Below are 137,740 nucleotides of genomic sequence, written 5' to 3'. Positions count from 1 at the left end.
AAACCTGTCTCAATTCTTAGATCATATATTACAGAAATATGTCACACAAGCTCCTTCCTACTTAAGGGACACCACACACGTGTTGAACTTAATTGAAAAACTCACTTGGGAAGATGACTACATTTGGGTCACATGTGATGTGGTGTCTCTATACACTATCATCGAGCACGAAACAGGTTTAAGAGCGATTAAAATGGCATTGGAACAAGACAGTGAAGTCAGTTCTGCACTAATGGAGTTTGTTCTTAGTGGTATTAGATACATTCTCCAGCATAATTACTTCAGTCATGATGGGGAGTTCTTCCTCCAGACGTGCGGCACCGCAATGGGTACCAGGTTTGCACCGAGCTATGCCAATCTGTTCATGGCCATGTGGGAACATGGGCATATTTGGGGGAATAATCCATTCGGTGCGGGCCTGGTGCTCTGGAAAAGATATATTGACGATGTGCTGTGCGTCTGGCGGGGGACTCAAAAAGAATTAACCGAGTTCCAAAAATATTTAAACGTTAACTCCTGCAATATCAGATTCACTTTTAATACTCACCCTGTGTCCATCAATTTTCTAGACCTTACCTTATATGTAGAGAACAATGTTGTGCACACAAAAACATACTTCAAAGAGGTGGATGCCAACACATATCTCTTGGCGTCCAGTCACCATCACCCAAGATGGGTAGATAATATTCCACAAGGACAAGCCTTGAGAATAAAAAGAAACTGTTCTCAAAAACACATCTATGAGGAACAGGTGGAAGATCTAAAACATAAGTTTATGGCACGAAATTACAACAAACATAAAGTAGAATCAGCTATTGAGAAAGTAAATCAGATAGATAGATCATTATTAGTTGACATAAATCGTAAGAAAACCAAAAAAGTGAAAGAAGGAGAATTCATACCATTTATTACCAAATATAATAGTATGGCCCCGGAAATAGTAAAAACATTAAAAAAACATTGGGGAATCCTTCTGCGAGACCCCATATTACAATCCATTTTACCTCCACAGCCCCAGATCATATATAAAAAAGCTAATGATCTAAAAGCTTCGTTAGCACCAAGTTGTCCAAATGATAGATTGAAGCACAAAACATCCATTTGGCTATCTGATTTTAAAGGTTATTTTGTGTGTGGAAAGTGCACGGCCTGCAGTTTCAGTGAGAAATGTGCCAGTTTCCATTCCACAGTTACGAATAGAACGTACGAAATTGGCACATTTATCAACTGTAAAAGCAGGTTTTGTGTATATCTCCTACAGTGTCCATGTGGACTTCAATATGTGGGAAGAACGGGAAGACCACTGACACGTAGATTAGCAGAACACATCTATAATATCAAAAGAGGTTTGGAGACACAGAGTGTCTCCAATCATTTCAGATTAGTGCATAATCAGAATCCCAAAGGTTTAGTATGTAAAGGAATAGATTGTCCTAAACCTAATTGGAGGGGGGGGATAGGTTAAATAATTTATCCAAGAAGGAAAGTTTTTGGATATACACCTTAAAAACCTTAGCCCCCAAGGGTTTGAACATAGAATTCGACCTGGCTTCATTTCTAAAAGAATAAACAGCTCATATGCCCTTTTTTTATTTGCATCAATGCCCTTAGCTTTAATCACACAGGGTTGGTCCGTTTTAGGAATTGTATAGATTTTATTATGATGTATGTATGTTTAAATGTGTTGTATCACGTTTAGGTGTTAGTCTGCTGAGCATGCTGCTATCTGAATCCCAAGGTGTTAACATCCTTAGATACACATTGGTATATAGCGGACAAGTATACACCAACATGTGATACATATTAATTTATCACTCGAATGGTTAATCACCTTCTAGAGGGTATTTAAAGAGAGATCAGCTGCAACTCCTCATTCCTTTGAGAAAGTGGCGTGCCTACGTCACGAAACGCGTTAGGGTGGGAGGAGTTAGGATCCCGTGAGAGCAGTGCAGTGCAGTCTCTGTGGCTTGAGAGGTGAGGAGTCTGCCAGAACCCTTGGCTACAAACCGGAACGCAGCCAAGTGGGGGAGAGACTCTAATTACACATAACCGGAGAAGATATGCTGTGAGAGAGCCCTTCCTATCCAAGGCAAGCACAGGAGGCACATTACAAGCTGCGGACGGCATCCTTATGACGTTTTGAAACGCATGTATTCATGTGAGTACATGTGAGTAATAATTCACTTGTTTTTAGTGCAGGCTAATCAGCCGGTTTTGTCAGGCTTGTTTAAGCCGTTTTTAAATAAATTTGTGACCCCCCTTTTTTTCAATTGTTCACTTTCCTTATCTGTGGACTCGTGGAGTTCGGGTGATTCTGGGAATCACGAAATCCCAAGAGATAAAGGAAGTACCCAGGGGATTCGTGGTACATAAGAACAAAAAGGGAATAAAGCACAGATTGTCTCCACTGTACCCTGAAAAAGACACTCCTGTAAGTGTATTCAGTCCACACTGGGGAAGTTGATATTAAGGGGTTAATATCAAACATCAGTAGTACTGCGCAATGGTGTACCCTTCTATCAATTTCAGGTGTATTGAAGAGCAGCAGCAGTAAAGAAATACTACAGCCATCCACTTCAAGTTTTGGACTTTGAGACACTCTTTAAAGACTGGATTGTTTCTTATGGACACAGTGACTCTTTAAGCGCCAGGTATCCTTATTTCACCTTCACAGTCTTGTTTGCAAATTGAGGTTATTTGCATTGTGGGAAGCCTACGGCAGCTTTGGCCTCTTGTTAATCACAATTGGTTTGTTTTATCACGTGTATGTTACACTTTAATAGGTTTAGCGCTTGAGTTAGGGTTTCACTTCTTTTTATGAATCTAGTTTACAAACATTTTTTTTTAAAAATTGTTTTATATATTTTTGAAGCATCGTTGATGACAAAATGTACAGGTGACTATAATTGTTATATACTTGATAAAAAAAAAAAAAAGTAGATCAAATGCAGTAATATTTAAAACCCCTTTAATTCGTGTGTGTGTGGGGGGGGGGGGATAGTAGAGAGAGGATTGTGTGTGTGTGTGGAGGGGGGGGGTAGTAGAGAGAGAGGATTGTGTCGGGCAGACCCAATCAACATAGAAGACATTCAGTCAAAAACATTAGGGCGCGCGCGACTGATGGTTTGCCTACAGTGCCAAATACCTTTGTCCTGGCCAACGGAAGTACAGATGTCAACACACTACATTCGGCAAATAAAAATAACTGACAATTCCCATTTTGTATGACTGGAACCTCCTCAATTGTTGTGTTTCACCTTGCCTTACCGCTGCTACCAAATAGAAACAGAATCCCCCCTCTTTTATAAACGGCCCCATGGTTCATCCCCAGGTTGTAATGGGTCAGGATGTCATAGCAATATAATAGATCTGCGAAAGGCCTTCTCTGTTTTCCTGGTTGTCCCGATGGCAGTGATCACCAATGGGTTATGTTCCACCCTCCAGCTGAGATAGGGCAGAAATCTTTACCTGTGGGAGGACCTATGAATAGCCCCTCCTCCCCCACCCCCCACCCCAGGTAGTCTCAGTACAAAAGATGAAATGTATAACTAGAAACATTAATTATCACTCTTGGGAGAGAATGGTTGAGCACTGCCACGGATGGACTTTCCAGGAAAAGAACATTACGGAAAATTAGGTGTAACAATTTTCTATTTTTCTTTTCTATTTTGATGATAAAGCTACCAAATGTATGGAAGACTCAACCCAAGGCAGTTGCTATGAGCCTGCAATATATTGTATAAAGAGTAAGGGGTCTCCTATAATAGGGAATCCGGGACAATGTATTTAAAATGAAGCATAGTGTTGGTAATGTTAAAACAGCAATCCCGTCTGCTCAACATTTTACATTTTTTCTTTATTTTCCCCCCCACATAATTATACTAAAAAATGTTGGTGCCGGTGTTCAGTGGTCCCACTGGGAATTCAATATGGGAGTCATGTCCTGCGGGTTTGGTGGGCCAATATCAAGCAGCATGAAAAAACTGCAGAAGATTGATTGAACAGCAAAACACTCCGAAAAAGCACTAAACAACTCACCGTCTGTAGAAAAAATAAAGAAAATTTATTAAACTACACGATTAAAAACATACTGGAGACAAAACGGGAACTCTCCTCCCACGCGTTTCACGCTTAGAACGCTTTCAATATCAAGCAGCAGCTTTATTGGTCAACACTGGCGGACATGTTGGATTTTACACGAGGGAGGGTCTCTCCGGAGCTGAACCCCATTCATTTCAGCTCCAGGAACCCCCTTCTTCCAGAGATGCCTCCGTAGGGGGTGCTTGTAGCCGCTCCGGTTTGATAGCAGGGTTCATGTAATGGCCGCTTTTCAAAGCTCCCGCTCCCTTCGGGCCAATGGGAAGCTGTGACGTCATCCGGTGCGGCTTCCTATTGGCCCGTGTGATGCAGGAGCTTTAAAAACAGCGATACCGGCACCCCCTTCGGAGGTAAGTATCTCGGGGTGAAATTACTGGGGTTCAACCCTGGAGACCCTCGACTTCAATCCGATGTTAATAAAAATAATCATTTGTTTGTTTGGATTGCTCTTTTACCCAGCTTCGTCTTCTTTCTGCTTGCATTCTCTTCCTAGTTTTGCTTTTCCACAGACCTGTGCAAACCAGACCTGTCCTGGCTAAGCCTGAATGTTTGGTAGTTATAAGCCTTAGTATATTTCTGCCAACAGTAACTAAACCGTACAGAGTCTTCTTAACCTGTATGCGCCTCCCTCCCCAAAAATCTGGCTTTGTTACTTTTGTGACTTAAAAACATTAATATTAGTGTCTGGCTTGCAGGAGACCGTGGCTGTTTGGCAGTGGCAATTATACACGTATGTGTACACACACACACACATACAAATACTGCCGCGTGTGGTACTCGTGAGTTTGCTATATGTGTTTGTGTGTCTCCAATACACCTTTTTTTCCATTCATTCCGGTGCGCTGTGCCTCTTATTTATATGTATACATGTGTGTATATATGAATGTATGTGTGTGTGTGTGTGTGTGTGTGTGTAATAAATATATATGTATATATGTAGCGATATCTTTATCTCGTGTTAGCCGAGCTTTAATAATCAAGAATGAGTAGATGATACCGTTCTGTGGCTAACGAAATGCTGTTATTTGTGCGAGCTTTGGAGATACACTGATCTCTTCTTCCGGCGATGTTACATTGAATAAAGTGTGTGTGTGTGTTTATATATATATATATATATATATATATATATATATATATATATATTCATTGTAACATCGCCGGAAGAAGAGATCAGTGTATCTCGAAAGCTCGCACAAATAACAGCATTTCGTTAGCCACAGAACGGTATCATCTATTTATTTTTTGATTATTGAAGCTCGGCTAACACGGTACTGATACCTCTACATGTGTGTATATATATATATATATATATATATATATATATATATATATATATATATGTATATATATATATATATATATATATATATATATATATATATATATATATATATATATATATATATATATATATATATATAACCCCCCTATGCCTAAGGGAAACCGTGGGCGCTTGCGCGTGCTGCTAGTACCTGGACGCTCACAGGAGGCCTGAGCCTCCGCTTCTGGGAGCCTGGGGTGAGCTCTCTCTCTCTCTAAGAGCAGCGCCTCCACCTATGAGGGATCCCAGCTCTCCCTCCCTTAAGATGCATCTTAACCCTGGCTGTGCTCAAAGCTGTGACCATGCAGCAAGCTTAAGCCTATAGGGAACCATGTTAAAAATGGTTTTGAAGCAAAAGGTGACACTGTGTGTCTATTTGCATGTCATTTCCCAGAATCCCTTGCTGCAGTGGAGGTGATGGGTGATAATGGTGAAAGGTGGGGTTGCAGACCTGTCTAAGACATGTAAATGAGCATACAGTAATATTTCCATTTGCTATATATATATATATATATATATATATTTTTTTTTCCAGAAGCATTTCTATTCTGAGCATTAGTATTTTAGAACCTTGTAAATATTTGAATGATACTTTTCAATAAAACAATTATAGGACGCTGGTGCATTTTAGCCTTTGAAATGCGCAGATACAGAGCGCGTCTCACCTTACGCCTCACATTAGTTAGGTGAAGGGTCATGTAATGGGCCCCTGATCAGAGTACATAAGTCCACCTCTAGTGATCTGCAATGCTCAATGACAGCTGTAGTTGTCGTTAAACCATGAATCATGATGTCAGCACGGTAAGTTGGAATTTTGTCTCCGATACATTTTTAATTCAATGAAAAAGCAAACTTTGTACCTAAATGAAGCCATTTATCATGTACGGCACACCTGTGAGCATGTGACCTGCATACGGACAAGGGTTAATACACAGCTCTCTAGCAGTCCCACTTTTCACCTCCGCATAGGTCCCTCAAATAAACAATATCTCCCCTCAATCCGTCCCCATATACCATCTGTCACGAACAGCAGACAAGTGATCACTTGACTTAGTTATGCAACCAGAGTTAATACATACGGCTACTCTAGCCAACTCACCTTTCTTATGTGCAAGGTAATTTCAATGAGTTAATATTAACCCCTTACTCAATTGCAATCATGTCTATCCACTGCCACCACCCAATAAATATGCAAAATATGTCAAATGTATATATCTGGCAGGGTCTCCAGTCCCTGTTTATTATAGAAAAAACCTATACACTTAACACACAAAAATCTGTTGTAGCAAAATGTGTCCGAAAATGTAAATACTCTCACCAGTTCATTCAGAGCCCCAAAGCATCACTAAATGCTCAAAGAACTAGATTAGACTCAAGTGATGGCCAGGCACAAAGTTCATTTTTCCTGTTTTGCATTCAAACACTTTCTGGAAGAGCTACTCGCCTACCTAAACAAGCTCCTCACCCCTAGCACATGCACCACTTATCATCTGAGATCTGACTCCAAAAGACTTCACGGTCACAAGGTTCACAAAGTTTCCGGCCGCTCCTCTTACCGTGCACCCCACAACTGGAACAATCTACCGGAGACTCTCACAGCCGCCACCAGTCTAAGTTCTTTCAAAATTGAAGCGCTCACATTTTAATGTGGTCTGTAACTGTTACATACGCCTATAACATATGTTATCTTTAACTGTGCATGCAGTGTCTTTATATATAATGTACTAGCTGAGAGACCCGGCGTTGCCCGGGATGTAAATGCGTAATAGGTAGTATTATTTATAAATGGTGGAACAATAGGTGACTATTTGTTGTAAAGGTTGGATAATAATGTTGAAAAGAAAGATGGAAGAAAATGTAATACGATGTTGTATAAAAATGGTTTATTGTAAACACACCACAGTACAATGTATATTTTGGTGACATAAGTGATGTAAAAATGTGAGGCGTGTGTCCTGCTAGGGTGTGAGGCGGCGGGTGTGTGGCGAGTGCGGGTGACAGCTGGTCAGTGATATTGTTGCGTAGGGGCAGGATGAGGCAGGTGTGTGTCAAGTGTGTGGGGTGGGAGAGAGGCGGCGGGTGTGTGTCGAGTGTGGCGGGTGTCTGTTGAGTGCGTGCGGCGGCTGTGTGGCGCAGGGGTGTGAGCGGTGGGCGGGTGAAAGGCAGAAGTGCGGGTGGGCGAAAGGCAGAGGCAGGAGGGCAGACGAAAGGCATTGAAGGAGGGGAGGTGAGGTCGGAGGGGTGGTGAGGGGAGGTGAAGGGGGGTGGAGGGGAGGTGAGGAGGGGGGGTGTTGGGGGATGGTGAGGGGAGGTGAAGGGGGGGCGGAGGGGAGGTGAAAGGGGGGCGGAGGGGAGGTGAAGGGGGGGCGGAGGGGAGGTGAAGGGGGGCGGAGGGGAGGTAAAGGGGGGGCAGAGGGGAGGTGAAGGGGGGCGGAGGGGAGGTGAAGGGGGGGCGGAGGGGAGGTGAAGGGGGGGCGGAGGGGGTAGGTGGGAAGGGTGGAGGTGGGGGGCTGGGGGGGCGGAGGGGAGGTGAAGGGGGGGTGGAGGGGGGGGCGGAGGGGAGGTGAAGGGGGGGCGGAGGGGGTAGGTGGGAAGGGTGGAGGTGGGGGGCTGGCGGGGAGGGGGAGGTGAAGGGGGGGTGAGGGTAGATGAAGGGGGGGTGGAGGGGAGGTGAAGGGGGGGTGGTAAGGGAAGGGGGGGAGGTGGGAAGGGGGGGGTGGGAAGGGGGGGAGGTGGTAGGAAGGTGGGAAGGGGTGGGGAGGTGGGAGGTTGTAAGGGGGGAGTGAAGGTGGGGGTGGAGGGGGCGGTGAAGGTGGGGTGGAGGGGAGGTGAAGCGGGGGTGGAGGGGAGGGGTGGAGGTGAAGGGGGGGGGTGGAGGGGAGGTGAAGGGGGTGGAGGGGAGGTGAAGGGGGGGGTGGAGGGGAGGTGAAGGGGGGGGTGGAGGGGAGGTGAAGGGGGGGGGGTGGAGGGGAGGTGAAGGGGGGGGGGGGGTGGAGGGGAGGTGAAGGGGGGGGTTGGAGGGGAGGTGGAGGGGAGGTGAAGGGGGGGGTGGAGGGGAGGTGAAGGGGGGGGTGAAGTGGGGGGGGTGGAGGGGAGGTGAAGGGGGGGGTGGAGGGGAGGTGAAGGGGGGGGTGGAGGGGAGGTGAAGGGGGGGGGGTTGGAGGGGAGGTGAAGGGGGGGGGGGTTGGAGGGGAGGTGAAGGGGGGGGGGGGTGGAGGGGAGGTGAAGGGGGGGGTGGAGGGGAGGTGAAGGGGGGTGAAGGTGGAGGGGAGGTGAAGGGGGGGTGAAGGGGGGGGGGGGGTGGAGGGGAGGTGAAGGGGGGTGGAGGGGAGGTGAAGGGGGGTGGAGGGGAGGTGAAGGGGGGGTGGAGGGGAGGTGAAGGGGAGGGGTGGAGGGGAGGTGAAGGGGAGGGGTGGAGGGGAGGTGAAGGGGGGGGGTGGAGGGGAGATGAAGGGGGTGGAGGGGAGGTGAAGGGGGGGTGGAGGGGAGGTGAAGGGAGGGGAGGGTGAAGGGGGGGTGGAGGGGAGGTGAAGGGGGGGGTGGAGGGGAGGTGAAGGGGGGGGTGGAGGGGAGGTGAAGGGGGGGGGGGTGGAGGGGAGGTTAAGGGGGGGTGGAGGGGAGGTGAAGTGGAGGTGGGGTAGGGGGGGTGGAGGGGGTGTGGAGGGGGGGGAGGTGGAGGGGAGGTGCAGGGGATGTGGAAGGGAGGGGAAGTGGAGTGAGGGGTGGGTGAGGGGAGGTGAAGGCCGTTCCCTCACCCGTCTGGCAGCTCCCACGTGGATCTGAGGCGGGAGGCAGCGTGTTGTGGCCGCTCCCCCGCTGTGTCCCTGGTGCGCGCTCGCTCACTCCGCTCCCCCACTGACTGTAGCGGCGCCGAGGGGGGGGGGGGTGGAGGGGAAGTGAGTGAGGGAAGGTGAAGGGGGGTGAAGGCCGCTCCCTCACCCGTCCGGCCGCTCCCTCACCCGTCCGGCCGCTCCCTCACCCGTCCGGCAGCTCCCTCACCCGTCCGGCCGCTCCCTCACCCGTCCGGCAGCTCCCTCACCCGTCCGGCAGCTCCCACGTGGAGGGGGGGTGAAAGCGCGGGAAACAGGGAGAGGCGGAGGAAGAGGCGGAGCCTCCGGGACCGGTGGGGAAGAGAGCGGGAGATGTGCTGCTAACACTGTGAGCCCCGTTAATGTATGTAACACCGTGTGTGTGTGGGGGGGGGTTGTGTGTGTTTAGTGATGTGTGTGTTTGTGTTTAGTGATGTGTGTGTGTGTGTTTAGTGATGTGTGTGTGTGTGTGTGTGTGTGTGTGTATGTATAGTGATGTGTGTGTGTGTGTGTGTGTATAGTGATGTGTGTGTGTGTGTGTGTATAGTGATGTGTGTGTGTGTGTATAGTGATGTGTGTGTGTGTGTGTGTGTGTGTATAGTGATGTGTGTGTGTATAGTGGTGTGTGTGTGTGTGTGTGTGTGTGTGTGTGTGTGTGTGTGTGTGTGTGTGTGTGTGTGTGTGTATAGCGGTGTGTGTGTGTGTGTGTGTGTGTGTATAGTGATGTGTGTGTGTGTGTGTGTATGTATAGTGATGTGTGTGTGTGTGTGTGTGTATAGTGATGTGTGTGTGTGTGTGTGTGTGTGTATGTGTGTGTGTATAGTGATGTGTGTGTGTGTGTGTGTGTGTGTGTGTATAGTGATGTGTGTGTGTATAGTGATGTGTGTGTGTGTGTGTGCCCTTCACTCCGCCTCAGGCCAATGAGAGGTGTGCGGGGGTGGGCGGCCCAAGGGAGCAATCTCATTGGCCTGGCCCAAGGTCCAATGAGATTGCCGCTAGGGACACGGGGAGGGGCACAGGGAGACACATACAGACCCGGACACATAGGACACTTTCAGAAATATATAGTAGATAACCCTGCTCACTTAACTATGTAATATTTGTCATTATAACTCTGTGCCCAGGAAATACTTGAAGACGTGAGGTAACTCTCAATGTATTACTTTCTGGTAACACATTTTATAAGTAAATCATTGAGTACTTAAGTTAATAACTGACAATATGGACCAGTAGGTGTCACTCTTATATAAGATATGCTGTAACTTATTTCAGAATGCACAGTACATCTCCAGCACAGTACAACTTTGTATGTTTAATTAAGTAATAATCCCCTCAGAACAGGGCATTACTGGCCAATAATGCCCTGGCTGGAAGAGTTGAAGGCCCGAGGCGAAGCCGGGGGACTTTAACCCAGCCAGGGCATTATTGGCCAGTAATGCCCTGTTCTGAGGGGATTATTACTATTATAGGCTAAATATAGGATTATTTCATAAATAATAGACACTTTTGTATAGTTAAATAGATTTTTTTATTAAAATAAAATGGTAAATACATGAAACCACCTCTATATACTCTTACACTGCAGCTATCTATATCCACACACTGCCGCCTCCTCTGTGTACACACACAGCAGCTCACACACAAACTGCTGATACACACACACACCACACACACCACACAACACAGTGCCTCTACACACATACACACACACTGGAGCTCTAGACACACAACACAGCACCTCCTCTACACTCACTACACAGCACCTCTACACACACAGCAGCAGCTCTACACACACACAAACTCTGCTGCTACACACACATGCTACACCCATAAACACTGCTACTGACACACACACACACACACTAGCTCTATATACACACACACACACACACACACACACACACATCAGCTCTACACTCACACAAACTGCTGCTACACATACAACAGCACAACACACAACCACTGCACACACACTGCAGCCACAATCAAAAATGCAGCCACTTACTAAACTTTGCACTCTCCCCCCAGCTCTACACACAGCACAACACAGCACCTCTATACACACACACACACACACACACACACACACACACACACACACACACACACACACACACACACACACACACACACACACACACACACACACACACTTCTTTGCAGTCTCTCCCCCCCCCCCCCCCAATTCAACTGAATCTGCTCAGAAAATCTCAGTCAGCTCGGGAGGGGAGGAGTCAAACTGTGGCTGATACTTTTTGACCAATCCTCTGCCATGTCTCAGAGCTTTTACTTAATTCAAACCAATCCCCTGCCCTGTCTCAGCTGTTATGAAAGCTGATTGGCTGGAAATAAACAGATTGAAAACCGCATTTTGCAAACTGCTGAAATTCAGGGCATTACTGTGGATAAAGCCCGGAATTTTAACCAATCAGAGAGCAGGGTTTTCAATAATGCGCTGAATTTTACTGCTTTAGCCTATAATGCTAAACAAATACCGTCTTTGTCGCATATGTTGGTGATTCTTAGGAACACTTCATTTTGAAATGTAAAACATCCAATACATAAGTTCCATATTTTAGTTTTGTGTCAGCAGCGCCCCATGTACCAATAGGGAATGGGGGTAATGTTGGCTGTTGAGGAGTAACTTGAGTTAGTAAGGGGTTAATAAATTTGGGCAGGAAAGCTTGGTACATGGAATGTTCTGGAAAGTTGTTGCCATTGGCAGGTTCGGGTAAGTGGGCGGAGCTAAAAGGACAGTTGGGCTAACAGACAGTGTCAGCCATTTTAGGTTAATGACAGGAGACGTGCGTTTCACAGCTTTCCGTCCCATTATAAATAAAAATGTATATCATGTTTTATTGTGTTAATGTCATTTTATATCATTATGCATATAAAAGATGTAAAATGCAATGAATTTGTGTGGTCACAGCGGCGCCATCCCCTTGCTTGTTGCATAAGTTTATAAGCTGATGGTTTTTTTGTTGTCCGTATATGGCCTTGGGCAGGTTAAGTAGCCAGAGGCCTTTAGCTTTTCGCGCGTGACCATATGGCCTCTGACATGGTACAAAATACAGCGCTGAGCCGCACTGACGCTCATGTTCTCCTGCTCAAGCAGGAGCTTTTTTTTGTGTCCAGGCATGAGCGTCCGCGAGTGCGCTTGTGAGGCGGGTGGGAGGCGAGGCGGGTGGGAGGCGAGGCGGGGCTAGCGCGCCACATCACGGCGCCGACGTCACGGAGTGCCATTGGATTTTGCCGGTCACGTGATCCGGCCCTCCGCTTCCCTCAGCGCGAAAAATTAAATTAACTGTCGGCTGCAATTCCACACGCTTCTGCACGCCTGCGGAAGCGTGCGGAAGCACCATCTAAAGCCGTCCTCAGTAGGGATGATGGGGGTAAGTGTTCCGCCACAGCGCGGGTCAGCGCAGTCTTTTTGACCATGGACTTAGCCTTATTTTCAGTTGTGATTGAATTGTGTTTTGAATTTGACCCTTTGTTGAAAGTTTAGATATTATTTATATGATTGTTGTATGTCACTGTCATGGGACTGGCTTTTTGTTCTGTGGTGAGTGGTCCTTCTTGTAACAATAGTGGTAGAGTGGAGCAAAGGTGCACTGCAACTGGAGAGAATCTTGAAGAAATAAGTGTCACGGGCAAACTCCAAAAATAAAAATGAGGATGTTTAATGAATAAACTCACAAGGAGATGAACATGACAAACGCACCAACGCGTTTCATCCCGTAGGACTTTATCAAGGTGTATTATACAACACATACACATATATATATTTAGGCACTGTACCATGTATTGGTGTCTTTGGATGTAGCACTGAGCTCTGTCTGTGTTTCATGTTCTGTCTCTGGTTTTAAATATATAAAGGCAGACAGGTTTATCCTGATACTGATAATTCCCCCCTTTTTCTGGAAAGAATGAGACTGAATGACTTGGATTGTCCGAATATGAAGCATCAGATTCTATATTTTAAACATCATTGGGTGAAGAGGTTACTCCTGGGTCTGCTTGGTGTAAAATAAGCAGATTGATCTTTACTCCCCCTTCTAGGTTGTTGAATTTTTTCCCATGAATAGACTTGTTTTTTATCATACTGCTGCGGCCAAGTTTATTCGAGCATTTGCCCGTTCTTGGCCGCAGCAGTAGCCTGGCGCGCGCCCGAGGGTGACGGGCGCGCGCCGAAGCAGCGGAAGAGCGCCCTCCGATCGGGGCGCTCTCCCTACCGCTGCCGGGTCCGCCGGGTCCCCCGGAACCCCCTGCCGCCGTCCCGCGATCGCGGGACACCAGGGCTCCCTCGGGGAGCCCTAGACGCGCGTGCAGGGGGCGCAGGCTCCCGAAGACGCGTGACCGCGCGTCTATGACGCGCGGCACGCCGAGGGGCGGCCACTAGCAAGCCGGGAAATCTCCCGGCTTGCGGTACCGGCCACACTTTAATAAAGTGTGTCGGTAGTGTAGTCCATTTTGTCACGTGAGAACTTAATCTCTTTCTTTCCCATTATTTCTTTTTCAAGATCAAAAGCTGGTCAAAGCCAGCTTTTTATCACATTCCTTAAATCTTTCTGTAACAGGGGAGTTATCCCTGTTCAGGTAATGTGCCTCTAATCCAGCAGTGTGGTGGTTAACTGCTGGTAGTCAATTAACAAACACCACCTGCCTGATTAGATTGCCTAGAAAAGCCTGTCTTTTGAGACAGGAAGAGAGACTCCTTAGCTCACCCCTGAGCTGAACTTGGAGACAGAGCAGAGTTTGTTCCTAAATCTCACACAATTTGTGAGACTGACATGGGGACAGTTGTCTTGAGCATCTCAGAAGAAACGGCAATGCTGCTTTCAAGACACAGGGGAAACTTCTAAACCTCAACGCTGACACACCCTGAGGAAAAGGGAGCAACCAGGGACAGAGAAGATTTTCCCTCCAAACCACTACAAACAGATAAGACTTTCATTTACAAGACTTTTTATATCTGTTCATTTCATGCTATATGTTTGGGGCTGGGAGACATGCTTATCTAAAGGGAGTAGTGGATTGCATAGTATTTCACTAGAAATACTCCCAAGTGAATAGAAGCTTTGTTTACCCCTTGTTTGGATGGTTTCCTGATATTAAGGAAACAGGCGCAATAAAAGCCTTATTTAATTTCACTATAACCAGTCTCCCTTGCATACCTCTGTGAGCGTCCGCCTACACCTTCCATCTTTGAAAATTGAAACAATTTTACTTGCCAGGTTTTGACTTCCTTGCATATTATCATCTTCTCTTTATTCTTAAGTGCTAAGATTAGATCAATAAGCTTGAATGAACATTCGTTCAGAATATTTTTCCAGACCGTTTCAAATTCAGGGCTGGAAAAAACAAACGTGGGGGACTTTTTCATCCTTAAACCACGAGGTATACGTTCAACCCTTGCACAGTTCTCTAATGAGATAATATCCCACCATAGTCTTGTATCAGTAATCAACAATTTCTCCAATTTAAGAAAATAATCATGCAGGTCAGAGATATCTTCACATTCTACCTCTGCGTCGTCATCAAAAACTCGTTGGACCTTCTTGGCTCTTGCACCCTGATCAAAATAGTTAAAGGCAAAATCTGTAGTTCTAGGTTCCTTTGCAATCTCATCTGCAACATCTTCTACTTCCATTGTGAGTAAGGAAATGTACTTGTAACTTCACGGTATAAAACAGAAATGTAGATCTACGTGCCAGTAGGTAAAGCCTTATAGAAAAATGTATATAAATGTCCCAACACCTCAATATATATGGAGTTGCCCTTCCTTCAAAAGGATAACAAGTCACAGTATAGAGCAGACTTCTGAAGAAGTCTGAAGAGGAATAGTTTTTGGAGTGACGCTCAATATTCGTGTGTACACAATAGCTTCTTGATAGTTGAAGAAGTAGTCCAAAATAGGACCACTATATAATATCTATAGGCTCATATATATAATCATATAAGGGGGCAAAATAGCAGTCAGTCTGCCTGACTACTGCAGAGATGGTCAAAAATGCACAACCCTCTTAAGGTATAAACATCCCCATTTAGGGTCAGACACAGGAGTAATGCTCGGCAAGGAATGAAGTGCAGAGTGTATATTTAAAGGACCTCCCACCAATTGGAGGCATCCAGGATGTGAGGCTGCGGTTCCTGATAGCCTGCTGGATCGTGCAGGTGCGTCCTATTGCACAGCCAATTGAGACCGCATCAGTGTGCGCGCGCAACCCGCTGGTGACCTGGTCGCGTGCCATGCCACCCTCGTCAGTACGGGACGGAGACCAGAGGCGGGACCCGCAGGAACAGAGGAGGAGCGCGGAGCACATCCACGCCGTGTAGTCCTGACGTCAGGGCGGGGGCGAAGGGCGGAGATCGCAGACCGACGGGGAGATTGCACACGCGCTGCGCGTCAACGCCAGAGGAGCGGGAGTGCGCCCTGTGCCCAGAACCAGAAGAGGCAGACGGAACCTGCGCACTGCGCGGAACTGCCATCATTAGGTTGCCTCACTTGAGTGCCACAGGAATCAGGTGAGCGAGTAAGGGTTAAGGGGACAGAAGCACAAGAACGGCGAATCCTCACGGTCTCCTCAAAATCCTGCGGCCCTTGGTCGCACGCACTATGGCCGGCCTGAGATACTGTATTTTGTTCAATCCGTCGCGCGCGCCATGGCCGCAGCCATAGAAACAAAAGGTGACACTGTGTGCTCATTTGCATGTCATCACCCAGAATCCCTGGCTGCAGTGGAAGCATTGTACTGTATGCTGAGATAATGGTGACAAGCGGTGTTGGAGGTCTGAGACAGGAATGTGTAGTGACTTCACTGCAGTGAGTGATGTGCTGTGTTTGTCTGGGCTGCTTTGTTCTGTCACAGCTGCTTTGCTCACAGGACTCCTGCGTCTGTCAGTGAGAGATCTGTCTGCGTTCCTCCCGTTGTAGTGAGCATTTGAGACACTTGTATTTGCTTCCCCCCTTCTAACACGTTATGTACGTATCTAGGATTGTAACCAAAATAGAAATAAAAATCAACATATCTTTCACCTGAGAGGGTTTATGAGGGACAAGTTAAGACTTATAAATCACGTCTGCCATGTTTTAGGAAACCACGTCTGCTTTAAAGAGTCATCTGTGCAGCACTTTAAACAAATATATATTAAAACCAAAAAGATATATATGACGCTTTTGATGACCATTTATTGAAAACTAATTGCCTAAGCTGCCAATCGATTTGTTCTCCCGTGATCGATCAGCAAAGATTCTGCTTTCTAGGGTTCACTAAACGGCTGCCTTTCAGAATCAATCCTTCAGTCAGTGTAACACAGCAGCTACAATGTATCCTTATATATTCTTTTACTAAGGCAACATTATCTATTGTTACAGTTTGCAGCTCAAACTGCTGGGAACATTGGCAACAACTGATCACAAACAGGAAAGTGTTGCAAAGATCTTGAACAGCTTGGGAAGTGTGTTAAATATAGAAATCAAATGATGCTCAGTATATTAAAACTCATTAAAATGGCATTAAGTTGAATTAAATGTTTTTTTTAATTATTTAACAATACAAAATTGATTTATTTAAAAACACACATGTAGAATATTACATGGACTGCCCCATTAAAGAATATGGTATATAACACACACACACACACACACACACACACACACACACACACACACACACACACACACACACACACACACACACACACACACACACACACACACACAAAGGAACAGCGCTAAGAACAGAATTAATGCACAATATAACAACAACAAAATATACAAAATCAGTGTATATAAATGCTAATTGAAAAAATATAGTTACGAGTCCAATCCTGAAATCACAAATGATATGTGATGAGTCCAAACGTAGGGGTTCGAATGAATTGCCGCAATGCAATTGGGAGACTGCTGTGTCTGGGAGAATACACCCCCCAAGGGAAATCTGCAGAAAAGCAACGCAACACCACACAGCCCCAGTGCATTACAAAACAACGCAACATCACACAGCCCCAGTGCATTACAAAACAACGAAACATCACACAGCCCCAGTGCATTACAAAACAACGCAACATCACACAGCCGCCGTGCATTACAAAACAACGCAACATCACACAGCCCCCGTGCATTACAAAACAAAGCAACATCGCACAGCCCCAGTGCATTACAAAACAACGCAACATCACACAGCCCCCGTGCATTACAAAACAACGCAACATCACACAGCCGCCGTGCATTACAAAACAACGCAACATCACACAGCCCCAGTGCATTACAAAACAACGCAACATCACACAGCCGCCGTGCATTACAAAACAACGCAACATCACACAGCCCCCGTGCATTACAAAACAAAGCAACATCACACAGCCCCAGTGCATTACAAAACAACGCAACATCACACAGCCCCCGTGCATTACAAAACAACGCAACATCACACAGCCCCCGTGCATTACAAAACAACGCAACATCGCACAGCTCCAGTGCATTACAAAACAACGCAACATCACACAGCCCAGTGCATTACAAAACAATGCAACATCACACAGCCCCCGTGCATTACAAAAAATAGGGATTTATTGTATGATAAACAAGGGTAATGCCCACTTACAAAAAAGCCAAGGTGTACATTCACATAAAGGTATCTTTTCTCCTGATGACACAAATCACTAATGAGGCTGCCAGACTGCGTGTGGGATAGCGTGGGATAGCGTGGGACCCCTTAACAAGCCTTCTACCTGATGGACGTGGTTGGCGTATGTTGATGACATCCGATAATGGCTCCAAAACCACAGACCACAGACTTTGCACTAAGTGATCCGGTCCTAGATTTGGCATGATATGCAGTGGCGAGAAAAAGTTTGTGAGCCCCTTAGGATTTTCACATATTTAAAACCTAAAATGTTATTCAATTTTAATATTCGCCGATCAATCGGCAACTTAGAGCAGGGGTGCGCAAACTTTTGTTGCGGCGCCCACCTGCCTGCTCTCCTCCATTGTCGCGCCTCCCCTTACCTAGGTGTGGCGTCAAATGACGCCACGGGTTATGTAACGTGACGTCACATGACTCAGCGGCGTCATTTGACGCTGCGTTGCCATGGTGATGCATCCTGAAGCCAGCTGAATCTCGGTAAGTTGAGGTTGCAGAGGCCTTGGGGTAGAGGGTGGGACTTCCAACAACCTGCGCCCCTCCCTCCCCCCCCCCAAAATAAAGCTTGCGCACCCCTGACTTAAATAATTACTTATGATTGTGTGGATTGTATCGATGCACATATTAAAGGGGGGGAAAAGACAAAACGGCAGCTTAGACTGCAGCTTTAATCACAGGGCCTGTCTCGGCAATCTGTCCTTCACATATGCAGCTCACTTTCCCAGACGTTGCTGAGTCACTATTTACACTTAAGGCGTTCCCAAGTGTATGATTAAGTCCCAGGCTAGTATCCCATTCATACTTGTATGACACACCTTCTGCCTTTCACACAGGAGATTTCGGGCTTCACTCTGCGTAATGCAAAGCGGCCTCAGTATTCGTTGGCGATTGCTGATGTGATTTGCATCATGCCATTTTCTACAATATAATTGTAATGAAAGGTGTAGTTCTTCCTGCGTATTTATTATTCTTTAAAGATGTATTCCCGGAAGGTACAGAAAGGTCTGTGCTCACCTCTCAGTATGTTGAAAGTTCTGTTGGAAGAGGCTGAGTCTCGCGTGGCCTCCTGCTCTGCTCCAATAGCATCATCAGACTGAATGGAATGGAGAAAAGGAGAGAAGAGGCTGATCAGTGAGATGCTGCAGGGAGGCACTCCCTGAACCCCCACATCCCGTGTGCCTGTCTGTGCTATATATATATATACACACACACACACACACACAAGTCAGGGGTGCTCAACTCCAGTCCTCAAGCCCCCCTCCCTTCCCAACAGGTTTTCTGGATAACCCTGTATAAGCACATGTGGGTCAATCAGTTCCTGCTTCAGCGCAGGTGGCTCAATCAGTCCTTGCGTCAGCACAGGTGGCTTAGTCAGAGGCTCTGGACTGAGCCTCTGATTGAGCCACCTATGCTGAAGCTTGGACATCCTGAAAACCTGACCTGTTGGAGGAGAGGGGAGGAGGGGGGGGCTGAGCACCCCTGCCTTAACTTACAAGTGAGTTGCAATGGCAAAAACTGTCCTTTGCTGCTGAAGCAACTCGTGTGAAATTAGCAGGACCTTCGCACGACACATTCGGAGAACCCCGATTTCAACCATGACGTTATGGGGTACAGCACAAGGGCCCCTGGTGTGCGGAGTCCTGTGCCAGGTACGTTACAAAGGAAATGAAAAGGATAAGCTCAAATAAAAAAATTATTAGGAAATACAAAAAAAAGATGTTCGGAATCGGCTTTAAAAGGGGATCATAAGGCGTTATATAAATAAAAATATACATACATAATATTGCGCTTAATAAATTATATATAACATGGTACTATATAAATAAAAATATACATACATAATATTGCGCTTAATAAATTATATATAACATGGTACTATATAAATAAAGATATATATACATAACATGGCGCTATGTGAATAAAGATATATGCATAATATTGCGCTATATAAATATATATATATATTTTTTTTTTTGTGGAGCATACAAGTCTGCCTTATTTGGACAATTTGCACTATACAACAATCCAGTTTTGTCACATAGACGCAGTGAAATAACAAAGACTGAACTGTGAAATGATATATGCAGCTTTTCATCCCTCCATTTTTTGCTCCAGAAGGACGAAATGGAGAGGAACAAACAACATTTTGATTAAGCAGCGTCACATGTTGTTATATAAGAATATTTCATTGGATTGATTTCCTGCAGAGACTATGGGAAAAATCCATGTCTTCATTTTATTACCTTAACCAGCCATGAGAGACAACTCTACACGTTAGCATTGTGCTATATCTATTGTATTCCTGTGTCTTTGTTTAATCATTTCCCTATTTCTACCCTTTAAAGTATGCTATTTTGCATTTATTTATATATTCTTTGTACAATAAGGATTTTTAAAAAAATTTTTATTGAATTTTCATAAATTGTATTTTTTTACTTTTGGATAGTTTTGTTTGTGCCCGTGTGTGGATCTCTTTTGCACCTATGTTCTTTTGTGGGTCTTATTAATAGATAAAATTGTGATGCCAGATTCACTTAAGCAGAGCATTTAAAATGCCTTTAAGTTTCTGAGCATGTTCTGTATTCTTTCACATACCGGGGCCCTTGTTACCTTCAGTATCTGTTTGTGTTTGTTCTTATTGGATGTGCCATTCTGTCTATGTTATTTACTGTATGTAACGCCGTTCCCCTGTGGTACTGCGATGTACAATACGATGGCGCTGTGTAAATGATGATAATTATACCATTTCTCCTTTGCTGCTTGTAAGAAATCGGATCCCTCCGCCTCCTGTGAGTGATTTGATTATAAAGGCAGATGCTAAAGAGGTTATTTGTGAGTCAAGAGAAGTGACTAACTGCTAATAGTGACTAAGCTAGATTACAGACACTTGTTGTGGCTACTGTATGTCTGACAAAGGGGGGTGACCGTAACACTTGAAAGTTCCTTATTTGAAGGAAAACTAGTCATACATTATGTCACATACACCAAACATGTTAAGACCATGTTCAGATAAAACTATGTAACACCTCTACCCCCGGGCAACAAAAGGGGATCACAACAGGTGATACTCAGCACTTACCTTATTTCTCAGGGTGGTGGACTACGTGTAGGGCTGGACTGGTGAGCAAATAATGAAGCAGAGGGCGCCAATAACTTTTCTTAACTTTATTAAATAGGCATCTTAGGGCAACAACAGGACTGGTTTTTGGTCATACGATCACATCTTGCTACATTTAGACACACACACACACACTCAGGTTCTTAACCATGAGGCTTGTAGGAAGAGTAGCTCTTTTTCATGCCTTTGCCCTGTTAAAAACAGAGCTGGAACCTTCTCCAACAATTCACTCTCCCAGGTTCTCCTCAATGAACCCCTGTGTGAAGAACCCACTTCCCACTGTGGCAGGCTGCTGGTTCAGAGCCGTGTCTATAGGGCCCTTATACTGGGAGACTCGCCCTAACAGGAAAAACAAGAACACGGTTGCTTACCTCTAATTACAGGTCAAGGAGCCTTGGAGATTCCCTCAACGCGGGTCCACTTAAGATCTCACGAATAAAGATCCAAGGGGGCTATGCACTAAGCTCCGATAAGTCACTTTTAGAGCGCAAAGTGCTCTTCGATTGTGATTTTTGGCTCAACCCAACGGACTAAGCAACGCAAACAGGCACTTTGCGCTCTAAAAGTGATTTTTTTCAGGGATTTTTTCTAAGTCCAACTTTGCTCGATCGCAGCCCTGCTTGCGTGAAATTCTGCCCTTAAGCGGGATGCACTAAGCAACGCAACCTTAGCAAACGCGAAAGTTGCGTTGATTAGAACACGTCAGGTCAGAGTAGACACAAAGAAATCTGGACTTAGAAAAATTCTGGCTTTTAATTTTTGCATGCGCAAAACTCATACAGCAGGCCGGCGGGTGTCCCCGGCTGACCCCGCGGGGGTCCCGACGGAGCCCGGGGGTCACCCGGGGGTCGCGTGGCTGACCCCGCGGGGGTCCGGGGGTCCCCGGCTCACCAAGCGGGGGTCCCCACGGGAGTGCGGGTGTCCCTGCGGGAGTTTGGGGGTCCCCGAGGCTGTCCCAGGGTGCCCGCGGGAGTCCCGGGGTACCCGTGGGCCTGCGGTACCAATGTTGCACCTCCAAAAATAAAAAACAACCATTCTAACTAAATACACCCCCTAACACATACTATACAGTAATGGGCAAAATTACTATTATCAAAATATGGATAATAATGCATCTGGCCATTTTAAATACATAAATCACATGTTTTTCACGGCCCAATCAGGACCGTGTGAAACATTTGACCAAAATGTGACGTCATAGGCCTATAAAAGCCTATGTCGCCTCATTTTTAAGCTAGTCGCCGAGGAGGGAACATCTCCCCTCCTAAGAAGAGAAGAAGGGCGTGGCCTAAGAAGACAGAAGAAGATAGAAGAAGATGGAAGAAGACCCCAAAAGAAGAAAGAAGACACAGACGTGGATTTGTTATGGTTTTTTATTTTATGGCTTACCTGTGGATTGGTTCCTGTGCTTCCGGCTCGCTTGGATTTCGGTGAGTGGACATCTAATGGTGAGTAAACAAAAGAAAAGTTTATTATTTTTACTTTTACAGGTTTTTATGATTTTTCATGCATGTCTTTTATTTTTTCACTCCCATTTAATGCCCGTTAATGTATCTATGTATATAATACATTCACGGACAATGAATGGGTGTATTGTATGTGAATTTTGAATGTAAATGCATTGTATTTTATGTTGTATTATTGCCCCTGTATGTTATGTTTATCTATCTGTATGGCTAGACATACAGGGATAATAATTGATTGTTTGGCTCATGTTTAGGTTCTTTTCATGTATGGATAATGTATTTAGCATCTTTATTTTGTCATTGTTGTGAATAATGTTAGTTGTATTTAGCTAATGGCTTCTTTATGGTAGTAAGATTAGAATTATGGTGGTTACTTTAAATTAGAATTGTTTTGGCAATGGTTTGGCTTTAGCAATTGAATAGGGAATTGTATAATTGATTTGTATTGTATTTTAATTGTTTGAGGAAATGGATTAATTGACTGATGCTAATAGTATTGATGTTGGTTAGTCTCTAATTGATTTTCAGGATGGCATTGGTGATTAGGGGACATTGTACATAGTGTATTTTATTGTTACATATATTTTGCATAGTGTTATATGATGCACTGATTAATTGCATCATGTACACACTCAATACAACTGTGTGACATTTCATAGACATTTGTGTAGCTGCAGTTTGTTTTTTTTTATATTTGCAATGGCTGCTGTATTTATTTTAACATGCAATGTGGTGGTTTTAAGATTAAAAATTCATGTTTTGATTTGTGGATGTTTTATGTGTTTCATAATGGCCAAATAATATATTATCCATATCTGGATAATAGTTATTTGGCACATTATTGTACTGTAGCTGTTGGGGAGGGGGGGTGTATTGGCCCCAAGGGTATGTGGGTAGGCCTCCCTTGTGGTAGTGGGTGAGGGTGGTTAGCCCTCACGGGGTGGGGGGTTAGAGTTGGAGGGTATGTAGGCCTCCCGAGTGGTGGGTAAGGGTGGGTTAAACCCTTAATGACTGTAGCGGTTAATAACCGCTATGGTGATTAAGGGGTTAGGGGACATTACATTGGATATTGTAATTGTTGTGCATGTTTTGCAACACCGTAGGGGCATGGGCAGAATGAAGATGAGGATGAAGACGGCCTTCATCGTGGGTGCCTGTAAAACGTGTTAAATGTTTTGACTGTATTTATTGTAATTTATATGTATTTAAAATGGGCAAATGCATTATTATCCATATGTGAATAATAGTAATTTTGCCCATTACAGTACTGTATGTGTTAGGGAGCAGGGGGGGTGTGTGTTGTTTATTGGGGGCAATTGTCCCCAATAAACATGCTAATGTGCCTTAACCCCTTCATTGCCTTAGCGGCTATCCGCTAAGGTAATGAAGCTGCATTAATGTATTTTTAGTAATAGTGTGCGGGAGCAGGGGGTCCCCTGAGCTGAACCGCATTGATTTCTGCCTCGGAGACCCCCTGCTTCCCGAGTTACAGGCCCCGGTTTGGGGCATCGGTGCCAGTGCGGACGCCACCTTTATAGAGCCCACGTCGCGTCTTGGACGCTATAAAGATGGCGGCAGCACTGGCACCTGATGCCCCAAACCGGGGCCTGTAACTCGGGAAGCAGGGGGTCTCTGAGGCAGAAATCAATGCGGTTCAGCTCAGGGGACCCCCTGCTCCCGCACACTATTATTTAAAATACATTAATGCTACTTCATTACCATAGCGGATAGCCGCTACGGTAATGAATTATTGTTTATTGTTATGTGTGTTTTAATACTAGTGTAGATGTGCAGGGGGTCTCCTGAGCTGAACCGCATTGGTTTCAGGTCCGAGGACCCCCTACTTCAGGAGATATAGGCCCCGTTATGGGGTGCCGGTATCCCCTGCAGAATGTAAATAACCCGGTCACGTGACGCGGGAGCTTTAAACTGCAGGGGATACCGGCACCCCATAACGGGGCCTGTAACTCCTGAAGTAGGGGGTCCTCGGACCTGAAACCAATGCGGTTCAGCTCGGGAGACCCCCTGCTCATGTACACTATTATTAAAATGTATTTATTTATTGTACGATCGCCTGTAACAGTCTTGCATGGAGATGGCAAATCTCTATGCAAATGTTACAGGCGGCTTTTTTTTCTATCAGCTAGCGTACGGAGAGGTTCAGAACGCTAGCAGGGGGGAAAAAAGCATCACGTACGCTGTGGGTGTTCTGAGCTATTTTGAGCAGGTACGTTAAAAAATGGCCTCAAGGACTTAGTGCATCGCGTCCCAGGCTTCACTTTTTAACGAACCTGCTTTTTGGCCAAATCAGAACGCAAAGCCATTGAGCTTAGTGCACAGCCCCCCAAGTCCCTTATATTGATGCATTTCTATTACCCCTGTCAGGTGGAGGCCCCATGTCAGGTGGAGGCCCCGCCAAACTTGTTACCCCAATCTCTCATTCAGCGGAGGCTCAGAATCCGTCCTAATTACAGGTGAGCGCCAGGTACACATTTTCCAGCCACCGTGGAGATACCCGGGAAAGGGGTGCTTCACTTAGAATAGGAAAAGCTGTGTAAGTAGAATTTTCCTGTATAACTTCGCAAAGAAAAGGTGGGTTAGCTAAGGAGGGAACAGGGTAACACCAGGAGAGGAATCTAAAGGGCGTTTCCAGCAGAGAGAAGGGAGAAATGATGGGTTGCCATCATGGAGAGCACATGTAAGAACTTGATTTGTATACTGTATCTTATATCTGTGAAATACTCAAGGAAATAAAAGATTCCTTTTATGCCAAACCAGAATGCAGAAATGTTATCTCTTGGAAGAAGATATGATGGTAATAACATTTCACGCGGCTTCACTGTGCAAATCCCTGCACTAGCTACCTGTATCCTTTAGAAGCGACCCCCTCCCCCCGTGATCTTGTCTTTCCCCCTGACGCGCATACACAGACCACGGCTTGACAAGGTGCACGCGCAGCCAGGCGCTCCGACCAGAGCGGGCGCGCAGTGACCGGGGCCGCACCCTAACTGCTTGTAATCGGTCGGCATTGTGCAGCGGAAAGCATGTCTTGGAGTATCTCAGTTGTGAGGATTAATAAAAGCAATGTGTAGTAATAAAGGCACTGAATCCTACAACGTGTAATCATTGTATTATTATTATTATTAATATTATTATTATTATTTGCTTTAAGAGGGAACCCAGAACATGAGTACCCCATTCTGACCCTGGGACCCCCAATCCATACTGTTTGCCTCCCTTCTCTTGGCATTATGTTATTAAGATATAGAACATTCTTTTATTGATTGGCCATATTACTGTTTCCTTGTCTACATGCTCGTACCAACGCCTTAAATGTAGATGGCAGAGAAGGAGTTAAACATGTCACTAGTTCATTTAATGCCAGGTAAAGGGGATTAGGGACTGCAATTTAAACCTCGAGTCCCACGGACGTCATAAAATGCATTGATTTTAGGTGCAGCCCAGCCTTGCCCCCCTTCTTTTCATGGGTGAGAAGAAGGGGGTCCCTGTATTTGAACCACGTCCACTTCAGCTCGGAGGACCCCTTAGTTCCTGAGATACCAGAAAAGGTAGCGCCAATACTTCTGTACATTGAAACCCCCTCTCGTCATGCGTGTGTCAATAGGGAGTCTCTTTCCCCTAGAAAGGAGGGTAACGTCCCCGGGGGGTATCCTGAGAACCAGCCATGTAAATAAAGGGGGGTGGGGGATATCGAGCAGGGGGGACTGCTCATCCTTTAACTCTACCACTCAAAAGGTTACTTATCACAATACTACAATGTAGTCTCCAATGCTCCAGTTTTACACGGTTGTGTGCACGTTACTTCAGTATGTTACAGGCAAGTCACGCATTACTTTACATTGCAATAGCGTGGCCTGCAGCAATCAGTGACAGAGCAGGCGGAGAATTACCAGTGATACATGTCTAACTTCCTCTCTCAAAAGACTGGCTGATAAGAGCAGAAGAAGCATGCAGGTCTGGCAGACGCGGTCAGTCATTGCCCCGTAAATACCTCTTATCAAAGTGGATTCCTTTATCCGCCGTGCAGCTGTGCTAAGGTCACGTTTCTGTGATGGGAAACTCTTTTATCCAGTGCAGTGTCTTTGATTCATTTAAAAGCCGGTCATAATTTCAGTGCCTTTCAGAATTCCTGAAACACCTCACTCCACCTGCAGGCCTTCTCAATGACGTCTGCACCTATTACTTAAGTCAGTTTAGAGCTCTGATTGAGCCTCCTGTGCTGAAGCAGGGATATCCCTAATATCTGGCCTGTTGGTGGTAGGATAGACCTGCAATGTGTTAGCAGAGAGGTAGGATAGGCCGGCAACATGTTCGAAGAGAGGTAGGATAGGCCTGCAATGTGTTAGAAGAGGTAGGCTAGGCCTGCAATGTGTTAGAAGAGGCCCCGTCTCAAGGAGCATAGAATCTATAGGCAGGGTAAGTAGACATTAGAAACAGGTGATGAGAGGGTTGGTGGGTATTAGAAGCAAAAGAGCAGCTGTAACATTACCAACTGGTGACACCCTTTTGCTGCCCTTCCACTGTCCACCTTTGGGGCGATGCAGATGTAGACTGAAGGGGTTCTGAATGAATTCAGCTGGGCTTTGAAATTCTTTTGTCCAGTCATAAACACTGCAATTGGTGGGGGGCTGACGAAAAACACAAACAGCAAGAAATCACAGATGATAACCCTTAGCATGCTGGTTCTGTGCAGAGGGGAGCAGTACAGCTATATTAGGAGGATGGTAAGAGCAACTATTTTATTTTTATGGACCTTCAGAGCAAGGGCTGGGAGTTGTGAGCCTGGGGAGATAGGGGTGGAGGGGGGGGGGGGAGAGAAAAGGAGAATTGGGCGAGGGATGCATCATGGGTTGGCTTTGCAGAGAATGGGTATGGTGGGTGATATGGGGTGAGGTAATGGGGGTGACTAAAGGGTGTAGACTGGGGAGAAGGAGATTTGAATGAATGTGTCAAACTCTTTATGGCACTCAACCCATTTCTCAGTTCCACGTTCGTCGCGCTAGAAAAAAGGGTGAGCTATACTACCAGCGCCTTCCACACCTGCATTGTTTGTCATTAGTATCAAATTCCCCGTGTAATCATGCCAACCGAGAAACCTCTTATATTGGACCTGACAAGTAATCCAGCATAAGAAGATTGTTTTGTGGGCAGATAAGTTGCATTGTTGAAAAACAGGTCAGACTTGTTTCCACCACCAGTCAACCGAAGAACATGCACCTTATTTATTTTCGCCTTTAGGTTCATAAGTTTATACCGCTGGGAGAAATGCCAATCTTCTCGCTGCGAAAGCCATGTCACTACGGCTCCCCTGAATCAATGACTCAAGGCAATATGCAAAGATAATAAGTAGGCTGCCATGTCATACCATGTCATATGTAAAGCTCTCGTTACAGATGCACTCATGTAATAAATAGCACTTAACTCTTTTAAGAGCCACCATTATCATTTTATGGCCTATGTTTTACCAAGAGTAAATTGAAGTTGCAAGAAGATATATTCTTACTGTAACTCCTCCAGAGGGGGACATATCTGGAATTTGGACTATGCACACAGTATCATCCTTGTATTCAATGTTTTTTTGTTTGTTTTACAGTGACTCCGATTTTCTTTTTGGGGAGTGGTCATATGGATGAATAGTCAGATTTAGGGAAATGTTATATGACACATATATCAAGTCTATATAATAATATAAGCTTCTCTGCCTCAGGTATGTGACGAACTTTTATTAAAGAAAAATAAAGTTGCTTAAATGCTTTGGATTTTTTTTACGTGTATTGATACAATGTTGCAGCTGGAAATAAAGGCATATATAGATGTACACTCGCAGTGTTTCCACAGAAAATGTGCATATGGACAGATTAAAACTGTAACAGAGTGATGTCGTTTTTCAGTGGTCTCACAACCGTCCAGCTTGGCTTCAGCGTGCCCCATCTCAACCACTGTACCATATCACTCCCGCCATGTTCTAACACAGGGGTGCGCAAACTGAGGGGCGCGAGATGTCTTTGAAGGGGCGTGGCGGTTACAGAGGCCCCGTGCTCTTCAGCGCGAGGCCTCTGTAACTCACCTGAATTCGGGTGACGCCTCGCCATGACAACGTGGCGTCAAATAACGCCCATCGGCATGGCAAGGCGGTGTAGGGGTCGTGACATCACATGACCCCCTCGGCGTCATTTGACACCGGATTAAAGGTAAGGGGGGGGGGGGAGAGGAGCATGACACTGAGGGAGAGCAGGCAGGGGGTCACCGCGCAGAAAGTGTGCGCACCCCTGCTCTAACATACGCCTGCCACATACTTAGAGCTTTGGTGAGGTAAGGTGCTCAAAGTGTGCTATATATAGGAAGGAGGGGGACACTCTGGATATTGATGCATTGATAAGTGTATATACTGGGCATAAAGCAATGGGGCACTAGATACACTGAAGGCTGGGGTAGGTAGTCCAGAGACAGCCTCCCCTACCTCATTAGGTTGGCCCTGAGTACTCACAGTATTCACTAGCAACCAGAGTCTCCCCTCCACCGCGTGCTGCTGAAGAGAGATGAAGTCCAGCAATATAGAAGAGAATGCAGCGCACCACGATCCAAAAGAAGAGCAGGTCTGGCCAAAAAGGTAATCTTTAATGAAGAGTCATAAAAGCAAGGGATGCAGCCCTTGCTTTTATGACTCTTCATTAAAGATTACCTTTTTGGCCAGACCGGCTCTTCTTTTGGATCGTGGTGCGCTGCATTCTCTTCTATATTGCTGGACATACTCAGAGCTACCGACCACCTCCGCAAGGAATCACAGGACTGGGCAAAACTTCCACAGGTGACCCCACCACATCTGCCACGGAGCCACTCTCCGGAAAATATTGAACTGTAAGTGAGAGTGTCCACTATAACATTAACCGCCCCAGGGACATTAATTGCTCAAAAACATATACTAAACTTCAAACACTGCAGTAACAAATATTGCAACACCGGTGCAGTGATGCAGGCAAACTATTCATTCGGTATACTACTTGTACGGAATAATAACCTGCCGATAACCCGGACTCTCACCCCACAAATTCACTGGTGCCGCTGCCACGGAACTCCAGAAAAACGAAATTCCTGACAATTTTCATTTTCCGCCAAGAATGAGGCCGAGTTAGCACAGCACTGGCCACTAAAATGTCACCCATACCCAACTGCTAGTGATGCATTGGTAAGTAAGTCTGATTACCCACTAAATACTGGTTCACCATAACGTTCTACCATTGTAGGCACCCAAAAATTCCAGCCACACTGCCAGATCATCTCTAATCCGGCTGTCACTCTAATAAAGTGATGTGGTCTCACCACCCCCGACAATGCGAACGCCAACCACCTTGAGAAAACCCAGCCCATAGGTGCGACACGACAACTGAAATGAGGATGCCCTGCGTCTGTCGTAATGTAACAGAACTTCCCAACATCTCCCTCAACTCCGCAAGTTTCCTCTCCGGAAGCCGATATACTATGTTAACGGTGTCTCGTGATCCTGGGAAAATTGAGGCTGTTCTGAATTCTATAGCTAAGAATGAGAAACACTCATATATGACTATGTGGGAGAAAGATATAGGGAAATTAATTTCTAGGGAGGATTGGTCAGAGATACGGGAAGCTGCAGCGAGTGTATCTGTCTGTACTATAATAAAGGAAAACAGATACACTGTAAGATTATGATGAGGTGGTATTTAACACCAGATAGGTTAGCACATATACAGAGGAGCAAGTGCTCTGTCTTGGAGAAATTGTGGGTGTAGAGGGACATTGTATCATATTTTCTGGACATGTACAAAGGCTGATTCCTTCTGGAGGAAAATTGAGCGATCACCAGAGCTCTTGAGGTTGATGTGCCACTAGACCCTTTGGTAAGGATTTTGGGAAAACTGATACCAAATGTATCATTTGTCACGAACAAATTAATTGCACATCTTCAAACAGCAGCAAGGTGTACAAAGGCACTTCAATGGAAAAAGATCAATATTCCATCTTATCAGATCTTTCAAGAAAAAGTTAGACGTTCTAGAAATGGGAAAACTCACTGCATTTTCTGAACAATTCTGCGGAGAAATTTGGAGTCTCTGGATAGGAAACAAAGTATCCGGCCGCTCCTCCTCTCACCATGCACCCCAAAACTGGAACAACCTACCAGAGACTCTCACATCCACCACCAGTTTAAATTCTTTCAAAACTAAGGCTGTCTCACACTTTAATCTGGTCTGTAACTGTTTCATACACTCATAATATATATTATCTTTAACTGTGCATGCAATGTCTTGTATATAATGTATACCCTGTTCATTTATGTAGCTGTATTTGTAACCATGTATTATTTGTCATATTAACTATGCCCAGGACATACTTGAAAACGAGAGGTAACTCTCAATGTATTACTTCTTGGTAAAACATTTTATAAATAAATAAGAGCCTTCCCAGAAGATATCACAGCGTTACAGGATTTACGAATACAAACAAATTCAGATAGAAAAATTGTCAAGATTATTGATACTGTTGTCTAGTGACAGCCTGGTCACATGATCTTCCTCACAGAACTTTGGCTGTCAGTGCAGCAGAAGAGGACCCAAGATGCATTTAGTGGACCCCCGAGTCGAATCTTCGTCGATCGAGCACATGAGAACGGATCGATTGGCAACATAGCTAATCACTTGTCAGTGTGTAGATTGTATTTGATGCACATATTGAATTGAATGTATTTAATTATTTTTAAACAACAGCTTGAACTGCCGCTTTAAGTGCAGCAATCATACCCGAAGCAGACGCTGGATTACTGTATTCCTGCGGCATTGCTTGCGTCGCTGCTCCTGCTGCCATTCTCTGTTCCAGCGCTGAAGCATCTGAAGGGGCTAGAACCCGGGTCTCCTGCTGACGCTGGTGAATTCCTTCCCTCTGGTGAATTCCCCCGACTGGGCTTGCGACCGTTGGTATCGAGCTGCCTCCCTGGGCACAAGAGCAGACTCTGGGTAAAAGTCCTGGGACCATGTCCTGCACCTCACTCACGGCCGTCTCTATCCTGTGTCAAAAGGGCCTGAGTAGGACTCGGGTCAAAGGGGTTATGGGTCAAAGAGGCAAAGGTAGGGGCCAAACCAGCGGGCTAGTAGCAAAATGGCCAGAGGTAGGGCCCCAAAAGAAGCCAAAAGGCTAGTGCTCAAATGGGCAGGGGCAAAACAAAGGGGCGAGGGGAAAGTGGCCAAGGGTGTAAGTGTAGGGCTACAACAGGAGCTAAGGGATTTACGGGCCAGAGGAGAGACACTAGGGCCCATAATAGGGGAAAGGGTGTTTTGTGAACGAGAAGGAACTCCCCATGGGGTGCCAGAATCCTGCTCCCCCACCTCCCTGCTACCCCCACAGCCACGGGCCCTTCCCCCCCCCAATACCACTCCCTTGGGAAATTGCCAACCCTTTGTGGCCTGGAGTGCAGATGCCTCCCTCCTCTGCTGCCATATAAGAGGAATTCTATCCCCCAAGGCACCACACTATATGGCCCAGGCCTACCCATCCCCCTACCTTCACTTACCGCTGCCTAAACCACATTGACCAATAGGTAAACAGTGCAGCTGGCGTGCGCTCATGTCGGGCGTCTGGATAAATGAATGAATAAATGAGTCCGTCCGGAGACTGGGGGAAGTGGGGAGGTGCCTTGGAAATGTATCAGAGAGTAACTGGGTATCCTGGAGAAACAACCAGTATAGCGACCGGGCTCCTACTTGACACTGAAGCAGCTCTCACAGTACCAGATATACAGGGACACCCTCAAGGGGCTAGGTAAAGGATCGTAGAGGTAAGGAACATCCTGCTTACCTCCGTATAAGTCCTCCTGGTCCCGCTGGTTTGAATGATATGCAGACCGAATGTCCGCGGTGTATCGAGTGCACCGCCTCCTCCCCCCCCCCCATAGGTGCCTCCGAAGTGAAGGAAGTAGCAGCAAGTGAATGGAGTGTATTCAGAGCACTCAAATGTTAAACGGACAATCCTTAGCCAAAATTGGTAAATAAAAATAAGGTACCCTTGTATGGAAAAATACAAAAAGGCTTTATTGGGGCATAAATGACAAAAATAGACAAAGAAAGTCCTCCCACGCGTTTCACGCTGGTATTAGCGTTTTCTCAAGGACTATTGGTAACCTGGAGAGGAAGCATGGCCGCCTCTCACCCATGGCTAATTGGGCAGAAGGAAGATCAGTTATCCCACTCAGAAGCACCAAGGAGCCGCAGGAGTTAGGGCTTCATTTATTTTCATTCTTTTGTGCACAACCTACTGCTTTATATAGCATTTTATTTGTTTAAGTGTATAGTACTGTCATGCAACTGGTTCAGAGTTGTGAATGTGCTCACAAGTGATATTCTTTATTGGCTATATGTTAACGGTGGAGGTTTTCTGTCGCCTTTTTCACCCACCATAACTTAAAATGTATATATATATTTTTTTTTTTAATATGAATATATACATACACACTCTGTTTTAAACCCACTGATGCCACATATAATTATCTTGATTTAAATAAATGACTTTTTATTGTTGGTGTCGGATTTCCATTTGTTTTTACAGTAATCAGCTTTTTTTTTTTCATTTCTATGCAATGTAAAAAGCTTTCTTTTTTTACAACTTGTTCCCTTTCTAGAATTAGTCAAGATGCAGCTTGTGCGCCCAAATGATTTGTTTTAAAATACAAATTGCCCACATTCTAATTAAATAAATAAATACATTCTCATCACTTGGGTGCATAAATAGCAGCCATATTTTTTTCTATACGAGAAATAATAGAAACACAATTGTATATACTGCAACAGGAAAGCAGTTACTCTTATATATGGCTGCCACGGGTCCAGTATTGAACACTGTCCAGTATTTATTCACTGTCCAGTAAAAAATTAGAGGTAATATTGGACATGTATGTGTTATGCCTCTGGACATAGTGACCTGACTGGCTTGGGGGGGCCGCGGGATTTCCCCTGAGCATGGAGAGAGCAGGGCTGCTGCTTCCTCCATCCTGATTGGCTGCTGCTGGGTAATGCAGCCAATCAGGAGGAGGTGTCAGGTGCCTGGGGGTGGGGTGAAAGGTGAGGAGGAAACAGCATGGAGCGGAGGTGAGACGGGTGTGTTTACGCGTCGAGCACGTTGCATCTTTCACCATTATGTCCATTATTTTTGGATAAGCCACAGGGCAACCTTAAATATAACCTTATAGAAAAGCAAAAAGTTCCGTTAAAAGGTTGCAGCACAGAACATAATTGTGAACTCGAGTACCCCAAGGGGACCTCTGGTTTAAAGCGGCAATCCAAGTGGACGTTTTTTTTAGCAAATTATTTTTTAACATAGGACCCGGGGTCACCCTGCTGCCGGAGATACCTCTGTTAGGCGGTTGCCGGTAGCTGCTCCGCTCGGTTAGCAGGGTTCACGTAATGGCGGCGTTCGAAAGCTCGCGCGCTCTGTTGGCCATTAGGAAGCCGTGACATCATCAGGTTCGCCTTCCTTTTGGCCCACGTCACGTGGCAGCTTTAAACGTTGCTGAGATACCGGCACCCCCAGGTCTGTATCTTGGGGAGCAGGGGGTCCCTGGAGCTGAAATTAATGGGGTTCAGCACCGGAGACCCCCTGCTTCAAACCTACGTTAAAAAAATAATAAAAATAAAAACCCCTGAATTGTTTTTAACATTACATAATAAGTAGCGTACAGTATGTTACTTTATAGACACTTGTGTACCTACCGTATTTCAGTGTTGTAGGGCAGGGGTGCGCAATCTTTCTCCTGCCGACCCTCCCCCCCCTCCTTACCTTGGCTCCGGTGTTCTGATGTCACAACATCATGTGACATGCCATGGCAACGCGGCATCACGTGACTCCGCGGCATCATTTGACGCCGCGTTGCCATGGTGACGCATCGCCAGAAGCCGTCTGAGCCAAGGTAAGGGATCTTACAGAGAGGCCTTCGCCGCTCCTGCCCCCTCCCCCTGCATTTAATTTAAATGCCTTCGGGAAGAGCGCGGGGCCTCTGTAAGCGCTGCGCCCCCCAGAAAATCTTGTGCACCCCTGTTGTAGGGTATGCAGCAGCAAGAGAGACCGAAAGACAGGACCAAAGTTACTACTACCCCACGCGACAGACACAGGCACGGCCTGCCACTCACTGGCCTGATGTTCTTCCTGCCATAGAAGGTTCTGTCATTAAAGATGCACAGGGCAAGAGTGCGTAGAATGGGGGTTTCTCTTTAATAGTAAAAGGCGGCGTTATCAAACAAACAAACAAGGGTCAAAGTCAAAGCATGTTACCATAGAATACAGGTCACAGTACAGAGCGTGGAATCTCTAAAAGCCATAGGTAACGGCACTGAAAAAAAATGTATCTAAAACCGATTAAAACCACAAAAAACAAAGAAGCTTATTGTGAAGCGACTAAAGTCTGTTCGTATTAATAGCTGTTCTCTTATTTGCATGACAGTGTCTCAATGTCCAACATCGGGCAATACGTACGCGGGTGAATTCTCACTCCGGGGGAAGGTTCGCTGGTTTTGTAGTGAAGCACATTCATTGTCACCAGCGATGACCTCGTGGGATTCAGGGGGCCGGCATCTTACTCTTTGTCATCGGAAGCGGACCCAGAAATTGTTACGTTTTTGGCTGAAATCACCAAATATCTCATTGAATCCTTTGGAATTTGCCGCGCGGAATAACTAACACAGGAAGATACACTGTTGGTTGTCGTATTTTTGCCACTTTATAGTACTTGATCACAGCAGAAAATAGCTCTGTCATATCAAAGAAACCATAATAGTAACATGGAACTGTGTGTTATCCACAATGTGTCACTGGGACCTGCTTTCTACTGAACCCAACTTCCAGCTCTGTTATTGGGGGGAAGGGGGACTCTGGGCTGCTTTTTACAGGAATTCAATTGTATTCTGTGTTTCAGCAAAAACATTTATTTTACCACATTTCACAAATACGTAGTGTTTCATCTAAGGATTATGTAAAAACTGTAATGATTTTACATGATCAATTCTATTTGGGGGGAAACACCTGCATTCTTGCTTACATGCGTGCAAGTGAACAATATCTTCAGTTTCCAAACTCCTTATGCCTCTGCTCTCTCTCCTCCTCTTATACTTATACTGAGGGCCACAAACTGGAAAGCCCCGCCCTACACCCTACGTTAGTGTCCATAAAGTTACGGGCAAAAAAACACTGTGTGCGAGATGCTTAAACATGTGTGTATGTGTGTGTTTGTGTGTGTGAGATTCTCAAACCTCTGTGTGTTTATGAGAGTGTGTGTGTGTGATACTTAAACCTCTGTGTGTGTGTGTGTGAGTGTGTGTGTGTAAGATGTTTAAACCTGTGTGTGTGTGTGATTAGTGCTTAAACGTGTGTGTGTGTGTGTGGTGCTTAAACATGTGTGTGTGTGGTGCTTAAACGTGTGTGTGTGGTGCTTAAACGTGTGTGTGTGTGTGCGTTTGTGGTCTGTGTGAGTGGTGCTTAAACGTGTGTGCGTGTGTTGCTTAAACTATTGACATTCTGTAAACATTCCTTAACCTTTCTCTTCTCTGCTTTCTGGACTGTAACATGTCTCCATATTGTCTTATTATCACACTAGTGGCGTCCCTTTCAGAAAACGCTTCTGTTTCCACCCATCTTCTCCTGACCTTTAATATCATCACATCATTCTCATTCCTTACTGTTGAGCAAGTGACAGAGCAGCGGTTATTCAGCTAATTACTATAGCATTCAGTGAAAGCAGGGATTCCGCTGAACACATTGATACCCAAAGTATCCTGCAGCCTTGCATGTCAAACTGTTATAAGCAGAGGTTAGGTTATGGCAGAAAATTCAAATGAAATGTACCTTCATTCTGGAACCTGAATATCAGCTTTGTTGATGTTGCACTTATCCTTGCCTGATTGACCATACTTTGATTGTTTAGACCAGTTATTCCCAACAGTTTTTTTTAGGGTTCTCCAAAGGGTTCGTCCCAAAACATAAGTAATGGGGATCCCAGGCAGTATAGTGGGTTTCTGAGCCCGTGTGGGGACAGCGCTCTTAGTAAGGCCCCAAACGGCACCTTAGTACGGGGGGGGGGGTATAGCTGTCATATACAAAAGGAGCTTCTGAAGTCTCTCCACAATGCTTTGCAAAGTCAGCAGCAGGGCATTATGGGATGGGACTTTGGAAGCTCCCACAGTGAGTGACAGCTGTATCCCCATACTGTCTGCACCCACTGTGGTGCAGTTTGGGGCTGTATTAAGCGTGTGTTCCCACCACGAGCGCAGGACACTACACTGCCTGGGATCGGTCACACAGCTGTGTTAGCGATATTCTGCGGAGTCGGCAATAAGATTGAATAATTAGGGGTTAATGGCACAAATATTTTCTAGCAGTGGGTGCACAATGTAAAAAAGATTGGGAACTGCTGATATAGAGGTAAGAAATGTCTGCAAAGACTTCAAGTATGTTCTTATTACAAAATATACTTTTTACTTGAAGGTAGCAAGTATGCAATCCAGGGGTTATTCATTCAGGTCTGTATCATGTTAATAGCACCAGATCTGGCACTCAGTCCCATTCAAGTCAATGGAAGTTAACAGTGGAGTGTGTTATCGTTAATGAATAACCCCCAGAGAATGATTCAAGTTACAAGAGTTCAGATTCATTTAAATGAGTGGGCCACAATCTTCTCCAGCATATTGAATAAGGGCATTGAAATCAATGAGGATTTTCAGCTGCAAACGGCCTATAAGGTCACTTCGGACTATATACAGACTATATAGAATTACTACCGTAGTCCTTTAGCCTGTTAATTACCAAAGTTTTAAATGTTAGAATCTGTTCTGCCATAGTTTCTTCAATAATCATTTTGTGGTAGTGGTCCCACCGGCAGCTTGGATGGTTTAGTGAGTTTCAAGACAAGGAGATTTGGGATTTTGGATCTAAAAGATGTATGTTCTCTATGGTTCATTTCAAAATGGAGCAATCGCTTCCTCTAATATTAGATCTTTATAGGACATCTATAGATGGATCCCATAGTCACTGCCCCAGAACGTACAATCTGAATGTTATTAAAACTCAACTCAGTAAAATATTAGGTAATTATTAGTGTTAAAGGCTTTGCAGAGTTGCCTTTGTTTCATGTATCGTACATAAACAGTCTATGAAACGGTGTACCGCGGTTACAGAGTTACAGAGTAGCGCGGTTACAGAGTTACAGAGTAGCGCGGTTACAGAGTTACAGAGTAGCGCGGTTACAGAGTACCGCGATTACAGAGTACCACAGTTACAGAGTAGCGCGGTTACAGAGTACCGCGATTACAGAGTACCACAGTTACAGATTCCCACGGTTACATAGTTACAGAGTACCGCGGTTACAGAATTACAAAGTACCACGGTTACAGAGTTACAGAGTACCGCGGTTATAGAGTTACAGAGTAGCGCGGTTACAGAGTTACAGAGTAGCGCGGTTACAGAGTTACAGAGTACCGCGGTTACAGAGTTACAGAGTAGCGCGGTTACAGAGTACCGCGGTTACAGAGTACCGCAGTTACAGAGTACCGCAGTTACAGAGTTACAGAGTACCGCGGTTACAGAATTACAAAGTACCACGGTTACAGAGTTACAGAGTGCTGCGGTTACAGAGTTACAGAGTAGCGCGGTTACAGAGTACCACAGTTACAGATTCCCACGGTTACATAGTTACAGAATTACAAAGTACCGCGGTTATAGAGTTACAGAGTAGCGCGGTTACAGAGTTACAGAGTAGCGCGGTTACAGAGTTACAGAGTAGCGCGGTTACAGAGTTACAGAGTAGCGCGGTTACAGAGTAGCGCGGTTACAGAGTTACAGAGTAGCGCGGTTACAGAGTTACAGAGTAGCGCGGTTACAGAGTTACAGAGTAGCGCGGTTACAGAGTTACAGAGTAGCGCGGTTACAGAGTACCGCAGTTACAGAGTACCGCAGTTACAGAGTACCGCAGTTACAGAGTTACAGAGTACCGCGGATACAGAGTTACAGAGTAGCGCGGTTACAGAGTTACAGAGTACCGCGGTTACAGAGTTACAGAGTAGCGCGGTTACAGAGTACCGCAGTTACAGAGTTACAGAGTACCGCGGATACAGAGTTACAGAGTAGCGCGGTTACAGAGTTACAGAGTACCGCGGTTACAGAGTTACAGAGTAGCGCGGTTACAGAGTTACAGAGTACCGCGGTTACAGAGTACCGCAGTTACAGAGTACCGCAGTTACAGAGTACCGCAGTTACAGAGTACCGCAGTTACAGAGTACCGCAGTTACAGAGTACCGCGGTTACAGAATTACAAAGTACCACGGATACAGAGTTACAGAGTAGCGCGGTTACAGAGTTACAGAGTACCGCGGTTACAGAGTTACAGAGTACCGCGGTTACAGAGTTACAGAGTAGCGCGGTTACAGAGTTACAGAGTACCGCAGTTACAGAGTTACAGAGTACCGCGGATACAGAGTTACAGAGTAGCGCGGTTACAGAGTTACAGAGTACCGCGGTTACAGAGTTACAGAGTAGCGCGGTTACAGAGTTACAGAGTACCGCGGTTACAGAGTACCGCAGTTACAGAGTACCGCAGTTACAGAGTACCGCAGTTACAGAGTACCGCAGTTACAGAGTACCGCAGTTACAGAGTACCGCGGTTACAGAATTACAAAGTACCACGGTTACAGAGTTACAGAGTACCGCGGTTACAGAGTTACAGAGTAGCGCGGTTACAGAGTTACAGAGTACCGCGGTTACAGAGTACCGCAGTTACAGAGTACTGCAGTTACAGAGTTACAGAGTACCGCGGTTACAGAATTACAAAGTACCACGGTTACAGAGTTACAGAGTGCTGCGGTTACAGAGTTCAGCACAGAGATATGTAATACGTGGATTAGCTGCAGGAGTATTGCATTTTACCATACAGATGTAGCAGATGTTATTGCACCCGGTAACACGATGTGTTGTGTTAATGCTGGCGTGATATTCATAACACCGCCTCGGAAAACACTGACATCCATTACGCAGGCGTTATTTCTTCTTAACGCTTGCAATAACGTCTCCCACATTCGTACTGTACTTCAAGCCTCCAGAGAAGAGTGGTAAGAGTGTAAATCAAACATCCTAAAGGAACAGCCAACTGTATTCATTGCATTAGGAAGGCAGTGGGTAGGAGATATACTTTGCTTGCAAAACAGTCTGATTCCCTCCAGGGCAGATTGAGAAAGGTGCAGCTGCTAATAACATTTATGTACACATTGTATTGCTATGTCAGGCAAGTTGGGAGTCTTCAGTCTTTGAGTGAGTGGTAGGCTTTTGATGTTCGAATGTTCACGAAATCCGTCTTCTTGAATAGAGCCTGTACGGGAGAAAAATATATCATTCTTGCTGTTTTTTTCATTTCTAATGCTTTAAACTATTCTGCAAACATATACACATATACTAGGGTATCTCAAAACATAACACATATATTTTGGAGAACATCAAAACTATATAAAAATCCTGGTGAAGGTCACGCTGTAAGGGACCGAAACGTTGGTATTATGTTCTTTTTTTCGCCCAATAAACTTTTTTGATACAATAACAATAACTTTATTTATATAGAGCTTTTTTCCCAATGGGACTCAAGGCGCTTCACAGTTACAAAAAGGGAACAAAGAAAACATGGATGGTTATAAAAGAGACCAAACACAAGGAAAGATACAATACAGGATGGGCGGCCAACTCCAGTCTTCAAGGGCCACCAACAGGTCAGATTTTCAGGATATCCCTGCTTCAGCACAGGTGGCTCACATTTTAATAGGTTATATTAGTATAAAATAATTAATATTATGGGATTAATATTAGCAATATAAATATGCTTTATTATTATCTTGCATAATGCATTATAAGCCCATGTCATGTTTTTTTTTTTTTTTTTTTTTCAATTTTATTTAAAGAGAATGACTAAGGAAACTGCTGGGGCCATACTGAACCAAGAGGAATCTTACTCATCCTGAAGCTCTGGGCAACCTCAAACCCTGGAGGTTTCCAGTATTGTTTGTTAACAGGTACTGTACGAGTAAATCTGCCTGAGAAATAACTCTGTCAATGTCATCATTTTTTCAAGGAGAACAACCATCTGATGTCCTTGCGAAATATTTGTTTCAATTAAGCAATGTTCCATAAACAAATCTATTAATCTATGATCAAATAGGGATATGATATCATAGGCATTACTGAAACATGGTGGGATGAAACTCATGACTGGACAGTTTATTTAGAGGGTTATTCCCTTTTTCGGAAGGATTGAACAAATAGAAGGGGAGGTGGTGTATGTTTATATGTTAAACCGGATCTAAAACCTATTATAAGGGATGATGTCTATGAAGGGAATGATGAAAATGTAGAGACTTTGTGGATAGAAATTAGCAGTGGAGGTAAAAGTATAAAGAAAATGTTTGTGGGAATATGCTATAAATCACCAAATATCTGTGAGATTGAGGAAGCTAAAAGACTTTTAAAAATGGAGAAGGCATCAAAACTGGGCCATGTTTGCATAATGGGGGATTTTAATTATCCAGACATAAACTGGGGCAATGAGATTAGCATTACAAAAAAAGGAAACGGGGTTTTGGGGGTGCTTAAAGACAATTATATGACTCAAATTATTGAGGAACCAACCAGGAGAGGGGCAATACTGGATTTGGTCATATCAAACAATGTAGAAGTAATAACAAATATTCAACTCCTGGAACATTTGGGTAACAGTGATCATAACATGGTCTCATTTGAAATAAATTATCAAAAAATAGATTTTTTTTGGGTTCAACAAAGACCTTAAACTTTAGAAAGGCAGATTTTAATAAATGAGGTCTAATCTAGTTGTAATACAATGGGATGATGTTTTTGCAGGGAAAAATGTAGAAGATAAATGGGAAGTCTTTAAAACATTGTTAGAAAAGCATACTTATCAGTGTATACCCTTGGGTAATAAGTATAAAAGAAATAAGTCAAAACCAATGTGGCTAAATGAACAGGTAGGGGAGGAAATGGACAAGACGAGGAAGGTGTTTAGATTCTTTAAGTCAGAAAGGACGGAGACATCGTATCAGAATTATAAGGAATGTAACAAAAATTGCAAAAGGGCAATCAAATTAGCAAAAATGGACAATGAAAAAAGAATTGCAATAGAAAGTAAGGTCAACCCTAAAAAGTTCTTTAAGTACCTTAATAACAAAAAATGAGATGGGCAGGCAGATTATTGGAGATAAGGAGAAAGCAGAGGTATTAAACAAATTCTTTGCCTCTGTGTTTACCAGGGAAGAATCAAGTTCAATAGTAGTGCCGCAGGAGGAAGCCACAACCTCCATATTAATGAACAATTGGTTAACTGAGGAAGTAGTTCATAAGCGACTTGAAAAAATGAAAGTAAATAAGGCACCTGGCCCGATGGCATACATCCAAGAGTTCTCAAGGAGTTAAGCTCAGTAATAGCCAAACCATTATATTTAATATTTATGAGGGATAGATCTTGCCAAACTAACCTTATTTGTTTCTTTGAGGAAGTAAGTAGGAATTTAGACCAGGGTAATGCAGTTGATATGGTCTACTTAGATTTTGCAAAGGCTTTTGATACGGTTTCACACAAGAGGTTGGTGTACAAAATAAAGAAAATTGGACTCAGTAATAATATATGCACCTGGATTGAAAACTGGTTAAAGGACAGACAACAGAGGGTTGTCATAAATGGAACTTTTTCAGGTTGGGCTAAAGTCGTGAGTGGAGTACCTCAGGGGTCGGTACTGGGACCCCTGGTTTTTAACTTGTTTATTAATGACCTTGAGGTTGGGATTGAGAGCAATGTCTCCATCTTTGCTGATGATACTAAATTGTGTAAGGTACTAGAATCAGAGCAGGATGTAATTTCTCTTCATAAGGACTTGGAGAGACTGGAAACGTGGGCAGGTAAATGGCAGATGAGGTTTAATACAGATAAATGTAAGGTTATGCATTTGGGATGCAAGAATAAAAAGGCGATTTACAAATTAAATGGAGATATATTGGGGGAATCCTTGATGGAGAAGGATTTAGGAGTGCTTGTAGACATCAGGCTTAGCAATAGTGCCCAATATCATGCAGTAGCTGCAAAGGCAAACAAGATCTTACCTTGCATTAAACGGGCAATGGATGGAATAGAAGTAAACATAATTATGCCCCTTTACAAAGCATTAGTAAGACCACACCTTAAATATGGAGTACAATTTTGGGCACCAATCCTAAGAAAAGACATTATGGAACTAGAGAGAGTGCAGAGAAGAGCCACCAAATTAATAAAGGGGATGGACAATCTGACTTATGAGGAGAGGCTAGCTAAATTAGATTTATTTACATTAGAAAATAGGCGTCTAAGAGGGGATATGATAACTATATACAAATATATTTGGGGACAATACAAGGAGCTTTCAAAAGAACTATTCATCCCACGGGCAGTACAAAGGACTCGGGGCCATCCCTTAAGGTTGGAGGAAAGGAAATTTCACCAGCAACATAGGAAAGGGTTCTTTACAGTAAGGGCAGTTAAAATGTGGAATTCATTACCCATGGAGACTGTGATGGCAGATACAATAGATTTGTTCAAAAAAAGGTTGGACAACTTTTTAGAAAGGAAAGGTATACAGGGATATACCAAATAAGTATACATGGAAAGGATGTTGATCCAGGGATTAATCCGATTGCCAATTCTTGGAGTCAGGAAGGAATTAATTGTTCCCCTTAATGGGTTTTTTTTGTTTGCCTTCCTCTGGATCAACAAGTAAGTATAGATATAGGATAAAGTATCTGTTGTCTAAATTTAGCATAGGTTGAACTTGATGGACCTACGTCTTTTTTCAACCTCATCTACTATGTAACTATGTAACTATATGGGATATGGAAGGCTGGCTGATGACACAGGGGCCCGTATTTATTTCCAGTTCCTATTCCAGATGATAGCTTCTGGTGACGGAACGTGGTTTCCGCCATTGGAAGGTGTGTTATGGAATAGCACAGAAGATATAGGCCAGTTTGGATTACGTTCGGCCAAACTAGGTGCCTTCTGCGTCTGCTGCTGATATTGTTCTGCAGTTTTTAACCCATCTCAAAGCTCATATTTTCCTCTTTTTGACTTTTATTTTTTTTTAGATATTTAGTATTTTACCCTCCATGTTCTTGCTCTCTCGGTTTCAACCACATTTGTATATTTTATATGTTATTTCTCTGCAAACCCTGATCCTTCTGGCTTAGCCCTCGAAGACAAAACTACTCCTGTCAAATCAGAGAATCACCATTACCCGCGCCCATCCGGTTCACTCAAAGCTTACCTTTTTGTATGTGCTGTGCAGGTCTTGGTGTAACCACATGTTATACAGAACAACGGAGGCTGCCTTGCCTGCTTTGGTGGTCAAATTACTGCAAAGTGAAATAAAAGCTTTATACATGGGGTATCTTAGAGCCCAGGAATGTTATATATTATCATCGTATTGGAACTGGGGTTTGTATGCAGACTTGTTTTCTCTAGAGCAGCGATATGTTTCTATGGGGTCCAAAGCCCCCAAATCAGTTAGTTACTGGAACCGTGTTCATTTTGGCCTAGGGGACACCCGGCTTCCCGAGACACGTATTGGAGAAGGTTCCCCCCGCGGGATGCTGGAAGCGGCAACGGATTACGCTGCAGGTTCCTATCGCTCCGTGTGACGCGGGGGATTTAAACTTCCGCTTTGTTTCCCCTGGAGGGGATGCCGCCGACAGCGCCGGGAAGTCTCTCTGGGAACCAGGGGATCCGCGGAGCTGAAATGAACGCGGTTCAGCTTGGGAGACCCCCTGATTCCCATACATGAAAAAATTAAAAGGATGAGGGGAGACGACAAACCTTCCCTGCACCTCTAAGGGAACATTTGTAGCTCTAAAGTAATACGTGTGTGTGTATATAATTTTATAGACGTGTACATATATATATATACAGTATATATATATATAAAAAAGAGAAATATAGTAGCGCCACTTATAAACCAGTGAACAATATAAAACCTTATACAATTTACTAATATTCAAAAATAAAACAATCCTGTAGTATATAATGACTAACTGAAAACACTCTATTACAAAAATATGCAATGAATAAAAATAATAATAATAATAAAATAAAAATAAATGGCCAATTTGTAATAGTCCAAACCCCAAATAAAGTCCTGATTAGGTTCTGCAGGAACTGATTGCTGGATCCAGGGGTCCCCGGCTGTTCTCACAAGGAAGAACCACTTCCAAGATAATTTCTATAGAGACAAAAACAAAAGAGAGAGCGCACGCCCCATAGTGTGATCCCTATTACATTTGTACAGGATCACACTATGGGGCGTGCGCTCTCTGTTTTGTTTTCGTTTTTTGTCTATATATATATATATATACACACATTCATTGAGCTTTCTTAAGGGAAGGCAGGGATTCCTACCGTGTTATTTTTAGCATTTAAATGGTTTAATCGGGTTATTCTAGCAAAGAATAGACAGTATACTCAGTCACAATCCCCCCATATTCTATTTTTGACAGTTTCCATTGAATGCTGTTACATTTTAATGTCATTGTAACATTTGAATACCTTATCCCAGGGGTGTGCAAACGTTTCCCCCTGCCTGCTCTCCCTGTGCCCGCCCTGGCTCGGCTCCGGCGCGGGGGTCATGTGACGTCACGTTGCCACGGCAACGCAAGGTCACGTGACCCGGCGGCGTCATTTGCCGTCTGGTTGCCATGGCGACGTGTCGACCCAACACCAAGGTAAGGAAATTTACAGAGGCTTCGCGAAGTCCCCCCGGCATATAATTTAAGTGCCTTCGGGGAAGCGCAGGGCCTCTGTAACCGCCGCGTCCCCCCCCAGAACATCTTGCCCCCCACTTTGTGCACCCCTACCTTACCCTATGTTTCTTAGGCATTACCCGTTTCTCTTACCAATCACCAATGCTGAGGTTGCTGAGCTTCTGAACGCCTCCGTTGTTCAGGAGAGTCCGGGCATTCGGAGAGCTGTTCGAAATCAAGTTACTGAGCACGTAGCAGACTGACGCTACCGTCTCGTTACCCATGTTTGAATCTGGTGCTGAATTAGGGAGCTGGCCGGTCAAATCGGACAACAATTCTTTGGCTGGAAAATACAAATAAATATAATTTGTAATACATTCCTTTTGATAAGAACATTTATCTGGAGTTTCATTTACATTTAGTTGTAGTATTGGATAAAGTATGTGATATATATATATATACAAATAATTGTAAATATATATATACATATATAGTGCAGAATAAATTAGTTCTATCACAACTCGACTAACACAGCTATTTTCGTTATATATATATATATATAATCAAAAAAGAATAGACGATACCGTTCTGTGGTTAACTCAATGCTTTTATTCTTGCAAGCTTTCGAGATACACTGATCTCTTTTTCCGGCGATGTTCATCTTAATTTTTAAAATCGCGGGCAGATGCAGGCCGTTTTCGGCGCCGCGGGCGCTTTCAATGTTAAGCGCCATTAGCGCTGTCTCGTCCATGCGGCTGACGCGCGGGAAACTCTGTGACAAACGGAGAACATCCCCGCATTTTTACGGGTAAGTGGGAGGTTGAAAGGGGCCGCGGCTGTATATATAAAAAAGGGGGGGGGGCAGCTGGCACTCCAAAGACAAAAAACACTTGCGGTGCATGTCCTATAAAGATAAATAGAAAAGGCAGTCAACCCTCGCAAGAGCAGACACAAGACAGCACTCAAAGGTAAGTGAAAAAACCTGTATTCAGTGGTAAACAAAAAGTGTTTTTACCACTGAATACAGGTTTTTTTCACTTACCTTTGAATGCTGTCTTGTGTCTGCTCTTGCGAGGGTTGACTGCCTTATACATACATAACCCACCCAAGTTATGGTGGGTAAAAAAAAGTGACAAAAAAACCTGCACAGCAAAGCATATGACAAATGAAAATATTCCTGTATGCTCATTTGCACGTCTTAGACAGGTCAGCAACCCTGTCTTTCACCATTATCGCCCAGCACACAGCCCTTCCACTGTAGCAAGTTATTCTGGGAAATGACATGCAAATGAGCACACAGTGCCACCTTTTGCTTCAAAACCATTCAACATGGTTCCATATAGGCTTAAGCTTGCTGCATGGTCACAGCTTTGAGCATAGCCAGGGTTAAGATGCATAGCCAGTAAACCCACCCACAGACCGACTGCTTTGACCTTAATGGGTCTCTTCAGTGTGGGGTTGGTTATACTGGCTATGCAAAAATGAAGCAAGGATACAGGTTTTACCATACTTAGTTAAGTTATGGTGGGTACATGAAATGAGGAAATTTGTTGGAACAACTTGGAGAAGAGAGGCTTGCAACCGCCGTACCTAAAAGACCACTGGGCCGCAGGGCCTTCTTAACAACAGTAGGCTCCCCCGGGCAGAGCAGTGCACTGGACCCGGCCTACCCTGTCGCTCCCAGCCTCCCACGCGCTCACTGGCAGCAGCAGGCACCGGAAGTGCTGCACTGCTAGGCTGCGAGCGGTTGTGACGCGAGCCGGGGGCGGGCAGAGAGCGAGCGGAGCTAGCTAGACTTAGAATGGAGATTTTTAGCATTGGTGGGCACGCATGGGTAGGGTTGCCAGGTGGCTTGTCCAAAAATACTGGACATCCACGCCCCCCCCCCCCCCCCTCCGAACACATATAAAAAAAATACCCCCACGCCCCCTGAATACATTTAAAAAATACCCTCACCTTCCCCAAATACATTTAAAAAACACCCTCACCTTCCCCAAATACATTTAAAAAATACCCTCACCTCCCCCAAATACATTTAAAAAATACCCTCACCTCCCCCAAATACATTTAAAAAACACCCTCACCTTCCCAAAATACATTTAAAAAATACCCTCACCTCCCCCATAAACATTTAAAAAATAACCTCACCTCCCCCAAATACATTTAAAAAATACCCTCACCTCCCCCAAATACATTTTAAAAATACCCTCACCTCCCCCAAATACATTTTAAAAATACCTTCACCTCCCCCAAATACATTTAAAAAATACCCTCACCTCCCCCAAATGCATTTTAAAAATACCCTCACCTCCCCCAAATACATTTTAAAAATACCCTCACCTCTCCAATACATTTAAAATATACCCCACCTCCCCAATACATTTAAAATATCCCCCATCATCATGATCTCATCTCCTCAGGCTGGCCCCATCACCATCTTATCCCCCTCCCCCCTATCATCTCACCCTGACCCCCATCATCTTCTCACACTGCCCCCCATCCTCTCACCCTGGCCCCCCCATCCTCACCCTGGCCCCCCATCCTCTCACCCTGGCCCCCCATCCTCTCACCCTGGCCCCCCATCCTCTCATCCTGGCCCCCCATCCTTTCACCATCTCACCCTAGCCCCCCCATCCTGTCACCATCTCACCCTGCCCCCATCCTGTCACCATCTCACCCTGCCCCCCATCCTGTCACCATCTCACCCTGCCCCCCCATCCTCTCACCATCTCACCCTGCCCCCCATCCTGTCACCATCTCACCCTGCCCCCCATCCTGTCACCATCTCACCCTGCCCCCCATCCTGTCACCATCTCACCCTGCCCCCCCATCCTCTCACCATCTCACCCTGCCCCCCCATCCTCTCACCATCTCACCCTGCCCCCCCATCCTCTCACCCTGCCCCCCCATCCTCTCACCCTGCCCCCCCATCCTCTCACCCTGCCCCCCCCATCTGTATCCTTACCTTATTCCAGGAAGGACAGTCACACAGACGTCTCTGGGCCGCCGGGGTGTGGGCTCCGCCCCAGCTGTCCTCTGATTGGCTCTCCGCTCTTCCAATCAGGGACAGGCTGCACACAGAGACACACACGCGTGCTCCTGCCCGTTCACCGTCTCAGTAGTACTCTCTGCACTGCCTGACCTCGCGCTTGCGCCGCCCTTGCGCCACCACAAAAATGTATGACCTCCGATTGAAAAAAACGGACACCTGGCAACCCTACGCATGGGTTGGGCGCGTGGGGCCCCCCTATGCTGTGGGGCCCCCGGGCAACTGCCCAGCGTGCCCATATGTTAAGACGGCCCTGCTGGGCAGGCACCTTCATCCGGCAGTGGATTGACAAGGGCTGAAGATGACGACGATGGTAAATATCCACGCACATATTCACACGTAAGGCAATAAACCCGTATTCATGTGACCAGAAAGGCCTGGGCTCTATGGACACCCCTAGTGAGGAGCTGTGGCCGTGTCCTATATAGAGGGCTACTTCCTATCCATCATTTGTACTTACCTATCTCATTCTGCAGAGAGCCATTGCGAGACATGTTCCTGAGAAGGGAGACAGCCGTCTTTTTCACACCGGGATCCTTTGAAAGCAACATGTTTCGGATGTGCGGAAGGCCGTTCTCCTTCTGCACGACCATCTGAGCCAGCGCGAATGGCATCTATGGAGAAGGGTGCGCAGAATGGCTATTACCAAAGGACTTGTTCCCTAGAAGTAACTTGAACTATTAAACACATATCCGTATTAGAAGCAAGCTATGGAAACTTAGCATAATCACACTGATGCACAGGTGCAAATAACAGTTTGTACATCAGTGTTTGGGTGCAAAGCTGCATGTACTAGTGTGTTTAAGCTGTAAGTATCATTGTATTTAAGTGTACATCCATGTGCTAATCTGCATGTGCTGGCTGGATTCGTTATAAAGGATATACCAGTGGTTTCCAACCTTTCTTTGGTTAAGGAACCCTAAGTGAAATACTGAGGAACCTCCAACCACCTCGAATAGCAACTTTGTGATCAAATACATTGTAAATTCTTCTATATGTGATACCATTTTCAGTGACCATAAAATTACAGGGAACCCTCTAGGGATGCCCGGGGAACCCAAAGGGTCCTAGGAACCCTGGTTGAAAAACACTGGGATATACAATATCATGTGTTTGTACTGTCACACATTACCTCCAGAAAAATAGAGGAAATACAGATACCTAGAGAGGGTAAAAGCACAGTCCCCCCTCCCCCCGCGGGGGACAAGGGGTTAATTCTTGCATTCTGCACAGCACTTTCTCAAGGAGAAAACAGAAAATGGCTTATTTTCCCCACAGAAGAATCTCAATTTCTTAACGCATTAAGATAAGTAGTAAAACTGTGAGTGCAGGTTAGTTATATATTATTATATTAAACAGAGGCAACACTGTTTGATTGAATTGTTACAAAAGGTCATTGTGGTAACAACAGAACGTATCCACTTTAATTATTTTACTTTTTTCTGTCTAAAATATACATAAAACAACATTATAATAAGTAAAGGAATAGTGGGGTCCTGTAATACCCCGTTCCATCACACTTCAGCTCTAGTATGAACAAAGGCCAGGGATAATGTCAAGAGGTCCGTCACACAGGGCAAGTGTTTGCTTGAGGGTGACAGGCACTAAAATAAGTGCTAAAATATTAGCCTAAGTGCAAGAGGTGGGGGGCGGGTTATTAATCCAAGTCTCCGGGCTGCAGAACTGAAGGGAAAAGCACAACAGATTTATCAAAGAAAATACACCACACAAAGCCGTGAGAGAGTTTGGGGATGTTTTTACTAGTTTTGTACCTGGAAGATTTTGGTAGATATGCCTAACTCTACATGTAAAGCCCCCCTAAACCAGTGGTTTCCAACCTTTCACCCTAAGTGAAATTCTGAGGAACCCCCAACCCTCTCTAATAGCGCGTCTGAGATCAGATGGATTGTAATGAACCCCAACCCTCTCTAATAGCGCGTCTGATACATTGTAAGGAACCTCAACACTCTCTAACAGCAACTCTGAGATCAGATGCATTGTAAATTCTTCTGTATTTGATACAATTTTAAAAGGACCAGAAAATTGCAGGGAACCCATTAGGGAAGCCCGAGGAACCCAAGGGTTCATAGGAATCCTGTTGAAAAAAACTGCTCAAACCCAGCGGTGCGCAAACTTCTTGAGCTGCGGCACCTTCCCGGGACCCTCAGCGTTCGCGCCCCCCCAATGGCTCGGCGTCAAATGACGTTGCGGGTCAAGTGCTGTCACGTTACCCCATCGCGTCATTTGACGTGTGTTGCCATAGCGACGCTTGATGTCACATGACCCCGCGTGGTCATTTGATGCCGCGTCGCCGAACACCCAACTGGCAGCAGGTAAGTGAATTACAGAGGCCTCATGCCTCCCCGGCATTTAATTGAAATGCTGTGGGGAAGAGCGCGGGGTCTCTGTAACCGCCGCGCCCACCCTAGAAATTCTCCCACCCCCCAGTTTGCGCACCGCTGCCCTAAACCATCAGTATGGTAACCAATAAGATAACCTCTGAATAAAGAACCTCAAAGCTATTGTTAAAATGCCCATTATTGTATAAGTGTCAAACATATGAAGGCAGCTACAATACAAACCCAGAAATTAACAACCGAAAATGGTGGTAATAAATGGTGTTTCCTAAAATGTATTTTTTTTTTGGTAATTGTGCATTGGTAGAATCCAAGCCCACGTTGGAGCAAAGATGGTGAAGTTGGCATGGTGGACAGATACCGTGATTCAGTGCGGTGTATGGGGTGGTGCACCTTTTCACTAGTGCAAACATGATTCTAAATCCGACCTAAGCCTTCATTTCTCCGTTTCTCTGTTCTAAACAAAAACCCGAATACCTATACAATCCTCTTAGTCACCTGAACGGTGTGAACACATTATTACCTGTCCATGCTAAAGATCTATATCAGACCCCAGGGCATCATTACTTTGAGTGATACCATGGTATGAATATAGGCAGCCAACTGCTGTGTAGGCCAGAACGTTTGTCTTTGCACTTTTGAACTGTGTTTATTATCAGTGGGGGGAGGAAACTTCTCACATTCTCACTGAGCTGCAGAGAGGTATAAAACGCTGATTTACACTCGGCTCCGGAGCTGCGCCAAATCTTTTTGTCTGCTAAATAATGAAACGACCCTCCTTATTTCTCTGGGTCACAAAGAGAATATTTATATCGGCCTCGTTAGATCCTACTTTCAGGGCCGCAGAAAGATTTTCCCAGGGCCCAGGACTACATTTATGACTGCCCCCCCTCTTTGTCGGCAGTCTTGCGAGCCCCCTCAATTCCCCCTCACCATGTATTTCTCACCCCTCCGACTCACTCCCTCTTCTTCACTCACCCCCTCTCACTCTCCCCGCCTCGCATGTATTTCTCTCCCGGCCTCACCCCCTCTCTTACAGCCCCTCTCTCCTCTCCCTCCTCCATCAATTACCCCACTCTCGCTCAATCCCCCCATCCTCACATTCATTCCCTACCTCCCTCCCCTACACACACAATCCCCCCCACAAAATACATACCAAAAACCCCACCCCCCCAAATACAAAAAAACCTTCCCACCCCCAAATACATACAAAAAAATACTCTCCCCCAAATACATACAAAAAACCATACCCCCCCAAATACACACAACCCCCCACACCCCAAATACATACAAGAAAAAAAAATCTTCCCCCAATACATTTTTCAAAAAAACCACACCCCAAATACATACAAAAAAACAACCCCCCAAATACATACAAACCCCACACCCGAAATACATACAAACTCCCACACCCCCAAATTCATATAAAAAAACACCCCCAAATACATATAACCCCCCTCCCAAATACATATAAAAAAAACACCCCCCAAATACATATAAAACCCCCAAACCCAAATACATATTAAAAAAAAACACACCCCAAATACATACCCCCCCACCCCCTAAATATATAAAAAAAAACACCCCCAAACACATATAAAATACAGACTTACCTTGGGGATCGTTTCAGGCCTCTGGCCGGTCCCGGTGGCTGCAGGCGGCCCGGATGCCGGTCCTCTTGTTTCCGCCGGGTCCAGCTCTCCCCCCGCTGCAGGCCTCCCCCACTGACTGTCCCACGCCGGGCCTCTGACACCGGCGTGCGCCGGGCCTCTCTTTCATGCCAGTGCACGCCAGAAGCTGAGCCCAGCTTGCTTCCGGTCCGCGCCAGTGTCAGAAGCTCGGCGTGGGGCAGTCAGTGAGGGAGGCCCGCAGCTGTAGGAGAGCAGGTTCTGGTGGCAACAAGAGGACCGGGCAGACGGGTTGGGCCAGAGGTCAGGCCCAAATTCTTTGTCTGGCCACCGGGCCACCCGCACCCACCTGACCCGGGAGACTTGTCCCGGCTCTCCCCCCCTGTTGGCGGCCCTGCTTCCTTTATATGCTCCATTTCAACTTTATTTATACTGTGTTTGCAAGACATTATTGTTCAGTGTAATAGTAATAGGTGTCACATAAGCCTCCCCGTTTCTCATGTAACACAGCCCTTATTTCACGCTTTATTATGTCCCCATTGCTATTATGCATATATCTTATTATCATATCACTTGGGAGCAGCAAATAAGTCAAGCACTTAATAAAAGCCCCAGCAGTTTTTATTTTTTATTGTCTGTTACATTTCTATTTGAGGGCAGAGCCTGATTGAATGATAATATAGAAGAGAACCAAAGAATATCGAACCTCCTAGGAGAAGTGGAAACCTCACTGGCTGCACACTATATCAGCGCCTGTCACAGGCTGAGACGCCCACTAACCCCCACATCTAGGTGGCTTCTCCAAAAAAAAAGACACACACACCTCTCTCCGCTCCATGCTGTTTCCTCCTCTCCTAGGCCCCACCACCAGGCTCCTGACATCTTCCGATTGGCTGCTTTACTCAGCAGCCAGTCAGGATGGAGGAAGCTTCTCAGCCCCTTAGCAACAGCCCCGCTCAGGGAAATCCCACCCACCCCCCCCCCCCAAAGTCAGGCCACTATGTCAAGAGAGGTGATACCGGTCACATACATGTCCCAATACAGGGCAGTCCAGTTCAATACGGGACACCTGGCAACCCTACCCACATCCCCGTGTGTAACTGTTACCCATGTTTTGTGTACTGTAAATATTATACCCAACCCCGTGTTACTCATGCTTTGCCAATACTGAATTGTCTTTCTGTCATGCCAATAAAGCTTATATGGCTTGATTGTAACCCTTATACTCATAATAAGCAAATCAAATGCACATCCTCCTAGGTATAACAATAATAATCCTGTCTCTCCACTGCTGTACTCCTTATCAAATAACCAAGTTGAAGCCAAGTGATCAGGATGTGTGGGAGATAAGGCAAAGCCAAGAGCAATAATATCTACCACATACGTCAACTGATGTTTACAAACGCTGCCATTAAACCGCTCACTACTTCCTGCCCCGGCCGCCCCTACTTCCTGCCCCGGCCGCCCCTACTTCCTGCCCCGGCCGCTCTGAACTTTATCATCTAAAACAGGGGTCTCCAAACTCAGTCCACAAGGGCCACCAACAGGCCAGGTTTTATGGATATCCCTGCTTTAGCATAAGTGGCACAATCAGTGGCTCAGTCTTCGATTGAGCCACCTGTGCTGAAGCAGGGATATCCTGAAAACCTGACCTGTTGGTGGCCCTTGAGGACTGGAGTTGGCCGCCCCTGAGTTAGATGGTGAGCTTTTCAAGACAGGGACTATGGTTCCCGATGTTTGCTTTTATGTATCATACACGTATTTGTTTCATTCTTCTCTATACTATGCCTTGTTAGATGTCTCTGTAAGGCACTGGCTGGTGGTATATACATTAAAAATATATTACAATACAAAAACAAATAACTTCAAATATGTATGTTTGCCTGGCCTTGTTTGGGTTACTGGAAAATTAGTTTAACCTATTACGCTTATCACTGCCATCTCCCTATGTAGGACTACACCTTTGTAGGATGAAACAATGGCTCCTGACCACACAAGGACGCTTCCGGAGCAGAGGTTTCCTATCCACCTGCTGCATATAAAGCAGAGCGATACTTACAGGTCCGTTGCCAGCAGTGAGGTTCTGGAGTGCACCCAGCGATGCTTCCTGCGTGTAATTCCGGGTGCTCTTTGCAATCAGTGACAGGTACATCCGGATTACAATGGAGTGCCACAGCCACTCCACTCCTCTCGGGCTGTTTTTCTCTTCTATCAGGGGGGCGTCTCTCCATTGCTGCGCGGAACATACAACAATCATTTCCCAACCACGGAAAGTTAGACTATTTTAAATACGATTGAAGTTCTCGTGTTTTGTTAAAGATTTCAATCCACTTCTCTTTTCTTTCCAATACGTTTGATTCCTAAAGAGGGTTAAAAGCTATAATTTTCCCTTTATATGTGCTCTGGGACTATAAAAAAACAAAACACCATATACAGGCATACCCCGGTTTAAGGACACTCACTTTAAGTACACTCGCTAGTAAGGACATATCGCCCAATAGGCAAACGGCAGCTCACGCATGCGCCTATCAGCACGTCCTAAAGAGCAATACCGGCTCCCTACCTGCACCGAAGCTGTGCGCAAGCGGGGAGACTATAGAGCCTGTTACACATGCGTTATGTACATCAGTTATGCACGTATATGACGATTGCAGTACAGTACATGCATCGATAAGTGGGAAAAAGGTAGTGCTTCACTTTAAGTACATTTTCGCTTTACATACATGCTCTGGACCCATTGCGTACGTTAATGCGGGGTATGCCTATATATATATATATATGGAACCTACCTCTTTGATTTTACTGCTGCGTGTGCCAAAGCATCCCACATTTCTATTGTTCTGTGGGACGTCCCTGCTTTGTGTGTAGATGTTCTGGGTGTAACTGCTGGGGAGCTCGGCCTCCAGTTGGTAAGAAAGGTTGTGGAGGATGCACACGCAGTTCTCTGTGGACTGAAAGAGAACATTTACAGTCACTTGGGACAGACACGGAAATGGTTCAAGTGCAAAATCATTCATGAGACCCTGAGGGCCCTATCAGAAGGCGACAGATATTCGATGTAACAAGGCCTGAGAGGAACAACATGGATTCCATTCATGTGATGCCTGGCAGACAATCCAAACTGAAAAGGGGAAAATGGCAGTGATACTCACTTGACAACTTTAGGTTGATTAGTAAAGTTGCAAATGGACCATGGTAACCCCATAACCTTGGGGTTCTCAGCTCCAGTCCCCAGGCCCCCACCCAACAGGTCAGCTTTTCAGGATATCCCAGCTTCAGCACAGCGGGCTCCATCAGCGGCTCAGTCGAAGCATAGTCCCCTCACCATGTGACCATGGACCAAGTCTCTTTAAGGTCATTATAATTGTATTTATTTATTTATTACATGTTTTACCAGGAAGTTATATTCTACTTTATAGAAACGTCTGCACTTAAATTTGTATTTCTTTCCCCTTATGCTCCCCCTGGATGTTTGAGAAAAATACTTGAATCTTTGGAACCCGCGAAACAGGTCCCACCAGTGAGGTTTGAGCTGGGTGGTTGGACTTTAATCATCATATATCACATTTCATAGATTTATTCACAATTGTTATCATTTATAGTTGTTTGCGCCTTTTATCACTTAATTCACAATACAAAATTACCAGGAAGTTAAGTCACGCTAAAAAGGAGGGAATCAGGACCAACGCCACTTGGGATGCCCCGATGAAGGCGCTTGCACCGAAACGTTGGATCTTTATGACTGTGTTCCCGTCATTAAATGACTTTTTTGCATTAATTTGTTTGCATAGTTTTTTGGCGTGCACGGCCCCCTCCTTGTTTACCAGGAAGTAATACAGTGAGAGTTATCTCTCGTTTTCAAGTATGTCCTGGGCAGAGAGATATGATGACAGATAAATGGTTACAGATACCTAGTTACATTAGGTGAGCAGGGTATACATATACAAGATATACCATGCTCAGTCATAATAGCAATCATCGTACCTGTAAAACCCTATGTCTAGTGTACGCAGTAAGCACTATATAACTAGACGTGTATGTGTGTGTATGTGCTATGATATTATCGGGACCATCTTTACGTTTTGTGTTATTGTTGCTGGTGTTACCTTGTCGTCGGGTTTATAGTCTGCGACGCTTCCGCGGACGTAATGCACCAGGGAATCGATCAGCCCGTCACACTCACGCATTTCTTTCCTTCCCTCCGGGCCGGCGGAGCTCATATTTCTGCCAGATAAGACATATGATTAGTGACATCCCTCAGGAATACATTCTTTACACTGGCAATATTCCTGTCCTTCAAGTACTCGCGTCAGCCGGAATGTAAAGCAGCAAATCCCCCCACTTTTTTACAGGATGGGAACTGGGGAGTCGCCGGAGTTGAGCCCCAATATTTTCAGTTCCCTGACTTCTGAGATAATTAATGGTAAAGGAACCGGAGTTTTGGGTTCTGCGCTGGGTTTGAAATGTCTGTCCAATAGGAAGCTAGATGGATGATGTTGCAGCTTCCATTTGGAACGCGGGACCCGCGAGATTAAAAACGCCATTTACCCTGGAGGGGACTGAAAAAGTCGCGTCTTCAACAGCAATTAACGAAGCATCAGATTTATAAATAAATAAATGCTGCATTAAGTCTCACTTAGGCCCCCTTTCAATAAGCTCTCTTCTCCTTGCTCTGGAAGATTTCTGCCCTATTCAAATGCATGAGAAAGAAGGCTTCATATTACATTTGTTACTAGATTTAGTTATATGAAGGCAGTACCACTCATTTATATCATTAGTTATATTATGTATCTATTAAATAGTAAATGTGTGTATTGTATGTCTTTATTTATATAGCGCCATTAGTGTACATAGCGCTTCACATTAGTAATACATGTGGTAATCATATAAATAACAATAATACAAATAACAGGTCATGGGAATAAGCGCTTCAGACATAAAAGTAAAATTTCGGAGAAGGAGTCCCTACTCCTAAGAGCTCACAATCTAATTGGTAAGTAGGAAGAACGTACAGAGACAGTAGGAGGGCGTTCTGGTAAGTGCGTCTGAAGGGGGCCAATATTTATGTATCGTGTATAGTATTAGCCACGGTGCTACTCATATGCTTCTTTAAGCAAGTGTGTCAAGGTGGATAGAGAGGGTGCTAGTCGGGTACTGAGGGGAAGGGCATTCCAGAGGTGTGGGGCAGTCAGTGAGAAAGGTTTAAGGTGAGAGAGGGCTTTAGATACAAAGGGGGTAGAGAGAAGACATCCTTGAGCAGAAGGCAAGAATCGGGTTGGTGCATAGCGAGAAATTAGGGCTGAGATGTAAGGCTGCGGTCCCAGTAACTGCCTGTGCGCACGGCGCGGCGTGCGCTGTGCGTGTAAGCACCGCCCCTCAATGGGGCTGGGCCCAGTATGCACCGTCACGCAGAAGGTGCAGCCGCGCCGTGCGGAAGGGTTTTTTACAACTCAATCAAATTGAGTTCAAACCTTGCAACGGAGGCGTGGCCACACCCCCACCGGCGGTTCACCCAATGAGGGCGAACCAGCCGCGTGACGTAATGGCCACGCCCCCGCAAATCCCCGACCACGCTCCCTCTCGTCGCAAGCTTCCCTCTCTCCTGGAGACCGCAGATCGCGGTTAGCGCTGTGCACGTGCCGCCCCCCCGCCGCCGGGCACGCGTGTAACAGAACGCACTGGGGACTCAGCCTCAGGCGGGGCAGAAGAGTGTAAAGTAAATACCCATTTGTCTCTGCTGCTAAACATTCTGGTAACGCAATATAGGGCAATAGTGGTGCTTCCGTCACCAAAGCGGTAATCTCTCTCTCTCTCTCTCTCTCTCTCTCTCTCTCTCTCTCTCTCTCTCTCTCTCTCTCTCCCTCTCCTCTCTCTCTCCTCTCTCTCTCCTCTCTCTCTCCTCTCTCTCTCTCTCTCCTCTCTCTCATATAGAATGTGTAAAATGTACTCCCAACTGTGGATTTAGTGTATAGTATGTATGTATGTATTTATACAGTATAGCGCCATTCATGTACATAGCGCTTCACAGCAGTAATACACGTGACAATCATATAAATAACAAATAATACAAATAACACGTAATTGGAAGAAGCGCTTCAGACATAAAAGTAACATTTAGGAAAAGGAGTCCCTGCCCCGAAAAGCTTACAATCTAATTGTGAGGGAGATATTTACGGGTTGTTATCAAAATCATTGACGGCCGTTATCTTCCCTGAGGTTATTACCATTATCCACCAAGCTAATTATATGCAAAGGCCATTGTATATCTAATTAGCACAGGTTTAGTTTAGTTAGCACTGCCTTCTATTAAAGCAGCCATACTACGTTCCCCCCCCCCTTTTTTTCTTATTTGTATATGTAAAGCGTGTGACAATTTATAAACAAAACAAAGAAAATAACCCCTCCAAAAAGCGCTAACCTACACTAAAAATATTAATAAGTGCTAACAATAATGTGCTAAACAATATGTGTCATTATATACATCAATGTGAGAACAAAATCTATAGCGAAAGCAGCTTGGTGACAATAATAACAGGCTATTCCAAACCTGGTAACAAAAGTGCACAAACAAATATAAAGTCCCCAGCGCTATAAGTCCAAGATACCGTGACCTTAAAGGAAGTCTCTGATCTTTCAAGATGGTAGTTGGGCTTGATAAAGATGTTTCAGATGGGACGGTGTCTTTGATGTAGATGATTATACCTTCTGAAATATAGATGACAGACACACCTGATTGCGCAGCGTATTTCTACAATCAGATCCCTATCTAGGATAATACAGAATCTTACTCACATAAGTTACATCTGTATGTTCATTGGAGAGAATCTGTGGTGGCTCCCCTTCTCCTCTGTTCCTCTCACGAACCCCCGTGTGGAGACAGCTTACTGGGATCAATCACAGTCCTCGATGACGTCAGGGATAGATCCGTTGCGACACCCCCACCGACGTGAGATAAGATGGGCACAATATGGTGTAGTATGCAATTACTTTATTGAGCTAAAACACTTAAACAATGCTTTAAAATACACTCACATGGTGCAATGTGGATGATACTCCGCGCTAATGCCGTCCGCAGCTTGCAAATCCTTCCAGCACAACGGGGAGGTACACTGCTCACAGACACGCTGTCGACTCGGCGTGTGACGTCAGTGATGCAGGAAACCCTGCTCGTGTCAGGACTACAGATGCTGCGATGGCTCAAATCACTAGGCTCCTCCTCCCTACGCGTTTCGTGACACGTGGTCACTTCGTCAGGGGATGGTGGAGCCTAGTCGCTGCTAACTTATATGCAAACCCAAATGGAGAGAGACTCCTACTGGGGGTGGAGTTAAGCTTAACAATTTACCATGGAATGTCTGCTTGGTAGTGACCGCGCGACTGGGGTTTGTGTCCATGGCAACTCCAAACACAAAATCCCTCCTGCATAGATAGTTGAATTGATATACGAGTATCACAAATATTAGGAATAAAAGAAATAAAAATACAAATTACTTATCATTGGTCTTATATTGACACAATTCAAATAATGATAAATTGTAATAATAAGACATCCACTAGAATTAATAAAATAATTAAAACACTGAAATTGATGTGGTTCATTTGACATACAAAAATTCCCACTAAAATTGAATAAAATGATTTAAGAATCCTTCAGAAAGGCTGCAAGATCGAACTCAATGTTAAGTCCTAGGGGGGACAGGGTTTTGAGTGTGTAAATCCAATAACTCTCTCTTTTAGAAACTGTATTGAGCCTGTCCCCCCCACGCCAGTTACTTTTTGGATTGTCGATCCCTACACATACTAGACCTTCTGGATTCTGATTATGGTGTTGCCTGAAATGATTAGAGACACTGTGTGTCTCGAGGCCCCTCCTGATGTTATAAACGTGTTCCGTGAACCTCCGTTTGAGGGGTCTCCCCGTGCGGCCCACAGTTTAATTAAATTATTTTATTAATTCTAGTGGATGTCTTATTATTACAATTTATCATTATTTGAATTGTGTCAATATAAGACCAATGATAAGTAATTTGTATTTTTATTTCTTTTATTCCTAATATTTGTGATACTCGTATATCAATTCAACTATCTATGCAGGAGGGATTTTGTGTTTGGAGTTGCCATGGACACAAACCCCAGTCGCGCGGTCACTACCAAGCAGACATTCCATGGTAAATTGTTAAGCTTAACTCCACCCCCAGTAGGAGTCTCTCTCCATTTGGGTTTGCATATAAGTTAGCAGCGACTAGGCTCCACCATCCCCTGACGAAGTGACCACGTGTCACGAAACGCGTAGGGAGGAGGAGCCTAGTGATTTGAGCCATCGCAGCATCTGTAGTCCTGACACGAGGAGGGTTTCCTGCATCACTGACGTCACACGCCGAGTCGACAGCGTGTCTGTGAGCAGTGTACCTCCCCATTGTGCTGGAAGGATTTGCAAGCTGCGGACGGCATTAGCACGGAGTATCATCCACATTGCACCATGTGAGTGTATTTTAAAGCATTGTTTAAGTGTTTTAGCTCAATAAAGTAATTGCATACTACACCATATTGTGCCCATCTTATCTCACGTCGGTGGGGGTGTCGCAACGGATCTATCCCTGACGTCATCGAGGACTGTGATTGATCCCAGTAAGCTGTCTCCACACGGGGGTTCGTGAGAGGAACAGAGGAGAAGGGGAGCCACCACAGATTCTCTCCAATGAACATACAGATGTAACTTATGTGAGTAAGATTCTGTATTATCCTAGATAGGGATCTGATTGTAGAAATACGCTGCGCAATCAGGTGTGTCTGTCATCTATATTTCAGAAGGTGTAATCATCTACATCAAAGACACCGTCCCATCTGAAACATCTTTATCAAGCCCAACTACCATCTTGAAAGATCAGAGACTTCCTTTAAGGTCACGGTATCTTGGACTTATAGCGCTGGGGACTTTATATTTGTTTGTGCACTTGTGTGACAATTTATAGTTCTACATCCTTACCGAAGCTGGCAATCGTTTGCTGCTCCTGTCTGCAAATATCCTGATTGTGTGCGTAACAAAATGGCCGCCTTCTAACTTTGTGCGGCAGTGTGTGAAATGCTGCAGCTAATATGAAACATTATATTACAAAGTGCAACACATTATTGTTACAGCTTTCAGAGCTGCTGTTTGGAACACCGCAACAGATCTGTTTGTGATACTTTGTTGCCAAAGGGCAGAGCTCAAAAAGGTGTGTGAGAGCCTGCTACAAAAGAGGAAGACGATACGACTTTCTAAATGGTTGCTGTAGCAACCAAAGGATGATCAGTATATTAACAAAATCATAAATAATTGCATTATGAATTAAACAGAAATGCAGACAGTTTTATCTAATACTACAGAACAAATATTAAAAAAAAACATATAGGATTTTTCCTAAATAACGGTGGCGGCGTTAGGCATGTCTGTCTCTCTCTGTCTCTCTCTGTCTCTCTCTGTCTCTCTCTGTCTCTCTCTGTCTCTCTCTGTCTCTCTCTGTCTCTTTCTCTCCTATTAAACCTACATTTCAAGGTCTGGATGTGAGTAGCGCCGCCTTTGGCTATGACCTAACTCAGGTCAGGTTAAGTCACTGCGTTAACGGAACTTTATGGATTTGCGTTGTTAGGGGGGACGCCTCTTTTGCAGAATCCTTAGCACTGACGCCCTTTATACTAAACGCAACACCCTTTCCGAACCAAAACATGACGGAACCTGACGCTGGTGAGCTTTGACCATACACGTTGTCGCTTATCGAGGTTACCGCCTCGTCAAGTCAGCAACGGACCTCTGGGTCTGGGTATAAGAATTCAAGCAGCAAGTTCATCACTGCAGGGGTGGGAAACTCCAGTCCTCATGGGTCACCAACAGGTCGGGTTTTCAGGATATCCCTGCTTCAGCACAGGTGGCTCAATCTGTGGGTCAGTCAAAGCCACCTGTGCTGAAGCAGGGATATACGTAAACCCTGATCTGTTGGTGGCCCATAAGGACTGGAGTTGGCCAGTCAACGACTAACCTACTGATTGAGCCACCTATGCTTGTTGCGATGTAAAACTACGTTGAACAGCTAAATACCCTACACCTGAATGAATTCATACGTGGTTCTGAAAGAAAGAGGACACATTTGTATCCGGTAATATAAAACATGTCAAGCGCAACTGAAAAAAAAGAAATGGCCTTTGTTGTTTGCCTGTAACTTACGTATTTCTTGCTTCTAATGACACATTATACAGTTGTTCCCATCAGCAATTAGTGTTACTGGCTGCAGCGCTGCTAGGACTGTATTAGCTGGCGAATAAATGGATGCAGCCTAATCTTTAGGTTTCCCTAAAAAAAGCACTGACTTCTAGGAACCTGACAGTTACGGAAAGGATTGACTCATAGTTTAAATGACATTAAATGTGGTTAGTCCACAGGCAAGGCCTCCGGGATCCGACCTGTCAGCCGCCTGTAATTCTCCAGTGATCAGCAGTTTGCAGACTTGTTCCTACCTATTACCTACTGCAACTGTAAGTGCGGACTCGTCAATCATCGACCCCCCGGGGGAATACCTGCTTCGATGAGCGGAGATTTCAGGCGCAAATTTCATAGAAATGCTGGGAATTGTCACGAGTAAGATTCCACAAAATGGATTCGAATCAAAAGGTGACACTGTGTGCTCGTTTGCATGTCATTTCCCAGAATCCCTTGCTGCAGTGCAAGCATTGTATGCCAAGAGATAATGGGGAGGGGCAGAGTTGCAGGCGTATCTGAGACGTGAATGTGCTCACAGGTGGCATTTTTATTTGCTGTACGTTGGAGGACTTCTGCCACTTTTTTTTACTCGCTGTAACTTACGTTTTACGCAAATTGTCCGCCAGAGAAGTTTACGCCACCTCAGACTTGGCAGATTTATTGATACGGAGACGCAGAGTTTGATACATCTCATTATAATCTGTGCATTATGAAACTCCTCCCTATCTCTTCCTATTGTCACGCCCCATATCTCCAGCTGGCACACCCGGTGTAAAACTTGGAGCAAAGACCTTCATACATTTACGCGAAGAGATGTAAGATGAAGATGACGCAATTTGCGTCAATTTTGCATTAATACATCACTCCGTCTGGCTCTACAGGTGCACAATGTTTTGGGATTTTAATTATTGTCCTGTTTGTGGGGCTGCAAACATCTCTACAGCCTCACATCTCGCGAGACGCGTGACGTCACAACCAGGAAGTGAACGCCAGGAGAGTGAGCCGGTATTCGCCGGCGTTCCCCCTGGGACACGAGGAGAGGGAGAGAGACCTGGGACTGCGCAGGATCACGCCCAAAGACCCCTGTGCATTGTCTTTTTAAATCATTCAAAATGTGAGTGCGACAATTGAAACTTTATATGTTCTGAGAAAAATACAACGTTTACAATCTACGCCAGTGGTGCGCAGTGGTGCGCAGTGGGCGCGCTCCCCAATTTTTCATTTTTTTACAGTAGAAACTAAGGCCCATATTTCGTTTCCCCGCAGTGTCAGTCATCCCCGGATACTGGGAAACAATAGAAAGTTGCAATGTCAAAAAGGTCCTAATGTCGCGGCTTTTTATTGGTTAAATGATTGAACGTCACAGCTGTTTTTATTTCGTTTTTTTAACACTGAGACATAAAACTTTATTGAGTCTAATTTTAGGGAGAAGGAGCAGCTCAGCGAGGGAAGACACTGACTTTGTAAGTAACGACACTGACTGGCAGTGAGTTTGAAGCAGGGGAAGCTGGTTCAATTCCTGGTGTCGGCTCCTCGTGACCTTGGGCAAGTCACTTTATTTCCTGTGCCTCAGGCACCAAAAACATAAATTGTAAGCTCCACGGGGCAGGGACTGTGACTGTAACAATTTCTGTGTACTGCGTTCTGTACTGTGACGCGCTTTGAGACCCACCGGCAGAAAAGCTCTATATGAAAATATTATTATTATGGAAAAGCGTCGTTAAGGTGGGTGCAATTTTGGGACAAACTCCTCTACATTTGCTTTACATTACCTGACCATGGGATATCATATTGCAGGGGCGCAGGAAATGATTGAGCCAACCTGTGCTGAAGCAGGGTTATCTTTATAACCTGATTTGTTGGTGGCCCTTGAGGACTGGAGTTGGCTACCTCTGTCCTAGAGGCTTAAATTACATGGGCCAATAGGAAGCCATGACGGATTACGCTGCAGCTTCCTATTGGCCAACATCATGCTGGATATTTAAACCTCCATTTTGTTTTCTCTAGGAGGGAAGGGAGGAAAAATATCCCAGCAGAAGGAACTGCTCTTTTAAAGTAGAAGGGAGGTAAGGTTGGGTTTTTATGGTGTTTGCCTGCAAAACCAATGATAACATTACAGTTACTCCCCGAATGAGGAGTAATATTTAGAGGTTGTCAAAGGAGACTCAGGAGCACGATGGAGGGTAGCATGATTGTGCCGGGGCTCCTACAATGTGTTTGCAAACTCGTTCTTCAGGTATAAAATTCTTAACCCCAGCGAGTGCCGACACTCAACAGGCTAAATTGCTGAGTAGGTTTACTGGCTATGCACTTTTTTTAACCCAGGCTGTGCTGGAAAGCTGTGCTGGAAAGCTGTGTAATGCGGCAGGCATAAGGGTATAGGGTCCCGTGTTAAAATGGATTAGAAGCAAAAGGTGACAGTGTGCACATTTGCATGCATTTCCCAGAATCCTTGGCTGCAGTGCTGAGATAATGGGGAGAGGCAGGGTTGCAGACCTGTCTGAGACATGTGAATGTGCTCACAAGCGATATTTTTATTTGCTGTAACTGCCGTGGAGGGTTTCTGTCACTTTTTTACCCACCATAACTCCTATAATATGTGGTTGAAACCTATCCCAGCTTCACATTAGCAAAACCACTACAACCAGCCTCACTGAAGAGACCAAAAAGGTTGAAACAGCAGGTACTATCTTTTGGCTCAGAACAAATGTAGTATCTGTTTTTCTTGTGTCAGCGGTAGGATAGTCACTGTCTCTCCCCGAGAGAAAATGACTCTAGCCTGTAGGCTCTGGCCGAAAACCAAAGCTTTGGACTTTCTTACGGACCTTCTGGCCAAACAAAAAAAAGGATGAGGACATTAAAGACCGCGAAGACCTTCTTGGCCCACCAGCTAAGAGATTCGGGGACAGTAACAACTGACTTTGGGACGACGGTCACAAGTAGCAGCACCCAAACCATCCAATGGTCATAACTGGTGTAAACGTACAAAAAGACAGAAAGGCAAATAATTGCTTTATATTACAGCATGTTCGTTGTCATGGTAAGTCTGACGAGTAAAACGTTGCTCTCACATCGTGGAGGAAAGATTTGTCCTTAATCTGCAATTACCAGCACAGACATTTCTTCATTTTGAGCAGGGAAAAGCCCTACAGGTATTATTATATTTAACGGCATATTATTGTACATGACATGCTACGTGGCTACAAAAGAACAGACACAAAATCTACATACATACATACATACATACATACATACATACATACATACATACATACATAATGCAAAGGCCATTCATTCAGTACACAAAAAAGGTACATAGACACTTACTAAGTGTTGCTATTCAATAAAACAGCTTCTGCTCCCAGAAGACACCCTACTGCCCATTTCAGTGGATGTAGAGCAGTTTGTTTCGCCCCAGAATTGCACCCCACTTGCCGTGGTGGTTCAGTGGTCTGGAATAGCACTGTTTAGTAAATATGAACGATTCACCAGGTAGGAAATTCGGTATTCTCTGTGAAGGAAATGGCAGCCTTGTATTTGCATTCCCACAGTACCCCATATGGCAGGCATACGCTCATAGGGGATCCATGTTAAAATGGATGAGAAGTAAAGAATGACACACTGTGCTCATTTGCATGTCATTACCCAGAATCCCTGGCTGCAGCTGAAGCACTGTTTGCTACACGATAATGGGGAAAGACAGGGTTGCAGATTTGTCTGAGACATGTGAATGCACCACAAGTGGGGTTTTTATTTACTGTACAAAATACCCCCAAATACAAGCAGATACCTCTGCAGTGTGACAGCATAAGAAAGAAAGGCGTGAGTCAGCACTCAATATGTTTCTAGTAAAGCCGTATTACAGACTGTACCTTTTAATGAGACGTGGTATCATTATACAAGTAGTAGTTGACCTAAGTCTTCAATGCTAGACATGCAGAGCAATACATAGCAAAACCCATTGTCAGCAAAAGGTATTGACGTGGGAGACCTTGATTCAAGGATTAGTTCCAGCTCCTCAGAGTTGATCTTTCTGTACCATAAAACATGGACTGTCATTTCCAAAAGTCACTGATTTATTGTGCGTTTAGCATTGTATACCATTACATACAACTATTGTATGTATATCTTTCATTTATAGAGCGCCCACAGTGTATTCAGTGCTTATAAATAGGGTTGCCAGGTGGCTTCTCCAAAAATACTGGACATAAAGTGATAGGTGCAACGTGCCTGATACACACACACACCTGTATCCACTCCATGCAGTTTCCTCCTCTCCTCTGCCCCAAGCTCAGGCTCCTAACAGCTCCTCCTGATTGGCTGCATTAACCCCAGCCCTACTCTCTCCCTGGTTGGGGAATTCCCATGGCCCCACAAGTCGGTCAGGTCACTATGTCCAGAGAGGTAATACCGGTATACACATACATGTCCAGAGAGGTAATACGGTATACACATACACGTCCAGAGAGGTAATACGGTATACACATACACGTCCAGAGAGGTAATACGGTATACACATACACGTCCAGAGAGGTAATACGGTATACACATACACGTCCAGAGAGGTAATACGGTATACACATACACGTCCAGAGAGGTAATACCGGTATACACATACATGCCCAGAGAGGTAATACCGGTATACACATACACGTCCAGAGAGGTAATACGGTATACACATACATGCCCAGAGAGGTAATACGTTATACACATACATGTCCAGAGAGGTAATACGTTATACACATACATGCCCAGAGAGGTAATACGGTATACACATACATGTCCAGAGAGATAATACGGTATACACATACACGCCCAGAGAGGTAATACCGGTATACACATACACGCCCAGAGAAGTAATACCGGTATACACATACACACCCAGAGAGGTAATACCGGTATACACATACACGTCCAGAGAGGTAATACCGGTATACACATACATGTCGAGAGAGGTAATACAGTATACACATACACGTCCAGAGAGGTAATACCTGTGTAACGGGTATTCCACCCCACCCAATCTCACATATAGCGTGGGTGAGTAGAACATGCAGTGTTACCGGTGTGGTGCGTATACCTGCAGGCTCACAGGAGGTCTGAGCCTCCGCTAATGAGAGCCTGGGGTGAATCCTCTGGAACGGATCTTCTTGGTTCAGCGCCTCCACCTATGTAGGATTCTATGGAAATGTAGAATGACCCTACATAGGAACCCAATAAGAAAATACACACACAGTGATTATATATATACTAAGGGCTTTACTATGAACATATAACACATTACATAACCTTATGCATCTCAGGCCCAATGTCTGACGTTCCCACCCAGTGTCCTGTAATCCCCCACCCACATGTCCCGTACTCCTACGGAGGTCGTGGGTGACTGCGCAGTCACTAAGTTATCTATTAGGCCTGTTGGTGCACATGTGTAGAAATACCTTCCGAGCACTCCGATGCTCGGGCCCGCAACACACTTCTCAAAGGGTCAGACGTCCGTCTGATCCTTATTCAGGTACTTCCGCCGGGGACCCCAACGAGGGTCCCACCGCTTCCCGGGAACAACGATATTTCTCTGTGTCCCTACCTACCTAAGGGACACGTTCTGCACTATAGGCCGTCCCTATAAATACAGCAACCTATGGTGGCTTAAGGGTCAATCTCCTAGGGCCTTCGGGGTTGCCTATCCTATATAGGTAGGTCTTGTACCCACCCTACTCATAATACGGGCCCTGGGCCATGGATCCCCGGACTGGTTACCGCTATGAACCCCCCCCCCCAGTTGCCTCGTACTACGCGCAACGCCGCCCTGGGCTATGGCTCCCCGGATTGGTTACCGCTATGAAACCCCCCCAGTGGCCTCGCCACTCGCAACACGGACCCTGGGCTATGGCTCCCCGGACTGGTTACCGCTATGAACCCCCCAGCTGTCTCGTGCCACTAACTCACCTAAACGCCTGCCGCAACGCTCTGCAGACTAACCTCAAACCCCTTATCCCTTGCTATCCCCCAGCTCTGACTACCATGAGTGACAGGGAACCTCTCTAGGACTATCCCTGGCAACACTCCCTAACCTGGGGTAATACAGGGTTAACTAGGGCCTTAGTGCAGGGAGTCTCCGGCTCCTGCACCCTACCTCCTTCCTCTGTCTGTCTCCTTGCCCTGCTTCTTCCTGACTGACACGCAGCTCCAGCCCGCCAAATGTATCTATCTCCCTCCAGGGCAGTCCTGCAGCCCTATTGGCTCCTATCAGGCACCTGGTGCCTGCCTCGCTATGCCTCATGGGAATTGTAGTCCCGAGGCCCTTACAATAACATTGGGGCCGCGTGCGCTCCTCCCCTCTGCCTACACTAGCTCCCAATGGCCGCCGCAATCTCTCCCTATGCTTCCCTACTCTCGCGCGACCTCCTAATAGCTGCCTTAGCTCCCTACCCCTATCTGCGCATGCGCGACCTATCTGGGGCTCTCCTGCCCTCGCGCGATCACTGCGCATGCGCGACTTGAGGCTCAATGGCGGCGCCCTGCTCTGCGGCCGCCGAGACCTTAGAGACGCGATCGCGGCCTTAGCAACGGCCCGATCGCGTCCCCGGCAACCGGCCGCAGGCAGGAGAAGCCGCGCTGCTCCCTGCTTGGCCCCCACCCTCCGGAATGGCCGTCGGGTCTGCCTCTTGCCGCTGGCAGTACCCGACAGCGTCCGTGGCCACGGAGGCGCCCGGGGGGGTCGCAGGGGGAAAAAGATGACCTGGCTACACTCTCCCCCTGGTGAAAAACCCAACGCCCTCGCTTGGGGAACGGCATCACATGGCACAATTTTACACAGTGAAAAATGACATGGCATAACCCGTACACTTAACAGATCGGCTGCAACATCCATGAAACCTGACACATCACACCCATTATTACCCGAGGCCAGCTGAGTATCAGCTGCTTGCTGAGACCATTTGTGGGGTGCCCCTAACTGATCAGATGGGGGTACCTCACTTTTGCGTCCGTGAGCCTCCCCGGGGTGAATCTCTCGGAGAGTACACCCTAAAGCGACAGCTACTGGCTCTTCGCTACTTCCTCCCCCTGGTGGAAGGAGTAGCACAGTGTCTCTGAATTGGGCCTTTACCCGGTCATCCGCGGCAGGGATGCGGTAGACCAGGAGGCCAGGACCTTTCCCGCGGTCCACCACCTGGCGAATGGCACGCTCCTTTCTGGGCTTAAAGGAGGCCAGTCTCCCTGGATCTTCCTTTACACAGTCCTTGTCCACATAAGTTTGCGAGGCTTCCACTGAGAAGCGAGCACTGAACAATGTCTCGGTTTCACCTGGCAGGGGGGAAAAAGTAGACACCTTACCCCTGCGGTGATTCACGGTGGCCAACAGGTCCTCGGGGACGCTGTCAGTTCCCACCTTGGTGGTATCGGGACCTGCCCCCGGCCCTTCTGGGGCAGTCCACTTACGCGCTGAAAACTCGGTAGCGTTGGATCCCAGTCCTGGGACCACTTGCGTCGGAGCACACGGGCTCACACTCCGCTCAGGAACCGTAGCTTGGGCCTTCTCAACGGCCACCTCCATCGGAGTCGGTGGGGAACAAGAGGGTTCCTTACCATTCTGCTGGCTGACGATGGGCTTCCCTTCTTCCGGAAGGATCGACGGTAGATACTGGTCCACTCTCATCTCTGGACAGCTACCTTCTAATGAGGACACCTCCACCAGGACGCGATGCAGAGGGGAGCCCTTCGCCCGGGCGACCAGACTTAAGGAGCCATCGTGCTCCGCGGTCACCTGGAGGCTCACCCCCGACACCCCTGGGGCAGTCGACTCACCCTGGTCGTCTGTAGGTACTGGTCCCATGCCTAGGACCAATGGTACCTCTGTAGTAGGTCGGACTGACCATTGTAGGGCACACGGGCCCACAGCAGGGTCCGTATCCTCTGCATCATCGTTGGGGTGGTTCGCCGGTAGGCGCATCGCCACCAAGGGGACTTCAACCTCTTCACTGGAAACTTCTGCATGCTGGGGCACAATAGACTTCAGTAACCGCACACCGCAACATTCACAGTAGGACCACCATGTCAATGTCTCTCTAGAACAGTCACAAGTGGGGCTAAAACACTGTATGCCCATTTCTCCTTCCACCTCGACGGTCCTGAAGTCGAGGGGTCCCTGAGCCACATTGGCTCCCTGAGCGTGGGCTTCTTGCAGGCAGGAGCATATGAAGAGAAGAGACTCTACTCCTGGCGCACGCCAGGCCACATACACACTAGGGTGCATCCCTTGACAGTCTATCTCGGTTTCCTGCTCAGAAAGAAAATATTCTATGTCTACGACAATGCCCTCCTCCTGGTGAACAGAAGGGTCTAATGGCTGTTCACTGTGCTCACTCCCCCTGGTGGAATTTAAAGGAGGGGTGTGCTCTATCACTGAGTGACTCTGGCTCTGCACTGAGTCACTCACATTACGGGGGCGGGGCTCTGGTTTTCCCGCCAGTCCCGGATGGTTTTCTGTAACCTTTTTCTGAGCAGCCTGGCAGTCAGAAGCACGTGTGTCATCTTGAGTTGGCGGGAGCCGCCATTTTAGGTTGGACTCACTGTTAGCCTCCCCTGCTGCAGGAGCCTCCATTTTAACTGCAGTCCTGTCAACTACACTGCAGCTTTTTGCATAGATCATGAGACAGTCCCCTGCGGAAGACTCGGGGAGTGTTAATACATGGGGAACAGTCTCTAGGCATATGTCATGCGTGGTGAACAGGAGATAGGTAATCCCCCGGCCGTCAGTATCCAGCCTTAAGTCTGTCACCCGGGCAGTGGCCAATTCCGGACAAGTTCTTACTTGGGCGCGCATAGTGGACAATTCCGTATCATGGGATACTCCGGCCACTACAAACACGCGCCTTGGGGATAATTGCCGCGCTAAGGCCCAGTCATCGACGTCTTGCGGTGACGGCACCGCCATGATGAAAAATATGAATGGGACAATTTGAAAAAATGAAAACAGGGCACCCCAGGTCTCATCTCAGCAGCGCCTCCAAATGTAACGGGTATTCCACCCCACCCAATCTCACATATAGCGTGGGTGAGTAGAACATGCAGTGTTACCGGTGTGGTGCGTATACCTGCAGGCTCACAGGAGGTCTGAGCCTCCGCTAATGAGAGCCTGGGGTGAATCCTCTGGAACGGATCTTCTTGGTTCAGCGCCTCCACCTATGTAGGATTCTATGGAAATGTAGAATGACCCTACATAGGAACCCAATAAGAAAATACACACACAGTGATTATATATATACTAAGGGCTTTACTATGAACATATAACACATTACATAACCTTATGCATCTCAGGCCCAATGTCTGACGTTCCCACCCAGTGTCCTGTAATCCCCCACCCACATGTCCCGTACTCCTACGGAGGTCGTGGGTGACTGCGCAGTCACTAAGTTATCTATTAGGCCTGTTGGTGCACATGTGTAGAAATACCTTCCGAGCACTCCGATGCTCGGGCCCGCAACACACTTCTCAAAGGGTCAGACGTCCGTCTGATCCTTATTCAGGTACTTCCGCCGGGGACCCCAACGAGGGTCCCACCGCTTCCCGGGAACAACGATATTTCTCTGTGTCCCTACCTACCTAAGGGACACGTTCTGCACTATAGGCCGTCCCTATAAATACAGCAACCTATGGTGGCTTAAGGGTCAATCTCCTAGGGCCTTCGGGGTTGCCTATCCTATATAGGTAGGTCTTGTACCCACCCTACTCATAATACGGGCCCTGGGCCATGGATCCCCGGACTGGTTACCGCTATGAACCCCCCCCCCCAGTTGCCTCGTACTACGCGCAACGCCGCCCTGGGCTATGGCTCCCCGGATTGGTTACCGCTATGAAACCCCCCCAGTGGCCTCGCCACTCGCAACACGGACCCTGGGCTATGGCTCCCCGGACTGGTTACCGCTATGAACCCCCCAGCTGTCTCGTGCCACTAACTCACCTAAACGCCTGCCGCAACGCTCTGCAGACTAACCTCAAACCCCTTATCCCTTGCTATCCCCCAGCTCTGACTACCATGAGTGACAGGGAACCTCTCTAGGACTATCCCTGGCAACACTCCCTAACCTGGGGTAATACAGGGTTAACTAGGGCCTTAGTGCAGGGAGTCTCCGGCTCCTGCACCCTACCTCCTTCCTCTGTCTGTCTCCTTGCCCTGCTTCTTCCTGACTGACACGCAGCTCCAGCCCGCCAAATGTATCTATCTCCCTCCAGGGCAGTCCTGCAGCCCTATTGGCTCCTATCAGGCACCTGGTGCCTGCCTCGCTATGCCTCATGGGAATTGTAGTCCCGAGGCCCTTACAATAACATTGGGGCCGCGTGCGCTCCTCCCCTCTGCCTACACTAGCTCCCAATGGCCGCCGCAATCTCTCCCTATGCTTCCCTACTCTCGCGCGACCTCCTAATAGCTGCCTTAGCTCCCTACCCCTATCTGCGCATGCGCGACCTATCTGGGGCTCTCCTGCCCTCGCGCGATCACTGCGCATGCGCGACTTGAGGCTCAATGGCGGCGCCCTGCTCTGCGGCCGCCGAGACCTTAGAGACGCGATCGCGGCCTTAGCAACGGCCCGATCGCGTCCCCGGCAACCGGCCGCAGGCAGGAGAAGCCGCGCTGCTCCCTGCTTGGCCCCCACCCTCCGGAATGGCCGTCGGGTCTGCCTCTTGCCGCTGGCAGTACCCGACAGCGTCCGTGGCCACGGAGGCGCCCGGGGGGGTCGCAGGGGGAAAAAGATGACCTGGCTACACCTGTATACACATGCATGTCCAGAGAGGTAATACGGTATACACATACACGCCCAGAGAGGTAATACCGGTATACACATACATGCCCAGAGAGGTAATACCGGTATACACATACACGCCCAGAGAGGTAATACCGGTATACACATACATGTCCAGAGAGGTAATACGGTATACACATACACGCCCAGAGAGGTAATACCGGTATACACATACACTCCCAGAGAGGTAATACCGGTATACACATACACGCCCAGAGAGGTAATACGGTATACACATACACCCAGAGAGGTAATACCGGTATACACATACACGCCCAGAGAGGTAATACGGTATACACATACACACCCAGAGAGGTAATACCGGTATACACATGCATGTTCAGCATTACCTCTAATTATTTACTGGTCAGAGAGTCCAAATACAGGACAGTTCTGTTCAATACTGGACATCTTGCCACCCTACTTATAAAACATGTAGTCACATGGATCAATAGGGTTATCTGACGCTCCAGTTTATTCTGTGGAAAGCCAAGGTAATAAAACAGGTTTTTTTTTTTATTTTACACCGAAAAGAACTTTAATTCCCTATTGAACGAAACTAAATACATCTCCGTGTTATGTTTTATAGGTTAAAGCTAAGTGACTGACACATTTATAAATTAGCAACCAGACAGCTATAATGCTACATATTTTCATATATACTTTAAAATCCTTTTGAAAGTGGATCTTGCCAGTGTTTGCAAACAGCTTAGTGGGACTGCCCTATTAACCCCCCAACTGCTGGAGAGGCATGACATATTTTGCAATGAGTTGTAAAGCCCTCCAGCACTGAAGGGGTTACCCACCAAATTATCACAAACATGGATAAATGAGGCACGTCTTTGCTTCTGAAAAAAACACATTTAAAAAACAGCCATTGGCCGCTGTAAAGGTTAGCACGCATATGACAAAGGAGCAATACAATAGTTATAAAAATCCCTGTTGCCATGCAGACAAAACGGCCAATTACAAATGAACTGTTGTCTTTCAGTAAAAATATAAATATGCTAACGTAGAAAGGGAATTTATGATGGGACCATGAACTCTTTGAACATCCCTCAGGCAAAAATATACCATTTTATTGCAAATTTTATTTTTCAACTCACATTTGGCAGCACGTGACTTGGTGCTTCCCTGAGAACAGGCTGAACACGTGATTATTTAAGGTGAAAAAAAATAGCAGAAAAACTAACAGTATTTCAGTGCAGGATTCAACAAGTATATAATGTAGGCGAGTGTTTGTATAAACTTCCTGCCCAGAGAAGAGTGCCAAGTTTACCAGCTTAACATTTCCATTTAACTAATCACGATATTAAAGAGTGCACTGTAGACACTGCATGTGACAGACACAAAAGCCTTGGTGATAATAGGAGAGGTAAAAAAACATAGGTTAGAAAACTAAAGGAGTAGTCCATGCCATGATTCTTTAAGCAAGGAAAATTAAGCAAGTATTAAGTACAGTATTTCCAAACTCCCAGAAACCCATTTAGGGAACAGTAACACAGCTCTTAGCCTAGTAACTAACACACACAAGTCAAATATTTTAGGAGGTCTATTTATGGAAATCTACAGCAGACACTAATGTATCATCATAATGAATGCGGTGATAATGAGAGTTACATCCTCATAATACACAGTATTACTGGCTACCTGCCCCTAACCTTCATGGCCTAACGCCCTGCAACCTGCGTCTTTATATCCTCCAATAACCTATAGAGAAGCCCTTTAAGAAATACCTCTCCTTGTGGAGATCAAAGGCTTGTTATGGGGTTGGAAGTATATTAGTACTGATATTAATACTGATATTAATACTCAGCATGGTGGTACAGTAGAATACGTTCATTTTCTTTGGGTGGGGACAGGGCTTGGTGATGAATAACTTTCCCACCTCAACATGAACTACTGCTACAAAGGACAGGACAATAGGAAGCAATATCATGTTCTTAGTAACAAGTATAGAAACTATATATATATATATATATATATATATATATATATATATATATAAAGCAGAAAGTAGCCGTGTTAGTCCAGTTGCGATAGTGCAGAATATTGCTAAGTATTGCTTGACCTGAAGAAGAGAGGAGAACTCTCGAAAGCTTGTCCTATGACATAAATTGTTAGTCCAATAAAAAAGGTATCACCTAATACTGAAGAACTCATTTATTCTGCACTATATATATATATATATTTGTATTCACACAATCAGTAGTCTCATTCATTGTCTTGCCACGCATTACCGAAGAGTGTCATATCAGAGGACATACCCAAATATATGACACCAACAAGTCACTTAAATGGGAAATTCCTCCTAGGACCAAAGTGAACTCATTCCAGGGATATGTTTAACGAGTCTCATCTGAGCGATGGATACATCTGTTACCCAAATCTGACAAGTGTAAGTATTTGTTTTTAAAGTTAGACTTGGAAGGGGTTTAATTGCCTCTGGCTGCTCCCTTTTGTGTGATGTCACTGTGTGATCAGCAAGTGCTTGTACAGCCACCCCCCCCTCCCCTTATTGTTATTGGTTTCCTGATAAGGACAGAGTAGGACAAAAGGTAAAACTTGATTGACAAACACTTCCCCAATCAGAGGCCCTGATTATGTGGGAGTGGGCCTGTAAGCTGAAGCTTGCTGTGTTCCCACGTACGGCATCTTGTGCATTATTAATTTCTTGGCGCTTTGTTTTATTGTGTTCCTGTGAAAGACAGCAGGCTGACAGCTTCTAAGGAAAATCATTATCCCATTAACACAATGTGTAGCACAGATCCAAAGCTGTGTCCAGCCCCGGAAAAAAAGCTGTGTCCAGCCTCGAATCCAAAGCTGTGTCCAGCCTCGAATCCAAAGCTGTGTCCAGCCTCGAATCCAAAGCTGTGTCCAGCCTCGAATCCAAAGCTGTGTCCAGCCCTGAAAAAAAGCTGTGTCCAGCCTCGAATCCAAAGCTGTGTCCAGCCTCGAATCCAAAGCTGTGTCCAGCCCCAAAAAAAAGCTGTGTCCAGCCTCGAATCCAAAGCTGTGTCCAGCCTCGAATCCAAAGCTGTGTCCAGCCCCGAAAAAAAGCTGTGTCCAGCCTCGAATCCAAAGCTGTGTCCAGCCTCGAATCCAAAGCTGTCCAGCCTCGAATAAAAGCTGTGTCCAGCCTCAAAGTCCATTTCCAAAGAATCTTGTGCTTCTTATGTTATTTTCCATTACTGTTAACTTACAAGACACCGCTGATAACATTCAATTCAATGGGGCTCCAAACCAGCCCTAAGCCAGCAGTAAGTAACGTAACCCTGGTTAGACTACTGTAGGTACAGTATGATCCAAAACAAAAAGGAAAAAGCCCTTTTCAAATACTCTTATGACATTCAGGGAACAGCACAGGAATTGTGTTTGTCGGAGAGGTAGAGGCGATCGGAATGGAAGAGGAGGGCACTTCCGTCTGTCTCCGTCACTGGAGACTGGTCACAGCCGTGTCATCGCTACCCCAAAAAGTGGTCCTGAAAGACTTAATACTTGTGCTGTGCTGGTATATTGGATCTCTTCTCTCTCTCTCCGCAGCTGAACCCCATTCATTTCAGCTCTGGGGACCCCCTGCTTCCAGAAATACTGACCTCCGAAGGTGATGCCGGTATCTCTCGGCAGTTTGCTGCAGTTTAAAGGTCCCGCGTAATGTGGGCCGCACTGGGTGACATCACAGCTTCCTATTGGCCCGCTGGCTGCGGGAGCTTTGAAAAACGGCCATAATATGAACCCTGGATGCAGCTACCTGTACCCAATATGAAGGCAAGGGGTCCCTGGAGACGGGGTTTATAGGGTTCAGCTCCGGAGACCCCCTGCTTCAATCTAATGTAAAAAATGAATGCTTGAATTGCCGCTTTAAACAAGTTTGTTTGACTAATCCGAATCGCAGAAAGGAGCCACGTTTCCTTCTGCGTGAGAGCTCTCCTTTTACAGGACTCGTTGTTCTGATAATCCGCCATATTAATATAACAAGCCCGTGCTTCGCCCCTCCCCTGTTACCAGCGGTGCTGGAATTTATTGGTGAACCTTTACCAATCCAACCAGCTTCGACTTTACGAATGATTCACGGTTTGTTAAATAACTTTTAAACCTTTCCGTGCTTAGAAAATAAAATGCAAATTTTTTTCACACCCATCATAAAAGCCGCCTCGTCTGTAACTAAAGTGGTAGAATATTTTCCCAATCGCCATTAAATGAATGTAGATGAGTTTGCTATTGTTCAACGAAACCAGCTGAAAAGTCTGTCATTCGAAACAAACTGATCGGATAAGCTGTTTATTTGCCCAACAGCGCTTGGAAGAAAAAGTAGATTCCTTTTTCTTGCAATTTCATTTGAGTATTTGCTATTTTGGTTGAGACGACTTAAATAAAATCTCAACGTGAAATAACACAAGTGTCCACAATTGAATAGTAATACGGAAACAAGTACAGCTCAACCCCGTTATAGCGCGATCCGTTACAGCGCGAATCCGCTTACAACGCGATGCAAGCGTGGCTCCCAATTTTCATATTAATGAATACTTTACAACACGGTTATTGGTGTCTTAAATACTTTATTGTACAATGCATACAATTGTACATTATTTCTAACGCAATCCGCTTATAACGCGATGTGATTCTTTGAACCCCAAGCACAGCGTTATAAGGGGGTTGAGCTGTATCAGTAAGCAGTTTGATTAACGAACAGAGGCAGTCCATGCAGCACTTTAAAATAAATCCCTTTTTTGTTTTAATATATGCAGCCTTTGATTACCTTTATAGAAAACGAATTACATTAGATACCGATTCATTAGTTCTTCCGTGATCGATCAGCAGAGTTCCTTCTTCCTGGGGTTCACTAAATGGCTGCCTTTCAGTTTCAATCAATCCTTCCGTTTCCTTCTAGGATTCATTAGGTGAGGGGCACTGGTATTAAAATAATTACTATGTAATATTACCTGGAGACTAGAACAGGGATGGCCAACTCCAGTCCTCAAGGGTCAGGTCTTAAGGATATCCCTGCTTCAGCACAGATGGCTCAATCAGTGAGGAGGTTTTACTGGTTATGCACTTCTGTAACCCAGGCTGTGCTGGAAAGCTGTGTAATGCGGCAGGCATAAGATTATAGGGGTCCATATTAAAACGGACAGGAAGCAAAAGGTGCCAATGTGAGCGCTAATTTGCATGTCATTACCCACAGTCCCTGGCTGCAGTGGAAGCCCTGTATGCTAAGGGAAAGGCAGGGATGCAGACCTGTCTGAGTCACGTTAATGTGCTCCCACGTGGTATTTTTATTTTTTGTGCACAGTAGCATAAGAAAGTGAAAGAGAATCAGAGGTATTATGGATCCGAATAGAAAGAGGAACATACGAGTTTGTTTGTAGTACTGCAGTAGAGACCCTGAAATAGGTCTCGCTCGCAGAAGTGATATTTTTATTTGCTGGTGAAAAGGGAAACCAGCAAGGTTGCAGATTGCTTCATTACTGACAAGAGAAACAACAAAGGGATGGGGAGTGATCACAGGACCATACCAATTGTATAATGTAATCAATTATGTAAGTGAGGTAATCAAAAAGATGGGTGCAAACTGTGAACTGAAAAGTGAATCAGAAAAAGGGAAGGGAAACACAAAATGGATGTGCACCCTAAAAGAATTCACTTATATGCACACCACCCTAATGTAAAAATTTACTTTTAATAAGTATCTTAAAACATATATTACCAAAGTAATGTGCAATGTGGATTAAAAATATATTAAATCAGAAATATCTGGCATCCGTGTCTTTAATTATTAGATCGTGCTGTCCCAGATATCCACTAGGTATTGATGGGATACTGAAGACAGAGGATGCTAGGAGTCAGGGTGTTAACCCCTCTGGAGCAACGATGAGACCCAGTAGTGATAATATATAATTGTTCACAGATAGAGCTTCCTTGCTAGTTAGACCAGTGCTACGCACTGCAATAAGGGCCCTGGTGTATTGAAGTGCAGGTGCCTTGGTAGTAAAGCTAGCACATACAGTGTAATGATGATACAGACACTGCAACATACAACCACCAGACTCAGCAGTGCTGAGGTGAATAGCACAAAGATAATTGTGAAGGCACCTCACATAGAGTGCAAGGAAAGCAAGCACACAAACTGTGAAAATAAATAAATAAACAACTATCTGCTAGGGTCTACAAAGTAAGAACCAGGAGACTACAGACACTGCATTAAAACAGCTCCAAGTAGGAGACTGACAACATTGCGCGTCCAACGCGCGTTTCCCTCCAGCAAAGGAGCTTCTTCAGGGACAAATTTTACTGGGGGAGAGAGGTCTGAACCCTTTTATACACATTCAATACCCTAATTACAGAGTCAATTGCTGTCAGCTGCTTGCACATGCGCACTGATCTCACTTCCAGACAGATTCAGCAAAGTACTCAAACACCAATAAATAAATTATCAGAGAAAATTCCATGACTTGTACCTTTATTTAGGCATATTCCCAACATAAACCGGCTGTTCGCAGGGTTTTTTAAAGCTATAAACTATGATCGCCATATCCAGTGTCTAATGCGGACAGGAAGCAAAAGGTGCCAATGTGAGCACTAATTTGCATGTCATTACCCACAGTCCCTGGCTGCAGTGGAAGCCCTGTATGCTAAGGGAAAGGCAGGGATGCAGACCTGTCTGAGACACGTCAATGTGCTCCCACGTGGTATTTTTATTTTTTGTGCACAGTAGCATAAGAAAGTGAAAGAGAATCAGAGGTATTATGGATCCGAATAGAAAGAGGAACATACGAGTTTGTTTGTAGTACTGCAGTAGAGACCCTGAAATAGGTCTCGCTCACAGAAGTGATATTTTTATTTGCTGGTGAAAAGGGAAACCAGCAACGTTGCAGATTGCTTCATTACTGACAAGGCCACCAGTGTGGGGAAGATCCCTTTAATGGCTGGATGCTGAGACTGGTGTTTCCGCTCTGTTCTGGGACATCCCAGGTGAATACCTCCTCAACCAAGGTGTCCCCGGTCCTGAAGGAGAACCAGCTCTGCTCTGCTGGACCCATTGGCTCAAGCAAGTAAAAAGATATAACTTAACTTGGGGGACTGCTGCTGTTCTCTCCCTGTTTCCCTGTAAAATGCAGTCACCTCAAAGGAATTCCATTCAACTTTGTGTTGTTCTCTGAGGATTTGTTTAATTGTTTTTAAACTGAATGCCTGAAAGCCCAATTGTCAGCGGTACAATGACAAAAAGCAAATCATTCAACCTGATTTACTGGAACAGCTCGAAATGTTGGCACTCAAGGGTGAATGTACACATCTCACACAGACTCCCCAAGTCTGCCCCGGTCCCTTACACAAGGAGCAGTGTTTAAACTACACAACACCATTTTTCAAGCATTTAAGACAAGTGCATTACAGAGCGTATAAAGCCAGACCTGGGGTTATAGTACAGAGCCAAAACCCCACACAATTACATCATTCCGCTCTCGTCTCATCAAGGTAACTATAGATGCTCATTCTTCCCTGTGAAGCCAGACTTAAAATGAACATCAATGGCCTAGATTTACGAAAAGTTAAAATGTGAAAAATCTTATGTTTTTTTTTAAAATAAATCAGTTCTGTAGTATTAGATAATACGGTCTGCATTTTTTAAAAACTCCTAATGCCATTTTGTATTGAATATTAAAAATGTATTGATCATCCTTTGGTTGCTATAGAAACCATTTAGAAAGTCATATCCATTTCCTCTTTTGAAAAAATCTCTGGCACACCTTTATGAGCTCTGTCCTTTGGCAACAAAGTATCACAAACACATCTGTTGCTGTGTTCCAAACAGCAGACTATTACTCTGAAAGCTGCAACAATAATGTGTTACACTTAGTAATATAATGTTACATATCAGCTGCAGCATTTGACAGACTGCAGCGCAAGAGTAGAAGGCGGCCATTTCATTAGTCACACCATCAGGATTTTTACAGATATTTAAAAGGCACACCAAACGATTGCCAGCTTAGGTAAGAATGTAGAATTATACATTGTCACAGGCTTTACATATAAAAAGAAGAAAAAAAGGGGGGAAATAAGTATTGCTGCTTTAATCAATAAAAAAATGGCATTAATGTGGTTTAACACCAACTTTATTTATACATGTACAGTGTATTCACTAAATCCATATTGCGGGGATATAGGCTTTTTACTGCGGCGATGTGTCAGTGTTGTTTTTCATGCAGATTATACAAATGAGCAGTTTACGCCAAACTCATATGCTACTCACAAATCTCTGATACCTGATCATATCGCACTACCGTAAAAAAAAAATATCGCCACATTTTATCATCTACCCCACGACGGCCTATCCTGCCTGCACGGGTAAGCCAGATTTGTATTTTTTAAATTGAAAAAAATCAAATAGGATAAAAAGGATAATAGCTCCCCGATGCATTTCACGTCTCCGGACACTTTCTCATAGAGTCCGGACTGGAAGCAACCTTTTTTCATTTTTGTTATCCTGTTCTCATTATGTAATTGAATAGATAATAAATAGAATTGAGACACTGTATAATATAGCAAGCTTCTAAGATACAATATAACTAATATTACAGTAATTCTCCCCCCCCCCAAAAGCTACAAAATCCTTTTCACCAACAAGTTTGAAATGAACTAAATGGACGCAATACTTAATGTATATTACAAGCGCAAGAAATATAACCAAATAAGTCAATTAATATAATTGATTTAACCTTTGTGGCACCCGTTAGACATAGCTACTATGTTAGTGATGGCCAACTCCAGTCTTCAAGGGCCACCAACAGGTCAGGTTTTAAAGATATCCCTGCTTCAGCACAGCACTGATCGAGCCCCCTCCCCCCTGAGCTATTTCATTATCTTCCTGCTCGTTTTTCTAGGGGAGATTGCGTGTTGCACCCAGAACGCGATCTATGAGGAAATGGAGCGGAAGCAGGACTCCTCCCCATCTGTGATGTCATCAGTGACAGTGCGGTCACATGATCGCGAGTGCTGTGCCACTTTGGTGCCGAGGCCTCTCTTGCACGAGCAAAAATGAAGACAAAATACCCTAAAGAGTATTTGTTAGTAAGTCTCCACCTCTAAATAAGCCAGAGAGATATCACCAAGTCTGAGAGAAATGCTCACCTCAGACAGCCGGTGGCATTGTAGAAGGTATCTGAGTCGGTCAGGATGTCTTTCTTGGGGTAGTCTCCCTCACTCCAGCCTGAACACGGGATAATGATGCTTTTGTTGAGTGGACGCAGAGCGTCTCTTATTAGCATGCCTTTCAGCTGGTCGTTGGAAGATAAGTTCCACAGCAACCCTGCAATGTAAGAAACACAGATACACTGTAAATGGGCTGAGAATTCTTCAGGATTCCTACACGTTTTATTCAGTTCATGGAAACAAAAATCTATTAAGGGGCAACCCAGAGGTATCAGAAATATTTTTTATGTATTTTATATGAATATCGTTCAACACTGGAAGTATAGTACATATCATTGTGAGATAAAAAGATGCATTTCATTTTAAATAGTTTTATATTGCACCTTGTTTAATTGCATGGCAGCATATGTATAGTGGAGGAGTGGCTAGTGAGTAGAGAGAATGACTCTGATTGCCCTGGTTCAATTTCCAATGACAGCTCCTTGTGACCTTGGGCAAGCTTGTGACCTTGGGCAAGTCCCTTTATCTCCCTGTGCCGCAGGCCCCAAGAATATAGATTTAAAAATTCCTATGTGCTGCGTACCGGGCGCTATACTGTAATTGCAAAGCGCTTTGAGTCCCATTGGGAGAAAGGCGCTACATGAAATAACAAGTGCGGCATATTATGAACACCCTGCCAGCACTGGCATAATAATGTGGCTATTTTAGCTGCACATTGTACATGGGGCAGTTGTAGGCAGATATTTAATCTGAGGATGGCATTGAGTTTCTGTGATATATTCTACTCAACAGCTCAACTTTGCTCAGACTTCTTCTCTGGCAGGCACATTGAGGGATAAAGTGTTACAAATGAATTAACCCTTCACTACTGAAGTCCTCACTGGCCACTAGCTATCAAAAATACTAACAGATAAAAAAGGTTTTTACTTCAAATATTAAAATTGTTACACCACTGAAGTTATAACGCCCTCTAAAAGATCAGTCACTGATTAAATGAGATAATATTAACATGTTAACCTTGCAATTATGCAGATTTTATTGAAACACATCCTTTTTTTTTTTGGCCCAGAAGACAATACACATTCTTTACAAATTACTTTCATTTGTGACTTACTTTCGTTTTCTGTGATTTATGCTCGTCACTGCAGTATTGCACCCGACCGCACTCACCCCCTTCTTCTTACACACTCCACATGCACACTCACACATCATACTCATCCTTTTACTCACCAAACACTCCACATGTATCCCACCTTCTCACACAGAACACACACCCTCTTTCTTAATCATAACACCACACGCCTCACCCCCGGTGGCCGACTTACCTATTTTCCGCCCGCAGGCTGGGGGGCGGCCCTCCTCCTCCGCGTAGTGTCGTCATGACGCCGTGATGACGCGTTGCCATGTCCATGTTCATAGCAACACATCGTCATGTGATGTCGCGACGCCATGACAACGTGACACTACAGGAGGGGGGCTGCTCCTGGAAAGGTAAGACTAACACACACACAAATTGCCTCCCCCAAAAAATTGCCGCTCTCACAAAATGTTCTAGCTCTAAGCTATAGCCTTGTCCAAGCAAACTTTTCGTCCTGTGCGCCCCCCTTCCTGGTCTCCTCCTGCTTTTGATCCTCCCCGCCTACATGGCTCCGATGTGAAATGACGACGCGGGGTCACGTGACAAGCAGTGTCATTTGACGCAGAGTTGCCATGACGACGTGATGCTGGATGGTAAGTGAGGCCAGGGAGTTTTACAGAGGCCTCCCGCGATCCCCGGCATTTAATTTAAATGCCTTTGGGGAAGCGCGGGGCCTCTGTAATGGCCGCACCCCCCCCCAGAAAATCTTGCACCCCCCTTGGGGGGCGCTCCCGCCACTTTGCGCACCTGTGGTCTAGTCAGCCTTGTGGGAAATCCCTGCTCACCCCACCCACACAAAGCACTTACCTCCCTCCCCTTCCTCACACAAAGCCCTCACACTCTCCTCCCCACACAAAGCCCTCGCACTCTCCTCCCCACACAAAGCCCTCACACTCCACTCCCCATCAACCATGGGCGTGTGCTGTCTGGAGATGGAGACGCTTCTTCCTCTCCTCTGTGCTGGGCTGTGAGAGGAGCGGTGGATCACAGCCTGTGCGTCTCCTGGCAGCGCAGGACGTACACGCTAAGCAGTTAGCAGAGTTTTCCACCTGGCACACTAGGGTCCGTACCAGCCTGGCTGAGAAGCACCGGTGTAAATGGTACTTTACTGTTACACCTTATTATAACTGTATCCACCTTGGGAAAGTGTCACACGGTTTCCTATTGTTCATTTAATACACGTCTGGCTTCCTCCCTTTACTTCCTGGCCACGACATTTCGTTTTCTCTTTATCTTGGTTGAGGAAGAAACTCCTACAGTGAGTAAGTCTAAAATAAGTGTGCATTCTTCACCCTACAGAATAAGATTTCAGGAAAAGTGTGGCTGATGGGCCCTCGAGCATCAAAGAAATCCCTTTATCATCACCAAAGAACAGAGAATCTCACAGACATTAAGGAATCCAGAAACACCCCAGTACCAGGCACCAAGGTATTTCCAGGTTAATAAATCATCGGGCTCCCAAGACCTGGCTTTTTGTGATAGGGGTAATCCTCCTATTTTAAACAATGATGCATTATAGATAATAGAAGTGTAAACTTTGCCACAAAGGCATTCCTATTGTATCTGTTGCTTGTATTACTTTAATGACACCTTCCATTTTCAAATTAAGCCTTGCTTTAAAAAGTTTATGTTATTAAGTAGACATATTATTTAAGGTCTGGAAAATCCATAAGAAAAAAAACCCTTAAATCCTACCAATATATGGCACCATAATGCATTTCTGCAGTGACAAACTAGCACAATTTTAAAAGAGCAATCCATGCAAAATCCTACATGTGCGTTTTAAAAAATAAACAAATCTGTTCTGTAGTATTAGATAAAATTTAATTTAATTCAATTCTTAATGTATTATTTAATGAGTTTTAATATACTGAGCATCCTTTGATTTCTATAGCATATTTTAGCCCACCTCCCCAGCAGTGCAAGATCTTTCCAACACTTTCCTGTTTGTGGTTGCTAATATTCCCAGCAGTTTGAGCTGTTAACTGTAACAATAGATAATGTTACCTTTGTAATATAAGGATACATTGTAGCTGCTGAGTTACACTGACTGAAGGATTGATTGAAACTGACAGACAGACATATAGTGAACCTTGGGAAGCAGGATCTTTGCTGATCGATCACAGGAGAACTAATCGATCAGCAGATTAGGATGCATTTAGTGAAACCCTGAGTCAAATCGTCACCGATTGATTACAGGAGAACAAATCGATCAGCAATTTAGCTAATCACTTGTCAGTGTGCAGATTGTATTGATGCACATTTTAAACAGCTTGGATTGCAGCTTAAAAACACAAAAAAAGAGTTAAAAAAAAATAAGTGCCACTTGAATTGCCTCTAAAGCAGCAATCCACACAGAGGCCTATGTAAGTGTAACTCATATAATGTTCGTGTCTTTCCCCCCGGAGCATACCAGGCTCTTCCTATTTTTTTAATTTATATTTTGAGTAAAAAAAAATCCTAATTTTCAAAATCTATTTTCTGAGGTTGCCAAGGTAACATTCAGACTAAAGGCCCGTGGAAAGCGCCATTTTAACCTCCCAGATGTGTGTGTGTGTATATATATATATACAGTGGTCGACAAATCACCAAAAAATCTACTCGCCGAACAAAAAAATCTACTCGCCACCTAGTACCACATGTGTGCTGCTTGGGCCAATAGGAGCTCGCCATGATGTTAAATCCACTCGCCCGGGGCGTGCAAATGTATAGGTTTGTCGAACACTATATATATATATATATATATATATATATATATATATATATACAGTAATATTTTAAACGCTTAGATTTCCTGAACGGAGTATCAGATATTAAAGACCAAAATAAGAGTTGGAAAGGGCAAAAGGAGATCTCCAAGTAATTAAAAAAATGCATGTTTTAAGAGACAGCCTCACATATATAGCCCCCTTTTTAAGTGTATTTAATTGAAGAAATCTACCACTTTTTCTTATGTGGACAAAAAAACCCCTATGGAAATGATTGGTTGAGTTGATTTGGCCACGTTAGTATTTTTCTAAAATGCATTACATGGGAAGCCTAGTAACTCATTCCTCGATCACTACCATTTTGAAATTGAAGCTGCATTTGTTCTTCAAATATGGCCGCCGGGTCACAAATAGAAAATCACAACATCGCCTCCTGCTGCAGAACCCTAATGGTCAATGGAGCGAGACTGACCCCGTGGCCTTATTATGTCCTTTCTTGCCAAGTGGACAAAACCGGTTATACTTCATTCATTTAGTATTAAAAAATACTCCTCCCCCTAAAAAAAATCAAACGGCTTTTACATGTTTACACGGCTCAATCCTTTCACTGCTTAGCCATATTTTTGCAAAGCCACACTTTTTAATTATTTCTACTGACAATTCTCTTTTCTTTAGTATGGAAATAGGCATTAGAGCTATAACCAGGCATGCTCCAGGGCTCTGTGGTGGAAGAAATTGTCTACATTTTTTTAAACACGGCTTTTGGCCTACTTCTTTGTACATCGTCTGTCATCCTTTATTGACTGATCACCAACATCAATTAACCCCTTCATCGCTGGAGGTGCTTGCAAGGCCTTGCAGAGCAATGTGATGCAGGCACGTCAGGCACCCACGGTGTTAATCGTGGTGAAGACACAAAACCATGAATGGAATATGAAATGCTGCGTTGAGCCAATGCAAGACATCGTCTACGTATTGTGTGCAACATGGGGATCGGCTCATAAAGACCCTGTACCTGCGATTTGCCTCTTTGTCTCCACGTCCCGTGTGTCCCTCAGCAGACTGAGTATACTGGGGATCCCACGTTGCTCACACACTTCCAGCTTGTTGTCGTTGTCTTCAAACACGATGTTCCTGAGAGCAGCACATGCTGCCCGCTGAACGTCTTCGTTGTCATTGCTCAGAAGCTGTAGGAGCTTCGGGATTCCACCCAGGGAATAGACCTACCCAATGGGAAGCAAAGAAAAAGGGGTGATGGGGACATAGAATTGGAGGAAAGACCTAGCCTCAGAATCCCATTTATCACCATGTGTGTAGCAAAGTACTTTTATCCCCACTGCTACAGGAAAACAAGCAGCAAGCGCTTCAGGCGGGAGATTCATTGTGCATGGCTGAGGCATTATGTACAGAATTGTGTCCACTAACACTGTGCTATGTATACAATAACATATTTTCAACAACATTGTAAGCTTGTACTCTCAGGAACACAAAAGGGCGCTAAAATGTAGCATCCATTCATGGATCTGAGGTGTGCTAAAGTTTAGCAACCTTTCGTGGCTCTAGGCCTCAGATGCATAGTTTAATTTGGGCATGCCACACTGCCTTATATGAAAATAACAACTGAACAGGAGGGAATAGGTTAACTGGATTTATAACGTAGGATGCAGGCTAAAGTCAGAGAGAGCCAGAACCACTCATTCTATTGTTGGAAAGGTTTCTCCTTATTTTTCATCATATCTGTGTAGATGTACTTTCTTTCTTAACTTTGCACACACACACACACACACACACACACACACACACACACACACACACACACACACACACACACACACACACACACACACACACACACACACACACACACACACACACACACACACACACACACACACACACACCACCTATAAAGAGGTTGTGCCAAGTACAATAACATAGGGAAAAAAATCTGTATAATAATCCTGGATGCCTGTGACTAGATCACATGAACACTGGCTTTCTTTCAGCTATTCATTACAGAAACCGCTAGCAACCGATGAAAAAAATATTTCTATGAAGGAAGAACACAGCTTCAGGTTCCATATATTAATCCGTAGCAAGAGCCAGGAATGCAGCGCATGGTGTTACCTGCAGCACTGAAGGGGTTGTGAAAGGATATTTCCTTAAAGGGGCATTCTCGCCTGTAAATAAAATCATTGGGTCCCTCTTTAAAAGGGTTCCCCAATGGGCCCACATCACTTAAAGGTGCAATCCCACACAGTCGGACAGTTGAAGTTTTTAGGGGCCTCTGGTTGATGAAGTGTTTGTCAATTAAGTGTTTTCTTCATCCTTATCCCACCCTACCCTGATCAGAGAACCAGTAAAGATGTGGGTAGGGGGAATCTGTATGTACAAGTACTTGCAGAATATGCAGTGACATCACACAGTGACATCACAAAGTGACATCACTCAAAGGGGAGCAGCCAAGGGAAATCAAACAAGTCCCAAGTCTACCTTAAACAAATAAATGTAAAATATGTATACAGTAGGTGTCAGATTTGGGTTAAAAAAAAGGTTATCAAACACCCAGATGAGGCCCCTTAAACATGTCACTGGTTCATTTTGCCCCGTTAAAAAGTACTTGACACATATTGTGTGGCATGAACATAAGCAGGTTTTGTCTTTGAGGTTGCAGAAATGGCGCAGCAGAAAATATAAACACTATCCTGATATAAAACCAGCCTCTGAAGTGTAATGTTACAAGTCATTCTATCTCAAATAGAATTTCATACATCTATTCAGAATTCCAGAAGGGATTGGAATCCTGCTGCCTTGTGCAAACCTTATTGTGCTGACGTATTATCACAAGGACTATAAGTCTCATGTGAAATTCCAGCAGTCACACCAAACAAATCACATCACCCTAGCCTAGCTCAGATTTGTACCATGTGCATCTAAAAGAGTGAAATCATTCCTTAATGATCTCTATGAGCTCTCAGTGGTGTTGATTTGACCATGTTTAATGTATTTATAAATGTATTTATAAAACACGAAGCTGGTACTGTATTTTGCAGCTGTATAAAGTAACGAGAGAATAGAACTGACATCACACAGTGAGCACTCACTTCCCTAAGCAGGACTCTCAGATACTTAATGGTTAATAGAGCTGGAGTGTTAGCTCTTTGGTGCAGTACTCCTTTCCCTAATGTCTACCTTTATGATTGAAGCACCGATTCCTATTATGGGTTACATCCCATGTTATTTAGTTTTGTCTATTACTGCGAGGAAGCGTTATTTACATGGATGGTGCTATAGAAATAAAGATATGCAAACATACATACATATACACATACATATATACATACACACATACACACATACATACATATATAAATACATACATACATACACACACACATACATCTGAACAATGGATGCAGAACAGGTGCAGTGAGTCACCTTTATAAAACCTTTATGTCTTAAAATGAGCTCAATGCGATGACATTTTATGTTTTTCCGTAATGGGAACTACAGCAGGGGTGTGCAACTCCAGCCATCAACGGCCACCAACTGGTCAGGTTTTCATGATATCCATGATTCAGCATAGGTGGCTCAATCAGTGGCTAACTCAAAGACTGAGACACCTGTGCTGAAGCAGGGATATCCTGAAAACCTGACCAGCTGCGGGGGAGTGAGGGGGGACTGGAGTTTGAGCACCCCTGTATTACATGCCAATGGTAGGGAACCATTTGAAACCACAGGGGACACATCGGGTGCTCAGAAAACTTTGCACTCACCTTTTGGACCATATTTACTAAGCAATGCTAAGCTCGGAGCAATAAGGCACACCCTTGTAGGCAGTTATTTGCCAAATCAATGTACACTGGATATTTTATTCTGCAGTACATGTGGGTAATAATGTAAAAGGTGCCATTCAATACTTGTAGCATGGTTTTGCAAAATGCAAATAAAACAGAAGTGGTTACAAACATTATTTAATTCTGAACCACAATAACAAAGTGACAGCAGCGCTGCGAAATGCGTGGGCCCTGCAAAGCCCTCGGATAATTAGCATGCTTAAAATATTGAATGCATGATTGAGAACTTCTTGCTACTTATGTACAAGTGTGCCATGTATCCCTTCTATATATAACATATATAGAGGTATATATATATATATATATATATATATATATATATATATATATATATATATATATATATATATATATATATTTGCAAATACAACTGTATGCTCATCTGCATGTCTTAGGCATTTCTGAAACCCCACCTTTCACCATAATCACCCAGCATACAGCACTTCCACTGCAGCAAGGGATTCTGGGAAATGACATGCAAATGAGCACGCAGTGCCACTTTTTGCTACAAAAACGATTTTTAACACGGTTCCCTATAGGCTTAAGCTTGCTGCATGGTCACAGCTTTGAGCACAGCCAGGGTTAAGGTGCATACCCAGAAAACCACCCACAGACAGCTGTTTCGACCTTTTTTTTGCCACTTTTTGCTCCAAAATATATATATATATATATAGACTTCAAAAGACTGTTCATGGTCCCAAGGTTCAGCAAAGTATCCGGCCGCTCCTCCTTCTCTTACCGTGCACCCCAAAACAGGAACAATCTACCAGAGACTCTCACAGCCGCCATCAGTCTAAGTTATTTCAAAACTAAAGCTGGCTCACATTTTAATCTGGACTATAACTGTTGCATACGCCTATAATATATATATTATCTTTAACTGTGCATGCAATCTACCCTGTTCACTTATGTAACTGTATTTGTAACCATGTATTATTTGTCATCTTAACTCTGTGTCCAGGACATACAGACAGTCCTCGTTTTACAACGAATGGCTTATCCAACGCTATGCAATGCATACCCATGTTCATTTTTACAACGCCAAAACGGCTTATCCAACGCTCTTACGACACTTTGCAACGTTGTTTATGTGTATATATATATAATATTATATTATACTATATAATATATTATTTGTTATGTTATATTAAATATAATACAGTACAGTATATACACTATATAATTTATGAGTGTGCTGCATATCTTATTGCCTGCATAAAATATTTGGTGTATTTTAGTGTTAAAAATGCCTTCAGGAACGGAACCTTTCATTTAAACAGTGTTCCTATGGGAAAATGTGTTTCGCATTACAACGTTTCGCTATCCAACGCCATTTTGAGTAACGCATTGTGTCGGATAACCGAGGACTGCCTGTACTTGAAAACGAGAGGTAACTCTCAATGTATTACTTCCTGGTAACACATTTTATAAATAAAATAAATTATATATATATCATACCTCTATGTACTTTCCCCCTTAGTTTTAATTATTACATTTTCACCTTAGATATATTCTGCTTATTTCTCTTAACGCCTTTTATCTCCTCTTCCAAGGTATCCTGAGGTTTGAAAACTGCGGGGTAGTCGTGTACCACTTTGGAGGAACCATCAGAGGTAATCCTATCAGTTGTGTAGGCTGACATACTGTACATGGGGAGTAGGTGATTTGCCCAAGATGAAAGAGCATCTGAATGGGGAGAACAACTGATGATCGTGTCAACCCTGCCAGCCATCGGATTTACGGTCACTTGTGTGATATACCGTACTGTAGCTTAAGGCTGGTCTTCCTGTATTAAAGCAAAAAGTCCCGCAGACAAGCAGATGGAAATTCACTGCCAGGGTGGTGTATACATGGTGTCACTTGAAAAGTCTGTTTTACCACTATGCCAGATTGACTCACCCGCCTCCTGGCTTCTGCCTTCTGAAAGCATTCATGTTGAATAAAACTTGCTGCTGTTGTTACCCAACCGGAAGAAGCGTTGTCACTCTCCAACATGTTTACAGCCCTCTCCATAGTCATTTCCACTTCAGAAGTCCGGGAAGCATTCCTGAAACATGAGCATGCAAGCGATGGAAGGACAATGTCAGAACACGATGGAAGGACAATGTCAGAACACGATGGAGGGACAATGTCAGAACACGATGGAAGGACAATGTCAGAACACGATGGAAGGACAATTTTCAGCAGATGATGGAGGGACAATGTCAGAAGACTATGGAGGGACAATGTCAGAACACGATGGAGGGACAATGTCAGAACACAATGGAGGGACAATGTCAGAACACGATGGAAGGACAATGTCAGAACATGATGGAGGGACAATGTCAGAACACGATGGAAGGACAATGTCAGAACACAATGGAGGGACAATGTCAGAACACGATGGAAGGACAATGCCAGAACACGATGGAGGGACAATGTCAGAACACGATGGAGGGACAATGTCAGAACACGATGGAGGGACAATGTCAGAACACGATGGAGGGACAATGTCAGAACACGATGGAAGGACAATGTCAGAACACGATAGAGGGACAATGTCAGAACACGATGGAGGGACAATGTCAGAACACGATGGAGGGACAATGTCAGAACACGATGGAAGGACAATGTCAGAACACGATGGAGGGACAATGTCAGAACACGATGGAGGGACAATGTCAGAACACATAATTCCCAGAACATTACCAACGTTTAACCATTTCACAGCCGTAGCTTGTTTTAGACCACGGGTGGCCAACTCCCGGACTCAAGGGCCACTAACACTACAGGTTTAAAGAATATCCCTGCTTCAGCACAGGTGGCTCAATCAGTGGCTTGAGCCTCTGATGAAGCCACCTGTGCTGAAGCAGGAATATCCTGTAAACCTGACCTGCTGGCAGGGCCGTCTTAACAGCATTATAGGCCCCCAGGCAAAGCAGTGCATTGGGCCCTGCAAAATTTATCTCGCGAATGCAGACATGCCAACTCTCCGCTACAAGTCGTAATTTTTCTCCTTCTACTGAGTTAGCGGGAGATTTGAATGTTGAGGCGGGTGATCGGAAAATTAGTGTTAAATTCTGGTCTGTGCATAGATTAGCATGGGGCCCCTATGCTCGTGGGGCCCCCGGGCAACTGCCCAGCGTGCCCATGCGTTAAGACGGCACTGCCTGTTGGTGCCCCTTGAGGACTGGAGTTGGCCACCGCTGGTTTAGACATTTGCTCATGTAAATGGTCCTATTTAGTTTGTAGCAAGAGGAGAACAGTAAAAAATCCTGAAAAAGATCGAAGTGCATTCTACAGTGGTAACTGTAGAGGGAGAAAGGGGGTGGCCCGGTATTAAAGGGTTTGCACCCCATTTGGCCACCCCTGACCCCACCTGGGAGACAAGGGGTTAACTGGGCTGAGGTCCAGAAATGTGAGTTAACCCCTGTTATAACCTATAAATGTGTATTTCCCTGTTTCCCCTGTGTTATTGTAACATCAGTGTCTGCATCACACAAACACTAGAATCCATCCGGGAGCACAAGGGTTAATAGTCCTTTAATGATTATAGCTCTTCCCTAGGTCCTAGCATGTCGCTTTTTGGACCATATGGTGTCCCAGTTCCGGCCATGAGAACTGAGAAGTTTGGTTCTGACAGACCCAACAGAACCGGATATTTTAATACGGTTAGGTTTTATGTTTAATACTGTGACCCCAGGTATGGACAAAGTTCCAGAGGAAATTCCTTTGCCTACCAGGATAACAGATGGCCCTAGTATTGTGCAAAGGGTCTTGTCACCCTCCCTGATGATTTAAGGGCGGAGGAGGCTCAAACCAGAGCAGTCTCCAAGTGTCCCAGTTATCACCTTCCAACAAAGGTTATCTTGCTAGAGAGCCAGATGAGTAAACTGGCTGGCATTCCATTTGCCTATGGGGGGCTACAGAAATGAGACCCCAGAGTTCTACTGCGCATGTGCCAGCTAGCAGGGGGGCCTGTCCTAAAATGTGTTCCCCCATCAAAGATTGGCTGGAGATAATTGAAAACCAATCACAGGTACTTAATGTTACAGATAGAGGGACAAAAGGTTTATAACCTGCTGTTCCCCATATATCCTTTGTCTTCATTCGGTCTTCATTTGGTCTTCATTCGTGTTCGTTTGCTGACATGGTAACCTGATATCACCTGAATGATTTCCTGACTGCTGAGAGAAATGCTACATCATACTTCTCCTTCCCCAACCCCCATGTAAGTGTACTTCTTGTTTGTTACTGTATTATCTCGTGTGTTCACCTATCCTAAGGAATAAAATCACTTTATTATATCTTAAGACTCGTTCGGTTCAAACCCAGTAGTTATTTTTGTGTACTATTAATAAGCCTGTGGAAGCTATCGTCACAGTAACAATGACTATATTTATATATCTCTCACATCACACAAATTCCTATTCTTTGAGCAGGGGCGTAGCTATAGCCCGGGCAAACTCCAGGGGCCCGCTCTCCCCCGTCGGCAGCACATCTGTCTCTCTTAGGCTAGAGACAGGCTTGTGTGGGTAGGAGGAGAGCGGAGGATGCCGGGTGCGGAGTGCGGAGCTGATCACAGAACGGGGAGGGAGGAGGCAAGTGGGGCTGTCTTCCTGCTTAACCACTTCCGGGCAGCAGGTGGCGCTGCAGAGCACTCCATTGATGCTCCTCTCTGCATCTCCTGGTTCCGTGTGTGTCTGTGTTGGTAAGTGTGTGTGTCTGTGTTGGTAAGTGTGTGTGTCTGTGTTGGTAAGTGTGTGTGTGTGTGTATGTCTGTGTTGGTAAGTGTGTATATGTCTGTGTTGGTAAGTGTGTGTGTGTGTGTATGTCTGTGTTGGTAAGTGTGTGTGTGTGTGTGTATGTTTGTGTTGGTAAGTGTGTGTGTGTGTGTGTGTATGTTTGTGTTGGTAAGTGTGTGTGATCCCGATTGGCTTTAGCTTCCAGCAATAACCAACTCTATAATCCTTGCCCAGACCAGGGTTTACCAGTCGTGTTTGTAAGGCATTATCAGTCATTGGAAGTTAAAGCAGTAATCCCGTAATTTTGCGCCCCTTTGTGTGTATATAAAGCAGTAATCCCGTAATTTTGCGCCCCTATTGTGCGTATATAAAGCAGTAATCCCGTAATTTTGCGCCCCTATTGTGTGTATATAAAGCAGTAATCCCGTAATTGTGCGCCCCTTTTGTGTGTATATAAAGCAGTAATCCCGTAATTTTGCGCCCCTTTTGTGTGTATATAAAGCAGTAATCCCGCCTGATCGTTATTTTTGGTTTAACAGCATTGTAACCGAGGCTGCTCCAGAGCGAAACAGCGCTTTTTTATTTGATATGCTCGTTATCACACCCAGCGCAGTAAATGCGATCTGAATCCTGTGACCGCATCATCACAGCGACGCCCAAAGGTCTAAAGATGACTTTCTTCACATAAATGATAGTTAGAACCTTCTTGATATGCATTTGGTGCTACTCCTTGGTGCTCGCTGTGGAAATGGCACTGTTGGTTGCACTGTAGTGACATTGAGAGTTATGTAGAAAGGGACGAAATGGGCCCTTTGCCAGTGAAATGGCAAATTACCAATAACAGTGAGCTATTTTCATCCTGTGTTAAGCAGCTAGTATTTAGGTAGCTTTTGCCTTTTTGTCCTGTGTGTAATTCGGGTATTCCTATTCGAGGAGTAAGGAAGAAGGTGCCCGGGATAATGAGATTTCTGCATTTCTGCATAAGGATTTATCACTTCTTTCCCAAATTCTCAGAGTAAATAATCTCAACATTTCCCTTGATTTTAACGCATCTGATTTACAGTTCTATCTTGATAGGCTATCTATTCCCCACACTGTTGACAGGTTGGGCTCACTTGATATCTGTGTTCCTGAATACTGAAATTTGGGGATCAAATTCCTATCTTTTTTTAAATAAATAAATCCTACTGGAACAGTAAGAAATTATTATTATTTTCCTCTAGAGACACAGAAACATAGTTCCCCTTCTTTCACATCTAGAGAAGGTGAATTTGTGGTGTGAAGAAGCTTGCGTGTGATAATATCTGCAAAGAACTTTCATACTGGTTCAATATAGAGACTTTTCTCTACGACCACAACCGATACTTTATATCATACTAGCTGAGAGACCCGGCGTTGCCCGGGAGTCACACTGTTCCCCCCCCCACACACACTGTCCCCGTCCCCCCCACACACACTGTCTCCCCCCCCCCCACACACACTGTCTCCCCCCTCCCCACACACACACTGTCCCCCCTCCCCCACACACTGTCCCCCCCTCACACACACACACACACACACACTGTTCCCCCCCCTCCCCCACACACACACTGTCCCCCCTCCCCCACACACACAGACTGTCCCCCCCTCCCCCACACACCCACTGTCCCCCCCCCCACACACAGACTGTCCCCCTCCCCCACACACACACTGTCCCCCCCCACACACACACTGTCCGTCCCCCCCACACACACACACACTGCCCCCCCCCCCACACGTAGGCCGCGGCCTGTAGAGGGTCTGCGGTTGCGGAGGGAGATCTGTGGCGTGTGTCCCGGTCCGCGTCCCGTAGAGGGTGTGCGGTAGCGGGAGGGAGATCTGTGGCGTGCGTCCCGGTCCGCGGGCCGTAGAGGGTGTGCGGTAGCGGGAGGGAGATCTGTGGCGTGCTGGTCGGTCCGCGGGCCGTACAGTGTGTGAGGTAGCGGGAGGGAGATCTGTGGCGTGCTGGTCGGTCCGCGGGCCGTACAGTGTGTGAGGTAGCGGGAGGGAGATCTGTGGCGTGCTGGTCGGTCCGCGGGCCGTACAGTGTGTGAGGTAGCGGGAGGGAGATCTGTGCCGATGGTGTTTGATTGTAGGCCGCGGCCTGTAGAGGGTGTGCGGTTGCGGAGGGAGATCTGTGGCGTGGACCGGGGGGGGAGGGGGGAGTTGGGGGTGGGCGAGGGTGGTGTTTTGAAGAGGCAGTCTGCAGTGTTTGGTGTTGTGTGAATGTTGTGTGAATGTGTGTGTGTGCAGTGTCTGCAGTGTTTGGTGTTGTGTGAATGTTGTGTGAATGTGTGTGTGTGCAGTGTTTGGTGTTATCGTGCGTTGTGTGTAGGTGTTGTGTGTAGCTGATTCTGTACCTGATTGGGCAGTCTGTGGTAGCAGACGGTGAGGGTTTTGATAGCTGTGAAGCGTGGCCCCAGAGCAGTGAAGGTTGTGCTGCAAATGCAAAGCGTTCCCAAAGCTCAGTGAGGGGTGGGACAGTGTGGAAGTATTAGCTCAGTGAGGGGTGGGACAGTGAGTGTGGCATTGGTGTTGGACGCAGGCCAATGAGAGGTGTGCGGGGGCGGGCATTGGACGCAGGCCAATGAGAGTCAGTGAGGGGTGGGACAGTGTGGCATTGGTGTTGGACGCAGGCCAATGAGAGGTGTGCGGGGGTGGGCATGGCCTGAGCCGGAGTGACAGGCCCAAGGTCCTATGCGATTGGCCCGTGGGACGCAGGCATACAGTGCTTTCTGAAATATATAGTAGATGACATTCAAGATTCTGAAACAAGCTGGAGGAGTTGAAAACTGTTGGATTTACTTGTACCCTGGCACGTTATCATGGCATATCCCATTTTAAACCTTTTATGAAGTTAAGTACAATTAGATTGAACTATACATAGCAAATCAGTTGAGAGGCAGCGTTGGGTGCCTATAATAAGCATTCGTTTTGTAGAGACTTACCCTACTTGACTATTCCACTGGGCACCTTCTCGTTCATCCTGCGCAATTCCACTCCCACCGCCCGCAGCGGTTCCAGCTGTCATAGTAATCTTTTTGCCACTTGAATCGAAGCCACTGCCCACTGCAGTCGATTGAAAGGATTCTCTTCCAGTGGCCCCACTTCTGTATGTACTCTGTTGCCACCTGGACCTTGAAGACGACCCTCTATTCATTTGTGGCGGCATCATGGATCTCACTTGACCAACTGCACTTGGCTGAATCTGGTAGTTCTCTTTTTCGAAAAGGTTATTCATACTCCGGCTGTTCCTCGACTGGTGGTAGAGATGTCCGGCAGGGCTGGTGGGAAGGCTGCTCATAAATACTGAATTGTGGTTACTGCCCACTTGGTAGAACTTCTGCGCAATGCTCTGACGGGCTTTATTTGTAGTACCATATCTATTAAAACTTGTGACATCTGAGCGAGCGTAGCGTGGGGAAGTGACAACATATCCTTTGTTCTCTTGGTACCTTGGACTTGTTCCTACGTTACTTCTGTATTCACATGCAACTGTTTCTATCCCTCTTTCTGGAGAGATCTCTAGTCTCATCAATGGTCGCCTCATGGTGGTATCCTGTTCAGTCTTCCATTGACTTGTGGATGCATTCCCTCCTCCCCAGCCATTGTCATATCTAACAGACTTGTATTCCTAAATAAAAAAATGACATAGCAGAGGTGACATTTTACACTTGCAAAGTTTTAGGCTAATATATCTATGCTGTGAATTAATATGGCAAAAATATTAAACTCAGATGTTTCTGCGGTCCTTAGGATAAGACTGTAAGCTCTTCCGACAGGGAGTCCTTTTTCTAATGTTACTTTTATGTCTGAAGCGCTTATTCCCATTCTGTGTTATTTGTATTGTTTGTTATTTATATTATTATGTCACGTGTATTGCTGCTGTGACGCGCTATGTACATTAATGGTGCTATATAAATAAAGATATACATACATACATAATGTCAGGCTATGGGATATTAAACATCACATGTAGACTGTTGAACAAGCTCTTACTTTCAAATAACTTAGCTGCTGACTTGACTCACAAGCAAGTTTAGGTTTATAAAGATAAGTTTCTTTTCTATAACGTCTCTCCATGTAGGTAGTCCATGCATAAATTACCTCTGCGTGCCTAAAATGTCTTTAGCAGTTCTCGTTTCAGCTATGTATAGAAACAGGTATTCCAAAGTCCAGCATCTGTACAACATCTCAACACATTTGTTGTTTTGTTACCTTTTTAATGAACAAACACAATTTGACATTGCTAAGCTTTACCCAGCTAACCTTAATCCTCTACAGCAGGGGTCTTTACCAGAGGTGATTTCACGCCCAAAGGGGTGCCTGGAGGTGGTTTAGGGGGTGACTGAGAAGGTGCTGGGATTTGTTGAAGATTTAATTTTTGAAGTAAAACGTCTTAACTGGCACAGACAAAAACCTCATAGGGGAAAAAAGTCTGTATGGGACGAAAATGGAAATGGAAGTGAGGGACTGCCATGTGCAGTAGCGGAAGCGATATCATTGTAGTTTGTTGGCTGCCTGCTGGGGGTTGTAGTTCGAGGGACCTGTTGTCAACCGTCCAAAGGACATCAGAAGGGAACTCGGGATGTTGAGTAGGTCCTTATTCCTTTTGTTGACATATGAAATCAAAATATTGAAATGCTGCATATGCAATTATTGGTATGAGGTGATTGGGGACCTTGTTGGTCCCTTAGGGGTGATTAAGGGTCAAAAGGTTAAGAACCCCTTCTCTACAATGTCATAAATAAATAGGGATAATCGAACAATTTTTTATTGTTGACCCGTTGGTCGCCCTAAGACGTAGTCACTATATCCCGGGGTCTGTCACTCCAGGGGTCCATGACGTAGTGACTTCGCCATGCCCAGCGTGTGTTCTTGCTGTTGGGTAGATCGCGTCCAGCATTCCCATGGAGACCAGGATGCGATCTGCCCTCCGGAGAAACGTCAGACGAGGGCTCCTCTTCCGTTTCCGGGATGATGGACAATGCGGTCACACGACCACACTGTGCCGGAGGTGCGTGTCACTGTTACCGTGGCCCCTCCGGCACTCAATGGGTTCAAACATATACCCATTATCTAACTCAGGGGGGCGCAAACTTTTTTCCCTGCGCCCCCCTGCCGGCTGTCCCCTCACTCCCGCGCCCCCCCCCAACCCCAACTTACCCTCGCACCGGCGTAATGACGTCACGTTGCCATAGCAACGTGACGTCACATGACCTCGCAGCGTCATTTTGACGCCGCGTTGCCATGGCGACGCCGGGAGGAAGCAGCCGGAGCCACGGGTAAGTATGGTTTACAGAGGCCCTGCAGCTCCCCCGGCACTTAATTTAAGTGCCTTCGGGAAGCGCGCGGGGCCTCTGTAAACCCCGCGCCCCCCGTCGGCAGTCTCGCGCCCCCCCTGGGGGTCGCGCCCCACAGATTGCGCACCGCTGATCTAACTAATAACAATAAGTTTAATAAATGTCAAATATACAAAATGACACGTACTGTATTATAGAGTAAGGTAAACCCCACAGAGAGGAGCCAGTACTGATTGTTACACGCTATACCTTGAGTAGACTCCAGAAAAGCTTTCTTTTGGTTTTGTGTCCTCTGCGACTATACATAATTATTATAATATTATAAATATTATATACATAATAATAGCATGTTCTGCTATTTTTACGTAGCGCTTTACAGAGACATTTTGCAGGCACAGGTCCCTGCCCCGTGGAGCTTACAATCTATGTTTTTGGTGCCTGAGGCACAGGGAGGTAAAGTGACTTGCCCAAGGTCACAAGGAGCCGACACCGGGAATTGAACCCCTGCTGCAAACTCAGTGCCAGTCAGTGTCTTTACTCACTGAGCCACTCCCGAAGCTTTCACCTTTTTTTTCAGAGGAGAAAATAGTGGGACAGGTTTGTCTTTTCTAAGGAATTCTTCTTATGTATCTTTTTTTATAACTAAACTTACAAGTTAAGTAATGTGTTATTCAATTGTTGACTTTTCTAAAAGCTTAAAGCAGGAACCCTGCCCCCAGGAAGCCTATATAGAGTTTAACTCATACAATGCTAGTATCTTGCCCCTTGGACATGTCCTGCTCTTTAAAATAATTTTTTTTAAATAATTCTAGTGTTAAAAAATATATATTTTCTTAATCTCTAGCTTCTGGGGTTACCATCGTAACCGTTAGCGTGCAATACGCTCTGTGACAAGCTTTATTTCAGTCTCCCAGAAACCAACATTTCAAAAGCTTCTTATACAGGTATCTCCTGAATGAAGCATCAGCTTTTAAAATAAAAACAGCTGGAAAAGACGAGAAGAGATCTTTAAAAAAAAAATGGCAAAGAGCGCAGACTGCTGATTTAAATAAAAAAAAGAGTAACATAACCCCAAACAAGGCGAGTTAGTGTTTTTTGATTGAACCCCCATTTTCATTAACACAGTGTCACCCCGATTCCAGTGCTATTCTGCACAATATACACGTACAATATTTGCAGAATCAGATAAAGCAGGGGTCGCCAAACCCAGTCCTCACGGGCCACCACCAGGTCACGTTTTATGGATATCCCTGCTTCAGCACAGGTGGCTCAATCAGTGGCTCAGTCGAAGCAGGGATATCCTTAGAACCTGACTTGATGGTGGCCCTTGAGGACTGGAGTTGCCCCCCCCCCGAGATAAAGCATCTGAATAGTCAGCGCAATGGGAGAATCATTACCCTGCAATCAGTTATTCCCCTTCGTTTCAATAGTATGACTGCGCACCATTATATTACTCTAACTTACCATGTGTATTACTACTGTGAAGTGCTATGTACATTAATGGCGCTATATAAATAAAGAGATACAATACAATACTTCCTCCTGGGAAACAGTCTGAGACTAGACTAGGTTCGTCACCCGTTTCCATATCATCACACACTCACTTATCAAGTGAGCCTATGAAGGATTAAGCGTAACATGGGTTTTACTTGTTAAACCGTCTGAGCTCAGCCAAGAATGCAAAGTAAACCACTCAATAGAATAAGGATTTGTGGTCAAATAGTGGATCACCCGAAAAAGCAGTTCCGGTTGTCATGGGCCACTGTTCCTGTTATGGAAACAGCTTTAAGGCTAGGCAACCATGTCTGACTGACAAGAATAATGCTCCCAGAGCCGAGTTACCTCCCTTTCAGACACACAACAAGAGTACCAATTGAAATCCAACTGCTTGGAATGTGCTGGCTTAGTTCAGGGTCACTGCGTTGCAGTATCACTAGATGGAATTGAGTTGCTAATTCCTTGAGGTATGTTTGCTTACATGGTCTATTGTAGTCTTCTAGAAGTGACTTTTTCACAGATACGGAAAAGGGTATTCCTCTCTGCAAATATGTACTGTAATTACATTACAAAGGCCTTTCCACCAATAGTTAAGGAGAATAACCTGACCATACAGCGAACGACTACTGGGATCATGGGGGCATTTTCAAGACTATTAGCAGGGAGAAGTGCAACATTTAGGGGAGACGCCTACACCAAAGGCACCCGATACTGCATTTTGAAATGGAACATATCCCACTGCGATTGTGTTCTAAATCCAAAGCCATTTCTGCACGGGTACATTAAGAAAAGTGTTTTGATGAAAAATATTGATTACTTTTCCGTTACATTTGTTTGGTCGCGTTTCACTGTGGACATATTTATGAGTCCAGGTTCAACAACTGAAAGCAGACCAGGGCCTCAGTGCTAGGCTGTCCCATGCCAATGTATCTTCACACTTACCTTGGTGCTTTCGTGGTATTTTGAAGGTGTGGAAGAGAGACCTCTTTGCTCAACACTTATCTGGTGATGGTGCACTTGATCTGGAACGCTGGTTGCACGAAGCAGGCTTCCTGTGAAAAAGAAGCGTTCAGTGAAATATAGCCTTTATTTCCAGGTCCACTTTATATTGAATAAACGCCCCCTACCCAATAAGTGAGGTATAGAACACTTAAAGCTGCAGTTCAGTCAATATCCTGCATGTGTGTTTTTTTTAATAAATCAGTTCTGTAGTAAGAAAAAATACTTTTAGCATTTTCTGTTTTTAAAAAAACAACTTTGAAAGACCAATTTTCTTGTATTCTATTTTAACAGCCATTTGCTAAGGCACTGCCCCTTCATGTCCTGCCACAAGCCCTGGCACACCCCTTTGTCAGCCCTGCCCTCCCTCTAGCACATGTCAGTGCAGGAGTGCTCATGAATATTCATGAGCTTCCACTGAGAGACAGAAGCAGAAGAAAAACAGATCCCTTCACTAATTATGTCACCAATTTTCGCCTATCAATACATGGAGAACGAATTGACCTGCAGCTATACAGTTCTTTAGGTAATTAGAGATTGCCCACATGAAACTATTGAAGTAAAAAAATAAATAAAATAAAAAATTTAAAAAAAAGACTGAACTGCAGCTTTAACGCTGAACAGTCACATGTGCCTTACATCGCTGCTTTGTAGAAAGAACTGTGAGGTCACACAATAGTTATAGCTAATATTAACCCTACAGGCTAAGTGACACAATGTTAAAATGTATAGCTAATGTATCAAACAATAAGGGTACCATTAATAAACAAAATGTGCAATATGCATAAAAAATGTTTCTATCCTAAGGGGACCTTCCTCAAGTGTCTGAAGACTGCAACTTTGGAACCATTGCAGTATTGTTCCCTAATTAGTTACAAGACCCTAATTAGCAGTGCAGTGTATAAGGCACAGTATATTGCACGCCCTGATGTTAACTATTGTGCATTTCTACATTTTGAAACGAGTTTTTTTGTGGGCTTACATTGGATACATTATTCAACATAGAGAAAAACATGAAATGGAAGAGAAGGTGTTACCTGGCTGAGTGCCCTTCCAGTATATTGTAACTCTGTGTGTGGGATGTATTCAAGCAAACGTTTACACCTTGCATCAAGGTATCAAAGCACGTTGCTCCAGTTTTGCACCGTGTGCCCCAGTTTGCGATTTGGGGAGTGTCAATTGGAGGATTTACCCAACATAGGCATTAGAATGGCATGTATCCAGTTCTGTGACTCTCTTGCTCTATTTCCCCCCCCCTTGCCTTTCTGGCTAAAGGTCTTTCTGCACAACAATCTGCGCCAGGGGTGCGTACTCCTGGCTGCTCTACTCGGTGCCTTGCGCCCCCCCTGCTCGACCCCGGCTTCAAAAGACGTCAAGTGACCCCGTGTCGTCATTTGACGCCAGGCTACCAGGACGACGCATCACTGGAAGGGAAGGTAAGTGTATTATAGAGGCCTCGCGCTATCCCCCGGAATTTAATTTAAATAACTGCCACGCCCCCCCCCCCGAAAATATAGCGCCACCCAGTTTGCGCACCGCTAATCTGCGCAACGCACAAGAAACTTCACGAACAAGTGTCTTACACTGCGACAAACCGCAAAACATGGAGCAATTCCACCAAAACACCCATTTGTTACTGAATGATACATCTACCCTTATAAGTTTTACATTTACGATGGCCCTATGGCCTGCCTCATAGAGGCAAGGCCATTTGTTTGCACCGCGTCCGCTGCCGCATTAAGTATGGACGCGCCCTAACACGTTTAATGAATAGCACGATCCTTTGACCTCCAAAGCGGAACTTTGAGCTTGTTTCTGAGTGTTGCTTGTCCTCGTGCAGTTGTTCTGAGGCAGTGAATCAGTTCCTGGTGTCTTGGAAAGCACCGATCTCCCAGATCTGATGACTAAAGTGCTCTAGGTGTCTTCAGATGGTGACTCAGCGTCTTGCGATGCGCAGGACGGAGCATGTTAGTCAGGATTCAAAAACCAAACAATCAAGAAAATAGACTCTTTTGCAATTAGTGATACCTTTACCTGAAAGTTCTTAATTCCTGTAATTTATACAGGAGCGTTGAATCGCCCACAAAGGCCCAGATTTGCTATGTGGTGCTAAGCCAGGGATGAGCAACTAATCCTCAAGGGCCACCAACAGGTCAGGTTTTCAGGATATCTGTGTTTCATCACAGGTGGCTCAGTTTTCGACTGGCCCTTAAGGACTGGAGTTGCCCACCCCTGTGCTAAGCCGTAAGGGAACTTACAATTTATTCAAATGAGTGGGCAGTGAGGTCCCTTTGGGATTAGCCCACTTAGTAACATGGCCAAGAGTGGCGTGTGTGTTTTTGCAAAACAGAGACAATGCAGCTCCCCAGGAATCAGAGAAATATGCACCAATGTTTGTATTATGGGATTTTCTGTGTTTACAATACAATACCAGCCACTACATCTGTAGTTTAAAAAAAAAAAAGCAGCACCCAATAATATGCTGACAGTGTAAATCCTGGCAAAGTTTGCAGAGTGAAACTGCTGATAAATGAAAGATACACAGAAATCACTATACAGGATGTGTGCTGGTGTTCCCGTGATCCTAGAAACAAACTACTGTACAAACACACAAATTCAGAGACATAAAACCCACATACACCTAATGGTGATGGATGGAAAAGAAATGATGGGCTTACATCAGAGGTTCGCAACTCCAGTCCTCAGCCCAGCCCCGACTCGTCAGGTTTTCAGGATATCCAGCTTCTGCACAGGTGGCCCAATCAGAGGCTCAGTCAGGACTTCTGGACTATTCAAGTAAATGGGCTTGTAAGGTGTCACCCGGCACCGGGCGGTGCCCTATCGCAGTGCTGCTTAACTCCAGTCCTCAAGGGCCACCAACAGGTCAGGTTTTAAGGATATCCCAACTTCGAAGACTAATCCACGCGTGCCACGTGTGCTGAAGCAAGGATATCCAGAAAATCTGTTGGTGGCCCTTGAGGACTGCAGTTGAGCACGATGCCTATTCATTCACCTTTAACCATTGTTTACATTGTTATAACCAGGACTAGAGAACCTGGGACCACGTTAGTCATTCACCTGGAGACTTCTCAAGTTCTGCATTTACTTTCTATAGAAAGAATCTGTTTACTTGGCATTGCCAACATGGCCACTCACGCCAGACTACATATGGACCCATCTTAACTGTTCTTGCCCGGGCATACTGTAGTGTTCTGTGGCAACGTAACCACTGAATCCTATGGAAACTGTGATACTCTAAGCCATTCCTGGGAAGGTTGAAACATCTGGGGGCCCATATCTTTTTCCTAATGTTACTTTTATGTCTCAAGAGCTAATTCCCATAATGAGTTATATTATTATGTCACGTGTATTACTTCTGTGAATCGTTATGTACAAAGATGGTGCTCTATAAAGATATACATACATACATACATACATACACACACACACACACACACACATATCTGTACGTTATCAATAAAATGTACAATTTGAAACACATAGGAGTCTCACTAACATGTCACTGCCAAAGGGGCATGAGACGTATTGCTCTTGTGTGCAATATACGGCGCTGACTCTGTCAGCTCACCTGCATGGCTTTCCCTGGCAGCTCACCTGCATGTCCTTCCCTCGCAGCTCACCTGCATGGCTTTCTCTGGCATCTCACCTGCACAGCCTTTCCTCGCAGCTCACCTGCACTGACTTCCCTCGCAGCTCACCTGCACGTCCCTCCTTGGCAGCTCACCTGCACAACCTTCCCTGGTAGCTCACCTGCATGTCCTTCCCTCGCAGCTCACCTGCATGGCTTTCTCTGGCATCTCACCTGCACAACCTTCCCTGGTAGCTCACCTGCACAGCCTTTCCTCGCAGCTCACCTGCATGACCTTCCCTGGCAGCTCACCTGCACTGACTTCCCTGGCAGCTCACATGCATGGCTTTCCCTCCCAGCTCACCTGCATGGCCTTCCCTCGCAGTTCACTTGCATGGCCTTCTCTCGCAGCTCACCTGCATGACCTTCTCTCGCAGCTCACCTGCATGGCTTTCCCTGGCAGCTTTTTCCACCCTAGGTAAACTTTTTCTGCAAGGGATTCTTGCCTAATGTACTAATTTTGCTGTTTGTAGGTACCAACAATAAACTCCCTATAATGATTTTTAGGAAAGACTGGAATACTCCCTGGGGCTGGATAAATGCCTTTTCTAACATTTCTTTAATTTAGGCTTCATTATTTATTGTTTAGATATACATTAAGCTTTATTTTCTCAGGGTTACTGCACCTTTTCCTTGCAGAAACACCACAGCTAGAGAAAAGTGAAAGTCTATAATAATAAACTAGCCTGTGTGTCTGTCTGTCAGAGGCACAGCTCCAAGACCATGAAACCTACACACCTGAGACTTTGCATACATAATAAGGGGACCCTAGGGGTGTTTGCACTGGCGGGTTATTGCTTATTTGGGGATTTTTTCCCCTCCTGTTTTTAACTGCTCCACCTCTGATTGGTTGTTCCCACACCGCAAAGCCGCTGATTGGTCGGTTTATAGGCACGAGGCCGCTGATTGGCTTTTGCTTTGCAGAGAGGTATCTAATTGGCGACTTTGCAGACATTCCTTAGCGGGTGAGCCTAGGTCACAGGGGTGGGGTTGTAAGAGAGGGAGGGGGGAGAAGTGGGGGTGTAGTAGAGGAAGGGGGAGGTGTGGTTGTAGGAGAGGAAGGGGGAGGTGTGGTTGTAGGAGAGGAAGGGGGGAGATGTGTAAAAGAGAGAGGGGGAGAGGTGGAGATGTAAGACAGGGAGGTCGGAGTAAGAGAGAGAGGGGAGAGTAAGAGTGAGGGAGGAGTGAGAGACGGGGGGGGAGAGAAATACAGGAGGTCAAGGGCAGGATGAGAGGGGGGAGTGTGAGAGGTGGGCGTGTAGGAGAGGAAGGAAGGTCAGTGATGGAGTGTGAGTGTGTCACAGAGGGGGAAAAGTCACTGTGGAAAAATGTCAGTGAAGAGGGTGGGAGTCTCAGTGACTGGGGTTTGGGGTGCAGCCTCACTGTTGATCAGGTTAAAGAGGGGGTGCAATTATTGATTGACTCACAGTTTCAAGTCTGCAATGGAAAAAATGACTCCAGAATACTGCAACCTGTGCGAAGCCGGGCACATTAGCTAGTGTTAAATAAGTGAAGGACAACGTGTAAGAGAGAAAGAAACGGCACATTGCTGACCACTCTGTTAACAGAATCATATTCAAAATTGGACAAAATCTTACACAAGTCCTGGACAATCTGACCCGTGGATCACACAGAACCTTTTAAAGGAGCAGCCCAAGCTGGGGCTTTTCCCTTCCATTTTTTAATCCAGGTTTGAAGCAGGGGGCCTCCGGAGCTGAACCCCATTAATGTCACCTCCACCCTGCTTCCAGAGATTCAGACCTCCTCCAAAGGGGGGTGCTGGTATCTCCTGCCTTTTAAAGCCCCCCCGTCACATGGGCCAATAGGAAGCCGCATCGGATGATGTCATGGCTTCCTATTGGCTCGCGAGCTTTGAAAAGTGGCCATATAGTGAACCCTAGAGTAGCTATTGGCAACCACTATGGAGGAAAGTACCTCCAGAAAGCAGGGGGTCCCCAGAGCTGAAATTAATGGGGTTCCACTCCGGAGACTGGATGTTTCAATCCTATACTTAAATATTGAGAAAAAAATGAAGGAAAGCAAAACGGCTTCAATTGCCTCTCTAAAGTCATATAACCGTCTAACAGCATGACGATGTCGTTTCCGTGGCAACTGCCCTTTCAGGCTCCAATCGTTCTTCCTTTTCTGAACGTGCGCCAAATATGTCAGCATGGAGATGCGTTTCATTTCCAGTGACTAAATAAGCTGGGAATGGCAGGACTTGCAGGCCAGCCACTGGTGTCTGAGACTGGAAGCGTGGCAGGACTTGCAGGCCAGCCACTGATGTCTGAGACTGGAAGCGTGGCAGGACTTGCAGGCCAGCCACTGGTGTCTGAGACTGGAAGCGTGGCAGGACTTGCAGGCCAGCCACTGATGTCTGAGACTGGAAGCGTGGCAGGACTTGCAGGCCAACCACTGGTGTCTGAGACTGGAAGCGTGGCAGGACTTGCAGGCCAGCCACTGGTGTCTGAGACTGGAAGCGTGGCAGGACTTGCAGGCCAGCCACTGGTGTCTGAGACTGGAAGCGTGGCAGGACTTGCAGGCCAGCCACTGGTGTCTGAGACTGGAAGCGTGGCAGGACTTGCAGGCCAGCCACTGGTGTCTGAGACTGGAAGCGTGGCAGGACTTGCAGGCCAGCCACTGGTGTCTGAGACTGGAAGCGTGGCAGGACTTGCAGGCAGGACCGCTGGTGTCTGAGACTGGAAGCGTGGCAGGACTTGCAGGCAGGACCGCTGGTGTCTGAAACTGGAAGCGTGGCAGGACATGCAGGCCAGCCACTGGTGTCTGAGACTGGAAGCGTGGCAGGACATGCAGGCCAGCCACTGGTGTCGGAGACTGGAAGCGTGGCAGGACATACAGGCCAGCCACAGGTGTCTGAAAAAAGAAGCGTGGCAGGCCTTGCAGGCCAGCCACTGGTGTCTGAGACTGAAAGCGTGGCAGGACTTGCAGGCCAGCCACTAGTGTCTGAAACTGGAAGCGTGGCAGTACTTGCAGGCCAGCCACTGGTGTCTGAGACTGGAAGCGTGGCAGGACATGCAGGCCAGCCACTGGTGTCTGAGACTGGAAGCGTGGCAGGACTTGCAGGCCAGCCACTGGTGGCTGAGACTGGAAGCGTGGCAGGACTTGCAGGCCAGCCACTGGTGTCTGAGACTGGAAGCGTGGCAGGACTTGCAGGCCAGCCACTGGTGTCTGAGACTGGAAGCGTGGCAGGACTTGCAGGCCAGCCACTGGTGTCTGAAACTGGAAGCGTGGCAGGACTTGCAAGCCAGCCACAGGTGTCTGAGACTGGAAGCGTGGCAGGACTTGCAGGCCAGCCACTGGTGTCTGAAACTGGAAGCGTGGCAGGACTTGCAGGCCAGCCACAGGTGTCTGAGACTGGAAGCGTGGCAGGACTTGCAGGCCAGCCACTGGTGTCTGAGACTGGAAGCGTGGCAGGACTTGCAGGCCAGCCACTGGTGTCTGAGACTGGAAGCGTGGCAGGACTTGCAGGCCAGCAACTGGTGTCTGAAACTAGAATCTAGTTCATTACAGGGTAAGAATATATTTATATAATTTTCACAATTAATTTGCTAATTTTTGCTCATTGGATAATCCAGATGGATAAATAAAGGAATCATTTTTACTTTACCAAGATACAGTATGTAGAATTTTTCCGTTTTTGTAAAAAACAAAATGCTATATATATACATATATATATATATTTTTTTTTTAAACAGATATACACACACAGACACACACTTTAGGGAAAAAAGGGATGCCCCCTCTCCCCACTTATATTTGCATTATGCATGGTGCTGCTGGCGGCCCACGTCAGGAATAATTTGTACATCCAAGGAATAAAGATAGGGGACCAACAGCATAAGCTTGCTCTAGTCGCAGACAATGTCATCCTCACTATCACTAAACCACTAACCTCCCTACCAAATCTAATTAGGAAACTCTCTCAGACTTCTATAAATTATCAGGGTTTCAAATAAATCATAGCAAATCCAAGGCCCTTAATATCAATCTGGAAACGGAAGTGATCAAACGAATAACACAAAATTTCAAATTCCAATGGCAACCCCTAGCTCAACTCTCTAAATATCTTACCAAAGATCATAACCACAGGAGTGCGCAATCTTTTCCCCCGGCGCCCCCCTGCCTGCTCTGCTGCCCCGTGCACCCTCCCCCGCTCAGTGCCGGCGTCAAATGATGCTGCATGGTCATGTGGGGTCATGTGATGTCATGTTGCCATGATAACGTGACCCCGTGGCATTGTTTGATGCCGGGTTACCATGACGATGTGTCGCTGGAAGCCAAGGTAAGGTAGTTATAGAGGCCTTGCGCGGTCCCCCCCGGCATTTAATTTAAATGCCTTGGGGCAGAACGCAGGACCTCTGTAAACGCCGCGGCCCCCCCAGAAAATATCAGGACGCGCACCCCACTTTGCGCACCCCTGCTATAACACAGTTTCAGACCAACTACCCTAAATTACTCAACTCTTAAAGATAATATCCAGGCATGCTACGACTACAAGATTTCAAGGATTGAAAAAATCCAATCAGTTACAATGAATCTCCTCCCAAGATTGCTCTATTTATCACAGACACTGCCCATCCCAGGACACACTAAAGAAATCCTTGGGCTACAATAACTAAACTCAAAAGCAACTTTCTCACATTCCCAACGGGATCAGGAGGCCTGGCATTGCCGTGCTTCATGTCCTATTATGAAGCTGCGCAAGCAGGTCAATTGGTTCTCTGGCACACGGATATAGAACGGGTAAGACTCTCAGTAGCCCTAGAAGGGTCTCACTGCCCTAGAAGGGTCTCACTGCCATGTGCGCGTGCGGCCCTAGTATAGGACGGCTGGCTAACCAGAGCCAACTATAAGTGCCGCGCGCGCACATGGCGCAGCAAGCGCACCCACTATATTACGGGCCTTAGCTGTGGGGCCATTATAATGAGGAGATATCCCCCATATCCAAAAGCTCTCATGGTGTTTTGCATATACTGTATGACCAATCCACTCGGTCAAACATTTTCTCAGCGTCCAGCCCGAGTAGCATTGAAGGGATTTGATTCTTGGTTGCTACGAGATCGATTATGCGCCTGGCGTTATCAGCTGCCTTGTCTGCCCGGCATGAAGCCCGCCTGGTCTGTATGTTCGAGGGAAGGGACGACCAGATTTAACCTGGAGTTTCGAAAATAATTTTATATCTGTATTTATTAAAGATTAAAAAAAAACAAAAAAAAACAAATGGAAAAGCTTTAGTAAAAAAAACACAGGGACATTGGATGAAAACCCTTTACTGCATGCTGTAAAAAACCCACAGGAATGCCCAAAAAGAATAGTTGCTAGAAGAGGCACCTAGGTGGGCGTCAGACTGGGAAGTGCCATCCTCCGAAGTAGTACAATAGAGAACAAAACAGTTCACAGCACTGGCATGTTCAAAAGTATCTCGCATTTATTCCGGCAGAAGGAAACGATGTAACAAGTGACGTTCCAGGTCACAATGACCCTTTATCTACTGTACTGTATCTCTAATGGTTACTGTGTTGCAAGCCGCTCTCTTATAGTGCAGAAACCCAAATGGACTTCTCCCCCAACACCGAAGCCAAAACCCTAATTGCAGAACCCAATCACGCCCTTAATCTCTGTAAATTGCGACACTAACAGACCCACATCATGCCCCTGTTACTTCACAGGGAAATTGTCCTGTCCCATCGCTATCTCAGTTCCCATAAGCAGAAGAGAAACATATAAAGCATGGAAAAATAAAAGCAGTACACAGGGGGATCAGATAGTATACAACATAAAAACCAGTCCTGCTTATGTAAGACACACATACCCCCAACGCCATGCAATTCAGTGACACACATCCCAGAAATCAAAACAGAGAGGTCAGCGCCCGCGTGATACTGAACCCGAATACAGTTGAGGAACGGGGCATGCCACAACGTGATGTCAGTGTGTAACTCCATCGCTAGGCAACATTCACGCGTGCCGAGGGGCAGGAGAGAAGTACATACAGGAAAACACAAACACATAGGTTCTACCACTCACCAAGTAAAAAATATAATTATATATATTTATATACCTACATCTATCTATTATCGATCAGCTAACCCAGCGGTGCGCAAACTGTGGGGCGCGACCCCCAGGGGGGGCGCGACACTGCCGACGGGGGGCGCGGGGTTTACAGAGGCCCCACGCGCTTCCCGAAGGCACTTAAATTAGCTGCAGGGCCTCTGTAAACCTAACTTACCGTGGCTCCGGCGGCTTCCTCCCTGCGGCGCCATGGCAACGCGGCGTCAAAATGACGCTGCGAGGTCATGTGACGTCACGTTGCTATGGCAACGTGACGTCATTACGCCGGAGCGCGGTTAAGTTGGGGTTGGGTAAGGCGCGGGAGCGAGGGGACAGCCGTCAGGGGGGCGCAGGGAAAAAAGTTTGCGCCCCCCTGAGCTAACCTACAACAAGAAGGAACAGAGGATGCGCAACAATGTGTTATTCTGTAAATTCAACATGACGCGTATATTTATTTATAAAATGTTTTACCAGGAAGTAATACATTGAGAGTTACCTCTCGTTTTCACGCTTGTCCTGGGCATATCCCATCAGATCCCCGCTTTGGCAGAAGTAAGAGCCCTTCCCTTCCAGGTGCATGAGGGATATTGATTATTGGAGCACAGAGATACTATTTGAAGAATCTGGTTCATAATTTTCAATCCCACCTATTCTATTTTTGGTGATTTTTTTTTTTCTAAAACTGGGCTGTTTTTGATTTTTTTTCAGGAGTTTGAGATAACGTTGTTTACATTGTAATTTATTTATGTAATTCCAAAAATATATCCATAGCTTCTATTATATTTTTTTCCTTGCAGCTCAGATTTTCTTGTCAGTTTGATACCATCGATATGATTATACAATTAAAATGATGCCCCCCACCGAGTGTCAGGACCAAGCTATGCATATTTAACCCTTTGAGTACTGGACGACTGACAGCGCCTAAGTGCCACTAGTCTTCCAGATCCTAGCTACAGGTACGTGATCGCTTGGTGTAGCCAGAAACAGTGAAGCTGTGTCCATCTAACTGGTTATCTCTTTGTTATTACCTGACACACACACACACACACACAAACACACACACACACACACACACACACACACACACACACACACACACACACACACACACACACACACACACACACACACACACACACACACACACACACACACACACACACACACACACGGTGATATCCGGCATTGCCCTCACACAGAGTCTACTGTGTCAGACATGCAGTCGCAGCTCTGGTAGTTTTTAATTAAATTAAGTTCTCTTCTTAATAGTGTTTGCCTTTTATTTTAATGACCAGATTAAAAGCAATATTTAACTTGTATTCTGTTGAGGTTCTTGAGTGCATCATTGTGGGACCTCTTGGAAATATTCCCCTGCTGCTACTTAACCAGCACCAGTTTACATATTCAGGATCATCTTTCTGCGTTACAGGAAGGCATTTACATACACTCCTGAACTTATGTAGCAATTGGCAGAGGGACAATGAGATGCTTCTATAGGGTTCTGATAAGGGTACCTTGTAATAATGTACTCCTCCATACTACACTGTTCCAGTGATATCAGGCACAACTAGCAGAAGAGGAAGTGATTTTGATACAAATGCACAATGACCATTGTATCAAAAACGGAACACGCCATTTAATATAGGAAATCATATTTCTTCACGTAGGGTTTTGATAAGAGTCCCTGTCAGCACTATAACGACTCATCTCAGACAAACAGATGGCGCAGCAGGATACGTAAGCACGAGTCTGACAGCTGAAGGCATAATTAGCTAATTAATGCTGGATTGCTTGCAAGCTGTGACATATTTTATTGGGCCAGCATAGCAAATCACATGGATGAGGTAAGTCTTTAATGAAGCAAGTACCTGTTTCACGGTCCTTTTACACGCCATATGTGTTGAAAGGGCGCGCCACTGGAACGGGCTCACCACTGTTTTATACCAAATCCGGACCAAAGTTCTGACGTCCTGGTACGTTCAAAACATACTGTAATGTAGGGGTTCCAATCCTCAAGACCCCCACAACAGATCAGGTTTTAAGGATATCCCAGCTTCAGCACAGGTGGCTCAATCAGTGGCTCAGTCGAAGACTGAGCCACTGATTGAGCCACCTGTGCTGAAGCAGGGATATCCCAATACCTGGCCTGTTGGTGACCCTTGAGGACTGGGGTTGAGAGCCCCTGCTGCAATTGTTGAAAAGTGAATGAGTAAGTAGGAAGCGGCTCTGCCATTCTCTTGTCTCATCCATTTTCTGTCATTCCTATATTGCACTTTCTGGAGGGGCTGTGACTACAGAACTGAACATTTCCTTTGCCCTTTAATCTCTAGGTGCTAAGATTCGGGGCAATCCTGCGACGGACCACCCACCACTTCAGGTAAACAGGAGGGATTGATGATGGACAACATTATGGGTTCCAACGCCCTTTATCTCAAACACCAACACAATTAGACTGAATACGGTTGGGGGCAAGGATTAATTGTGTCTGAAAATAATTCTATGTAGAGGCACTGAGGTGTGTATTGTATGTAACACTGAACTCATGTTTCTGACCCCTTTGTTAAACTATTGCACATTAGTAACTACACAGTATGTCAATCTCCGAGGCCTACTCTGCAATTTCAATCACAAGCCCACGGTTAATACCATGCTGAGTGGCCTTATACCGCCCACCCACTCTTGTGTCATTGCTCCCCCATTTCTTTTGGATTGCAAGGCTGAGATGATAGTAGGCGTGCACGCGTGCGCAACTGAGTGCGTGGTGTTGTCCCGCTACTATCGCTTGAGCGATCCCTGCACAGAGGTTCTGAGGCGATGGGGAGGTGTGTCGGAGGCGTGGCGGACACGTCACAAGGCTAGTTTGCCTTCATTGGCTGAACCGCTCACGTGACGCGGCCGGCTCGATTGAAAAGACAAAATCATTTGTCTTTTAAAAAATCTGCCACGTGATCGCTCTGCATCGCTCGCACGGTCGCGTGCACTATGGGCGGCCTCATAGAGAAGAGGTCTGTTGTCCACGTCGCGCGCACACGCCGTAGCCCCCACTATAATCGCGGCCTGAGATTCCCAGAGCAGGGACCTCATTACCTATTCATTCAGTATGTTTTACGTTTTGATCTTGTCCTTTCCCCTCACATTGTACTTCGCGGTGGAATATGTCGGCGCCAAACAAATCAAAAATAACGAGCCAAGTCTGGCCCTGTTGGGAAAATAAATGCTCTGCCATAATTGTGCCAGGCAGGTAAAGTTATCGGCGGCATTGGATGCTTCAGGCAAGTTAAATCACCCGAAAAAGTAAACATTTTACTTTTGAGTTTTCGGTGAAAAGTGAATGCATTTTTTCCCCACTGGGTATTGTGTAATTGTGCTGCCTATTGTTCTTCCCCGTTATATATTTGGCCGATGGAAGAATGGAGCAGTAGCAGTATGCCGGTGCAATTACTTGATTCAGTAACAAATAGGTATGTCCCTTTCTTTGCCGCGTTACTAGCACTCGCTTCTTTCAGGCTTTACAGACGCAGGACCAAAGTAATGGAAATGGCATGTTCAATAGGGCAGATCAGTGATTCCCAACAGGAGTTTGGGGAGCCCCCAGGGGTTCCTGAGGGGTCTCCCCAAAAAATCTGTAACGACGGATCCTAGTCAGTATAGCGGGTTCCTGAGCCCGTGTGGGGACTGCCCACTTAATAATGCCCCAAACTGCACCTTAATTACAACAAGGGCTTCCAAAGTCGCTCCCCACAATGCTTTGCATCCACAGCAGTAAGGCATTATGGGGTGTGACTTTGGAAGCCCCCGCAGTGAGTGCTACTACCCCCCATGCTGTCTGCACACTGAGTTGCAGTTTGGGGCGTTGCCCCCACAAGCTGAGGAGGCGTTGCTGAGAACACTATAGAGTTTTGTAAGCAATGGTGGAGTGAGCAATAAGACTAAAGATGCATTTGCAGAACAAATATTTTCTAGCAGGGGTGCACAATGTTAAAGAGCTTGGGAACCCCTGGGTTAGACGTAGGTGACTGACAATGTCCTAACTACATCAGAGAAGCATTTTTTAATATTTGCTTCAATTTTAAATGTCCCACGAACAACCAAACGCTTCGGGGAGTTTTTCCAGTTTTTACATAATAACGACATGCAGACAGATTGTTAATCTAAGGCTTGTGATATAGTAGGCGCTGGTGCACGCGCGGACGTGCGCCCACATGGCGTGCGCGTTTAGTTGTTATGTGCAAGTGGTGACGTGCGCAGTTAGGGGGCGTGACTCTAACGTCACAGCGTTAGGCCGCACTGTGATTGGTTGCTAAAACACAATTTGATTGTAATTTCCCTGGTCTGCCGCACGCGCGCATGTCCCTTGTATACAAACGTCTGGGTAACACAACCAATTATAATTGACGCGCGCACACTATATTACACGCCTAAGGCAGGGGCGGCCAACGCCAGTCCTCAAGAGCTACCAACAGGTCAGGTTTTCAGGATATCCCTGCTTCAGCACAGGTGGCTCAATCAGTGGCTCAGTCTTTGATTGTGCTGAAGCAGGGATATCCTGAAATCCTGACCTGTTGGTAGCTCTTGGGGACTGGCGTTGGCCACTCCTGATTTAGCGTCCTTCCCTTTAGTTACTAGATAACATTTGAATTAAGCGGATACAAAGAAAACAGATAATGATTCGTTTTTACAACCAAAGCAAATAACTGCAAATGTTTCTTCACGGGAGATCGAACCTTTCTAAAGCCGCCAATTTCACGCAGAAATGAATAAAGCCCGCGTTTTTGCCCGCTGAATTGGACTGCCCTTTAGCCGTGTCCGAGAAACCTCTCGTGCGTAAAACATTAAAATAATGTTGCAAATATATTTTGTACCTTTGATGCAATAAAAAGGGTAATTAAATAACTAATGGGCGATTATACCACCGACGTCTGTCGTCCCTAAAAGCCACTTTCACATGGCTCAGACATACGGACGAATGAATTTAAAAAATAATAATAATTATCGCAGTAATAGTAGCTGCATGATTCTTTTAAGCTCATGTTTCATTTTGGGGAACCGACAGGTTAGAAGGCGGACCCTGCCGTGAATACACGCTACATGTCAGCATTAAAGCCTGATCCCTGTCTCAATATTAATGCTCCCCGCCTCCGCCTCCTGCTCTCCGCACAATGCTGGATTAAGCTATAAAACGCATGCGCTTCCCAATCCCTTACGAATCAGCCAGTAAACTGGGCGGATCTGAAAGGACCCAGTTAAATGAAAGCTCAACGGTGTTCGTTTTACCAGTGACTTTCCTGCTTTGTGGGGAATAGCTGCTGTTATAGGGTCGCAGGTGCCTCTGTCTCTGATTGGACTTCCATATTAAGGGCGTGATAATAAAGCCAAGGTGTTTACATTCAAACTTCAGGCTTATTGTGACGCAAGGCACAATGTTACATTCCAGAAACGCCGCTCAAACGATTTAAATCAAAACAACTTGGGGTGGAGTTACCAAAAATGCCACAATATATTAGTTTTTTTTCATGCTATTAGATCTTCGTGTCAACTACATGGACACAACAACGGAAGGTTATCTCGGTGTGTGACATTGTATGCACTTGATGTGCCATTTATCTTAGAAATAAGGATTTTACCTGATAAAGTCTCCTTGTTGTTGGCAAAAGCAGCACGTTTATGAAGACGATATACTTTGTTTTATAGTTTTGCAGCCAGGATACTTTTATTGAAAAAACTGTACAGGTGAGAAATGCAGAGTGTTTCCGAACTCAGTTTCTACATAATAATAATAATAATAATAATAATAATAATAATTACATGGAAAAAGGTCCCAAAGTCTATGAGATGTGGAAACAACTGGTGCGAAAAGAAATAAACCCAGCACAGGATTAATCCAAGAAACTAAATGTAATTGACAGATCTGGTACAGTCACCTGTCACTGGGTTTGAAGTCTGGAGACTTTGAGTGGGAGCCCCCCCCCTCCTCGGTGACAGTGGGAGCCCCCTTCTTCCTCTGTGACAGTGGGAGCCCCCCCCCCCTTCCTCTGTGACAGTGGGAGCCCCCCCCTTCCTCTGTGACAGTGAGAGCCCCCCCTTTCTCTGTGACAGTGGGAGCCCCCCCCTTCCTCTGTGACAGTGGGAGCCCTCCCCCCTTCCTCTGTGACAGTGGGAGCCCCCCCCCCTTCCTCAGTGACAGTGAGAGCCCCCCCCCCTTCCTCTGTGACAGTGGGAGCCCCCCCCCCCTTCCTCTGTGACAGTGGGAGCCCCCCCCTTCCTCGGTGACAGTGGGAGCCCCCCCCTTCCTCTGTGACAGTGGGAGCCCCCCCCCTTCCTCGGTGACAGTGGGAGCCCCCCCCTTCCTCTGTGACAGTGAGAGCCCCCCCCTTCCTCTGTGACAGTGGGAGCCCCCCCCTTCCTCTGTGACAGTGAGAGCCCCCCCCTTCCTCTGTGACAGTGGGAGCCCCCCCCTTCCTCTGTGACAGTGGGAGCCCCCCTTCCTCTGTGACAGTGGGAGCCCCCCCCTTCCTCTGTGACAGTGGGAGCCCCCCCCTTCCTCTGTGACAGTGAGAGCCCCCCCTTCCTCTGTGACAGTGAGAGCCCCCCCCTTCCTCTGTGACAGTGGGAGCCCCCCCCTTCCTCTGTGAAAGTGGGAGTCCCCCCCCCTTCCTCTATGACAGTGGGAGCCCCCCCCCCTTCCTCTGTGACAGTGGGAGCCCCCCCCTTCCTCTGTGACAGTGGGAGCCCCCCCTTCCTCTGTGACAGTGGGAGCCCCCCCTTCCTCTGTGACAGTGGGAGCCCCCCCCTTCCTCTGTGACAGTGAGAGCCCCCCCTTCCTCTGTGACAGTGGGAGCCCCCCCTTCCTCTGTGACAGTGGGAGCCCCCCCCCTTCCTCTGTGACAGTGGGAGCCCCCCCTTCCTCTGTGACAGTGGGAGCCCCCTCCTTCCTCTGTGACAGTGGGAGCCCCCCCCTTCCTCTGACAGTGGGAGCCCCCCCGCCTTCCTCTGTGACAGTGGGAGCCCCCCCCTTCCTCTATGACAGTGGGAGCCCCCCCCTTCCTCTATGACAGTGAGAGCCCCCCCCTTCCTCGGTGACAGTGGGAACCCCCCCCTTCCTCGGTGACAGTGGGAGCCCTCCCCCTTCCTCTGTGACAGTGAGGCCCCCACCCTTCCTCTGTGACAGTGAGAGCCCCCCCCCTTCCTCTGTGACAGTGGGAGCCCCCCCCCCCTTCCTCTGTGACAGTGTGAGCCCCATCCTTCCTCGGTGACAGTGGGAGCCCCCCCCTTCCTCTGTGACAGTGGGAGCCCCCCCTTCCTTTGTGACAGTGGGAGCCCCCCCCCTTCCTCTATGACAGTGGGAGCCCCCCCCCCACTTCCTCGGTGACAGTGGGAGCCCCCCCTTCCTCGGTGACAGTGGGAGAGCCCCCCCCCTTCCTCTGTGACAGTGGGAGACCCCCCCCCCTTCCTCTGACAGTGGGAGCCCCCCCCCCACTTCCTCGGTGACAGTGGGAGCCCCCCCCCTTCCTCGTTGACAGAGGGAGCCCCCCCCTTCCTCTGTGACAGTGGGAGCCCCCCTCCTTCCTCTGTGACAGTGGGAGCCCCCCCCTTCCTCGGTGAAAGTGGGAGTCCTGCCAGTGACAATGGGATCCCCCCCGCCCCCAGTGACAGTGGGATCCCCCCCTTCCCGGTGACAGTGGGAGCCCCCCCCCTCCCCGGTGACAGTGGGAGCCCCCCCCTCCCCAGTGACAGTGGGAGCCCCCTCTCCCCGGTGACAGTGGGAGCCCTCCCTCCTCGGTGACAGTGGGAGCCCCCCCCCTTCCTCTGTGACAGTGGGAGCCCCCCCCCCTTCCTCTGTGACAGTGGGAGCCCCCCCCCCCTTCCTCGGTGACAGTGGGAGCCCTCCCCCTTCCTCTGTGACAGTGGGAACCCCCCTCCTCGGTGACAGTGGGAACCCCCCCTTCCTCGGTGACAGTGGGAGCCCCCTCTTCCTCGGTGACAGTGGGAACCCCCCCCTTCCTCGGTGACAGTGAAAGCCCCCCCTTCCTCTATGACAGTGGGAGCCCCCCCCCGTTCCTCTGTGACAGTGGGAGCCCCCCCCCCTTCTCTGTGACAGTGTGTGCCCCCCCTTCCTCTGTGGCAGTGGGAGCCCCCCCCTTCCTCTGTGACAGTGGGAGCCCCCCCCCTTCCTCGGTGACAGTGGGAGCCCCCCGCCCTTCCTCTGTGACAGTGGGAGCCCCCCCTTCCTCGGTGACAGTGGGACCCCCCCCTTCCTCTGTGACAGTGGGAGCCCCCCCCCTTCCTTGGTGACAGTGGGAGTCCCCACTCCTGGTGATAGTGAGAGTCCCCATCAGTGACAGTGGGGGCCCACCCCCCCAAGTGGTGAATGCGGAAGTTGGGATCGTTGTTCGGTGGGGCCTAACTTCCATCTTAAGACCACATTGGTGGTCTCCCTCTGCTGCCATCGCCGCTGGGTAAGGCCACACACCGAAGGGGGGGGGTGGGGGCCTTTGGAAATGCTGGAACGCTGTGCCAGGTGCTCAAACAAGTGCTGGGAGAGAGCGTTTCGAGGTGTGGAGGACGGGCCCCCTAACACAAAATTCGCCATTTCAATAGCCCCACATAGCCCAGCCGCTACCAGCACCTCCTACGGAGGGAAGCATTTCAGGACAGCAGGCCCCCCCCCCCTCCGGAGCTGAAATTACCGCGGTTCAGTACCAGAGACCCCCTGCTTCATGCTACAACCATAAATATCAAAAAATATTACAAAAGGAACGCAGGATGGCTGCTTTAAATGAGCGTGTGAACGTAGGAATTTTCTTACGTTACTGACAGCTGGAGGGGTTGTAATGCATCGAGCTGCACCCAGAAACATCCAACTGCTTCATACTTCAGCTACTTCTTCACTGAACCACGTTACAGAACGGGGGAAATGGACAGGATCGACTCATTTCTCGTTCTGCACACGTGCATTTATTCTGCACACGTGCATTTATTCTGAGGACATGTGAATTTATTCTGCACACGGGCATTTATTCTGCACACATGCATTTATTCTGCACACATGCATTTATTCTGCACACATGCATTTATTCTGCACACGTGTATTTATTCTGCAGACACGTGCATTTATTCTGCAGACACGTGCATTTATTCTGCCCACGTGCATTTATTCTGCCCACGTGCATTTATTCTGCCCACGTGCATTTATTCTGCCCACGTGCATTTATTCTGCACACGTGCATTTATTCTGCACACGTGCATTTATTCTGCACACGTGCACTTATTCTGCAGACGTGAATTTTTTTCTTCACACGTGAATTTACTCTGCAGGCATGTAACACACACAGTCACTGCCCAGGTGAGCTTACAATCAATGTTTTGGTGCCTGAGGCACAGGGAGGCAAAGACTTGCTCAAGGTCACAAGGATCTGACATCGGGATTTGAAGCCGGTTCCCGTTTCTTTACTCACAGAGCCGCTCCTTCAGCCTCCTTGAGATATGCTGATATGCTTTTCCCCATTATCTCTTAGCATACAATACTTCCACTGCAGCCAGGGATTCTGGGGAATGACATGCAAATGAGCACTCACAGTGTGTGTCACTGTTTGCATCTTGTCCGCTAACCATTGGAGCTGTTTGTACTAGCTCAGCTTGGCCATAAACAGCATGGATGGGCCAACATGTTTATGCATCAATAAGCACTTTCCAGTAAATCCCCGTTAACATGTTTGGAAGTTTCTCTTAGTAATGGAATGGGCTGAAACCCGAGGAGATGACTACAGCTTTCTACGTTTGCCTAGTTGTCGTGCAATTTGCGAACGTATTTGTGGCGGCTGCGGAACCCCGGTTGAAAATCACTGTGCTAGATAGTGTGGTTAAACCCGTCTAAAATTGCTTACAGTAAGCCTAAAATCTGCCTCTGGGATAAGTCCCTCTCTGCAGGCCAATGCTTTGCAAAAAACGATTAAGCTACAGCAAGGCCCCGCTTTTCGGCGATCCACCGATACGGCTGTACAGAGAAGGGGGCCGCCATGTCTGCGCATGCGCAGTCCGAGGTTGTGCATGCGCAGAACGGGCCGGTCTGAGGTCACGTATGCGCAGAACGGGGGGGGGGGGTTGCTGAGGTTGCGCATGCGTAGAAGGGTTAAGTCCCTCTCTGCAGGCCAATGCTTTGCAAGAAAGGATTAAGCTAAAGCAAGGCCCCACTTCTCGGCGATCTCGGTCGAGGGACCCGCTACTCTCCCCCCACCCCCCCTCCACGGCTCGGGCTGCTGATTGAAGGTAAGTAAAGCAACACACACACACATACACACAGACAGGCACAGGCACATACACACAGACAGGCACACACACACGCAGGCACTCATACACACACACACACACACACACACACACACACACACACACACACACACGCAGGCACTCACGCACTCAGGCACACACATACACACACACAGACAGGCACTCATACACACACACACACACACAGACAGAGGGAGACACTCACGCACTCAGACACACACACAGACAGGCACTCACGCTGCTTTCACTCCACACTCCTCCCCGCTCCCTCGAAGCCTCTCCTCCTCCCGAAGCCTCCCCTCCCCATTTGCTTACAGCCACACCACGTGACGCGTCAACGCTAGGGATCACAATGCTCTTGTATCCGCTAGCGGCTGACGCGCCACAGCGTGTAGTAAGCTGTGCAGCCAGGGGGGACCGGGACCGGCTCGGGAGGATTCCCCTGCTGGTGGGGAAAGCCCGTGCAGCCGCCCGCGCCACCGGGCGTAGCGGGTCCCAGGCCTTAGAACGGAACCCGCCGCATTGCCCTCCTGTATCCCGCCTCCTGTATTTACAAAGTACTTTATTGAAAAAGTCTCTTGTTACCACAACCTTGTGTTTTTGGTGAGCACACCTGTGTGTTAGGTACTGACGGTTAGAAGGGCGGTCATCATACAGGAAACCTGTATCCAGATCCCTAACTCATTGGAATCCAAAGCTAATTCTTCTGATTTATTTCAAATCAACAATTACCAATTCCCCCCCCCCCCCCCAACCCAAAATGTTATATAATAAAAAAATGTTTTTATGGTAGCACTGTGTATATACAACCATTGGAAGACCCTGGCCGATACAATGTACACCAGTGTAGCTCACCTGAGTGCCACTGAATGACAGCAACACACACATCATAGCGACGCAAGAAGGATTGCGCACCATCATAGTTAATTCAAATCCAACCAGTTGTAATATTTTCAAATGCTCTTGGCTGCAGTAAGTTGCTCTACTGTCCTATTATGTGTGTGTAGCAACTCTCAATTCCAAAGCTACATACAATGCGGGCAACAGCATTGTATTGTATTGTATGTCTTTATTTATATTGCGCCACTAATGTACACAGCGCTTCACAGCAGTAATACACGTGACAATCATATAAATAACAAATAATACAAATAACAGACCATGGGAAGAAGTACTTCTGACATCAAAGTAAGCATTTCATTCACTTCAAACAAAGCAAGATGGGAGAAACATGGGAAGTATGTTATTTACCCGCTGGGTAAAAAAGGAGGTGCTGGCAATGACTGATAAGCCCAGGAACAGAGGGTATTTTAATAAGGTGCAAGGAGTCAAGGAAAAGGCGGAATATTTGTATTACTTTAAAATGACATTAAAGGATAAGTAATATATAAGTAATGTGCTTAGTAAGAAGAAAGTATAATGAATAATTTCACTTTAGTATTTGCGTGCTTGGACCTGGATAAAGGACCCCAATAATGTTTGCAGGCACAAATTATAACCTCAACCCTATTCTGCCAGGGAGGCTGCAGTGCTTTGCTCCGTCAAAGAGTTACAGTACATGCCCCCCTCTCTGTGAAAGGGCCAAATCATCCATTTGCTACCAGAGAGCCCAGCAATGCCCAACAAACACAGCAGCAAGGGTACAATACACCGTGGGCAGTGCACCTGCCCTGCAATGGGATGGACACTTATCTAACATTGAAGATTTAATAAGTAACACACAGATTCCCAGCAAGCTCTAAACCCCCCCCCCCCCCCCACACACACACAAAAAACCCTATGTTTTTTAGAGTTAATAAGTAACATTGAAAACTCACTGTATTCCGTCCAACATTTGTTTAGATTTAGCAATGTCCCTGAGCTTTGCCTTGAACCCAATACAATTTATTTACACAATAAAATAATTAAATATTTGGTGAGATTTTAGTAGCAGCATGAGTGTGGATATGTATATATATATATCACAACAAAAAAGTATCCTTATAAGAAAGCACACGGGCATATACACGGGCATATACATATAGCCCGTGTGCTTCATTATAAGGATACTTTTTTGTTGTGCTATACATAATCTATCCTTGAGCACCACTGCCTTTTGACACTATCATATACTTAGGACAGTTTTTGGGCATCCGCCAGTAATTGTGTTGATGCTTTATACTTTGTGTCTTTATTTTTTTTAATTTTTTTTTTTTATATATATATATAATATCTCTCTCTCTCTCTCTCTCTCTCTCTCTCTCTCTCTCTCTCTCTCTCTCTCTCTCTCTCTCTCTCTCTCTCTCTCCTCTCTCTCTCTCTCTCTCTCTCTCTCTCTCTCTCTCTCTCTCTCTCTCTCTCTCTCTCTCTCTCTCTCTCTCTCTCTCTCTCTCTCTCTCTCTCTCTCTCTCTCTCTCTCTCTCTCTCTCTCTCTCTCTCTCTCTCTCTCTCTCTCTCTCTCTCTCTCTCTACGCCGATGTTGCTACAAAAATCTCACCAAATATTAGTTTTTATTTTATTATGTAAATAATAATAATTGTATATATAATTTATATATATACAGCTACGACCCCTTGTCTTTTGGTCACACACATATATAGTAATTGTGAGCTTTCAATGTCTCACTTTATACACCTGTTGGAGTGATGTTATATTTCCATAGCAGACCCTTGCTATATTACCCCGCGTTATTAGAGAGAGTTACTGTTGTACCTTCCCCCCTGCAATAAGAAAGTAACATATGTCCCAGTGAAGGTAGAAGGGCGAGTCTCTTACCATTTGCCATGTAATGCTTATTGTTCTTCCTGGCCATGGTGAGCTGGACCTGCTGATGGATCCGGAGACTTCTATCCACATCGTGCTTGGGACCTGCACTCACTGTCAGCCTCTCCTCGGAAGGTAAAGCCAGGCTGGAGCTGTCCAGGTCCATGAAGTGATCATGGCCCAGGACTGTCTTGATGTAGCCTGGCTCTGCAGAGGAGCTGGGTGCTGCCATCTCTCCGGGGGGGTCTTGCAACTTTGTACCTGTTGCTCTTCTCTTTGTGGAGCAAGTATGGCGAATATCACATGCACAGTGCAACCCTCCGCTCCAGTCCAGGGCTCTGTCTCCTCCCAACCTCCACTGCCACTGCCTACCTCCCACCAAGTAAGCCCCAGCCTGGAATTCCACAGACAGCTCCCAGGAGCTTCTGCTAAAGGGGGAGGAGGGAGAGGAGACTCCGGGCTGTGTACAGTACACAAGCTAGGTGTGGGGAGGAGGCAGGGGAGTGGCAGGTCCCATGGTGCAGAGCGGACCTTGCCTTTATTTAATATTTTGCAATGCAAAGGAAAGAGCTTATGCATACCCCCCCCCCCCCCCCCCTCTATTTACACATGTCCAGCTCTTCAGACACAAATGTGCTGGTGTGTGTGTGACGAGGAATAACAAGGGAGAGGTTTGCCAGCTTTTTTGCTGCAGGTTACTTCTTACAACTTTCTATGTACTTATGTTTCTTGTGTTTTACACTAACTGTTTAGAGCACACACCCCCTGTCCCATGTGATTATTACTATTCAAATGTATACTATGGTGCTCAATACTGTTAAATTATTACCTGCTCTTGGGGTTCTAGAGAACTAACAGACTAAGATATTGGACTACCCAGGGTTTAAATGCCAGATGATTGAAGCATTTCTATCCTTGGCAGAGCTGTTGTTTTATTATTAACCAGTAGCTATGTTATTTACAATTGAACAAAAATAATGAAGAACTTCAATAATAGGTGGTAACTTTTTAGATTCAATTAACAGGTTAAATTAACACAGACTATCTTTTTTTTTATTTTTAGTATTATTATTTTTATTTGCAAAATGTATGGTACATGAATTTGGTTACAATCCAGACTTTAGCAACATTCAAATGTATAATGTTTACAGTACAGAATTTGGCTCCAAATGCCCTCACGAGTGACCCATTCTGCACAGTGCTGAGTAGAAGTTCTTTCTTGCTTATTTAAATGCATTATTTGTATGTATACCCACTGGGGTTAAATAACATCGTCTCTTTCCTTTTTCTCTTCTGTAGCTAGCGGCTAAATGCAAATTATTGATATAAAGGAATTGAAGCCAAGGGAACACCTATGTCTTAACTCTGTGCCCAGGACAAACTTGAAAACGAGAGGTAACTCTCCATGTATTACTTCCTGGTAAAACATTTTATAAATAAATAAATAAATATGTTGCTACAGCATAGATCTTGTATCTTAAATTTGTTTAAAAGTAAAACGATCTAACCTTAACATTACAGAAGGTTAATATCTTACCAGGAAGACAAAGGACTCTTTAAATCCACAGCTGCATTCAATCTGAACCCCTTCAGTGTACATCTGCGTTACCCCAAAGGCGGACAGCCTTTGGCACAGCTGAAGGGCAGCTAAAGGGTGTGAGCCATTTGCTGCCATTCGCTGATGTTATAGTGATTTTAAAGCTTCTCTATTTCAATGTGAAACTCACCAGCACTTTTTATCCCTTGCACCCAATTTTCCAACTCTATCTGTCCATGAAATGTCTGTGAAATGACTGTATAACCTCTGTTCTTTTAATGTAACCATGTATTGTTATAACTCTGTGCCCAGGACATACAGTACTTGAAAACGAGAGGTAACTCTCAATGTATTACTTCCTGGTAAAACATTTTTATAAATAATATTTTGGATCCATACTGTATATTCCCCCAAACCCTTCATCCTCTTATCAACAACACATATATCTTTTATTCCACATTTTTAATTTCACCACTTGTGGTATATCAGCATTTGTTACATATTTATTCTAGACTGATTCTCCCTCAGGATAAATGATCATGACAATCATCCATCTTAAATATACAAATATGTGACTGTAAAACATACAATCTTGTAAATATTTTTGTTAGATTATTAGATTCCAGCACAGACTATCTTGGGACAAGATTGCAATGCTGTCTTCAATATTTCCGTATTGTTTTCTTAGAAATTACAAATGGGATAAGATGATCTGAAATACCTTACTACAGTAAGTCGGTAGCATAAATCCCAATACAATGAGCTAACCTTTCTCCCTCTTTGATAACAGCAAGGAGATGAACTTTATTTGGGGCATGATGCGGAAGGAGCTATGTCTGATACTATGTAATTAGCAAATCAATGATGGAGTATATATGTGAATAAATCATATTAAATATTTTTGCTCTCCTTTTTTCTCAGTTGAGTAAACTAGCAAGTTCGGGTGCTGATAAGCTTGTGTACCTTGGAGTCGGGCCGCCGACAAGGGGGAACACCCAGGACTGCTGTCCCGGGCTCGACCAGGCAAGGGGCCCGGCCTTCCTGCCAGAAACCCTACAGCTCTCTGTGTGAAGGAAAGATGGACCCTCCCCTTTTCTGGGGTCATCCCCATGTTCCCTCCTCGCCTGCAGGACTGGAGGGCCCTCCCCTTCCCCCAGCACTGCCCATCTGTCCCTCCCTTTGGCTCTGTGGGCCTGCAGGGCTCTGCCATGTATTGCCCATGCTGCTCCAGCAGGCCCATCTAAGTGCCCATGTAAGCCCACATGCCCCAGGTCCCCTTTATACCACCCTCTCAGGCCCCTTACACCCCAAGGTGTGTGTGTGGTTGTGTGTGATATATATATATATATATATATATATATAAAGACACACAGCACACCAGAGGCGATGTTGTAATAAAACACACACAACGTGCATCACAAACTTACAATTGAATTAGTTAAAATTTGTTCCGAATAGCGTAGGTCCGTAGAAGGACTTGGTGCACAGGGTCCCCGGACTGCAAGACCAGGAGAAGCAAGAGCATAAACACGTCACAGCAAAAGACGCAGTGATGTGATGACGTCGGATTCGCTACTGTGTGACAATAATACCTCAACGCGTTTCGCCCGTATGATGTGCTTCATCGGGGCTGGTGTCACACAAAAGGGATCTAACATTTATACCCACAAATGGTGCTTAATCAATTAGTAAATCAATCAGAGCCCAAGAAATACATTTAATACGCATGGTCATAATAAAAATCATCACCATTTGAATGAATTCATCAAGAGGAGAGCACTATTCTCATTGAATTAATAAGTGCAAATGTGCATTATCTGATAATGATTCAGAAATTCATGTGCGATAAATATTCAATTAGTGACAAGTGAACCATTTATCTATATAAGTGTATATAAATGCATTTAAATAAACTAAATTGGAATGACTACTTGCCGCTTATTTTTCAAAAGAAAAAGAAGTGACAAACGTAACATATATGTGACAAGTGATGATTGTAATGATACATAATTACGCTATAACTAGCCAGTGTTGAAGAGTGGTCTCCCTAACTGAAATACAGAATATACAACGCATGAAACAAATGTAAATATCCAAAACAAATACCAAAACAAATATATAAAATAATATTATGTGGAGTGATTTTTTAACAAACTCACCCCACTCACATAATATGATACTCAAAGAATAAAAATAACTTTAAAATGGTGAAATACCTATGACAATATTCCTTTAAGAACTGTATCTCAAAAATGCATTCATTTAAAAAAAAAAAATTAAATTGATATCAAGCCTATTATTTAAGCCCAAAGGGTATTTTGTTTTGAGTTTAAATATCCAGTACTGGGCCCTGCGTAACAGATATAAATCCTTGTAACCAGATCTAATATCATCCTTAAGAGATTCTCTAGCAGAAAAATGTAAAGCTCAGGGGTCACACTCATGTATTCATAAAAAATGATCCAAAAGATGCGTAAATGATATCTACGATATTCTTGGTGATTTTTGTAATATTTCTTAGATGCTCAAACATTCTAATTTTCAGTAACCTTATAGTCTTCCATACAAATTAGATACCACCAGTAGCGGATTTCTCACTAGGCCCGTTAGGCCCGGGCCTAGAGCGGCAAAATTTGGGGGGGGCGGCAAAAATTTCCTCCCCATATACTTTTGCCGCGCTCTCTGGCTTTTCAGACTTAATGGGAAGCCATTGTATCTTTTGCGTCCGACTCTTTACCTGCCGCCCATCTCATTCTGAACAGCAGCTTCAAATGACGCAGCAGACGTCACCAATGTGACATCATGGTGTCTCGTTACCATGGCAATGTGATGTAGGAGCGTCAAGTGACACCCTGTTGTGTGAAACGCGTAGGAGGCTCTGCACCTCCCTTTTTGTCATGTTGGATAGACAATACTTTTTTATTTTGATATCATCTGGCTCCCTGGGCAGTGCGCTGCATTGTGCATTTCTTTGCATTTTTTTTGTTGCTGTTGGATCCTGATTTGCGGCTGGACCCGCCTCCAAAGAATCTAGTTGGCTCTAGGAGTGGGTAAGGTCCATTGAGGAATACTTTCATTCAAGTTTTACTACAAGATTTGGTGAATTTGGGGACTTTTATTACACATTTATGTCCAGTGAGGTTACGGCGGTGAGAATATCATTTTTCTGTTACCTTCAGGAGAATTAAGAAGTGTCAGGCTTTAGTCACCCACCTAGTAGCATACCCACTCCATATCAAAAGCCACAGCTTGTCCAAAATGTCCTCCCAATAACCCATATAGAAGTTAGCAAAGGAGGGGGCACACCGAGTGCCAATAGCGGTGCCACACACTTGTAGATGGAATTTGGACTCATATACAAAGTGATTATGTTGTAAAATAAACATAGTCCCGCCCAAAATGAAAATGCGTTGGAGGGTGGGGAGTGTATTATCCTAATCCAGGAAGTGGCCAACTGCTTGGACACCTCCAGAATGTGGAATATTCGTATACAGAGAGGCACCATCCAATGTAACCAATGTGTATGTGTCTACCCATTCAATCTCAGATAGTACATGGATGATGTGTGCTGTATCCTGTAAGAAGGAAAAAACCAATGGCTGTAAATAAAAATCCATGTAAAATGACAGGTTGCTAGTGAGGGACTTTATTCCCAAGACTATGGGATGTCCCGGTGGTTGAGTTAAAGTTTTATGTATTTTAGGAAAGTGGTACATGATGGGAATCACTGGTTCCTTAACATAAAGAAATTCATGTTCCTTCTTGTCAATGATATTATTTTTAAAGGCGATCCTGCAGATCATTGAGATAACCAGAGGTTGAATCTGATTCCAAAAGTAAATAAGAGACCTTATCGGATGATAACCGACAGGCCTCTGCATGATAATCATCTACATTTTGGGTCACAATCCCTCCGCCTTTATCCGCCACTCAAATGACTAATCCAACGTTAGATTTCAAATCTTGAATTGCTGTTTTTTCTTCGGTTATGTGAACAAACTCTTAGGAAATCTTCCTCAACCAATTTGCTAAAGGTTTCTACAAACTGTCCCTTTGGGTGGTAAGGGTAAAGACCGAAGGGGGTTTGAAACCAGAATGTAATATTTGTAATATGGTTTAATCCAGGGGTGCGCAAACTATTGGCACTGTGCCCTCCCTGCTTGCTCCCCCCCCCCCCCGGTGATCGCACCCGCCTACCTTGTTTTCCAGTGTCAAATGACGCAGCGGGGTCATGTGATGTCACGCCGTGACCCCGCGGCATCATTTGAAACCGTGTTGCCATGGTTGACGGGTCATGTGACATCACGTCACATGGTCCCACGGCGTCATTTGACGCCGCATTGCTATGGCGATGCGTCACCACGCTTCTGAATCCCGGTAAATTGAGAGTCGCAGAGTCCTCACGCGATCCCCTGGCATTAAATGAAATGCCTTGGGAAAGAGCGCAGGGCCTCGGCAACCGCCCGCGCCCCCCAGGGAAATCTCCTGCCCTCCCCGGGGGGCGCACCCCTGGTTTAATCTACTGTATCACTTTCACCCAAAAGATGCACTAAATCCAAGATCACTGCTAATTGAGCCGTACTTGTCACAGGATTAACACACAAGGTGGATCCTGAATGGCCAGCCTGACCTACATCAGTTTTATGAAAGTGTAATTTGAGGGCGAGCTTCCTTACAAACTTCTGAAGATCTACATGTAGCTCAAAAGTACTCGGGGAAGAGGAAGGACAAAAAGATAGACCCTTCCCCAATACATTTCTATGCTGAGATATAAGGTTCAAATCCAACAAATTGAATATTGTATTAGATTTCAAAACACTTACACCTGGGTATATCTTTTGGGCAGAGGGCTTTCTTCTTCCTCGTACTCCTCTTCTTAATATCCCCCTTTTCTTCACATTTGGGCGCTCTTGGTAATAGCATTGGGGATGTTCCACCCTCCACATGGGTTTCCTTTGTCTGGGATCAAAGTTCCCCTGAAAAGGGGTATCTCTTGTTCCAGCCCTATTCTCAAAGGGCGGTTCCAATGGCCCTGACTCTAAGGGGTGAAATCTATTATGTAATGGAAATTCCCTTCTATTAAAGCTTGGACGGGGTCTTCCCCCTCTCACTTAGTTTCGATGATTATTTTTAGGATTAAATGATCTGTTGGGGATATTACTTTTACTATTATAATTACCTCTAAATTATTTTGGTTTAGAGCCATAATTATTCATAGGACTGTATTTGGATACCGGTTTCCATCCCTGTGTGGATTTAATCTCTCTAGGGGAATCGTGAACTTCATCAAATCTATTCCCACTGTGTCAGTATGTTTTGATTCCCTCTTTGTGACATTCGTATAGGTCCTTCCAGGCTTCTATTCTCTATTGAGATTTAACATATCGTCTTATGTTTCTCTCTGGAGTTTCTTGTTTTTTTGATATTCCTTATTTGATTTTCGATTTTTTTTTTTTCAAATTTCTATTGAGCTCAATGATCTTTTGAGCCAAATCCTGGAGATCAGAAATCTTAAGTATATCATTTTTCAAAAGGACTATCTCATTGTTTAGCCTGATTAGTTCTTTTTTTCCTTTCAAGGATTAGCAATGTCTTTAAATTTAGGGAGCAATGGTCTCTAGGATACCAGTCTACCCATCTAAGAATTTCTTGTTATCTAAACCCAATGTAGAGATTTTTGAAATTTTGAATTCCCTATGGATTCTCTGACATTTAATGTATTCCTCGAGAGTGGTTTTATCCCACCAAACTCGTATTTCGTTATCCATTCATTTGGATAAATGGAAAAAGCATGTACATAAATCAACATCTTCATGAGATACAATTTTTTTTCCATCTAAAAACATATTTTCAAGTTTCAAGTTCTCTTTCATTCCTACTTAGAGATGGACGAACTTGTCCAAATCCGTTTCCCAAATTTTCTTGCTTCCCCCCCCCCCCCCCCCCCGCAAAATGCGTTTTCGCGGTGTAAAATCCGCAACTGGATTTGGCCGGTTTTAATCCGTGCGGTTTCATAAAAAAACGCCATTGGCATGAATACAGAATCCCATCCGCAGCTTTGATTTTACGGGGTGGTTAAATCCGCGGAGTGTATTGGTAATAATAATAAAAATAATAATAATTTTTAAAAATTCGCATTCGCCCTTTTCAGATTGATCTGCTGAAATCCATGGACCAAAGGAAACGGACAATCAGCTGCAGATCCAAATTCACCCCCAAAAATTCACCCATCTCTATTCCTACTCTCCAAATAATTGGAGGGTTCACTCCAAATAGAGTCAACCATAAAGCTAAATCGCTGAATGCAATACAAATATGGGAGTGTATGGAACAGATAGTATAGAGAAAAAAGACAACAGCAATATGAAATACAACAGGCAAATAATGCACTACTCAGAAACCTGTGTGGTAAGGGGAGAGTCACTTGCAGCAAAGGAACTTCATGGAGTGAAACACAAATAGGTAGACCAAAATACACAACGAAAAGTCCAGATCGTGCAGGCTCTCCATAAATTCAGAGGGATGGGGGTTGTCTTAGGCTGTGGCCAGTTTGGGAGAGCGCTCGCTGCCTCTTGAGCGCCGTGATGTCAGGCGCTGGGCGTTTCCTGGCCAGCCAGTTGCACGCATGAGTGGGCGTGTCGGGAGGGCGCAGCCATGACATCATGGAACTGGTTCGCTCTCATTGGACAAACTGCTCATGGGACGCATCAGCGAGCAGCCAAATCAAATGTGGTTGTCTCGCCAAGCAGGTAAGCGCCGTGCATGCGCGGGTGCTCGCTCACGCTGGCACACACATTGCACCAATGTGTTTCATCGCGGCCAGTGCGAGCATGCACGCCCGCTCAGCACCACTCTGGACGCAACCTTAGTAGTAGGAACCTCTCCTTGCAGCTAATATCTTGAGTGGGAACTCCGCTCACCCACAACGAAAGCCAAGTGGATCTCAGAAGGATCAAAACAGACAGACATAGCGCACCAGAGTTGAGTATCAAAATGTTGTAATAAAATCACACAACGTGCATCAAAACCGTATACAGTTGAATTAGTTAAAATGTGCTCCACACTTTGTTCTGAAAAGCGTAGGTCCGTAGATGTAAATCAGCATGGAACTTGTGCACCGAGTCCCTCCGGAGCTCAACTCGCAACTCCAGGAGAAGCAGGAGCAGTATCAATCACCAGCCGGCTAATGGTGACTGAGACTGCTCCGGGACGTTATCTACTGCAATTCTGGCATCCAGCTTTATCTGCCACTTTTCAGCTTTACACCCAGTGTTCTTGTTATAGATGTCCAAGATGACTGCTATGTAGTGGGGACCATGAGTATTACCTTCTAAATGTTTTTAACTTCCCTTCCCGTGTGAGTGCATCTTGTACCATTCCTTTTAACCAATTTATTAAATCATTTTTATACAGCTAAGCACTAGAGTTGGGCAAGTGTTTGGGGCAAATTTTTGCGGCAAATTTGGATCCAACTATTTCTGTGAAACGCAGGAAGTATATGGATACAATACTATCTTGAACTGTTACACTCTACTCCATGGAACTTTTATACTACGGATAGTTACTTAGTTTCATTACTCAGTGGATCAGCTGGTTCCATGGTCCATGGATTTCAGTGGATCAATCTCAAAAAAGGACGATTTGCGTTTTGCGGATTTTTTATTATTATTATTATTATTATTATTACCTATACACTCTGTGGATTCCGCAACCCCTGGACGGATTCGTAGAATCAGCAATCCGTGATTCTTAGGAATCCGCCAACGGATTGCTGAACCCGCGGATTGGTTTCTCTAAATCCATCCGCAGGTGTTATCCAATGGCGGTGTTCGATGAATCCGCGCGGATTTAAACCGACCAAATCCATTACGGAGTAACACTGCTTAGTAAACATGGCCCTTTATGACCCATTCACTTGAATAGGGCCTTCCAGCATGCAACGTGTCTTATGCAGTAGCACTTCTTAGTAAATATGGCCCTAATATACAGAGGAATCACAACCCCTACAATGAACATGATCCTGGGTGCTGCTGTTGCTCCCATCCTACTACTACGGTGTATGGAAGTAAGTCAATTTGATAACTATGGTGGTAAAGAGCCAATTCCCATCCCTCCCACACGTTTCCCAGACAGCATGTGCAGTAGGTCCCTGTTCCCAGGGACACAGGCTTGTAGAGGCACCCCAGGGTGTGAAACCCTATTGATGAACCCCCGTGAGTCATTGTCCAGGACACCGTCACACAATAGTTGTGAAATAGTTGTGCAAGAGCTGTTTCATATACATTACAACCAAAATGTGTTAATGGCACTAAAATAAATGAAATATTGGTGGTTAACGCCGCTGTAAAATAAAAAAATAAAAAAGAAGACATGACCATTATATTGCCATTTTTTGGAGAGTTTGAGGTTCTTTAGTTTCTTATCTACATCTGTGAGCAGTGCTTGTTAAACAGGTTTCAATGACCGATGCAATATTTTGTTCTGTGAAACGCAGGAAGTATGTGGACACAAGACTATCTTGAACTGTTACACTGTACTCCATTGAACTTGTATACTGCTGATAGTTACTTAGCTTCATTACCCATAGTGCATCTGAGTTTAGAGACAGTCCATGGTTTACTCGGTTTAACCCTTTATTTCCGGTTACGGTGAACAATTTCTGCCAGATTGTTTGTGTCCTATTGATATGATGATGTTGTACACTTTGCTTGGGGTCAGCCATCTATATTTCATGAGGGGACCCGGGATCTATGGTTCTCGGTTGGCCGGTATTTGTCTCCCATTGAGTTTATTCGTGTGACAGCAGGGGGCGTCATCTTCTGTGACAATTCCTGTATTTTAGAATTTTAATCTGTATCTCCGTACTACCGTTATCATTAAGAAATTGTATGTGATATTTGTGCCCCCATTTTTGGAGTTTCTGGGACCCTTCCTGTTTGGGGTCCTCCCCGGGTCCCCTCAGCCCCTCCTTTTCTCTCAGACTTGTGTTTCACTGCAGGGGAGCACCGTATGTTTCTTACATGCATGGATTTAGCTGCTGGTTACTCCTGATATTGTTCGGTAGTAAGGCTTTTCTGATACTTCTTTGATTTATTCTTCCCTGTCAGAGAATCAAACTGAGGACAGAATAAATAGTCCGGGCACAGACAAGGGAGGTAAATCCAAGTGCAACTTTAGGTTACAATTTTACCAACATTTCCAGCACGAACATTAAAAACTGATTTTAAATGACATGTATGTGATAAGGAGAACCCCCTGTTTTACTCATTGAGATCAGGTTTGTACTATGCAGGACTGCACTTTGGAAGACCTCACAATTTCAGCTATGCTGTCATTTTTAGAGAGTAAGCCCATTGGAGCAGGGACCTCCTCCCTATTCTCTTAGTTTGTCTAAATGGGGAAAGACCGGGATGCAGATCTGTCTGAGACCTGCACTGCGCCACAGGTGGAGTTTTAATTTGCTCTTAACTTACAGTAGAAGTATTCTTTGTTATACCATGTTATTTCCATCCCTCCCACATAGTACTCTGCTGAGTTAATAAGTTAGTACCATACAAAACATACATGATATAATAACAACTCAGAAGTACAATACATTTTAAAACTGGTTGTTCAGCGTGTGTGTGTGTGTGTGTGTGTGTGTGTGTGTGTAGGGGGGCTGATAGTGTGTGTGTGGGGGGGCTGATAGTGTGTGTGTGTGTGTGTGTGTGTGTAGAGGGCTTATATTGTGTGTGTGTGTGTGTGTGTGTGTGTGTGTGTGTGTGTGTGTGTGTGTGTGTGTGTGTGTGTATGTATGTATGTATATATATATATATATATATATGTATATATATATATATATATATATATAGCCATGTCTGTCCAGCTATCTTTCTGCCCCTCCTGTCACGTAAGTCCTAGTAGCTACAGGCAGTGACAGGCTATCCTGTGGGGGTTACCCCTCACCTCATACAGCCTCCCTGAGTGGCCAGAGAGGTGGTGTCATGGAGTCTGTATTGTAGCCAATCCTGGTGCAGACCCTGTGCCCCCTCCTTTTGCATTAGGGAGGATGTTCCAAATTATAGGAGTCAGTTCCCCTGCATCCCTCCTAGGGAGAGGAGGTGTGAGTCCTCCTCCACCCCTCCTTGGGAGAGAAGCGGGCGTCAAGTCCTCCTCCACCATCCTGGGGCTGGGAGAGCAAGATCTGTGCATGGCACAAGGCCTCAACCATTAACTGCTGGCTAGCACCATCCAGGGATCTGAGACCCCTTCTCTACTACATGCAACGCTGTTTACCATCTGCAGTGGTTGCTACAAAGAAAGACCTAATTTATATACCCCTGGCTGAGTTAGGGGTCTATTAGCCAGAGGTATTGGAGAGAAAGAACTGTCAAGGCAGGGACTGCCTGCAGCCTTGCTGTAGCCTGCCGTGTCTGGAGGCGCTGTATCACCATTGAAAGAACATAAGGATCACCGTAAGCCTGTCCTGGTCCCCACCCCATTGCGGACATCTCAGCTCTCCTGGACCCTCACAGGTACGCACGTACCAACCATCAGTATTAGCAGCAACATGTTTCCAGAGAGGGGGGAGGGAAACATGGCTACATACATACATACACATATATATAAATATATATATATACACACATATACACAGCACCATTACTATAAAGAACAACCTACTACAGACCTCTGTATACCGCAAACCTAAAGACAG

The 137,740-nt window shown here is 45.5% G+C and overlaps 1 protein-coding gene and 1 long non-coding RNA gene across 2 annotated transcripts; one reads left to right on the top strand and one right to left on the bottom strand.

Annotated features, from left to right (window-relative positions):
• Nucleotides 1-34,690: 34,690 nt before the first annotated feature.
• PKP2 (plakophilin 2) lies at nucleotides 34,691-125,956 on the bottom strand. Its single transcript, XM_075602827.1, has 13 exons — nucleotides 125,520-125,956; nucleotides 102,701-102,810; nucleotides 97,907-98,592; nucleotides 92,116-92,263; nucleotides 87,375-87,582; nucleotides 82,493-82,670; nucleotides 56,437-56,554; nucleotides 55,120-55,281; nucleotides 54,390-54,563; nucleotides 48,806-48,959; nucleotides 45,450-45,639; nucleotides 43,829-43,916; nucleotides 34,691-39,846 (listed from the first exon to the last, which is right to left on the bottom strand). Exons 1-13 carry the CDS (start codon nucleotides 125,737-125,739, stop codon nucleotides 39,778-39,780), a joined length of 2,505 nt encoding a protein of 834 aa, XP_075458942.1. The 5' UTR covers nucleotides 125,740-125,956; the 3' UTR covers nucleotides 34,691-39,777.
• LOC142496245 (uncharacterized) lies at nucleotides 114,808-128,338 on the top strand. The gene is made up of 3 exons (XR_012801926.1): nucleotides 114,808-114,855; nucleotides 126,807-126,902; nucleotides 127,966-128,338. It is a non-coding gene; the product is annotated as an uncharacterized LOC142496245 (long non-coding RNA).
• The last annotated feature ends 9,402 nt before the right edge of the window (nucleotides 128,339-137,740 follow it).

Source organism: Ascaphus truei, chromosome 5 (assembly GCF_040206685.1).
Source record: "Ascaphus truei isolate aAscTru1 chromosome 5, aAscTru1.hap1, whole genome shotgun sequence".
NCBI classification, from domain to species: Eukaryota; Metazoa; Chordata; class Amphibia; order Anura; family Ascaphidae; genus Ascaphus; species Ascaphus truei.
Note: the sequence above shows the minus strand (reverse complement) of the source record. Positions and strands in the feature narration are given on the sequence as shown.

Excerpts from the sequence above, each read along its gene's own strand:
- PKP2 (XM_075602827.1), bottom strand. The coding sequence starts at position 125,739 with ATGGCAGCACCCAGCTCCTCTGCAGAGCCAGGCTACATCAAGACAGTC. Across the intron at positions 98,593-102,700 it reads AATACCACGAAAGCACCAAG|GAATACAAGTCTGTTAGATA; the intron begins GTAAGTGTGAAG and ends TTTTTTATTTAG. Across the intron at positions 55,282-56,436 it reads ACTATAAACCCGACGACAAG|TCCACAGAGAACTGCGTGTG; the intron begins GTAACACCAGCA and ends GTTCTCTTTCAG.